This window comes from Chiloscyllium plagiosum, unplaced genomic scaffold (assembly GCF_037043375.1).
Source record: "Chiloscyllium plagiosum isolate Xiang-an unplaced genomic scaffold, Cpla_swu_hap1 HiC_scaffold_2, whole genome shotgun sequence".
In the NCBI taxonomy this organism is placed as follows: Eukaryota; Metazoa; Chordata; class Chondrichthyes; order Orectolobiformes; family Hemiscylliidae; genus Chiloscyllium; species Chiloscyllium plagiosum.
Window position 1 is genome coordinate 158,194,973 of NW_028270140.1, and position 112,006 is coordinate 158,306,978.

At 48.6% G+C, this 112,006-nt stretch overlaps 1 protein-coding gene across 2 annotated transcripts; it reads right to left on the reverse strand.

Annotated features, from left to right (window-relative positions):
- Positions 1-28,964: 28,964 nt before the first annotated feature.
- On the reverse strand, positions 28,965-79,182 carry oxct1a (3-oxoacid CoA transferase 1a). 2 transcript variants are annotated; one of them, XM_087975210.1, is made up of 18 exons: positions 79,164-79,182; positions 78,872-78,972; positions 68,912-69,020; positions 68,125-68,215; positions 63,751-63,886; positions 62,341-62,490; positions 60,893-60,999; positions 59,429-59,489; positions 56,880-56,987; positions 53,070-53,184; positions 51,810-51,904; positions 48,575-48,623; positions 47,983-48,055; positions 46,448-46,523; positions 41,466-41,555; positions 40,055-40,135; positions 31,177-31,278; positions 28,965-30,133 (listed from the first exon to the last, which is right to left on the reverse strand). In XM_087975210.1, exons 2-18 carry the CDS (start codon positions 78,938-78,940, stop codon positions 30,098-30,100), a joined length of 1,548 nt encoding a protein of 515 aa, XP_087831336.1. In that variant the 5' UTR covers positions 78,941-78,972; positions 79,164-79,182; the 3' UTR covers positions 28,965-30,097. The 2 variants fall into 2 exon arrangements, with proteins under 2 accessions (XP_087831336.1, XP_087831329.1); XM_087975203.1 differs by lacking the exon at positions 79,164-79,182 and having other exon boundaries at positions 78,872-79,086.
- Between the last annotated feature and the right edge of the window lie 32,824 nt (positions 79,183-112,006).

The following is a 112,006-nucleotide window of genomic DNA, read 5'->3' on the forward strand; positions in this document are numbered from 1 at the left end:
GGGAGCCTCCTGTGAAGCGCTTCTGTGGTGTTTCCTCCGGCATTTATAGTGGTCTGTCCCTGCCGCTTCCGGTTGTCAGTTCCAGCTGTCCGCTGCAGTGGCCGGTATATTGGGTCCAGGTCGATGTGCTTATTGATTGGAATCCCATGCAAGGACTGCACAAAACACTACATAGGACAAACAGGAAGACAGCTAACGGTCCACATCCATGAACACTAACTAGCCACAAAACTACATGACCAGCTATCCTTAGTAGCCACAAACACAGATGACAAGCAACATGAGTTCGACTGGGACAACACTACTATTATTGGACAAGCCAAACAGAGAACAGCCAGGGAATTCCTCGAGGCACGGCACTCATCCACTGATTCAATCAACAAGCACATCGACCTGGACCCAATATACCGACCACTGCAGCGGACAGCTGGAACTGACAACCGGAAGCGGCAGATTCAAACCACTATAAATGCTGGAGGAAACATCACAGAAGCACTTCACAGGAGGCTCCCAAGCACTGAGGATGTCACCTAGACAGGGGACGAAACGTCTGCAACACAAATTCCCAGCTCGGCGAACAGAACCACAACAACGAGCACCCGAGCTACAAATCTTCGCACAAACTTTTCAAGTTAGGTATTTTATTCAAAAAAAGACCATACTTTTGACTGATCCCTACAAATCTGACATAGAAAGAGGGGTACTAAGGGCTAAGAGTACATTCTCTGTCAGTACTTTATATCACCAATTGGGGGGGGGGGGGGGGGGGTGCCACCTCAGATGAGTCTGATCGACTCTGCAAGATGTGGGAAAGAGAGCTGGGTGTTGAAGTTTCTTCAGAGGCATGGGAGGATATTTGGGAGAATGCAAGGAAGATATCAATTTGCAATAGGACCCATGCTTTACAGTTGAAGATTCTCCACAGGGTCCACTTAGCCCCAGACCGTTTGTCAAAATTTAAACCAGGGGTATCTTCAGCATGTCCGAAGTGCAAGGTCTGTACGGGTACTCTTACCCATTGTCTTTGGTCTTGTGACAGGCTTCAAACATATTGGAGCGCTGTGGTGGGTGCAATGGAGAGGAGTTTAGGTGTAGGGGTGGAGAAGGACCATATTTCTCTCCTTTTGGGCCTACCCATTGTATTTCCTGCAGATGCACATAAGAAAAAACTTTTCAATATTCTGACATTCTGTGCAAGGAAGAATATCTTGCTAGGTTGGATATCAGAAAAAACCCCAGGCCTGTCAGGTTTGTGGAGGATTGTTATGGAGCATATTCCCCTGGATTTTCTCACAAATATGGTACACCACAAAACTGAGAATTTTTACAAGACATGGCAACCTTTTTGAAATACCTGGACACAGATTTATCTGCCACACTAACAAGGGCTTTTATATAGCCATAACGATTGTGTTTCATGAGTTCAATATCCAGGGAGGAGGAACTGTGAATGTATGAGTGTTTTGTTTGGCTGGGCTGAGTTATTACTATTTATTTGTTTGTTGTTAGGTATTTATTTAGTTAGTTAAATAGCTAGTTTAGGTTTTTCTTTAATTTTATACTTCTCTATATATGTTTATACATTCGTATAGGAGGGTGGGTTGGGGAATTTTGTTTTATTATTTGGGTTTAGTTTTGTACTATTTTTGAATTGCATTGTTTTGTATTTGTTGTAATATTTAAAAATCTATTTTTTCTTAATAAACATATATTATATAAAAAAAGATGGCCCCTCAATGTGGCCTATCAATGAGCTGTCCAACGACAAAGGGAGACAGAGACTGAAGTATTGAGAAAGTCAATTAATGAATCAGTGTCAGTGGAGGGAGGAGGGCTTTGCAGAGTTTAACTGATGAGAAAATTAGCCAAGACACTGCAGCAAGCTGAAGGTATGGGAAGGCCAAGTGTTGACTCTGAAGGTGTTTCGAGATCAGTCAGAAGAAAGCTGGAAAAATGAATAACAGCTGAGCCAGAGCTTCTGTACGAAGACAAGGCGAGTGAGGCCTGAGTATCTGTAAGATTGTTGTTGGCATGTAAGGGCTGAATCTTTCTTCTGGATACTTGTAATGAGATCATTACAAATAGTTTATGTCTGGTGTAATGTAATTCTTGTTTTATTTCCTTAGTATAATAGACTTTTCTGTTCTTTTGCTGAAAGTACATTGGCAGCCTCTTGTGAATATGTTCGGTGAAGTGTTATAGCACAGAAGGTGGCCATTCAGCCCATAATGCCTGCACAGGCTCTCTAAATGAGTGTATTTACCTAATGCTAATCTCCAGAGTTTATACACATCCCTGTACAGTATTTTTATCGAAATAATGCTCTCTTGAATCCTTGTCCCATATGGCCATGAGCTGGGATTAATCTGTCTAGGCTCCAAGGTCTGAAAGTGACTCCCTGGGGGGGTATGTAGGGGTCATCATGTGAAGGCTGCGAGTCCAACAGAGTGTGCGACTCAGGCAACTTGAAAGACACCAGGGATTACATTACATCATTTCAATGGTTAGTGACAGTGAAGAAGGTTACCTCAGATTACACCAGGATCTGGACTGAAAGTGTGTTGCTGGAAAAGCGCAGAAGGTCAGGCAGCATCCAGGGAACAGGAGAATCGACGTTTTGGGCATAAGCCCTTCCCATACCTTCCTGAAGAAGGGCTTATGCCCAAAACGTCGATTCTCCTGTTCCCTGGATGCTGCCTGACCTTCTGCGCTTTTCCAGCAACACATTTTCAGCTCTGATCTCCAGCATCTGCAGACCTCACTTTCTCCACCAGGACCTGGACCAGATGGGCCAATGGGCCGGGGAGTAGCAGATGGAGTTTAATTCAGATAAATGAGAGGTGCTGCATTTTGAGAAAGCAAATCTAGCAGGACTTATACACTTAATGGTAAGGTCCTAGGGAGTGTTGCTGAACAAAGAGACCTTGGAGTGCAGGTTCATAGCTCCTTGAAAGTGGAGTCGCAGGTAGATAGGATAGTGAAGAAGGTGTTTGGTATGCTTTCCTTTATTGGTCAGAGTATTGAGTTTAGGAGTTGGGAGGTCATGTTGCAGCGTTAAAGGACATTGGTTAGGCCATTGTTGGAATACTGCAGGCAATCCTCATCTTCCTGCTATAGGAAGGATGTTGTGAAACTTGAAAGGGTTCAGAAAAGATGTTGCCAGAACTGGAGGGTTTGAGTTATAGGGAGAGGCTGAGTATGCTCTATATCGATATACATCCTATTGAAAAGATAGACATGTGAATTGAATGGAATTTGAATTGAATTGAAATTATTGTCATGTGCCTTATTACTAAGAAATGAAATGAGATCAATAGTAAAAAATGAAGTAGGGTCAGATAGTGTTGAATCTGTGGGGTAGAATTGAGGAACTGCAAAGGTTAAAAAACCATAGTTAGAGTTATATACAGGCCTCTAAATAATAGTCAGGAAATGTCCAGAGGAGGAAGTGCTGGATGTCTTGAAAGGGTTAAAGGTGGATAAATCCCCAGGACCTGATCAGGTGTACCCGAGAACTCTGTGGGAAGCTAGAGAAGTGATTGCTGGGCCTCTTGCTGAGATATTTTTATCATCGATAGTCACAGGTGAGGTGCCGGAAGACTGGAGGTTGGCAAACGTGGTGCCACTGTTTCAGAAGGGCAGTAAAGACAAGCCAGGGAACTATAGACCAGTGAGCCTGACCTCAGTGGTGGGCAAGTTGTTGGAGGGAATCCTGAAGGACAGGATGTACATGTATTTGGAAAGGCAAGGACTGATTCGGGATAGTCAACATGGATTTGTGCGTGGGAAATCATGTCTCATAAACGTGATTGAGTTTTTTGAAGAAGTAACAAAGAAGATTGATGAGGGCAGAGCAGTAGATGTGATCTATAGGGACTTCAATAAGGCATTTGACAAGGTTCCCCATAGGAGACTGATTAGCAAGGTTAGATCTCATGGAATACAGGGAGAACTAGCCATTTGGATACAGAACTGGCTCAAAGGTAGAAGACAGAGGGTGGTGGTGGAGGGTTGTTTTTCAGACTGGAGGCCTGTGAGCACTGGAGTACCACAAGGATCGGTGCTGGGTCCTCTACTTTTTGTCATTTACATAAATGATTTGGATGCGAGCATAAGAGGTACAGTTAGTAAGTTTGCAGATGACACCAAAATTGGAGGTGTAGTGGACAGCGAAGAGGGTTACCTCAGATTACAACAGGATCTGGACCAGATGGGCCAATGGGCTGAGAAGTGGCAGATGGAGTTTAATTCAGATAAATGTGAGGTGCTGCATTTTGGGAAAGCAAATCTTAGCAGGACTTATACACTTAATGGTAAGGTCCTAGGGAGTGTTGCTGAACAAAGAGACCTTGGAGTGCAGGTTCATAGCTCCTTGAAAGTGGAGTCGCTGGTAGATAGGATAGTGAAGAAGGTGTTTGGTATGCTTTCCTTTATTGGTCAGAGTATTGAGTACAGGAGTTGGGAGGTCATGTTACGGCTGTACAGGACATTGGTTAGGCCACTTTTGGAATATTGCGTGCAATTCTGGTCTCCTTCCTATTGGAAAGATGTTGTGAAACTTGAAAGGGTTCAGAAAAGATTTACAAGGATGTTGCCAGGGTTGGAGGATCTGAGCTATAGGGAGAGGCTGAACAGGCTGGGGCTGTTTTCCCTTGAGCGTCGGAGGCTGAGGGGTGACTTTATAGAGGTTTATAAAATTATAAGGGGCATGGATAGGATAAATAGACAAAGTCTTTTCCCTGGGGTCGGGGAGTCCAGAACTAAAGGGTACAGGTTTAGGGGGAGAGGGGAAAGATATAAAAGAGACCTAAGGGGCAACGTTTTCACACAGAGGGTGGTACGTGTATGGAATGAGCTGCCAGAGGATGTGGTGGAGGCTGGTACAATTGCAACATTTAAGAGGCATTTGGATGGGTATATGAAAAGGAAGGGATTGGGTTGGGATATGGGCCGGGTGCTGGCAGGTGGGACTAGATTGGGTTGGGATATCTGGTCGGTATGGACGGGTTGGACCGAAGGGTCTGTTTCCATGCTGTACATCTCTATGACTCTATCCACCAGGAGGTAGAAAAGATGTGTAGGAAAGGCAAAGTTACAATGATCATGGGGCATTTCAATATGCGGGTAGATTGGGAAAATCAGGTTGGGAGTGAATTGCAAGTAAAGGAATTTGTGGAATGTCTACAAGATGGTTTTGTTGGAGCAGCTTGTGGTGGAGCCCACAAGGGAACAGGCAATACTGGATTCAGTGTTGTGCAATGAGTCAGACTTGATAAAGGATATTAACATGAAGGAACCCTTAGGAAACAGCGATCATAACATGATTGAATTTACGCTGCAATTTGAGCAGGAGAAGATAGAATCCGAGGTAACGGTGTTCCAGCTGAATAAAGGCAACTACAGAGCATGAGGGAGGAGCTGGGGAGAATGGACTGGGAGAGGGGCCTAGCAGGTAAGACAGTGGAACAGCAATGGTAGGAGTTTCTGGGAGTAATTCAGGAGACACAGCAGAGATTCATCCCGAGGTAAAAGACGCCTGGTACAGGGAGGATGGGGCAACCCTGGCGCCTCGGGAAGGCAGGGTCAGCATCAAAGCAAAAGAGAAAATGTGGCAAAGGGCAGTAGGAAACCCAGAGGATTGGGAAGCTTACAGATACCAACAGAGGGCAGCGAGAAAAGAAATAAGGAGGGAGAAGATTAAATATGAGGGTATGCTAGCCAGTAATATAAAGGAAGGCTGTAAGAGTTTCTTTAGATATATAAAGACAAAAGACAGGCACAAGTGGACATTGGGTTGCTGGAGAGATAGTAGTGGGGAGCAAGGATAATTACTTCACCTCAGTCTTCATGGTGGAAGACACAAGTAACATCTCAAACATTCCAGAGAGTGAGGGGGTACAGCTGAGTGTGGTGACCGTCACCAAGGAAAACTGAATGGCCTGAAGGTGGATAAATCACCTGGACCAGATGGACTACACCCCAGAGTTCTAAGGGAGATGGCTGAAAGACAGTAGAGGCGTTAGTAGTGATCTTTCAGGAATCGCTGGAATATGAGAGAGTCCCTGAGGACTGGAAAATCACTAACGTGATACCCTAGTTTAAAGAGGGAGTAAGTAGACAGGCAGGAGGCTGGGAAAACACAACAAGCCAGGCAGCATCAGGAGGTGGAGAAGTCAACATTCTTCAGGACTGGGGGTGGGTGTGGGGGTTAGCTGCAGATAAAGGGGATAGTAGGGGCAGGGTAGTGAGGTGGGGATAGGTGAAGACAGGTAGAGGATTGGCCAATGGGAGGAATGAATCAGGTTGGTGGCAGGGAGGAGTGGAAGGGAGGGGGAGGGGATGGGAAGGGAGGTTATTTTAAATTGGAGAATTCAATGTTGAGACCTCCGGGCTGTGGGCTGCCCAAGTGGAAGATGAGGTGTTGTTCCTCCAATTTGCAGTTTGGTTCATTGTGGCGATGGAGGAGGCCAAGGATGGTCATGTCAGAAAGGGAGTGGGAAGGGGAATTAAAATGGGCAGTGACTGGGAGGTTCGGTCGGCCCCTGCGGGCCTGGCTGAGATGCTCGGGGAACCATTCCCTAAGTTTACGTTTGGTCTCCCTAATGTAGAGAAGACCACACCGGGAGCACCTGATGCAGTAAACTAGGTTGGAGGAGAGACAGGTGAACCTCTGTCTCACCTGGAAGGACTGTTTGGGGCCCTGGATGGAGGTGAGGAGGGGTGGTGTACCGGCAGGTTGTGCATCTTTTCCAGTTGCAGGGGAAGGTACCTGGGAGGTGAAGAGACTGAAGATTGACACTTTTGGAGCAGTGTGCAGAGATAGAGGCATCCCAGCTGAAGGTCACAGTAACACTGCAGCCGCTCCAACAAGGAACACTGTGGGTGAGCACCAAACAGTTAACTTCTTTAAAACGTGGATGTTATTACGAGCTTTGTGACTGCCCTGCCTGGTGGCAACCTATTGTGGTTGCTCAGAGGCCTCCATTACCGCACTTACTCCTTGTTGCTAGGATACAGTGTTTGAAGCTTATTCTCTCCACTGTATTGATTTCATTTGCACGTCTTTTATTATATCTTGTCAAACACACCCATTCACATGGTAACAGCTGATGGCTGCAGCACTCAGACTTACAGACACAATGGTTCTGAGTCAAGAGGGCAGCATTGCACCAAAAACCATCAAACTGCATTTCCCCCTCTGCCTTGTCAGACTGGCTCCTGTACCTCTATCCCAGCAGCAGCACTGGTCATAGAGGGGGCAAACTCAGACACAATTACAAATGGCAGCAGTGTGTGACCTGAGATCAGAGCAGGGAAACTGGAGCTGAGAGACACACAACACAGGAAGAAGTGAACATTTAGAGACCTGTGTCTTAGTTCTTCACTGATCAATTACTTTTCAAGAGCAATTCTTTCTTTCTCTTGCGTAGGAGCTGATTTGCAAACAGCAATTCACACAAACGGAATCGATGTTAATGAGCAGGAGAAGTGAGCTTGCTGCTGAGAGAGGAACATGGGTTTCCATGGGCAGGCAATGACTCAAACATCCTTACGCTAACATCCTGCTACCAACGACAGTACAATAGAGAGTCCCTCAGCAGTGAGCAGACAGGGACACTGTAGAAATGTCAGTAGATTCAGTATCCAGGGGATCAGACTAATACACTGTACTCTGTGGACATAGATTCATTTTACACAGAGTTACTGGTGAGATTTCTCACAATCACACCATTATGTTGGTGCTGAATGAACCAATCTGTCTGTTCTACCTGCCCTAGAATCAGAATTCAGTTAATTAATTCAATTGGTTGTTACTAATTCTGGAATTGAAATAGACTTTCAGCGATAATGACTGTTGTAAGGAAAACCATCAGGTTCAGTAATGTCCTTTGGGGGAAGGAAATCTGCCATCCTTCCCCAGTCTGAGCTACATGTGGGACTCCAATTCCACAGCAAAGGGGCTGACTCTTAACCACCCTGTGAAATAGGTGAGTGAGACTCTCAGCTGGAGGGTCATCAGGGAAGGACAACACCTAACCAGTGACCTCACACTCCAAGAGAGAATATATAAACTTTGCTGTGCTTGTGTGATTTGACTGAAATGGACTTAAATCCAGAACCTTTCAGTTTAGGGATCGGATTTGAACAAGAAACTGACAGGTGTTTTCTTCCTTTATCTGTTTTTCCAAAGTGGTTCAGGCAGGAATGTCTCTGACACTATCCAGGAGGTTACAGCTGATTGTTTAATCATCTGTGCCTGCCTCTGTGTTAGTCTGCTGCACTCACGGTCACACTGTCAGTCTGTGCTTTCTGCCTGTCCTGTTCTCAGGCCTGTTCAGCTTCTGTCTCTTCAGCATATACCCCCCGAATATTCAAGGCCTCTGCAGCCCTGAGCCAGCCCTCGTTATTACTGGGTGCTGTCCGGCCTGAATTCTGCCGGTGATTGATTTCACTGAGTTCTTGTTTTGGGAGAACAGAAAAGGAACAGCAGGCAGACGTGTGAGCACAGATGGTGTGTGAAAATGAGCAGTTACCATCTCTCAGTGCTGTTGAGAACACATCAATATAATCACTGCTATATCAACAGCCTCCTCCCTGCTACTGCTGCCTCTCAGTGTAACTCCAGGCTATCACTGAAATAAACTCACACAAGAACACAGCAACAGGAGCAGGCCATTCAGCCCCTCAAGCCTGTTCCACCATTCAATGAGATCATAGTTGATCAGAGGCCTAACTCCATATAATCTGCCTTTGGCCTTTATCCCTTAATACCCTTCCTGAAGAAAAGTTTATCTATGTCAGATTTAAAATTAACAATGTCTTTTAAATGTTTGATTTGGTTTATTATAGGCCCATGTACCTAAGAACAGTGAAATGTTTTGTTTTGTGAGGAGTACAGGCAGATCATAGCAACCAATGACATACCGATCCCAGTCTGTTTCGACAGAGTGAGACATACAGGGTTACACTGAACAGGAGGTGTACAGGGCAAGATCAACATTTATTTGAAGTTAGAGAGGTCCTTCATCAGTTTAATAACAGCCTGGAAGCTGTTCCTGAACCTGCTGGTGCGAGGGTGCTGGTTTCTGTATCTTCCTGACAAAGGAGGTTGTAGGAGATCATTACCAGGGTGGGAGGGGTCTTTAATGTTGACGACCTTTCTGTGACAGCGAGCTGTGTAAATGGGGTCCATAGATGGAAGGTTGGCTTCTGTGATGGTCTGGGCTGTACACACCACCACCTGTAGTGTCTAACGGTCCTGGGGCAGAGCTGTTGCCATACCAGGCCGTTATGCACCTGGACCATATGCTTTCAATGGTGCATCTGGAGAAGTTGGTGAGTTGATTGTAAAATGTTGTAACTGTACCTGCATCCTCCACATTCTCTGGCAGTTCATTCCACACAAACCACTCTGTGTGTAGAAAAGGTTGCTCCTCACCTCACCTTAAAAATATATATCCCCGTGATTTGAACTCGCCCACCCCAGGGAAAAGGCCCTTGACATTCACCTTATCTATGTCCCTCATGGTGTTTATAAACCTCAGCCTTCTACACTCCCGTGGAAAAAGTCCCAGCCTATCCAGTCTTTCTTTATAACTCAAGCCCTTCGTTTCCAGCAACATCCTGGTAAATCTTTTCTGAACCCTCTCCAGTTTAATAATATCCTCCCGAGAACAGAGAGACCACAACAACACACAGGACTCCAGAAAGTGCCTCACCAATGTCCTGTTGAACTTCAATGTAACGTCCCAACTCCTACGCTCAGACATCTGAAGGTAAGTGTGTAAAATGTCTCCTGAACCACCCTGTCTACCCATGATGCAAATTTCAACCGACCAATAATTGTATAAGTCCTGTCCGTGTTTGTTTTACCAAAATGCAATATTTCACATCGATCCAAATTAATCTCTATCTGCCCCTCCTCAGCCGACTGACCCAATTGCTCAATATCCCTTTGTAATCTTAGATAGTGCACTTCACTGCCCTGAAACCGATATGCAATGCTTCCTATTTACTCATCTAAATAATGTACATAAATGACAAACATCATAATCAGGATTCACCATACAACATGGAACACAGAACCTAGAACAGTACGGCACAGTACAGGCCCTTCGGCCCTTGATCTTGTACCGGCCTTTTATCCTACTTGAAGATCAGACTAACCTACAAAACCTTCATTGTACTATCATCCATGTGTCGTTTAAATGTCCCTAATGTATCTGACTCTACTCCCACCGCTGGCAGTGCATTCCACACACCCACCATTCTCTGTGTAATGAACCTACCTCTGACATCTCCCCTAAACCTTCCTCCAATCACCTTAACATGATGCCCCTCGTGATAGCCATTTCCACCCTGGGAAGAAGTCTCTGGTTTTCCACTCTATCTATGCCTCTCATCATCTTGTACATCTCTATCAAGTCACCTCTCATCCTTCTTCACTCCAATGAGAAAAACGCTAGCTCCCTCAACCTTTCTTCATAAGACACACCCTCCAGTCCAAGCATCTTCCTGGTTAATCTCCTTTGCACCCTCTAAAGCTTCCACATCCTTCCTATAATGAGGTGACCAGAACTGAACACAATATTCCAAGTGTGGTCTAACCACGGCTCTATGGAGCTGCAGCATAACCTCATGGCTCTTAAACTCAATCCTCCTGCTCATGAAAGCCAACACATTATACACCTTCTTAACAAACCCATCAACTTGGGTGGCAACTTTGAGAGATTTATGGACATGGACCCCAAGATCCCTCTGTTCCTCCACACTGCCAAGAATCCTGCCTTTAACCCTGTAATCTACATTCTAATTTGATCTTCCAAAATGAATAACTTCACACGTTTCCAGGTTGAACTCCATCTGCCACATACCAGCCAAGTTCTGTATCCTGTTAATGTTCTGTTAAAGCCTACAACAGCCCTCCACACTATTCACCACTCCAACAACCTTCCTGTCATCAGCAAACTTACTAATCCTCCCTTCAACTTCCTCATCCAAGTCATTTATACAAATCACGAAGAGCAGAGGTCCCAGAACCAATCCCTGCACCAAAACCAGAACACCACTGATCACCGAGCTCCAGGCGAGATACTTTCCAATTACCACCACACTGTCTTCTCTGGACCAGCCAATTCTGTATCCAGACAGCCAGATTTCCCTGTATCCCATGTTTCCTTACTTTCTGAATGAGCCTTCCACGGGGAACCTTACCAAATGCTTTGCTAAAATCCATATACAGCACATCCACTGCTCTACCTTCATCAATGAGTTTTGTCACACCTTCAAATAATTCAATAAGGTTTGTGAGGCATGACCTGCCCCTCACAAAGCCATGCTGACTATCTCTAATCAAGCTTCACTTTTCCAAATATTATAAGTCCTGTCTATCAGAATCCTCTCCAATAATTTGCCACCAGGGACATAAGACTGACCGGTCTGTAATTCCCAGGATTATCTCCATTCCCTTTCTTGAACAAGTGAATAGCATTTTCCACCTTCCAATCATCTGGCCCTACTCCAGTGGACAGTGAGGATGCAAAGATCATCGCCAAAGGCACAGAAATCTCTTCTCTCACTTCCTGTAGTAACCTTGGGTATATCCCAGCTGGCCCAGTGGACTTACTAGATTAGATTACTTACAGTGTGGAAACAGGCCCTTCGGCCCAACAATTCCACACCGACCCACCGAAGCGCAACCCACCCAGATCCATTCCCCGACAATTACCTCCTTCACCTAACAGTACGGGCAATTTAGCATGGCCAATTCACCTAACCTGCACATTTTTCTTTGGACTGTCGGAGGAAACCGGAGCACCTGGAGGAAACCCACGCAGACACGGGGAGAACGTGCAAACTCCGCATAGTCAGTTGCCTGAGGCGGGAATTGAACCCGGGTCTCTGGCGCTGTGAGGCAGCAGTGCTAACCACTGAGCCACCGTGCCGCCTCATGTTTTTCAAAATTTCCATCACATCCTCCTTCTTAACATCAACCTGTTTGAGCATATCAGCCTGTTTCACACTGTACTCACAAATGACAAGGTCTTTCTCATTAATGAATACTGAAGCAAAGTATTCATTAAGGACCTCCCCTACCTCCTCTGACTCCAGGCACAAGTCCCCTCCACTATCCCTGATCGGTTCTACCCTTACTCTGGCTATGCTCTTGATCCTCACATAAATGTAGAATGCCTTGGGGTTTTCCTTAATCCTACCCACCAAGGCCTTTTCATGCCCCCTTTTCGCTCTCCTAAGTCCATTCTTCAGTTCCTTCTTGGCTACCTTGTAACCCTCTAGAGCTCCGACTGATCCTTGCTTCCTCAACCTTAAGTAAGCTTCCTTCTTCCTCTTGAGTAGATGTTCCACATCTCTTTTCATCCAAGGTTCCTTCACCCTACCATCCCTTCCTTGCCTCAGTGGGACAGACCTGCCCAGCACTCGCAGCAAGGTAAGTTAATGTTTGCATTGGCCTATAAGTTTGCCAGGAAAAGTGATAAACATTTGGATTGGAACCAAGTTAGAAGCCAGCAAAGAATAATTTTAAAATCAGTTTAAAAATATAACAGTGAATATATGACATAACTCTAAAATCATAGAAATATAGAATTATACAGCACAGAAGAAGGCCACTTAACCCATCGATTTGTACCCTATCACCCTATCATCCCTTCCTTGCCTCAGTGGGACAAACCTATCTAGCAATAACCATAAGTGCTTCCACACATTTCCTTTGTGCATTTCCCTGAGAATATCTGTTCCCAATTTATGCTCCACAGTTCCTGCCTAATAGAATTGTAATTCCCCCTACCCCCAATGAAATACTTTCCCACACCGTCTGCTCCTATCGCTCTCCATGACTGTAGCAAGGGTTAGGGAGTTGTAATCACTGTCACCGAAATGCTCTCCGACCGAGAGATCATGATGGGCCTTAATCCAAACCAGAGGGAGCAATACCTTCAGAAAGGCATCATCCTATGAGAACAAGTTAACATGGATGTACAAAAGGGACATCCTGTTTGCAAATTATTAGTGTTTTAATAATTTATTTGGATTTTGAAAATGTGCCACATAAACCTTAATACAAAAGGTTTGTAGCAAGTGATCAGCAGGAGCAGCACGGGTCTACCTGAGGATGGGGGTCTATTCCTGATGAAGGGCTCCTGCCCGAAACATTGATTTTCCTGCTCCTCGGATGCTGCCTGACCTGCTGTGCTTTTCCAGCACCACTCTAATCTTGACTGAAGATGGAGGTCAACCTGGTGAGTCAGCCAACCAGGATACTAAACAGCAGAAGTAGCAAGTGCTGGACAGAGCGAAATGATTCCGCAACCAACAGATCACACCTGAGCTCTGCAGTTCTTCCACAGCCAGCTGGGAATGGTGGTGGGCAATTTAAACAACTCACCAGAGGAGAAGGCTCCACAAGTATCCCCATCCTCAATGATGGAGGAGCCCAGCACATCAGGGCAAAAAAGGTGATGCTTTTGCGGCAATCTTCACCCAGAAGTGCTGAGTGGATGATCCATCTCAGTCTCCTCTAGTGGTCCCCAGCATCACAGAGAACAGGCTCCAGTCAATTCCATTCACTCCACATGATATCAAGAAACAGCTGGAGACACTGAACATTGCAAAGGCTATGGGCCCTGACAACTTTCCGCCAATAGTACTGAAGATTTAGAACATAGAACATAGAACAATACAGCACAGAACAGGCCCTTCGGCCCACGATGTTGTGCCGAACATTTGTCCTAGCTTAAGCACCCATCCATGTACCTATCCAATTACCACTTAAAGGTCACCAATGATTCTGACTCTGCCACTCCCACAGGCAGCACATTCCATGCCCCCACCACTCTCTGGGTAAAGAACCCACCCCTGACATCCCCCCTATACCTTCCACCCTTCACCTTAAATTTATGTCCCCTTGTAACACTCTGTTGTACCCGGGGAAAAAGTTTCTGACTGTCTACTCTATCTATTCCCCTGATCATCTTATACACCTCTATCAAGTCACCCCTCATCCTTTGCCGTTCCAACGAGAAAAGGCCTAGCACTCTCAACCTATCCTCGTACGACCTCTTCTCCATTCCAGGCAACATCCTGGTAAATCTTCTCTGCACCCTCTCCAAAGCTTCCACATCTTTCCTAAAGTGAGGTGGCCAGAACTGCACACAGTACTCCAAATGTGGCCTAACCAAAGTCCTGTACAGCTGCAACATCACTTCACGACTCTTGAATTCACTCCTTCTGCTAATGAACGCTAATACACCATAGGCCTTCTTACAAGCTCTATCCACCTGAGTGGCAACTTTCAAAGATCTATGAACATAGACCCTAAGATCCCTCTGTTCCTCCACCTCACTAAGAGCCCTACCGTTAACCCTGTATTCCGCATTCTTATTTGTCTTTCCAAAATGGACAACCTCACACTTGGCAGGGTTGAACTCCATCTGCCACTCCTCAGCCCAGCTCTGCATCATATCTAAGTCCCTTTGCAGCCGACAACAGCCCTCCTCACTATCCACAACTCCACCAATCTTATCATCTGCAAATTTACTGACCCACCCTTCGACTCCCTCATCCAAGTCATTAATAAAAATTACAAACAGCAGAGGACCCAGAACAGATCCCTGCAGAACTCCACTTGTAACTGGGCTCCAGGCTGAATATTTACCATCTACCACCACTCTCTGACTTTGACCGGTTAGCCAGTTTTCTATCCAACTGGCCAAATTTCCCTCTATCCCATGCCTCCTGACTTTCCGCATAAGCTTACCATGGGGAACCTTATCAAATGCCTTACTAAAATCCATGTACACTACATCCACTGCTCTACCCTCATCCACATGCTTGGTCACCTCCTCAAAGAATTCAATAAGACTTGTAAGGCAAGACCTACCCTTCACAAATCCGTGCTGGCTGTCCCTAATCAAGCAGTGTCTTTCCAGATACTCATAAATCCTATCCCTCAGTACCCTTTCCATTACTTTGCCTACCACAGAAGTAAGACTAACAGGCCTGTAATTCCCGGGGTTATCCCTATTCCCTTTTTTGAACAGGGGCACAACATTCGCCACTCTCCAGTCCCCTGGTACCACCCCCGTTGACAGTGAAGACGAAAAGATCATTGCCAACGGCTCTGCAATTTCCTCTCTTGCTTCCCACATAATCCTAGGATATATCCCGTCAGGCCCGGGGGACTTGTCTATCCTCAAGTTTTTCAAAATGCCCAACACATCTTCCTTCCTAACATGTATCTCCTCTAGCTTACCAGTCCGTTGCACACTCTCCTCTTCAACAATACGGTCCCTCTCGTTCGTAAATACTGAAGAAAAGTACTCATTCAAGACCTCTCCTATCTCTTCCGACTCAATACACAGTCTCCCACTACTGTCCTTGATCGGACCTACCCTCGTTCTCGTCATTCTCATATTTCTCACATACGCATAAAATGCCTTGGGGTTATCCTTGATCCTACCCGCCAAAGATTTTTCATGCCCTCTCTTAGCTCTCCTAATCCCTTTCTTCAGGTCCCTTCTGGCTATCCTGTATCCCTCCACTGCTCTGTCTGAACCCTGTTTCCTCAACCTTATGTAAGCCTCCTTCTTCCTCTTTACAAGACATTCAACCTCTCTCGTCAACCAAGGTTCCCTCACACGACCATTTCTTTCCTGCCTGACAGGTACATACATATCAACGACACGTCGTATCTGTTCCTTGAAAAAGTTCCACATTTCCACGACATCCTTCCCTGACAGCCTATGCTCCCAACTTATGCTCCTCAGATCCTGTCTTACAGCATCGTATTTACCCTTCCCCCAATTGTAAAACCTATCCTGTTGCATGCACCTATCTCTCTCCATAACCAAGGTGAAAGTCACAGAATTGTGGTCACCATCACCAAAATGTTCACCCACTAACAAGCCCATCACTTGTCCCGGTTCGTTACCAAGTACCAAATCCAATATGGCCTCCCCTCTGGTTAGACAATCTACATCCTGAGTTAGAAAAGCTTCCTGGACACACTGCACAAACACCGCCCCATCCAATCTATTTGATCTAAAGAGCTTCCAATCAATATTTGGGAAGTTGAAATCACCCATGACTACTACCCTGTGGCTTCTGCACCTTTCCAAAATCTGTTTCTCAATCTGTTTCGCCACATCTCTGCTGCTACTGGGGGGCCTATAGTAAACACCCAACAAGGTGACTGCACCTTTCCTATTTCTGACTTCTGTGCTCCACAATCTGTTGCTCCCCTAGCCAAGCTGTTCCAGTCCAGTTATAACACTGGCACCTACTCTACAATGTGGAAAATTGTCCAGGTATGTCCAGTACATAAAAAGCTGGACAAGTCCAACCTGGCCAATTCCCGCCCCATCAGCCTACTCTCGATCATCAGTAAAGTGATGGAAGGTGTCATCAAGCAGCACCCACTCAGCCATTAAGACAGCCAAGGACCAAAACCGATCCAAACTAGAGACCCAGACAGACACCTGGTGACTATGACAAGGACTGAATGACATCACAGGTTCTAAAAAGAGACAGTGCAAGATAGCAGACGATGACACATCACTCCCAAATCATCTAAATGCTTTGTGCAGAATTTCAGCGGAGAGGTAACACCTATTGCACCAAGTCCTGACAAACCTATCCCAACAGTCACTGCATCAGAGGCCAGATCAGTTTTCCTTCGTGTGAATCCAAGGAAAGCAACGGGAGCAGATGGAGTACCAGGCCCTGTACTCAGAGCACTCAGATCAAATGGCAGAGATCTTCTTGGACATCTTTAACCTCTCCCTATAGCAGGCCACTGTCCCTGCCTGTTTCAAGAGGGACAATATCATCTCTGTGCCTAAGAAGGATCACATAGCATGTCTCAATAATTACCGCCCAGTGGCCCTAACTTCACTGGTCATGAAGTGCTTTGAAAGGCTGGCATTAATCAACTCCATCTTCCCCCACCCCCGACCTATCACCTTCATCCCCACCCCCATTCACCTATTGTACTCTGTGCTACTTTCTCCCCACTCTCCTCTCACTTATCTCTCCACGCTTCAGGCTCTCTGCCTGTATTCCTGATGAAGGGCTTTTGCCCGAAACATCGATTTTACTGCTCCTCGGATGCTGCCTGAATTGCTGTGCTCTTCCAGCACTACTTATCCATTAATCAACTCCAGCCTCCCCACTACTCTTGACCCATTCCAATTTGCCTATCAGACCAACAGATCCACATCAGATGCCATATCACTTGCCCTTCACTCCTCCCTAGAACATCTTGACACCAAGAACAGCTACGTAAGAATCCTACTCATTGACTACAGGTCAGCCTTCAATACTATTATCCCCTCGAGACTGATTACTAAACTTAGTGATCTCGGACTAAGCCCCACTCTCTGTAACTGGATCCTCAGTTTTCTAACCCACAGGCCACAATCCGTGAAGATTGGGAACAATATTTCATCCTCACTAACACTCAACACTGGATCCCCCCCAGGAGTGTGTACACAGCCCCCTACTGTACTCACTGTATACCCATGACTGCATCGCCAAATACCAGACTAATGCCATTTACAAGTTCGCTGACGACATCACCATAGTCGGTCGAATCTCAGATGGCGATGAAACAGATTACAGACGGGAGGTGGAAGATCTGGAAAATGGCGGACTGAGAACAACTTAGCTCTCAATGCCGGCATAACCAAGGAACTCATTATTGACTTTCGGCGGGATGTTACTCATGCCCTCTGACACATTAACAGCACAGCGGTGGGATGAGTGGAGAGTGTCAAGCTCCTGGAAGTGGTCATCCACAACAAGCTTTCTTGGACTCTTCATGTAGACGCACAGGTTACAAAGGCCCAACAACATCTCTTCTTCCTCAGGCAGCCGAGGAAGTTTGGCATGACGGCGAATACCCTTGCCAACTTTTATAGGTGGACCATCGAGAGCATTCTGTCTGGATGTATCACTACCTGGTATGGCAACTGTACCATTCAAGATCAGAGACGGTTACAGAGAGTGGTGAACTCGGCCCGGACAATCACAAAGGCCAATCTCCCATCTATAGAATCCATCCACCAGGCCCACTGTCAAGGAAAGGCCTCCAGCATTCTCAAAGATCCATCCCACCCTGGCAATGCTTTTCTACAACCTCTACCATCGGGGAGAAGGTACAGAAGCCTGAACACATGCACCAGCCGGTTTCAAAACAGTTTCTATCCTATTGTTGTTAGAATACTGAATGGACTCACAAACTCTTAGCATTTGCCTGTACCTGTGTTTTTGCCGATATTTACCTATTATTTATTATCTATGCGACTTAACTCTGTGATCTGCCTGTATTGCTCACAAGACAAAACTTTTCACTGTGCCTCGGTACACATGACAATAAATTTAATTCAATTCAATTCAATAACCTGCTCAGTGACGCCCAGTTTGGGTTCCCCCAGGGTCACTCTGCTCCTGACCTCGTTTCAGCCTGGGCCAAACATGGACAAAAGAGCTGAATTCCCGAGGGGAGGGGAGAGGGACAGCTCTTGACATCAAGGCTGCATTTGACTCAGTATAGCATCAAGGGCCCCTGGCAAGATTGGAGTCAATGGGTATCGGGGGCAAACTCTCCACTGGTTAGAGCCAACCCTGGCACAGAGGAAGATGGTTGGGGTTGTTGGAGGTCAGTCATCTCAGCTCCGGGACAGCTCTGCAGGAGTCCCTCAGGATAGTGTCCTAGTCCCAACTATCTCCAGCTGCTTCATCAATGACCTTCCCTCCATCACAAGGTCAGATGTTCCCTGATGATTGTACAATGATCAGCACCATTCACAACTCCTCAGGTACTGAAGCAGTCTGTATTCAAATGCAGCCAGATCTGGACAATAACCAGGTTTGGGCTGATGAGTGGCAAATAACATTTTCCCCATTCAAATGCCAAGCTCTGACCATCTCCAATAAGACATAATCTAACCATTGCCTCTTGACAGTCAATGGTGTTACCATCACTGAATCCCCCACTGTCAATATTTGGGGGGTGAGGGGGGGGGCAGAATCAGAAACGGAACTGGACTTGTCACAGAAACACTGGCTTCAAGAACAGATCAGAAAATGGATTTTAAAATGCAGGAAAATAAGGAGATATACTGGAGAAGAATCATTTTTTATTCCTCAAATGATACCTGAACAAATGTTTATAATGATCAGAAAAGATTAAAGTGGCCAGCAATCTTTCTTTGCGATATAAGACTGATGATAGGGAGCTGATCGAGGTTTTAAAGATGATGAACCAGAGGAGAAGGGAGAAAGTATTTTTATTTTTAAGGCAAAGCCAGAAGAAGGTGGAATGTAAACCAGTCACAATTAAACTCAGTTTAACATGGTCCATCTGCTTTAAATGTTTCAAACAGCTGGGACAACGCATACAGTGGGGAAGTGAGATTGGATTAGAGAGATTTTATTAGGAATGTTAATGATATTATTGAAACCTTAACTGCTGAAGAGGATAGAAACATGTATTAATTTGTATTTCTGCATTATGTAGGATTAAAAGGATGTTGAATTTTGTTTTAGGTTCTGTACATGGTGCTGAGTCATCAAGTCATTCAGCACAGCAGAGGCCCTTCAGCCCATTGATTCTGCACTAACCTATCGACGAGTCCCATTTCCCCCACACTTGGCCCATCGCCTGGAATGTTATGATATTCCATCCAGTACTGTTTGAAGGTTGTGAGGTTTCTTGCCTCAACTCCCCCCACCCCCGCTCCAGGCAGTTCATTCCAGACCCCCACCACCCTTTCATCCAACTATTACGTTCCCTATTACTGACCCTGTGACTACGGGGGAGCAGCTGCTTTCTATCTCCCCCATCCCTTCATAATCTTATCCACCTCGATCAAGCTCCCCCCCCCCCCCCCCCCCCATCGGCCTTCTCTGCTCTAAAGAAACGACCCTGAGCTTCTCCAGCCTGTCTTCATCACTAACCTGCTCCAGCCCAGGCAGTATCCTGGTGAATCCCCTCTGTATCCCCTCCCAGTACAATCACATCCTTCCTATAGTGTGGGCACCAGAAACTGCACACAGTCCTCCAGCTGTGGCCTCCCCAAACTCCTGTACAGCTCCACCAGAACCTCCCTGCTCTGATCATCCAAGCCTCGACTGATAAAGGCAAGTATCCCCATGGCCTTCTTAACCACCCTATTCACCTGTCCTACCACCTCCAGGGGGCTGTGGACAAACACCCCAAGATCCCTCTGAGCTTCCTGGTGTGCTGCCATTTATTGAGTATCTCCCTTGTAGGTTGGACAGCTCCAATGGTGGAGGACTCCAGAATCGGGGTCACAGTCGAAAAATACAGGGTGGGCTATTTAGGACTGAGCTGAGGAGAAATGTCTTCACGCAGAGAGTGGAGAGCCTGTGCAATTCTCTGACACAGAAAGCTATTGGAGCCAGAACATTGATTTCGGAAAGGAGTTGGATAGAGCTCTTGGGGGTAGAGGGATCAAAGGACAGGAGGGAAAAGGAGAAACAGGCTCAGGAGTTACGATCATTACAAAAGGTGGGAGCAGACTCAATGGGCCAAACGACCTAGTCCTGCTCCTATTTTGTTTGTTTCCATCAGTGTCTTGTTACTTTTACCCAAGATTTAGATGATGCTTTTAAGAAACCTTGAGGTGAGCAGCTTGGTGTTTTTGAAAACAAGGGAAGAATAAAATTGGGGTGTTGCCATGGGAAACAGATCCTGAAAGAGTTACCCTTCAGGGTGAGAGAAGCATCCAGAAGTTGAGTGAGTGTGCAGGTTTCTCCCAGACAGTAAAGACCTGTGCCAGCAGCAAAACCCCAGCAGGGGACAAGCTGCAGAATGAACAGGAAGCTGTAGAAGAGGAGTTTGGGGAACTGACACCAAGAAACAATATGGACGAGCCGGTGTTGGACTAGGGTGGACAAGTTAAAAACCACACAACCCCAGGTTATAGTCCAGCAGGTTTATTTGGAAGCACTAGCTTTCATATCACTGCACCTTCATCAGGTGGTTGGGGAGCAGGATCATAAGACACAGAATTTATTGTAAAGGATCAGTGTGATGCAGCTAAAATGATAAATTGAACAAGCGTAGATTGCTGTTGAGCCTTTCGTCTTTAGAATGATTTGGAGATGCCGGTGTTGGACTGGGGTATGCAAAGTTAAAAATCACACAACACCAGGTTATAGTCCAACAGGTCTATTTGGAAGCACTAGCTTTCGGAGAGCTGCTCCTTCATTGGTGGTGTAACACAACCACCAATTAAACCTGTTGGACAATAACCTGGTGTTGTGTGATTTTTATCTTTAGAATGGGTTGCAGGTTGTGGTTCATTAATATATAAATCCCAGAACTTCTTTCCAGTCATATTCCTGAGATAACTTAAGGTTTCATTAAAAAAAACATGACACCACAGCTCAGACGATGCATTAAAAGGTGTGAGGTTAGAGTCTGTCTGTGTCCCAATCTTGAGTCAAAGACTGGTTCTATTTCCAAATTGGAATTTGCAAAATATTACATGGATTGACTGCTCAAAAAGTGCATAATCTGCAGGCACTCAGGCAGCTCCTGTGGAGAGAAATCAGAGTTAGTGTCTCAGCTGCCTGAAACATTAACTTTGATTTCTCTTCATAGATGGCAGGTTTCACTCGGAGATCTGATTATGTGGTACTACTGTCAGCTGAGATTTATTTTCTTTATTATTTGTCACAGGCAAGGCTAGCCCACCCCTCGTTCCCTTGAAGTGAGTCTCACTTGGCCATTTCAGAGGGTAGTTATGGAGCTGTTAACCCCATTGCTGGGGGTCTGGAGCCACCTATAGGCCAGACCAGGTCAGGACAGCAGACTCCTTTTCAAAACGACATAAATTTCTCTGTGTGGTTATTTCACCCACAATGTTAGTGGGAGTTTCTATTCCGGCGACATGATCACAGCACCACCATCTTCCCTGAACAATGCAACAGCAGCAAGGTTATAACAACGCGCCAACATTACTTAATAATGAAGGTGGAGGGAGGGGGATGCTGTCCATATACACACACACATTAAACCTGTTGTAAGAACAGGACCTTTTGCTGTCTCATCACTCTCCTTTACTCTAACAGCGGGATGTGTTGATTCTGGGGGAGGTGCTGTTTATTGCATACCTTTCAGTCAGGCAGGGACAAGTTAATTTCAGTGTTTACTCAGGGCCTGGTGCAGTTAATGATATTTTCAAAAGCAGGGAGTGGCACTCTAATCCCATAGTGTGCATTCTGAGGTGGGAGGTTGGGGGTGGTTCCTGCAGTACATCATGTTTCTTGCTTCAAACACTGCACAGTGCACCTGCACGGCCACAATCCAGCGTTGTGCATTTTAACTTCATTTCAGCAGGGAGACTTTGTTCTGCATTTGAAACGTAGTTACAGACAGGAGCGTGGAGGGACACAGTGATCGATCATAGCCTCACTGGACTAGTATCCAGAGACCCACATTTCAGAGTGTGGGGACATGGGAATTCAAACCAGGCCAAGTACCAGGGAGACACTGGCCTCAGTAAGGGTTAAAACAAGAATGACAGGGTATGGATTTAGTAACAAAGAGCAGGAGAAGGCCATTCAGCCCCTCAAGCCTGCGCCACCATTTAATATGATCATGGCTGATCTAATCTCAGCCTCAACTCCACTTTCCTCACCCATCTCCATAAATCTTCAACCCATTACTCATTAAAAAATCTGTCTATCATCCTCAAATTTATTCACTGGCCCAGAATCCACCTCTCTTTATTAGACAACCCCCCTCCCACCACACACCGTTCCCCATCTCCAAATCAACCCAGTGAAGTTCCTGGGAGCTGTATCCAATACAACTACATCCCTTCTCAACTAAAGGGACCAACACTACACAATACTCCAGGAGCAGTCATACTAATGCCTGGTACAGTTGCAACCACACTTCTGTACTTTTATGTTCTGTTCCTTTTGCAATAAATACAAAACCCCATTTGCCTTCCTTATTACCTGCTGTACCTAAACACCTGTTGAACTGTAACCTGGTGTTGTGTGATTTTTAACTTTGTCCATCCCAGTCCAACAGCGGCTCCTCCACACCATAGTTTACTGTGATCCATGCCCAACAACAACAACCCGATCCCTCTGCACATTCTGAAGTTTCTCACCTTTTTATTTCTCCAAACAAAATATACAACCTCTCACTTATCCACAATCATCAGCCAACCTATTACCATCCACTTTTCTTCATTGCAACTTACTTTCACATCTATTTTAGCACCATCTGTAAATTTGGCTGCAATACCCTCTATCCCTCACATTCAGATCATTCATACACCATTGTTTGGCAAAAGAATATACTTCCTAGGAATATGGTGGATGTAGGTTCAATGGAGGATTCAAGAGGGGCATTGGATGGTTATTGGGGTAGAAATGGTGTGCAGGGATATGGGGTAAAGGAAAGAGATTGGCATGAGGGGACAGAACCAGTGCAGGTACTATGGACTGAATGGTCTCCTTCCACACCGCCACAATTCTGAGACTATGAAATTAAGAGCATTGAAAATGTACAGAGGCAGCTCAGAGTCAAACATGGTACATGGAGAAAGGCTTTCTACAATTGTGCTTCCTGTAACTTCCTGTTTGAAATGCTTTCCCCTTGGGCTTCACATTTGTCCTGTGTTACAGCACGGTGGTGAACCCCTCTGTTAATTAAACCAAACACCCAGAAAAGTTCACCTTGCCTCGTAATCTTAAAATATGAATGACAGAACTCCCAAATTCCACTGTTTAAAGAAAAGAATATCAATTTTTAACTCTAAAGGTGAACATGAAACAACAATTCATAACTGTAAGTCCCCCTGCCTAACTGCTTACAATCTGCTTCCAACTCTATAACTATATGCTGTTCCAGTATGACATTTACTAAAGTGACATCAACTTAATTTCAAAACCACACAGCAGCTGTCTTCTGGTGTATCTTCATTTTTCCAGCTGCTAATTTCCCTGGGTCATCTTTTTTCTTGTACTGAGAGTACGTTTCATGTGAAAAGGTACCTTTGATAGAGAGAATTTTCTAAATTTCTTTCAGAGCAAGATGTTAGTTTGGAATTAGCTCTCCAGGTGTTTCTTTCTCAATGGCAGTTGCTCTCTGACCAATTTTCAAAAGCTCTGCATTTTATAACCCCCAAAATTGGATTGTCTCATTGGTATGATGTTGGCAAAACAATAAATTCAAACTCAATTGGGTTTTAGTATCCTAGGCCATAATTAAAATTGTTTGGTTAAATTCAAATGGTTAACAAAACAGCAATCAACTCAGGTATCAATTTCACAGCTAAATGTAACATATTTTCAATTTTCCAGTACACCCTGGGTCTGTCATCTAGTCATATACACAGGTCCGTGTAATCTCTCAGTTCAGAACAGCATTCTCTCTCTCTCTTAAAGGTACAGTATACACCTTCAAAATACATGCTACATTGGGAGAAGCTGAATTGTGTTGTAATATCAGTAATATTCAAGTCCAAATCTATATCCGGAGGAAAGGGAAGCATCAGCCTCACTAGTAAAAGGACATCAGGACTATGTTTCCTCAGGACACATAATACCCATAGTTTCTAGGTTCTCCGGAAAAATATTGGTGTATGCAACCCTGAGCTAGTGCTGTACTAACAGGAGCGGGCACCACCATGATAACAACAACCCCACAAATATTTGAGAAAGCAGTAACCATGGACATGGAGAGACTTTATAAAATTCATTAAGGCTAAAAAATTACTGTCCTTAGAAAGAGCAATCATGTGCGTGTGTATATGTGTATGTGAGAGAGAGAGAGAGAGAGAGAGAGAGAGAGAGAGAGAGAGAGAGAGAGAATTATACATTGCTACACTTGCTGAGACATTAAGTTTAGTCAACTTAAGTTAAAGCATACTTCATTAAACAAGCTGTCAGCAGTTGCAATATCTTGCAGCAACAGACCCCACCTGCAATCCTCGCTTAAACTGTAACCACAATGAGAGTGTGATACTGACACCAGATACTGAAATACAGCAACGGAAACAAAGGAAGGTTAGACCCTATAATACATTACCCAAAAACAAATGTTATTTGGAGAACATTGTTCCTTGTTCCTCTTGTCGACCAGGTAAGATGATCAATATTGAGGGAGCAGTTGAAAGATGGTGAACTCTGTACCATGATGCAGGCTGCTTTAATCACATGAAGGGAGGCCCATTACATGTGGTCACATGGAACTGGTTTATGTGAGTGTAGGACAATGCTGCTGTAACCGATGATCGTTGGAGTTGCTAGCCTAGCCTTTGACTGGGCACTCTCCCCTTGTAAAGAATTAAAATACTGTAATCTGACGCGCCTTTTGTTTTAAAATAGTGCCGTTGTTTTGACATTTTTTTCCTCCAAAGTTCCAAAACAATGCAACAGCGTATAAAACAGTAACTGCTGACAGTGAGGAAGGAGTTTGGTATGCTTTCCTTTATTGGTTAGAGTATTGAGTCCAGGAGTTGGGAGGTCATGTTGTGGCTGTACAGGACATTGGTTAGGCCACTGTTGGGAGTATTGCGTGCAATTCTGGTCTCCTTCCTATCGGAAAGATATTGTGACACTTGAAAGGGTTCAGAAAAGATTTGCAAGGATGTTGCCAGGGTTGGAGGATCTGAGCTACAGGGAGAGGCTGAACAGGCTGGGACTGTTTTCCCTGGAGCGTCGGAGGCTGAGGGGTGACCTTATAGAGGTTTACAAAATTAAGGGACATGGACAGGATAATTAGATAAAGTCTTTTCCCTGGGGTCGGGGAGTCCAGAACTAGAGGGCATAGGTTTAGTGTGAGTGGGGAAAGATATAAAAGAGATCTAAGGGGCAACCTTTTCACGCAGAGGGTGGTCCGTGTATGGAATGAGCTGCCAGAGGAAGTGGTGGAGGCTGGTACAATTACATTTAAGAGGCATTTGGATGGGTATATGAATAGGAAGGGTTTGGAGGGATATGGGCCGGGTGCTGGCAGGTGGGACTAGATTGGGTTGGGATATCTGGTTGGTATGGACGGGTTGGACGAAGGGTCTGTTTCCATGCTGTACATCTCTATGATTGTCATGAATCCTGTACGTGTGCGTGTTAAGACTCAAACTCGGACTAGGGATCAACACTTTGCAGGTATTTTAATTTTTTTTTTGGTAAAGGGAATCTCAATTCACCACCAGATGGCTTTTGAAAAAAGAATGTTCACTGGATGTGAGCATCACTGACTGGGTCAGCATTTACTGTCCACTGTGTGCCTTATTAGGCCATTTCAGAGGGTAGTGAACAGAAAAACACATTGCTGTGGGTCTGGAGTCACGTGTAGGCCAGACCAGGTAAGGATGGCAGATTTCCCTCCCTAAAGGACATTAGAGGAGACAGAGAGAGAAACAAATCAGTTCATGTTAATTATCTTGGAAACCTGACCTAAATCCCCTCTTAATTTCTAAGCTCCAAGGCAAACAACTCCTGTATGTGCCATTCAAAGTTATAAATTAACACTAAGGTGAGTAAAGATAGTGTCTCAGTAGAGTAGAGACAGTAAGCCAGAGGCAAGAAATATAGCAGGTGCTAGAGAAATTCAGCAGTCCTGGTAGCAACTTTGGAACCAAACAGTTTCTCTCCAAGTTACCAGATCCGAAACATTAATTCCGCTTCTGTCCAGATTCTGCGAGACCTCCCAGGTTTCTCCAGCACTCTCTCCTATTTGAGGTATCCGCAGTATATTGCTTTGTTTTAACAGTAACGTAGAGTCCCAGGTTCAAGCTCTGGGGATGAGTTCAAATCAGCACAGTCAGCTGGGGACTGGGAAGCTCGAGTTAGCAGGACAGGCTGGGAGTTTCTTTTTCACTGGAGCGTAGGAGAATGAGGGGTGGCCTTACAGAGATTTATAAAATCATGAAAGGTACAGATAAGGTGAATAGCACATGCCTTTTCTCAAGGGTGGGGGATTTCAGACTAGGGGGCATATTTTTAAGGACAGTGGAGAAAGATTTAGAAAGGATACAAGGGGCAACTTTTTTTTACTGAGCAGTTCACGTGTAATATGAACTGCCAGAGAAAGTGGTGGATATAGGTACAGTTACGTTTAAAAGACACTTGGATGAGTTTGTGAATAGGAAAGGGTTGGAAGGACATGTGCCAAGCATGTACAGGTGGGGGAGTAGTTTAGTTTGGGAACATGATTGGCGTGGACTGATTGAACTGAAGACTATGAATCAATCTGGGATTGGAAGTTAGTCTCAGTGACCATGAAAATATCATCAATTGTTGTAAAAATCGCATGTCCTTCTCCAGACCCACAGCAATGTGGACGTAATTGTCCTCTGAAATGACTGAGGGAGGTACCCTGTTCGGGGAGCAATTAGGAAGGAGCAATAAATGCTGGTCTTACCAGTCACACCCACATCCCTTGAAAGAAGAAATAAATTCTGGTAGGTGCTTCTGACATGTCACAGCAGGTGAAGAGCAGGTTCAAAGTTGGACTTTCACCAAAGATTAAGCTTTGGTAGATAATTTAAACCCAAAGTGGAATTTTATCCAGTGTTGGAGACGAACAATAAACAGCGTCTGCGATAATATTTACACTAGAAACCTATATATAAACAATTAAATGGCTTTACAAACAGGGTATACAGAACATAGATAGCAACTGTCGAGACACCTACCTTCCCGCAGCCTAACTGATCGCTGGGTATTAAACCATCCCAAAGCAGCAAGGTCACTCTCACTGTCTGACTGGGGCAGTAGCGGAGATGGCAATGGGCTGCTCATGCAGTTGGCTCTCCCAGTTGTGGTTGTAGACTCCTCTCTCTCTCTCTCTCTCCCTCGAAACCACACCAGCAAATCTCAAACGATCAAGTTGAGACAACGCACTTGAAAACACTGATCTGGTGGAGACTGAGAGCACCCTGAAGATGTACAGGGTCTTGCTGTCAAATGGCTCTCACAGTTACTGGTCATTGTCATACAGCACAGAAGAGGCCCTTTGGCCCATTGAGTCTACCCCAAAATAACTATCACAAAAGGTGCACAAATCACTATTTCCTGCATGTGTCCGATATCCTTCAATGTTATGATATTTTAAGTGTTCATTCAAATATATTTATGGGTTGGAAGATTTCCAGCCTTCATCACTTTCCCAGGCAGTGCATTCCAGATTCCCACTGCCCTCAGAGTTAAAAAGGTTTTTTTTCTCAAATGCCCTTCCTGCCCCTTACCCTAAAACTACACCTCCTCATGATTGGCCCCTCAATGAAAGGGAAAGCTGCTCTCTAATCACCTTGTCCATACCCAATCATAATCTGATGCATCTCAATCATGTCTTCACTGCTCTAAACAGAACAATCCAAGCCTATTTTGTCTCTCTTTACAGCTCAACTGGTCCATCCCAGTGATGATGAATGCAGCTCACTGACTCAGCCCTGTCACAGCGATGGGGTGGGCTGCTGTATCACAAAGGGCCAATGTAGTGTTTACTGCCCAGCTCTCTGGGCAGACTGAAATGCTGGTGCTGGGTAAAGGTTGCCTGAAGCATGTGGTTTCTTTGTACCCATTCATTCCTGTTTAACAACTGCAGGCATGACCCAAGTGGAAGAGTGTACAGGGACGCATGTGCAGATGCATTTTCACACAGACATACACATACATGCACCCACACACACGTACAGAATAATTTAAAATGCCTAATATCAGCAGTAGGTTTCAGCAGAAGTCCTGAACAATGTTGCTGTGAAGTAGACAGTGGTTCAGGATTTGATCATTCCTCCGTACTGCTGTTCACAGAACACAACTGGGCATGGTGAGAAATCAGAAATTAGAATTGCCAAGTCCAAAAAGAGAGCGGGTTCTGGAGTAACAGGCTGTTCATCTTCCTGCTCACCCAGCTCAGTATCAATGCTTCAGATTGATGTGTGCTTCTGTAAAACACTTGCAATACTTTATTACCACAAAAGGCGCTACATAAATTACAGATGTCACTCTCCAATTGAACAGATGGTGTCATGCTGATGTTCTGCTGGTTTGAGGGTCTAGGGCAGGATGGTCTTTTTGCGAACTCTCCCGAAGGGAACAGGGCAAAAAGAGGGGAGAGGCTGAAAACCCCAGGCACTGAGCACCACTCCCTGGCTTACTGCTGGGTCTCTGCTCTGAGACAGAGAAATTAACAACTCTGTAGACACCTCCAACTCCCAAAATCCAGGGGGATATCTGGGTTCAGGTTCAAAGGCCAGAGTGGAAGGCTGATTTGGGGGTGGGAGGGGTTGACAGCACTATTAGCACGTTACCAGGGAACAGCTTTCTCCATCACACAGGGACAAAGTTGCTGAATGTTATGGTGTCCACAGTCAGTATTCAGTCTCAGCTAGGGCTCTGCAGCGGAGCCTGGCTGGTTGTCAACACACAGATCTCCAAAACCCCCACCCCCCCCCCCCCCCCCTCTCCCTGTCAGACACGTAGCCACTGTCTGCCTGTTGGCTGTCAGAGCTGCTGGGTGGACCAGGAGTAGAGGCTGTGTAAGGAACAGGTCAAAATGGCTGCCTTAGCCAGAGGAGGCCATGTTCCCACTGCTCCTGGTGACCAGAGGGAAATGGAGTCTCACTGCAGCAAGGGGAAAAGAAAGCAAATAGATCCAGGATTACTGACCACACTGATGAGGAATACAAACTGCCTGGAACAAACCAACTGTTTCTAAGATGCAACTTGGACGAGAAAGAAATGTAACAGCAACATTTAAACAGCTGATAAGAACACAGCGAGATACAGTGAGAGGGAGGCATGGGATCCTGTATCAAACCCCTAATAACATTCCTTCAGGATAAATTGACTGACTCTGCACTTTCAACAGCCCCATGATATGTGCGTTCATTCGGGAAGCACAGAGTCAGTGAAATTTTCCCGTCATGGAACAGAAAAATACATTCAGTTGAATATTGATTTGTTAACATGTGTAGATGTGAAGTTTCGGTGTATATTCGAGGCACTGTAATAGTTCCCTTTGTGATTCGGACAACGTCGTGGAGAGGCTGAGAGCCAGTGGAAGCCTGCTCTGTCCACTTTCTCAGACCTGTGCCATGGGCCGGAGGTTCGGGGATACCTGTAGGGGAGGGAGAGAGAGAGAGAGGCAGAGCTGTTAGCTCACCCTCAGGGTATACCACAAGCAAAGAAAGCTGTGAGCATTCTCACCCTCCCAGCCTCCCTGAAATCCCAATCCCAAATCACTAGCTACCTAACACATTGGCGCACATCCCTGGATGGCCTAGTGACATTATCACTGCATTGGTAACCCCAGAGAGTCTGCAAATCCTGCCGTGGCTGATGGTGAAATTTGAATTCAATGAAAACATGAAATTAGCAGTCTAACGTTGGCCATGAACCCATTGTCAATTGTTATAAAAACCTATCTGGGTCACTAATGTCCTTTAGGGAAGGAATCTGCCATCCTTACCTGGTCTGTGTGACTCCACACCCACAGCAATGGGGTTGACTCTCCACAGGGTAATCAGGGATGGCCACTAGATGCTGACCCAGCCAGTGACACTCTGATACCAAGACTGAATAATAACATTTACCTTTCCTTAATTGCCAACTCTCCTCCACCAGCCCCTCACCACTAACAGACTCCTCACCACCCTAGGTGCCTTGCCATACACAGGAGTGGCACGGTGGCTCAGTGCCAGAGACCCGGGTTCAATTCCTGCCTCGGGCGACTGTCTGTGTGGAGTTTGCACGTTCTCCCCGTGTCTGCGTGGGTTTCCTCCGGGTGCTCCGGTTTCCTCCCACAGTCCAAAGATGTGCAGGTCAGGGTGGACTGGCCATGGGAAATGCGGGGGTAAAGGGTTGGAGAGGGGTGTCTGGTTGGGATGCTATTTGGAGGGTCGGTGTGGACTTGTTGGGCTGAATGGCCGGGAGGGATTGTATTTTAAAATAAAATTACTTAACAAAGTATCTCTCTGACTGAGAGCAAGACAGTGAGTGCACAAGTATCTCTGGGAGAGGGAGAGGGAGGACTGTGAGACACCAGTCAGTGTACAGATGAGAGAAGCAGGGGAGCCAAATAATGAAATGGAATGCTTTCCATTATTGCCAACAAGCTGGAAGGGAGTGAGGGCGAGTGCGTCGCAGTAATCAGATACTCACACTGAAGTCACAGCCTGTACATTTCCGGATATCGTCAACAGTCAGTCCTTCAAATATTTCAATCAGGGTCAAGCCTTTGTTCTTATCAACATCAAAGACGGCCTGAAAGTGTTTAAACAGATGTTACATCATGAATCCAGCAAACAGTCTGATACATGTCAGGGCTCAGTATCACCCTGGAGAATGTTCCAGCGTCAGACTGGCTCTGACACTGCAATCACTCCTCTCTTCCTGAAATCCGACCTCACGCAGCAGCTCGACTCACACTAGAATCCAGCAAGAAGCAGGCCCAGGCCCTGGGAACACACTCAGTCACCAACTCCCTCCCCCTCCCCGACTCCGAATACATCCCTGTAACCAGCTCACCTTTCCACACCACTTCTCAGAGGCTATTTATTCACAAAATAAACAACAAATCCTGTCTCCATACAGCACAAGGTCAGAGTAAATCTCCCTTTATACTCAACGTAAAGTGCCTTCCAAACTATCTTCAGCAAACTCACCCAGGACAGGCATAGCACAGGGTTAGATACAGAGTAAAACTCCCTCTACATGGATTTATGAAGGGGAAATCATGATTAACTAATCTGTTAGAATTTAATGAAGATGTAACTAGTAGAGTTGACAAGGGAAACCAGTTGATCGAGTAAATCCTTAGAAGAGTATAAAGGCAGTAGGAGTATACTTAAGAGGGAAATCAGGAGGGCAGAACGGGGACATGAGATAGCTTTGGCAAATAGAATTAAGGAGAATCCAAAGGGTTTTTACAAATACATTAAGGACAAAAGGGTAACTAGGGAGAGAATAGGGCCCCTCAAAGATCAGCAAGGTGGCCTTTGTGTGGAGCCACAGAAAATGGGGAAGGTACTAAATGAATATTTTGCATCAGTATTTACGGTGGAAAAGGAAATGGAAGATTATAGACTGTAGGGAAATAGATGGTGACATCTTGCAAAATGTCCAGATTACAGAGGAGGAAGTGCTGGATGTCTTGAAATGCACAAAAGGTGGATAAATCCCAGGACCAGATCAGGTGTACCCGAGAACGCTGTGGGAAGCTAGAGAAGTGATTGCTGGGCCTCTTGCTGAGATATTTGTATCATCGATAGTCACAGGTGAGGTGCTGGAAGACTGGAGGTTGGCAAACATGGTGCCTCTGTTTCAGAAGGGCAGTAAAGACAAGCCAGGGAACTATAGACCAGTGAGCCTGACCTCGGTGGTGGGCAAGTTGTTGGAGGGAATCCTGAGGGACAGGATGTACATGTATTTGGAAAGGCAAGGACTGATTCGGGATAGTCAACATGGCTTTGTGCGTGGGAAATCATGTCTCATAAACTTGATTGAGTTTTTTGAAGAAGTAACAAAGAGGATTGATGAGGACAGAGCAGTAGATGTGATTTATATGAACTTCAGTAAGGCGTTCGACAAGGTTCCCCATGGGAGACTGATTAGCAAGGTTAGATCTCATGGAATACAGGGAGAACTAGCCATTTGGATACAGAACTGGCTCAAAGGTAGAAGACAGAGGGTGGTGGTGGAGGGTTGTTTTTCAGACTGGAGGCCTGTGACCAGTGGAGTGCCACAAGGATCGGTGCTGGGTCCCCTACTTTTTGTCATTTACAGAAATGATTTGGATGTGAGCATAAGAGGTACAGTTAGTAAGTTTGCAGATGACTCCAAAATTGGAGGTGTAGTGGACAGCGAAGAGGATTACCTCAGATTACAACAGGATCTGGACCAGATGGGTCAATGGGTTGAGAAGTGACAGATGGAGTTTAATTCAGATAAATGCGAGGTGCTGCATTTCGGGAAAGCAAATCTTAGCAGGACTTATACACTTAATGGTAAGGTCCTAGGGAGTGTTGCTGAACAAAGAGACCTTGGAGACCAGGTTCATAGCTCCTTGAAAGTGGAGTCGCAGGTAGATAGGATAGTGAAGAAGGCGTTTGGTATGCTTTCCTTTATTGGTCAGAGTATTGAGTAATGGAATTGGGAGGTCATGTTGCGGCTGTACAGGACATTGGTTAGGCCACTGTTGGAATATTGCGTACAATTCTGGTCTCCTTGCTATCGGAAAGATGTTTTGAAACTTGAAAGGGTTCAGAAAAGATTTACAAGGATGTTGCCAAGGTTGGAGGATTTGAGCTATAGGGAGAGGCTGAACAGGCTGGGGCTGTTTTCCCTGGAGCGTCGGAGTCTGAGGGGTGACCTTATAGAGGTTTACAAAATTAAGAGGTGCATGGATAGGATAAATAGGCAAAGTCTTTTCCCTGGGGTGGGGGAGTCCAGAACTAGAGGGCATAGGTTTAGGGTGAGAGGGGAAAGATATAAAAGAGACCTAAGGGGCAACTTTTTCCACACAGTGGGTGGTACGTGTATGGAATGAGCTGCCAGAGGATGTGGTGGAAGCTGGTACAATTGTAACATTTAAGAGGCATTTGGATGGGTATATGAATAGGAAGGGTTTGGAGGGATATGGGCCGGGTGCTGGCACGTGGGACTAGATTAGGTTGGAATATCTGGTCGGCATGGACAGGTTGGACCGAAGGGTCTGTTTCCGTGCTCTACATCTCTAGGACTCGATAACTCTAATAGCAGAGCAGACTCAAAGGGCTGAATGGCCTCCTCCTGCTTCTAAGTTTCTCCACAGTCCCCGTCAAACAGAGCCAGGAGAGGGACAGCATGGGGTTCAATACAGACTCGACACAGCCATGAATCTCATGGCAGTATAGGGGTGTGAGAGTGTCAGAGACAGAGACAGAGACAGAGACAGAGACAGAGACAGAGACAGAGACAGAGACAGAGACAGAGACAGAGTGTCTGTGCTGTGATTATTGGAGAGCTGGAAACGGTAAGTGCTGTGAACAGTTAGTTAGTTTCATGTATCAGACACTCCCTGGGGGAGTATCGGACACACTCTGCTCCCAGCTCATTGTTGTTGATACAGTCAGGTGGAGAAACCAAGGGACAATTATATAACACAGGAAGACAGCAACTAGCAGAATAAAGAAAGCTAATATTTGGGCATACGTTAGAGGATGGGAAAAGATGGGAAGGGTCAGCAAAGGGAAGATAAGGGGGAGAGAGACAGAGAGAGGCACTGAATTAGAAATGGAGAAATAGTGTGATCATCAGACAGAGTCAAAATCAAGAAAATGGGAAAGGGTACAATGGATCAAAAGATCCAGGGAAAAAAATAAGGTGAAAAGGGACAGACTGAAAAAGGAGATATTCAAAGACAAAGTAACAGCAAATTAAATCAATTGACAAATGCTCATTTTTGAACTTCCTACCTAACCTCACATTGTTGTGAGGAATCAGAGGCTGAACCTTCAGAGGCAGACTCTGCTGCTGGAGTACGGTGAGCTGCTGACCTGTGACCCAGACACCTAGCTTGAATCTGCATGATACACTGACTCCCTGTCACCAGTTTCTCTTAAAGGGGCCACACCCTGGGCTCAGACAGACAATGACATATTTGAAGAAGAACAGTGATAGGCTGGAGGACAGGAGAGAAGGCCGCACTGATCCACAATAGAGTCAGAGACAAGAACTGGAGAAATTTAGATTGGAGGCAGCCGCCTGAGGGTACGTCCCCACCTGACATGTGGGACCAGTTGGTCAGAGCTCAGGACCAGCATGTTCCTGTGAGGATGAAAGATAAAGATGGCAAGATTCAGGAACACTGCATGACAAAAATATCTCATTTGGGATAGTCAGCATGGCCTTATGTTGGGGAGGTGTTGTCTCACAGACCTTGCAGAAGTGGAGAGGAGGATTGATAAGGGTAGAGCAATGGTTGGTGTCCACATGAACTTTACTAAAACATTTGAGAAGGTCTCTCATGGTGGGCTGGTCCAGAAGATGAAGGCAAATGGGATCCACGGTAAGTTGGCAAGTTGGATCCAAAATTGATTTGGTCATTGAAGACCAAAAGTAGTTGTGCAGGGGTGTTTTTTTTCTGACTGGAGATGGTGTTCCACAAGGATCAGTGCTGGGACCTCTATGACTCTATTTACATCCAAACGATTTGTATAAATTACAAACAAACAGAGTTAAACAACATGGAAACAGACCCTTCGGTCCAACTCATCCACACCAACCACATATTTTGAACTAATCTAGTTCTATTTGCCAGCATTTGGCCCATATCCCTTTAAACCCTTCCTATTTATATACCCATCCAGCTGCCTTTTAAATGCTGTAATTGTACCAGCCTCCACCACATCCTCTGGCAGCTCATTCCATACATGCACCACCCTCTGTGTAAAAATGTTGCCCCTTAGGTCTCTTTTATATCTTTTCCCTCTCACCCTAAACCTATGGCCTCTAGTTCTGGACTCCCTCCAATCCAGGGAAAACCCCTTGTCTACTTAGAGGAGAAAGTGAGGTCTGCAGATGCTGGAGATCAAAGTTGAAACTTTATTGCTGGAACAGCACAGCAGGTCAGGCAGCATCCAGGGAACAGGAGATTCGACGTTTCGGGCACAGGCCCTTCTTCAGGAAAGAAGAAGAAGAAGGGCCTGTGCCCGAAACGTCGAATCTCCTGTTCCCTGGATGCTGCCTGACCTGCTGTGCTGTTCCAGCAATAAAGTTTCACCCTTGTCTACTTACCCTATCCATGCCCCTTATGATTTTATAAACCTCTATAAGGTCACTCACTTTAGATTCTGATACTCCAGGGAAAACAGACCCAGCCTATCCAGCCTCTCCCTGTAGCTCAAACCCTCCAACCTTGGCAACATCCTTGTAAATCTTTTCTGAATCCCTTCAAGTTTTACAACATCCTTCTTAAAGCAGGGAGACCAGAATTGAACGCAGTATTCCAAATGTGGCCTAACCAATGTCCTGTACAGCCCAACTCCTACATTCAACGCACTGACCAGTAGGAGATAAGCATGCAAACGCCTTTTTCACTATTCTATCTATCTGCGACTTCATTTTCAAGGAGCTATGAACCTGCAGTATAATTAGGTGTATACGTCCTGCCCGGATTCACATTTCCAAATTTGCAGAACCTCACATTAATCTGAATTAAACTCCATTTCCACTCCTCAGCCCACTCCTCTGATCACGATCCTGTTACTCTTAGACAACCTTCCTCACTGTCCACTATACCACTTACTTTGGTATCATCTGCAAACCTACCAACCATACCTTCTACATTCACATCCAGATAGTTTGTATAAACGATGGAAAGGAGTGGAAAATGCAGGTGGTCAGATTAAAATGTTTGCAGGTAACATGAAAGTTGGTAGAGTTGTGGATAACGAGGAAGGTAATCAAAGGAATGTAAATAGAGTCCCAGATGGTCAGCGGTGATCATATTAAATGGTGGGGCAGACTAGGATATAGATCAGCCAGAAAGTCTCACAGAGAAATGGCAGATGGAGTTGAATCTGGACAAGTGTAACCTGATGCATCTTGGGAAATCAAATACAAGAGGAAAGTAGCAGTAAATGGCAGGGAGTTAGGAGCATTGATATACAGAGGGAGTACAAGTCTATAGCTACCTGAAAATGGGGAAGGAGATGTATGGCATGCTTGCCTTTATTGGTTGGCAAGTCACATTGCAGCTGTATAAGACTTTGGTTAGGCCACATTTGGAATATTGTGTGCAGTTCCGGGCACCACACTACAGGAAGGATGTGGAGGCTTTGGAGAAAGTGCAGAAGAGGTTTACCTGGATGTTTGCTTGGATTGGAGTGTGTTCGCGATAAGGAGAGGTCGGACAAACTTGGGTTGTTTTCACTGGAGCATCACAGGCTGAGGGGCCAACCGAATAGAAATATATACTATTCTGAGAAGTATGGATAGGCTGTATTTCTCCCCCAGGATGGCAATATAAAGTACTAGGGATAAAAGTTTAAGGTGAGGGGAAAGTTTAAAGAGATGTAGAAGGCAAGTTCTATTTTGAAAATGCAGAGGGTGGAAGGTGCCTGGAATGCACTGCCAGGGGTAGGTGGTAGAAGCAAAATCCCCCAGCAAAGTTTAAGAGGCATTTAGGAAGATACCTGAACAAACAGAGAATAGAGGGATAGGGACCAGGGAAGGCAGATGGGATTAGTTTACTATGGCATCACGGTCAGCACAGACAAGGTGGACCGAAGGGTCTGTTCCTGTGCTGTACTGTCCTATCCTACAAGGAGGCCATTCGGCCCTTGGAGTTTGCTCCACCATTCAATATGATCATGGCTGATCCTGTGCTCCTGCGTTCTCCCCATATCCTTTGAAGCCTTCACTCATGTTTGATCATTACTCCAACTTTCCAATTCATATACCCCATAATATCCAAAACTCTACCAATCTACATTTTAAATATGCTCAACACACTGCCTCCATGAGTCTCTGGGGCTGGGGCAGGGACTTCCCCCCCCCCCCCCCCCCGAAGGAAGATATTTCTCCTCAGCTCAGTCTGAAATGACTGACCCCTGACCCTGAGAGTGTACGGGGCAAAAGTGAGGACTGCAGGTGCTGGAGGTCAGAGTCAAGATCGGTGTGGTGCTTGGAAAAGCACAGTAGGTCTGGCAGCATCCAGGGAGCAGGAAATTCCTGCCCAAAACGTCGATTTTCCTGCTCCTCAGATGATGCCTGACCTGCTGTGCTTTTCCAGCACCACTCTAATCTTGACCCTGAGATTGTACAGCCATGTTTTCCATTTCCCAACCTCTCGGTTCCCTTTGAGCCTTAAGGGTTTTTGGATTAACTGAGATATCTCTCATTGCTGTGAACCCCAGTCAATATCGCCCCAATTCCCTCAGCCCCTCATCACAGGACAACCGCCTCACCGCAGAAACCGGCTGAATGAATCCTCAATGAACTCCCTCCAACACAGGTCTCCCCTTTCATACAAACATATCGTCAAGACTAAAACAGCACACAGCACTTTGGGTATATTTACACCAAACCCAATACAATTGGAACAAGACTCTTCATTCCTGTTCCCCAATCGCCTTCCAGTAAAGGTCAACATTAGGAAAATAAGGGGGACCTCATAGAAGCCTTAACATTCCAACAGGAGTAGACAGGTTAAACTCGGGAAGGATGTTCTCAGTGACCAGGTACAGACTAGGCCATTTAGGACAGAGATATCTTCACCCAGAGAGAGGGGAGCCTACAGAGTATAAGAGCAGGGAAGTCTTATTGCAACTGTACAAGGTGCTGGGGAGACCACATCCAGGATCCAGTTTTAGTCCCTTGTTCAAGGGAAGATCGAACATGGGCTTACAAAAACTGATAGCTGGGCTTGAGATTATTTTAGGAGGAGAGATTATAAAATTAAACTTGTTCTCTTTAGAGTTTAGAGGGTTAAGGGGGTGATCTGGTCAAAGTCTTGAAGATATTAATAGGAGGAGACAGGGTAATGAAGATAAATTATTCCCATTGGTTGGGAATTCCAGAACTAGGGGGATAGTCTGAGAATGAGGGCCTGACCGTTCGGGGGAGATGTTAGGAAACACTTCCCCACACAGTGTGGGAGGGGTTTGGAACTCTCTTCCAAAACAACAGTGAATGCTGGATCGGTTGTTAATTTGAAACCTGAGAGACACAGATGTTTGTTAATGATAAGATATTAAGGGATATGGGCCAAAGTATTCAGGTTTATGGAGTAAGGTCACAGATCTGTCACAGTCTGACTGAATGGTGGAACAGGCTTGAGGGGCTGAATGGCCTGCTCCTGTTGCTGTGGGGGCTGCTCTGGGAAAGCTCACTAAGACGATCCCTGGTATGGGTTAAACAGGGGAGGTGATGGCTTATCGCTAGACTATCAATCCAGAAATGAAAAGTGTGGTGCTGGAAAAGCACAGCAGGTCAGGCAACATCCAAGGAGCAGGAGAATCAACGTTTCAGGCAAAAGCCCTCCATCAGGAATGTGGAGGGGGAAGGGGGCTGAGAGATCCAGAAACTCAACTAATGTTCTGGGGACCCAGGTTTGAACCCTATCCCCCATGGCAGATTAAATTTAAATTCAATTTTAAAAAAAATCTGGAAATAGTAATTTAGTGATGACAGTGAAAACATTGCTGATTGTCAAAACAAAAGGATCCTATTCCTGGTAAAGTTAGAACATGCTAACTCCTAATTTTTTGCTGCACCTACATCCTACTACTCTGTAGCAGCAATCCCTCTCAACAGTTTCACACCTATCGAAAGATAGTCTCACTTGGTGCTGGCGTGGATCTCAGTCTCCTCCCCATTAACTACTCCCTGACCTGGTCTCGAGCCTTTCCCATTCCCTCGGTGTTGTGTTCATCCTCACAGCTAACATTTTCAGCTGGTGTCAGAAACATTCGATCCAAAAATCAATCACAACTCTCTTGGTGCACAGGGCCTGAATATTCCCAACTTCTGACAAGGTCATTCAGACAACTCCCCACCTCAGACACAAACAGCCAGCTCCTTTACCGAATCTCCCTGAGGCCACACACCCCTCCCGCGCCCCCCAATCAGGTCTGACATACAGACATGAAGCTGTTTTCCCCCTCCCTAATTAATATCGATATCCATCAAACAGGCTTCCAGTCAGTGCAGGGTGCTCCTCAAACACCACCTTCCAAACCCATGACCACTTCCATCTAGAAGGACAAGGGCAGCAGATACATGGGAACACCACCCCCTGCAAGTTCCCCTCCAAGCCCCTCACCATCCTGATTTGGAAATATATTGCCGTTCCTTCAGTGTCACTGGAATTCCCTCCCTCGGGGCATTGTGGGTCACCCTACAGCACATGGACTGCAGCGGGTCAGGAAGGCAGCTCACCCTCACTTTCTTCAGGGGCAACTAGGGACGGGTGATAAATGCTGGGCCCAGCCAGCAATGTTCATGTGTCAAGAACGAATTGCTTTTTAATCTCCTCAATGTAGCACCAGACTCTTACCTTCTCAGTGATGAGACGGTTTACACAGCTCTTCCCAGTTAGTGGTAAAGTACATTTGTCCAGGATCTTGTGTGTTCCTCCCTGTGACAGGCAGACAGACAGACGGACAGAGTGTGCTTTAATTCAGCGCCTGTACAGCTTACAGCTACCTCACAAACCTTAACGTCCCTCTGCCTCAATACTGACCATACAGGGCAGGCCCCAGGTTAAACCACAGGACGGGGTGGGAGGGGCAAGGGGGAGAGAAAGATTGAGGCGGGGGGGGATGGAAAGAGGGGACAAGGAAGAAGAGGAAGTGGAGTAGGGGGGAAACAAAAAGGGAGGAGGAGAGGTGGGGGGGTCAGGGGTGGGTGTTTGTGAGTAGGGAATGGCAGTAGGGAGTATTCTGTGAGGGGTAAACAGGGTGGGGGAGATCGTACCTTGGGTTGCAGGCAGATGAAGACACACATCAACCCTCTGCGTTTGGATACCGCCCACACAGAAAAAACCACCACGGCCCTTAGTGGTGCAGTTTCCCCAAGACAGGCAAACCTCAGGCTCTATTGGACAGCCACCACTGCTGCCTATAACCTCCACCTCTAACTCTCATCCCTCCCCTGTGAGTACCCTCCCCCACCGCTCCATGACCCCCCTCCCACATAACCCCCTGCCCCCACCGTTCCCCTGTGACCCCCTCCCACATAACCCCCTGCCCCCACCGCTCCCCCATGACCCCCTCCCACATAACCCCCTGCCCCCACCGCTCCCCCATGACCCCCTCCCACATAACCCCCTGCCCCCACCGCTCCGCCATGACCCCCTCCCACATAACCCCCTGCCCCCACCGCTCCCCCATGACCCCCTCCCACATAACCCCCTGCCCCCACCGCTCCCCCGTGACCCCCTCCCACATAACCCCCTGCCCCCATCGCTCCCCCACCCACAAGACTTCTGCCCCCACCGCTCCGCCATGACCCCCCACCCACGTAACCCCCTGCCCCCACTGCTACCCTGTGACGCCCTCCCCGTGACCCCCATGAGCTCCTGCCCTCACCACCCACCCCCCCGTGTCCCCCTCCCCATGACCTCCTGCCCTACACTGCCAGCTGCTTCTGCCCCCCCCCCTCAGGCCTCTGCATCGATAAAATGCCAGCTCCTTCAAGAGGGAAATCTGCCGTCTTTACCTGGTCCGGCCTACATGTGATTATAGGAGAAAGTGAGGACTGCAGATGCTGGAGATCAGAGCCCTGAAGAAGGGCTCATGCCCGAAACGTCAATTCTCCTGCTCCTTGGATGCTGCCTGACCTGTTGCGCTTTTCCAGCAACACATTTTCAGCTACATGTGATTATAGACCAGTAACACGTAGATTCCCACTCTGCCCATCGCCCTTCCCTCTCCCTGTCCCTCCCTCCGCAATGCTGTCCCCATTACCTTGGCGGTGTGCTCCATTGTAACCACCACCTTGGTGTCAGCGTTGGCCACCAGGTCCATAGCTCCACCCATTCCTTTCACCATCTTCCCCTGGAACAGAAAGCACAGCATCGCAGACACACCAGTGGGAACAGAGTCTCAAAAGAAGCTCACCAAAGATCCTCAGACAGCACCTTCCAAACCCATCACCACTTCCATCTAGAAGGACAAGGGCAGCAGGTACATGGGAACACCACCCCTGCAAGTTCCCCTCAAAGCCCCTCCCCATCCTGACTTGGAAATATATCACCGTTCCTTCAGTGTCACTGGGTCAGAATCCTGGAGTTCCCTCCCTTAGGGCATTGTGGGTCACCCTACAGCACATGGACTGCAGCGGGTCAGGAAGGCAGCTCACCCCCACCTTCACAAGGGGCAACTAGGGACGGGTGATATAAACCCAACCCAGCCAGTGATGCCCATGCCCCGTGGGATGAACTAAAAATCCCTTCACGGCCTTTCAAGATTAACATAATGACCAGCAGTCAGAACAGGCCATTCAGTTTCTCAAACCTACTCCACCATTCGACAAGGAGATGGCTGAACAGTCTGTGGTCTCAACTCTTTCCTGTGTGGCTCCCTCTGTCTCAAATATAATCAGGGACAGGTAGCTGGGATGTGAGGAGGGTTAGGATTACAGCCAAATCAATGGATCAAACCATACTCATTCACTCTGCAGGAGCAGGCAGTGAAACAGGTGAAGGTGGAGGAGACAGTGTGGGGTGACCAGGTCTGTTCACATCAGGACGGGACCCAATACAACCTGGAGTAGGTCACTGCCCTCTGGAGCACTCTGGGCTGGGGACAGAGGGAGGGGGTTTGTGAAAAGGCAAGGGTGATCCCATGGTGCAGAGGACAACAGAACAGAAGAATAAAAATGACATTAACTCCTATAAATAAAGGTGTGATACAAGGCACATTGATAAAGCAACAATGACCTTCAGAATACTGCCAATAAATCACACGCCCAGAGAGAGGGAGACTGTCTGCTGCAGTTCTCTGTTTTACTGAAACACTGCTAGAGTATCTGCCGGCAATCTGCCTGACACCCCAGCCATAGCTGACAAATCAACCCAACAGCACAGCGTCACACTAATCACTGCCCCAGTCCAAACACCTATTAAAACAGCTGACCGAGCACCAACTGGCAGGTCCGTTCTCCCTTACAGATGTAAACTACAACAACTTTCATTAACATAATGCACTTCTCCTCATTAACAGAGTGGGAGCTGGTACAGAGGCTGAGAGCTGTGTGTGTGTGTGTGTGTGTGTGTGTGTCGGGGAATGTGGAGCAGAGTCTCGGCAGCTGAGGGCACAGCTATCAGTGATGAGGCAACTCCAATCTCAACATTCTCCCACACACCCCCACCCCCCAAGGTAGAATTCCTCAAAGGAGGAGCTTTTAGAGACAGGCAGGAACATGGGAATATAGAAACTAGGAGCAGGCGTAGGCCATTCAGTCCCTCAAGCCTACTCGGCCATTCAATAGGAATCATCATTTAACAGAAGAGGGCCGTCCAGTCTGTACTGCCATGGCTGATCAGCCCACTATCTCCCCACACTCTTTAATCCTTTTATCCCCAAGAACTACATCTCACTCCTTATTGAAAACATTTAATGTTTTGGCCTCAACTACTTTCCATGACAGAGAATCTCACAGACTCCCCACTCTCTGGGTTAAGACATTTCTCCCCAGTTCAGTCCCAAATGGCCTACTCTGTGTCCTTAGACTGTGACACCCTGGTTCTGGACTGTCCAATCATCAGGAATATCTTTCCTGTGTTTACCTGGTCTAGTCCTCTTTCTGAAACTAGCTCATTATTCTAAACTCCAGGGAGTGCAGAGTCAGAGTCATACAGAATGGAAACAGGCCCTTCAGCCCATCATGTCTATACTGACCAACAAGCCCCAAAGAACAAAGACAATTACAGCACAGGAACAGGCCCTTAGGCCCTCCAAACTTGCGCTGATCCATATCCTCTAACTCAATCTGTCGCCTATTTTCTAAGGATGTGAATCCCTGTGCTCACTGCCCATTCATGTATCTGTCTGGATACATCTTAAATGATGCTATCATAGCCACCTCTACCACCTCCACTACCTCCACTGGCAACATGTTCCAGGCACCCCCCCACCGTCTGTGTAAAGAACTTCCCACGTATATCACCCCTAAACGTTCCCCTCCCACTTTGAACTCGTGACCCCTAGTAATGGAGTCCTCCGCTCTGGGAAAACGTTTCTTGCTATCCACCCTGCCTACACCTCCCATGACTTTGTAGGCCTCAATCAGGTCCCCCCTCAACCTCCTTCTTTCCAAGGAAAATGATCCTAATCTACTCACCCTCTCCACATAGCTAGCGCCTGGCATACCAGGCAACATCCCGATGAACCTCCTCTGCACCCTCTCCAAAGCATCCACATCCTTTCCGTAATGTGGCGACCAGAACTGTACACAGTAGTCCAAACGTAGCCAAACCAAAGTCTGAAGAAGGGCTTATGCCCGAAACGTCGATTCTCCTGTTCCCTGGATGCTGTCTGACCTGCTGCACTTTTCCAGCAACACATTTTCAGCTATCACACCCTGGTCAGTCTCCCTCTGTCCTCTCCCCCCGTGCTATCACACCCTGGTCAGTCTCCCTCTGTCCCCTCTCCCCGTGCTACCACACCCTGGTCAGTCTCCCTCTGTCCCCTCTCCCCGTGCTACCACACCCTGGTCAGTCTCCCTCTGTCCCCGCTCCCCGTGCTATCACACCCTGGTCAGTCTCCCTCTGTCCCCTCTCCCCGTGCTACCACACCCTGGTCAGTCTCCCTCTGTCCCCTCTCCCCGTGCTATCACACCCTGGTCAGTCTCCCTCTGTCCCCTCTCCCCGTGCTACCACACCCTGGTCAGTCTCCCTCTGTCCCCTCTCCCCGTACTATCACACCCTGGTCAGTCTCCCTCTGTCCCCTCTCCCCGTGCTACCACACCCTGGTCAGTCTCCCTCTGTCCCCTCTCCCCATGCTATCACACCCTGGTCAGTCTCCCTCTGCCCCCATTCCCAGTGCTATCACTTCCTTCCAATAGTGTGGCGACCAGAACTGAACTCAATCTTCCATCTGTGACTAATATTTTATAAAGTTGTAAGAAGACTTCCCTACTAGTATATTAGCACTGGCTCAGGAAGGCAAGCACCCTGTATACCTTCTTCCCCACCTTGTCTATCTGTGCTGACACCTTCCAAGATCTGTGGACTTGTACACGGTTGTGAAGGTGTAAAGGTGCACTGTACCTTTAAGAGAGTTGAATAGCTAATAAGGACGCACAGAGAGTCCTGAACACAGTAACAATGTAACAGTTGGTCGAAACAAATAGCAGCAAATGGGTTGCCATGAAACCAAAAACAAATTCAAATTCGGCCACTCAGTTTAAATTATGCCCTAAGATACCAAAATCCAAACAAATTTAAATTTAGTATTTTGATAATATTAAAACCAATGAAACAGTCCGATGTTTTGAGGTATAAAACTGGGCATTTTGTACAGTTAGGGGGAGAACTGCCTAAGACTAACAAATGCAGACTGCTAGCTGAAGAGTTCCCTGTCTGTGTGGAGTCTATGGAGAATCTCCAGAGGAAAATCCACAAAGGAGAATTGGCAAAGCTGACTGGGTCTGAACCGTGATTTTTTTGTAAATCTTAATCGGGATTATTTAAAAATTGGATTAGTATTGTAGAGTGGGAGGTAAAAGGTAGGTTTAAGAGAAAAGGAGCTGTAAATAGTTGTTGGTTTTAATATTCTTGGTTGGACTTAAAGATTAAAATTGTTAATTTTTACGTTAAATGGTGACCACTGGGATAGTTTTTTCCCTCTCGAAATGTAACAGATTACAGCACGGGGTGAGCGTCTCTGTGTGTTGCACAGGGGTTAGCAGAGGGGTTTACCCCGTGCCGTAACACCAAGGTCTCTCTGTTCTTCAGTGCTCCTTAAGAAGCTAACATACATTGTCTACATCCTGCTCTTATTAGACCTCCCAAAATATAGTGCCTCGCACTTATCAGGATTAAATCGTATCTGCCGTTGCTCTGCCCAATTTCCCAGCTGACCAATAGCAGACTGTATCCTGAGACCATCCCCCTCACTACCAATAACATCCACCAACTCTCATGTCATCTGCGAACTTACTAATTAAACCGTCTTCATTCACATCCAAGTGGTTACTGTGAATAACAAACAGCGAGGGGCCCAGCATCGATCCCTGGGGTACACTTCTGACCACAGGCTTCCTCTTACAAAGCCAGCCCTCCACCACCACCCTGTGCCTCCTGTTTGGAAGCTAATCCCGGATCCAGTTTGCCAACTTGCCCTGGATCCCCTGGGCTCTGACCTTTTGGACCAGCCTTCCACGTTATAGGCCTGACTGAAGTCCATGTAAACCACCTCAATACACTGGGCTGAGGGGGAGGCTGGGCCAGGGGCCTTGACGGGATGAATCCCTGTCCAGGACTCTCTCCCACATGTGACGGGCTTTTCCATGACCAGACTAGGCCCAAAGGTACCTGCTGTGGGGCCATTCTGTGACTGAGCCTGCACTTCAGAGTCTGGGAGCTTTGCAGGATATTGATTCACCTGGGGAGGCATCAGTCAGGGACTACCTCCCCCTCCCTCCATCTAATTGAGCTTGTGTTGTTTACTTTTGAATCCCATAACCAAATTATCTAATCACCCACAGAATGACATTACAAAGCCTCCTGGTAAGGTGATACCAGGACATGGTGCTGCTGTGGACAGACTCCAGAACACCATTGCCAGGCCAGAGTACCACGTTATGGTTTTACTCCAACAATGGGACCTGCTCACTAATCAGTCAGGGTGATTACAAACTCGTTAGAATCTAGTAATGTCAGGAAGTACTGCCCAAAGCAATTATATATCCAGGGATTTATAACCAACTCTGAAAAACCACTCACCGGAATCATCCAATTGGCCAAATCCCCAAATTTCGATACCTGCATCCCACCAAGCATCGTCATATTCACATGGCCCCTGGAGTGAGACAGACAGACAAACAGAGACACTGAACCAATTCCATTCAGTAAAACCAAAACCACATCTGCTCATGACAGCCAGGAGTTTCAGTGTTCATCTCAAAAAGCCTGGATTCTGGATTAGTGGTGCTGGAAGAACACAGCAGTTCAGGCAGTATCCGAGGAGCAGGAAAATCGACGTTTCAGGCAAAAGCCCTCAAAAAGCCTGGAGTCAGACACAGACAGCACAGGGTTGGACAGAGTAAAGCTCTCTCTACACTGTCCCCCATCAAACACTCCCAGCACAGGGACAGCACGGGGTTAGATACAGAGTAAAGCTCTCTCTACACCGTTCCCCCATCAAACACTCCTAGTACTGGGCAGCACGGGGTTAGATACAGAGTAAAGCTCCCTCTACACCGTTCCCCCATCAAACATTCCCAGGACAGGGACAGCACGGGGTTAGATACAAAGATTCTTGTAACTGTTCATGAGACGTGGGCATTGCTGGCAGGAGCAGTGTTCATCACCCAGAGGGCAGAGGCAAATCAGCCCCATTAGAGTGGGTCTGGAGTCACATGTTGGCCAGACCAGGTAAGAACGGCAGTTCCCTTCCCTATAGGGCATTAATAAATCAGATGGGTTTTCAACAAATGACAGTAGTTACATAGTCATCATTAGATTCACTTTTTCATTGCAACTCCTACTGGATTTAAACATCACTATTTGACGTTATAGGATTCAAACCCCTGTCCCCACAACACTGGCATGGGATTCTGGATACCTAGTCCACAGACATTACCACAACGCCACCACCTCTGTTGGTCAGATTATTAGTATAGATCTGAACTCAATTGGACTCACCAAATAAACACAGCGGCTACAAGAGCAGGTGAGAAGCTGGGAATACTGCAGCAGGTAACTCCCCAAAGCCTGTCCACCATCTACAAGGCACAAGTCAGGAGTGTGATGGAATACTCCCCACTTGCCCTGGATGGGGGCAGCGCCAACAACACTCAAGAGGCTTGACACCATCCAGGACAAAGCAGCCCCCACTCAATTGGCACCACATCCACAAACATCCCCTCCCTCCCCCACCGACCCTCAGTAGCAGCAGTGTGTACTGTCCACAAGATGCACTGCAGAAATTCACCAAAGATCCTCAGACAGCACCTTCCAAACCCACCACCACTTCCATCTAGAAGGACAAGGGCAGCAGGTACATGGGAACACCACCCCCTGCAAGTTCCCCTCCAAGCCCCTCACCATCCTGACTTGGAAATATATCACCGTTCCTTCAGTGTCGCTGGGTCAGAATCCTGGAATTCCCTCCCTCGGGGCATTGTGGGTCACCCTACAGCACATGGACTGCAGCGGGTCAGGAAGGCAGCTCACCCCCACCTTCTTGACGGGAACAATTGCTCGCCCAGCCAGTGATGCCCCCGCCACCTGTCAACACATTTTAAAGCAGCACCTACCCCCGGATCATGGCGAACGACTCATCGCTGGAGAAAAACGAGGCTCCGGGAAGAACAGTAACTGTCTCTTTACCTAAAGGCAGCAGAACAGACAGACATGCTATTAGCTCTGAGCCCCACACTGTGAATTCAGGTGTTTGTCTGTTCCTCAACAGTGAGTGGGCAGTGCCTGGGTTACACCTTCACCACAGCTCCATGACTGGGCCGCCAGAACAGAGGCATCCCTGTCTGTTCAGGAGAGACAGTGAGGGTCACATCTCTGCATTGGAGAGAGAAAGGAGGCTCTATGAACTACCACAGTCACCTCCAACCCACCCCCCCAGGACTGGAGGGGGGGGGGGGGGATTAACCTCGATAACCTTGAGCTGCTGGGACTTTCCTGCTATGCCCTCCAGCCAATCAGGCTCCTGAGCGAACTGACTGCCAGTAGTCTCAGCCCCACCCATGCACAGTCCTCTGCCACCCCACACAGGTCCCTCCCCACTCCCACACTCCTCTCCCCACCCATTCTCATGCTCTCCATCACCTCCCCACAATCCCTTCCCCTCCCCTGGCCGGCATTCTCCCCTCATCCCTCCCCCATTATACTCACCTGCATTAATGAGGTCTGCATCTTCCTCCCCCTCCAGTGGGTACGGACCCTGTCAGACAGCCAGAGAGCAACAGTGAGACAGAGCGCGATGGCGACAGCGAGAGACAGAGCAGGATGTCTCCCTCTCAGTTACCAGCAAATGCCTTTGATGATTCAGTCAGCTCCATCCCCAGGCCCCTGTCTCACTGAATCCAGTGATTCACTGCTCCCTTTGTAAATCTCAACTTGTTACAAAACAAAACACAAAAACATCCAAACTGGTTGTTTGGGACTCTTGGACAAACGCTGGGAAGACAGGTTTGTAACCAGTTGGTTCCACTCATTGGAAGATAGGCAAAAGTGAGGACTTTCGATGCTGGAAATCAGAGTCCAGATTAGAGTGGTGCTGGAAAAGCACAGCAGGTCAGGCAGCATCTGAGTAGGAGGAAGGGCTTTTGCCCGAAACATCGGGTTTCCTACTCTGCCGATGCTGCCTGACCTGCTGTGCTTTTCCAGCACCACTCTAATCTAGACACATTGGAAGGTAGGCCATTCAGCCCTCAAGCCTGTTCCACCATTCAATGGGACCATGGTTAATCTGTGGCCTAACTCCATATTCCTGCCTTTGGCCCATAATCCCTTAACACCTTTTGCTTAACAAACATCCCTCTCTTACTCTCAGGTTTAAAACTAACACTGATCCCACATCTATGCCATTTGTGGAAGAGAGTTCCAAATCTCTCCCAGTCTATGTGAATGAAAGTACTTCCTAACATCTCTCCTTGAACAGTCTGGCCTTCATTTTCAGACTATGCCCCAAGATCCAAAATCTCCAATCATTGGGAATAGTTTACCTTTATGTACCTTGTCTTCACCTGTTAATGTCTTGAAGACTTGGATCAGATCACCTCTTAATGCTCTAAATTCTAGAGAAAAGAGGTTTAACTTGTATATTCTCTCCTCATAACCTCCCCCATGACGTCCAGCTATCATCCTGTAAACCAATGTGGGCGTCCCTCCAAGGCCAATCTATGGTTGTGAAGGTGTGGGTTGTGATCTGCTCTCAGTGCTCAGAGTGGGGTCTAACCCTCTATGTCTGCCACTTGGTGGTTTGGTTTTCTGGAATATTACACGGAGCAGGCTATCCCCCCTTCCTCAGGAGGGAGGATCCTGCTGCTCTGAAGACTCCACAGGAAGAGAAATGGCACATGCTCCAATTCACTAAACCCCAGGGAGGGGGGGTTGGGGCGGGGGGGATGCTGGGCACAGGTCCTGGTTGTGGTACACACTCAATCAGCACTGTGCAGAACCCCCATCCTCGGATACCATCTCAGTTGTGCCAGAGTTTGATTATTTAAGTGATTCATGGGAGGTGTAGAATTTTTATCATTCCTTTGTGGAATATGGGGGTCGCTGGCTGGGCCAGTGTTTAGTACCCCGTCCCTAGTTGCTCCTTGTCAAGGTGGGGGTGAGCTGCATTCTTGACCCACTGCAGTCCATGTGCTGTAGGGTGACCCACAATGCCCTGAGGGAGGGAATTCCAGGATTCTGACCCAGAGACACTGAAGGAACGGTGATATATTTCCAAGTCAGGATGGGGAGGGGCTTGGAGGGGAACTTGCAGGGGGTGGTGTTCCCATGTACCTGCTGCCCTTGTCCTTCTAGATGGAAGTGGTGGTGGGTTTGGAAGGTGCTGTCTGAGGATCTTTGGTGAATTTCTGCAGCGTATCTTGTAGACAGTACACACTGCTGCTACTGAGTGTCGGTGGGGGAGGGAGGGGATGTTTGTGGATGTGGTGCCAATTAAGTGGGGGCTGGATTGTGTCAAGCTTCTTGAGTGTTGTTGGAGCTACTCCCATCCAGACTGTTGTAGCCAATGTGGCTTGTTCAATGGTCAATAGTTACCCCGAGGATGTTGATAGTAGGGGATTCAGTGGTGGTAACCCCATTGAATGTATAGGAGCAGTGGATGGATTGTCTCAGATTGGAGATGGTCATTTACGTGGCACAAGTGTTACTTATCCATGCTTGGGCTGACACTGTCCAGATCTTGTTGCATTTAAGCACAGACTGCTTCAGTATCTGAGGAGTTGTGAACGATGCTGAACATTGTGCAATCAATCGGTGAACAAGCCCACTTCTGACCTTACGATGGAGGGAAGGTCATTGATGAAGCAGCTGGAGATGGTTGGGCCTAGGTCACTACCCTGAGGAACTCCTGCAGAGCTGTCCTGGAGCTGGGATGACTGACCAACACCTTCCTATGTGCCAGGTCTGCCTCTCTTTGGGGGGGATTTGCTGTGGAAATGCTATCCTTTTTCAATTCTCTTTCTCGTCACGGGTGTCAGAGAGATCCAAGAGGTCCACAAACTCTCCCCTGACAGCAGCTGTCTTTAGCTGGAACAGCTGGTCAATTATTTGTAGCTCATACTTGACCTTTGGTAAGGCTGGCACTGATTGTCATACGTAGATCAGACTGGGTAAGGATGGCAGATTTCCTTCCCGAGTGTGATGGGGTAAACGCAGGGAAAGTGCAGGTGGTAATTATCAGATCAGATATGATCTCATTGAATGGCAGAGCAGACTTGATGGGCTGAATGGCCTATCTCACAGCTTATGGTCCTTATTGGATCTGATCAACACGTGACTCCAGACCCAGAGCATTGTAATGGCCTCTTTACTGCCCTTAGAAACGGCTGAGTGAGACACCCTGTTGTTACTGAACGACGGGAATACGGAGTTTGGCAGCAATGCCTTTCCCAAGTGAGTGAAACCGATTTGACAGGAGCATCATTCCACACAATGGCTCTCATCTACAAGCCCCAGTGAACTCCACGTGCAATGGTTCAAGGGAATCACCTCTGCGTAAGAACGTGGAAAGATGGATAATTCAGTCTATGGCAGCATTGTCCCTGTGTCGTTGCATTTTGATTTGATTTAATAGTGAATTCAATAAATAGGGATCTGATGTCAGTGTCCTTGTTATCCAGATGTTCCAGGGATGAGAGCAGGGATACATTCCTGATGAAGGGCTTTTGCCTGAAATGTCGATTTTCCTGCTCCTCGGATGCTGCCTGACCTGCTGTGCTTTTCCAGCAACACTCTAATCTAGACCCAGGGAGACAGTGTCGGCTGTAGACCTGTTGTAACAATGAGCAAATTATAGTGGATCAAGGCGGTCTGGGAGGCTGGAGTTAATGTGTGCCGTGACTAAGCACACTGTCTCTGGAACCCAGTGTCCCCAGTGAGTTCTTACCAATCCCAGAACACCATTCTCACTCTGGAGATGGACGGTGATGTCAGGTCTGATGAAGTTACTGGCTAACATTGGCATCCCAATCCCCAGGTTTGCTGTTAAGTTCCAGTTAAGTCTAACATGGATCTCCAAAAGTCAAATCAGCAGCAACATAGCTCCAGCACTCTGCACTGCTTCCAATCTGGGAGGGTCTGTCCCACACACTCCTGTCTTACTAGCAGCCCCTGGATAAAGACCATCCAAACCTGGTTCAAAAAGTCAAACTCCATTCCCAGCTACTTTTCCCCCAGACCCAGCCCCACCCTCCTACGTATCTCTCAGCTCCCTTCCCAGCTCCCCCTCACATTCCTGATGAAGGGCTTATGCCCGAAACGTCAATTCTCCTGCTCCTCAGATGCTATCTGACCTGCTGTGCTTTTCCAGCACCACACTCTCGACTCTGATCTCCAGCGTCTGCAGATCTCACATTCTCTTGATCACACCATTCTCCCTGATCCATTCATACCGTCTCTCTCCAAATCCATCCTCACTTAATGAGCACTCAGCAATTGCCAGTAAATTTGTTTCTCTCGGTTTGGATGCAGGAATTCCTCCAGTCCCTCCCCAGCCAGGGCTGTATCAGTGGTGACCTGAATCCTGACCACAAGGGGGTAGATTCCTCACAGCTCCACGACCTAAAGCAAGTCAACTCAACCTTCATGATGTTGTTGCTGGGTTGAAACTCCCAAAGAACGGAAACATCTCTGCAGGATCTTCTCCGTCCACTCCCCAGCCCCCTTACACAGAGAACAGAAGCAGGAGAAGGCCATTCAGCCCCTCCAGCCTGCTCTGCCATTCAATAGAGGATCATGGCTGATCATCCAACTCGGACCCTTGTTCCTGCTTCTCCTCAAACCCTTTGATCCCTTTCATCCTACAAACTATATGTAAGTTCATCTTGAAAACATTCAATGTTCTAGCCTGTGACTAAGAATGCCACAGCTCCCCACTCTCTGGGTAAAGACATTTCTCCTCTTCTCTATCCTAACGGACCCACCCTGTATCCTTAGACTGTGATCCCCTGCCTGTATGCAGCCATTCTAACTGGCTGGACCTCCTGACGTGATGGGGCAACCATGACTGGCCAAAGACACAGCTGGTAACTTCACTGGCCAGCCAATGAGAATGGTTAGCTTTTTCCAGTTTACCCTGTCCCGTTGGAAACGTCTTCCCCTCCAACCTCTCAACCTTTAAAAGGCTGGACCCGCTGCTAAAGGATACCATACATGCCATCCTCAAACTCGAGAGCAGCTCGCCGAATGATGCGCTCCCTCACGACGTCAGCCTCCGTCTTCGGCTTGGGCTGAGAGTCCCCCAGCTTCCGAAGAGTTCGTCTCTGAATGGAAAGAACATCATATCATCACAGCAACACAGAAGCATCCGGAAAGATCCGGAATGGGGACACTGCCTTTAAGAAAGGTCATACTTTAAGGTATCTCAGAGCAGAGACTTGAAAGAATTTCTGGTACTTACATATTAATCTCTTGAAACGTGCATCTCCATTCTAAGTGATTAAAGTCTTAACAGCAATCTAGGTTTGTTCAATACATTCATATCAATTGTAGGACCCTTTGATCTTTTACTTTTAAATTCTGTGCCTGATATATCCTCTCTCACTAGCACCTGACAAAGGAGCAGCGTTCCGAAAGGTTGTGTTTTCAAATAAACCTGCTGGACTATAACCCAGTGTCGTGCGATTTATAACTATGAATACTGAAGTTAAGGTGCCCTCTTAAGTCTAAAGTGGCTCAAGGGATGATGGAGGAGAGAGAGCTTTAGGTTTTTGGATCATTGGGGTAGTTCCTGGGGTGGGTGGATAAAACATGGACAAAATCGACATGGTGGGCCGAAGGGCCTGTTTCTTTCAGCGGGGTGGGAAACATTTGAATTCCTGGTAAACACTTCAGTTTGGAGACGAGTCCCTGTCATCTCTGGTTGCCATGGGGATAGAAACCCAAACGGAAAGCCACAGAAGATTAAGTGATAGTTTTTTTTGTACTGCTCTCAATAAAAATACAGCTCAGGTAAAACAACCTGATGCTGGGCTGAAACAGGGAAAATGGATTTGTGAAGGAGGCACAGCAAGGTATACCGAAGGGTTCTGTGACCAGTTGGCAGGGAACAGAATGGCTGGGGTTCCTGAGCAGTGAGCTCTGGGTGTACCCAGGGTATTAACCCTCTCCAGGAAAACTCAGGCAGAGGACAACAGGACTGAAAGGACCCTGGAAGGTTCAGCCTGCTTTGCGGGGGGGGGGTGCATTTCCTGGCAGTCTAGGTCACTCTAAGCTATTCCTTTACCACTTCATATCTACGGGCTGTAGAGAGAAAGCGCTTCATGATGTTGTTCAATGATACAAAACTGACTTCCATTTTCAATGTGACACATCAACAGCTCGTTAGTTACCCTCTGACCTACATTTATTTTAGCTGCTTACAATGTAATTCTTCAACAGTGAAATCCTGTATTTTGGTTCGTTCAGCTGGGGAATTCACCTCTTTTAAAAGTTAGTGCACTCTAAGTGGATTGTAACCGATGTCCTTCAGGTGGAAGCAATCAGCCATTCCACCCGGTCTGGTCAACACGAGACTCCAAAGCCCCCTCACCATGACCACCACCAGCCCACCTCCCGTGAGGAGGTTGACTCTTGATCTGAACAGGCCACTCCATTGATTAAACCAGAAGCACTGCACAGGTCGTTCTACTATAATGCACAATTTTGCTGGAACACAATTGACAAACTTGAGACACTGTTTCCAAAGTGCAAACTTTAAAAAAAACATGTGTTGGCTGTAGCACGATTGCATCACCAACACTTTTAAAAGTGTTATTTGCATCGCATGGTTCTTATACAGCATGGGTTTGCACAGGAACATGACTATCACTCTACAGAAGAAATGACTGTACCTCAAACACACAGGCCGAGCAGTTCAGGAAGGCATCTCACCAGCACCTCCTGCAGGTCAGTTCAGGATAGACAAATCAATGCTGGCCTTAGCACCAACACCAGCATCCCAGAGTGTATGAAACACAGCATCTCCCAACTCTTTCCGTGAGGTACAGGAGGGCCACATGGCAATGAATGACATTGAAATAGACTCACATAATGTCCACGTCACAGGAGGAGGCCATGCTTTCACTGGTTGGGCCTGTATTTATTGCCCGTCCCTAGTTGCCCCTTTGTGAAGGTGGGGGTGAGCTGCCTTCTTTACCCGCTGCACTCCATGTGCTGTAGGGTGACCCACAATGCCCTGAGGGAGGGTATTCCAGGATTTCGAAGCTGGCCAGTCAGTCCATCAGTGCTGGGTGCAGAAGGAACTATTCACCTCATGGGAAGGATGAGGAGGCTTTGGTGAGGGTGCAGAAGAGGTCTACCAGGATATTACCAGGACTGGAGTGTATCAGTTGGAAGGAGAGGTTGGACAAACGTGGATTGTTTTCACTAGTATCAGAGGTTGATAGAATTGCATATACTTCTGAGAAGTATGGGTAGGGAGGATAGTCAGAGACTTTTTCCCAGGGTGGACATGTCAAATACTAGAGGCCATTGGTTTAAGGTGAGAGGGGGATAGTTTAAAGGAGATGTGCAAGACATGTTGTTTTTAAAAAATATAAAACGCAGAGGGTGGTCGGTACCTGGAATAGACAGTCAGGGGAGGTGGTAGGAGCAGATACAATAGCAAAGTTTAAGAAGCATTTCAACAGATACAGGGACAAGTAGGGGTTAAAGGCAAATTAGATCATGGGAGAGGCAGACGGGATTAGATTAGAATGGCATCAGAACAGCCTAGGCATGAAGGGCTGAAGGGCCTGTTCCTGTGTTGCTCTGTTCCGCGTTCTATAGCGTTATAGAAACACAGGGACTTAGGGACAGGAGTAGGCCATTCAGCCCTTTGAGTGTGAGAACAACCCCCCCAGAGGGTGGTGGGACCTGCCTGTAAGGGTGGCACAGGGAGAAACCCTCAGAACATTGAAGTAATTAGATGTGCATTTGTGATACCAAGGCATTGAAGGCTTTGGGCCAAGTGCTGGGAAATGGGATTAGAATAGTGGGGACAGGATGGGCCGAAGGGCCCGCTTCCGTGCTGTATACCTCAATGACCCTATCAACACACTCCACCAGGAAGATCCTGCTTCTCCTCCCATAACCCCCCACTTCACTGTCAATCAATTCTCTCTCTAACACGGCCTTGAGTACATTCAATAACCCAGAGTCCACTACAGGAGAATTCCATAAAGTCACCACCCTGAGAGGGGGCGGGGAAATATCCTTATTGGTGTCTTAAAAAGGGAAAGTTCTTATTTTTAAACTATTGCTCCTCGGACTAGTGTCCAGCACAGGAGGACAGATCCTCCCCTCATCAACCAAGACCCCTCACAATCTGAAACTAAAACAGAATACTGGAGAAACTCAACAGGTCTGGCAGCATTTGTGGGGGGGTGAACCTGAGTTAATGTTTCAGGTCCAGTGACCTTCCCTCAGAGCTACACGCTCTCTCTCTGCTGTCTCATTCTCAATCCTTTCACAAGCAGGAAAAGCTTCTCCCTCCCTCCTCTGCCCACCCATATGTTGCAAACCTCCATCAGATCCCCTCAGAGTGCCGTCAGAGCCAGGTAGTCGATTCAGAACAGCGCTCAGGAATCACAGAACATGAAGCAGACACAATGAGACAGAAGGAGGCCATTCGCCCCAATGATTGTTGTACGTCACTCTACCTGCCCACCACCTCCCCAGATCATCATCCACTCGATTCCTCTTCAAATAACCCTCTAATTCCCAACTACATCTAGCACACTGTTAGGAACACTGTTCCCACTGACGGCACAGGGAACCCTCTGCTGGGGAGCTCAGGGACACTGCCCCCCGCCCCCCATCCCATTCCACCAAATCCTGGCTAGGGGAGCTCAGAGCAGGGACGCGTTCCCCCCCCCCCCCCCCCCCCCCCGGTGAGGGACGGGCTCAGAGGCCTGGATGAGCTCTGTTTGCTGTCACTTTTCTCTCATGCTGAGATGGGCTCAGTGGTTTTCCTCACCTCAATCCGTTTCTCATACTTGTCCCCCTTGATGATTCTCTGCACGTAGATACTGGGGATGTGGACATCTTCAGGGGCAAACGATCCAACGTCAACTATCTCCTCAACCTGGAAACACCATAAACAGACACAGTGTGTCAGCAACAACCCATCCTCCGCTCGCCCGCGATTCCAATTTCCCCAATCGATGATCCCGGTTGGATTCTCTCCCAGCCAGCTCAGAGACAGACACTCCCCTGAATGAGATCACTGCTCTCAGCTGGATCACTGACCGTAAACAGACAGGTCACAGCTGATCCCAGCTCAAACACAGTGACACCGTCTCAGGTTTGACTGGCCTGCCTCAAGACCTTTCCAGGAGCCAGGGGGCTTTCCATCCACCTCAGTGACTCAGCAAGGCCAGAGACCCACCAGGCCAGAGTGGGACATTTACACCCAGCACAGAGACTCTTCGAAAACTGCACTCGGTACACTCTGGGCTCCATGTAGAGGGAGCTTTACTCTGTATCTAACTCCCTGCTGTCCCTGTCCTGGGAGTGTTTGATGGGGGACAGTGTAGAGGAAGCTTTACTCTATCTATCCCTGTGCTGTCCCTGTCCTGGGAGTGTTTGATGGGGGACAGTGTAGAGGGAGTTTTACTCTGTATCTAACACAGGCTGTCCCTGTGCTGGGAGCGTTTAATGGGGGACAGTGTAGAGGGAGCTTTACTCTGCGCCGACTAAACACTCACAATACTGAGTTTGAAAGAGTAAAGCTCTCCTTACACTCTCCCCATAAACACTGCCAGCCTGGGGGTTGTGTACAGCATAGATGGAGATTTACTCTGTATCTAACCCCGTGCTGTCCCTGTCCTGGGAGTGTTTGATGAGGGGGACAGTGTAGGGGGAGCTTTACTCTGTATCTAACCCTGTGCTGTCCCTGTCCTGGGAGTGTTTTAATGGGGGGGGACAGTGTAGGGGGAGCTTTACTCTGTATCTAACCCTGTGCTGTCCCTGTCCTGGGAGTGTTTTAATGGGGGGGGGACAGTGTAGGGGGAGCTTTACTCTGTATCTAACCCCGTGCTGTCCCTGTCCTGGGAGTGTTTGATGGGGACAGTGTAGGGGGAGCTTTACTCTGTATCTAACCCCGTGCTGTCCCTGTCCTGGGAATGTTTGATGGGGACAGTGTAGAGGGAGCTTTACTCTGTATCTAACCCCGTGCTGTCCCTGTCCTGGGAGTGTTTGATGGGGACAGTGTAGAGAGAGCTTTACTCTGTATCTAACCCCGTGCTGTCCCTGTTCTGGAAGTGTTTGATGGGGACAGTGTAGAGGGAGCTTTACTCTGTATCTAACCCCAAGCTGTCCCTGTTCTGGGAGTGTTTGATGGGGACAGTGTAGAGGGAGCTTTACTCTGTATCTAACCTTGTGCTGTCTCTGTCCTGGAAGTGTTTGATGGGGACAGTGTAGAGGGAGCTTTTCTCAGTACCTAATCCTGTGCTGTCCCTGTCCTGAGATGTGTTTGATGGGGGACCGTGTTGCGGGAGATTTACTCTGTATCTAATTCCACACTGTTCCTGTCCTGGGAGTGTTTGATGGGGACAGTGTAGAGAGAGCTTTACTCTGTATCTAACCCCGTGCTGTCACTGTTCTTTAAATCCCAAATGCATTCCCTGTTCGAGCAACACCATTTTGATCACGGAGCCCGGCTTGGTGCTGAGTGTGGCCACTCTCGAAGGACAGCCAGACTGAATGGTTTGGTTGAGACAGATTCAGAGTCTCTCAGAGACCAGGGGATTGAATATGAAACTAAATTAAACAAATGCATGAGATGTTCATTCTTCAAAGATAATTCAATCTCACTATTAATCAAAACAAACCAATCAAACGCCCAGCTCTTCCTGTCTCACCTCCCTTATTGTATTTCAATCTCCCAGATCAGTTCAGACTGACCAATGGGTTTTGCTGGTTGCTAGGTTACCTCCTCACTCCAGCAGCTTGTAAATGCGACACTCGGTGAGGAAGGAGCAAGTTCTGACAGGCCCTGGCACTCGGAGAACACCAGCATCTCTCTGTCCATCTCGCTCCTGTATACCATCTCATGCTCGGTCACTCCCAGCATCCGCATACACCTCAGACAGTGCAAGGCAGCAGCTGAACACCACTTTCTCAAGGGGCTAATTACAGACGGACAATAACTGCTGACCCATGCCAGGGATACCCAGACTGTAACTAAAACTACGTGGGAAATGAACTCCCTGTGCTGCAGTGTTCAAAACCACTATTAGGGATAAACCTGGTACCTCACCACACTGCCCCCTCCCCCCCCCCCCACATACTGTACATTCCTTTCCAAATATCTCTCTCAGACTTGAAACTACTTAAAGACTGGCCACCCACAGTCCTCTAGGGCAGAGAATTCCAAAGATTCCAAACTCTCTCCTGAAACAGTGGCCCCTCTGTTTCTCGGAGTTGAGCCACTGTTCTCGATTCCCCTCAGCTTAGGGAGAAACCATCCTCTCAGCCTAGACATTCAAACCAAGACGTGCCTCCAGCCCAGAAGTACACACCTACCTCCACCACCGTCACTCTCGCAGCTTTACACATGGGCTGGTTAAAATTCCGCGCCGTCTTCCTGAAAGGGAACAAAGAGGGGTCAGGTGGAAAAGATTCAACACAGAGCCAATGGAACAGGGCAGACTGTCCCCTCCTGGGGAGTGGTGGGTAACACTATACACAGGTGCTCACAGAGGTCAGCACGATCAATGCAAATCGCTCCCCACTGCAGAGAGTGGGTTCCTGTATGTGGGAGCTCAGGGACACTGTATCCAGGGGAAACTACACCATTCAGCCAGGTAAAAACAATGACTGCAGATACTGGAAACCAGATTCTGGATTAGAGTGGTACTGGAAAAGCACAGCAGTTCAGAAAGCATCCAAGGAGCAGGAAAATTGACACTTCGGGCAAAAGCCCTTCCTGATGAAGGGCTTTTGCCTGAAATGTCGATTTTCCTGCTCCTCGGATGCTGTCTGAACTGCTGTGCCTTTCCAGCACCACTCTAATCCAGAATACACCATTCATCCAGTCTTACCCCCACCCGATAGGCCCAACCAATCACAGCAATTTCCAAACCATCACCTAATAGAACTGGACAGACAGCAGGGAAGTAACGTCACTGGATTAATCATCAAAATCCCAGGACAGATGGATTCAAATCCCACTGGGCCACCCAGTGGGAGTTTATATTCAACTGATCAATCTGGGATTGAAAGCTTGCCTCAGTGATGGTGACCATGACAACCATCACCAATTGTCATAGAAATCCCATCTGGGTCATTAATGCACATTAGGGAGGAAGTTTTTTTTTAAATTTATTCACAGGACCTGGATGTTACTCGACAGTATTTGTTATCCATCCCTCATTGCCCAGAGGACAGGTAACAGTCACCCACATTGCTGTGGGTCTGGAGTCACACATAGGCCAGACCAGGTAAGGAAGGAGGTCAGATGTTAGGGACATGAGTGAACCAGACTGACTGTTCCTGAGAATCAGCAACAGTTTCATGGTCATCATTAGACTGTTATCTCCAGATTCTTGATTAAATTCAAAATTCCACCATCTGCCATGGCAGGATTCAAACCCAGTCCATAGAACACTACCAGCTTTCTGGATTAACAGCACTCAGCCACCACCTTCCGCCCATACACTGAACTCATCTGGTCTCCATGTGACTCCAGACCCACAGCAATGTGCATGGCTCTGCACTGCCCTCTGGAATGGCCAAGTGAGACACTCACTTAGTGAGACACCTGGCTGGTGCCGGCCCAACCAGCAACACTCACATCCTGATGAGTGAATAGGACGGACAGACAGACAGATGGACAGACGGGCAGACGACCTGCCAACACAACAATAAGGTCACCTCACAGTCACAATCTGTGCTTTCTCTCCCATGAACAACCCGGACTCGACCCTGACCCCAACCCTGCTCCAGTCCAGACCCTGCGGTTGGTCCAGCGTCTGGAACACAACTTACCGGAACACAACGTTCCCCGCACGATCAGCTTTCCATGCTTTAATGAGGGCAAAGTCCCCAGTGATCCCTCGCTCCAGAATGTAGTGTCGGCCATTGAACTCCCGCACCTGAGGGGAAAACACAAAACAGGAGGGTGTCAGCTGCAATATCACCGTGAACACAGTAGGGAGTGGGAGGGGGGGGGTTGAATGGAGAGGATCCAGAGGGAAGGGAGAGTAAGGGGTGGGAGGGAGAGAGTGGGGTAAGGTAGAGGGGGCTGTGTAACCAATTTGATTGGCCTGATGTGATTAATTGGAGATTTAAACTTCAGGACCAGGATCTACAGCAGTGATATGTAGTCAACTACATAATACAGGTTTTAGCAACATTTGGAGCTTAAAAGAATGAGGGGATTTCAGAAATCCATAAAATTCTAGCAGGAGTAGATAGGGTTAATGCAGCAAGGATGTTCCCAATTACCAGGGAATCCAGTACTGGGCTCACACTCGATGGATATGGGGGGGGGGGGGGGGGGCATTGTGGACTGAGATGGGAGAAATGTCTCCACCAGCGAGTGGGGAGCCGGTGGGATTCTCTGCCACAGAAAGTGAGTTTTTCCAAGGACTCTGACGTACTTCCTGGGGCGAAAGGGTTCCAAGAGCATGAGGAGTCGGCAGGAACAGGGAGCACGAACTGGAAGATCAGTCAGGACCATTCAAAAAGGCAGAATGGTCTCCTCTTGCTCCGAGCGTCCAATCCAGAGACTGCAGCACAGAGCCGACACAGTGGGTGAGTGAGGAAAGACGACTCTATCATGGGAAGCTCACACACCCTCTCCTCATCAGAGAGGTCTCAGGCTGGGATCAAAACACGTGACCACTCAGATTGTTCGAAAATACCAATGAAATCAGAATCATAGAAACCCTTCAGTGTGGAAGCAGGCTTTTCGGCCCATTGAGTTCACACTGACCCTCTAAACAGCATCCCACCCAGACCCTATCCCTATAACCCAGAATTTTCCATGGCTCACCCGCATAGCTTGGACATCCCTGAACACTATGGGCAATTTAGCATGGCCAATCCACCCTAACCTGCACATCTTTGGATTGTGAGAGGAAACCAGAGCACCTGGAGGAAACCCACACAGACACGGGGAGAATGTGCAAACTCCACACAGACAGTAGCCAGAGGGTGGAATCTAACCCGGGTCCCCTGGTACTGTGAGGCAACAATGCCAGTCACTGAGCCACCGGGTGCAGAATCCCTGATCCCACATGAAACTCCTACCTCACAATCCCAACTCATTCAGAAAACATCTCAATCAAATCAAACCAAGCACCCAACTGAGGACAGGAGGGAGAGAGGGACAAAGATGTTGTCACTATCAGCACCCAGAGACTGATCATCACAGTAAGAGGGCTCAGGGTGAGCTGGGAATTGGGCAGCAGATGGGAGATGCACACCATTACCTCTCTGGGCTCACTGGCGATGCTAATACTGCTGTCCTTGTTGTATTTTATTGGGGCCCCTCCTTCCTCAATCAGCGTCCCATAGGCAGTGGGGGTGAAAAACGCAGGGATCCCTGCACCCCCAGCTCGAATTCTTTCAGCCAAAGTTCCCTGGGAGAGAGAGAGAGAGAGAGACAGAGAGAAAGAGACAGAGAGAAAGAGACACAGAGAGAGAAAGAGACACAGAGAGAGAGAGAGAGACACAGAGAGAGAGAGAGAGACACAGAGAGACAGAGAGAGACAGAGAGAGACAGAGAGAGACAGAGAGAGACAGAGAGAGAGACAGACAGAGACAGACAGAGAGAGACAGAGAGAGACAGAGAGAGACAGAGAGAGAGAGAGAGAGAGAGAGAGAGAGAGAGAGAGAGACAGAGAGACACAGAGAGAGAGAGACAGAGAGACACAGAGAGAGAGAGAGACAGAGAGAGACACAGAGAGAGAGAGAGAGAGAGACACAGAGACACAGAGAGAAAAGCCAGGAGATTAATCAGTACCACCAGGTGTGAAGTGTGAATACAGATGTTCAGTCCCAAACCCAAAACTGTGCAGGGACTGCCACACAAACGGTGCCTCAGGAACAACCATGTCAGCTCATTTTCACATGGAAAATAAATCACACTCAAAATTATCAACATCAAATACTCCCAGGACAGACACAGACAGATTTGAGTCAGAGCTCACTCTATTCCTTTAAAATTAAAGCTTCCTCGACACACTCCCCCCCCCCCCCCCACCCCCCCATCCCAACTCCCCCCGCTCCCCCAACCTGCCCACGAGGGACAGGGGCAGCACAGGGTTAGATACAGAGTAAAGCTCCCTCTATACTGTCCCCCATCAAACACTGCCAGGGACAGGGACAGCACAGGGTTAGATACAGAGTAAAGCTCCCTCTACACTGATCCCCCCCACATCAAACACTCCCAGGACAGGGACAGCACAGGGTTAGATACAGGGTAAAGCTCCCTCTACACTGATCCCCCCCACATCAAACACTCCCAGGACAGGGACAGCACAGGGTTAGATACAGGGTAAAGCTCCCTCTACACTGATCCCCCCCACATCAAACACTCCCAGGACAGGGACAGCACAGGGTTAGATACAGGGTAAAGCTGCCTCTACACTGTCCCCAGTAAAGCTGCCTAATGCTGTATTGAGATTGGGTTCACTTCCTTGGAGTCTTGTCACTGGAGTGCTGAGGGGGTTCCTGGAAACAGGCAGGAGGTAAATTGATATAATGCTGCCCTCTGCCAGGCCTGTCCCTAATGGTGGGAGTAGGAGTGGGGGACCAGGGGTCAGTACCACTGATTATTGCCCAGTTCCCCATCCCCTTGCTGAGAGCAGTGGAAGTGTAGCTGCCACTCTGTTTCTTACCTGTGGGGTCAGCTCCACCTCCAACTCCCCAGATAGATACTGTCGTTCAAACTCCGCATTCTCACCCACATAAGATGCCACCATCCGTTTGATCTGCTTGGTATGGAGCAGGAGCCCCAGGCCAAAATTATCCACCCTGTAGAGAAAGCAGAAGAGCGAGATAGAAACAAAACATGTCACCCATGTTTCCAGAGTGCCAACAAACTGGGGCATTTAATGCAACTGCACACGTGCTGACTACAGAATTAGGCCATTCAGCCCATCGAGTCTGCTCCACCATTCCATCATGGCTGATATAGATTAGATTACATTACAGTGTGGAAACAGGCCCTTCGGTCCAACAAGTCCACACCGACCCGCCGAAGTGCATCCCACCCATACCCCTACATTTACCCCTTACCTAACACTACAGGCAATTTAGCACGGCCAATTCACCTGACCTGCACATCTTTGTGACTGTGGGAGGAAACCGGAGCAAACCCACGCAGACACGGGGAGAATGTGCAAACTCCACACAGTCAGTCGCCTGAGGCGGGAATTGAACCCGGGTCTCTGGCGCTGTGAGGCAGCAGTGCTAACCACTGTGCCACCCGCAACCACAATCTCTTGCCTTCTCCCTATAAGCTTTCATCCCCTTATTAATCAAAAACCTATTTATATTACAGCAAGTGGATTATCAGAGAAAGAATCGGGCCTCATATAGACCAAAAGGGCAATGTTTGCGTGGCGCCAGTGGACATGGGGGAGGTCTTAAAAATGCATATTCCTCATTTGTACTCACACAGCAGAAAGGTATTGTAACTGGAGATATTCATTGGGATGGTGAGATTCTGGTTTAAAATTAATAAGGAGGCGGCTTTAGATATTTTAGTGCATACAAGATCATAAAACCCCAGGGGCTGATGGGATGTATCCCAGGCTGCTATGGGGGGAGATTGCTGGGGCCCTAGCGGAAATATTCCGTACCTCACTGACCACAGAAGTGTCAGATGACGGAAGGATAGATAATGTGGTTCCTTTGTTCAAGGAGGGCAGCAGGGATAGGCCAGGTAATTACAGAGCAGTTAGTCTGATATCAGTGGGAGGGAAATTATTGGAACAAAATTCTGAAGGAAGGTAGGGATAGCCAGAAGGGGTTTGTTGGAGGGAGGTCCTGTCTGACTAACGTTATTGAGTGTTTTTGAAAAGGGACGAATACAGAGAAACCTCGATTATCCAGCATTCGATTATCCGGATATCGGATTTTCCAGCAATATTGCAAGGTTCTGATGCTTGCTAAACTTTGTTATCCGGAATTCGATTACCGAGCGAAATACCCACCCCCTCCCCCCCCAACCAGTGACCTTCGGATAATTGAAGGTCTTCTGTGTATTGACGAGGGCAGTGGACTTCAGTCAGAACCTTGGCACATGGAAGGCCAGTCCAAAATGGGTCCACAGCAAGTTGGCAAACTGGATCCGGGATTAGCTTCCAAACAGGAGGCACAGGGTGGTGGTGGAGGGCTGTCTTTGTAAGAGGAAGCCTGTGATCAGAAGTGTACCCCAGGGATCGATGCTGGACCCTCGCTGTTTGTTATTCACAGTAACCACTTGGATGTGAATGAAGATGGTTTAATTAGTTAGTTTGCAGATGACATGAGAATTGGTGGGTGTTATTGGTAGTGAGGGGGATGGTCTCAGGATACAGTCTGCTATTGGTCAGCTGGGAAATTGGGCAGAGCAACAGCAGATAGAATTTAATCCTGATCAGTACATATCGTGATGTGTCAGAGAAGGACATACACAATGTATGTTAAGTTCTTAGGGAGTACTGAGGAACAGAGAGACCTTGGTGTACAAGCCCATTGATCCCTGAAGGTGTCAGCACAGGTAGACAGGGTGGGGAGACGGCATATGGGATGCTTCATTAGCCGCAGCATAGAACGCAGGAGCAAGGAAGTCTTTGTAAAATGTCTTTATAAAACATTTTTTGGGCCACAGATGGAATAGTGCGTGCAGTTCTGGTCGCCACACTGTCAAAAGAATGCACTGGAGATGGTGCAGAGGAGGTTCACCAGGATGTTGCCGGGATGGAAAATCTCAGTTACGAAGAGTGACTGGAAAGGCTGGGTTAGTTTTCATTGGAACACAGGAGACTGAGGAAGGATCTGATTGAGGCATAGATAGCACAGATCGTGAGAATATCGTCCCCATGGCAGATATGTCAAAGACCAGAGGGCATTCTTCAAGGTAAGGAGTTCATGTTTTAGAGGAGATCTAAGATAAATACTTTTCTCCCAGAGGGCGGTAGAAATCTGGAAGGTGCTGCCTGAGAGGGTTGTGGAGACAGGTACTCTCACCGTTTCAGAAACATCTGGATGAGTATTTATATTGCCAGGATATACAGTAGTTAGTTGTGGACAGAGTGTAGGTCAATAGGATTAGTGTAGTTTGGGTTATGTTGGTCAGCATTGACATTGTGGGCCAAAGGGTCTGTTTCTACATTATATGGCTCAGTGAGAGAACAAAAACCAGGAGTCAGGAATTCAGTTCCTGGCAAAGTCCCCTTCACCCAAACAGGACAGACAGACTGCGGACACAGGCTGAACATGGCACCCCATGCCCATATACACAGAGGATGGCGATGAAGGCCCTGGGGTCAAACAATTTAAAAGCAGGAGGAGGAGGCAATTTTGTCCAGTGACCCCATTCAACAGGATCTTGGCCAATCTGATTAATCTCCAGTCTCACCCACCTTCCATCATCTTTCACCACTCACTTGCGCATCACAAACAGACCAGTGACACAACAGGCAAGAACTCACTGTGGCTACTCAGTATCTGCCAAACCTATAGCCTCCACCAACCTAAGGCCAAAATGTACCAGATGGACACCACCAGACGGGTACAACTCCCAACCCCTCACCCCCCACACTGTCCTGACTGTGGGTCAGTCTACAGCACATGGACTCACCCCCACCTTCTCAAGGGTAACTAGGGACGGGCAATAACTGCTGGCCCAACCAGTAACACCCAAGGAAACAAACTCAATGACTTGACAGAGATTTATTGGAAGTTCCGTTCTCACCCACCAGCCAAATGACCCTGAAATAAACAGAAACGATGTGTCACCATCAAGGGACTGCCCTCATCACTGTCAGTTTGAAAACACAGCAATATATTTCAAACTGATGGCTGCCCAGTAACACAGTCAAAAACCCCACAATCTACCCACCCTCTCCAGAAACTCCCTCTCCCAGATGTGTGGCTTGCTGTTGTCCTGATTAAGATAAGCCCTTTCTGTGTGAGCACACGTAAAGCACTTGTGCCAGATTCATTGACGAGTAATTCAGTGCCAGGGTCAGAAAGTTTACCGACATCCCGGCTCCCTGCTAACACATAAAAAGTTTATGAGAGCCAATATCCACACATCAGATTAGAAAAAGGCTATTCGCCTTACAGTTCCACCAATCACACTTCATGGTGAATGATTTACAACCGATTAAACTGCTGCTGACAGTAATCCCAGTACAATGACACACACTTGTTCAAGGTCAACATTCAACCAGAACCAATATTCCTGGGAACTGCAGGGTCAAAACCCAGGAGACTAATTCAACACGTATCACTACATCTGGAACAGAGTAAAGCTCTCTCTATACTGTTAAATACAGAGTAAAGCTCCCTCTACACTGTCCCCATTAAACACTCCCAAGACAGGGACAGCACGGGGTTAGATACAGTGTAGAGAATGCTTTACCTTGTGATTAAAAGATTAGAGTGAGCTTTACTCCGTTTCTAATCCCTTGTTGTATCTCACTTGGGAGTGTTTAATGGAGACATTGTCAAGAGAGCTTTACCTTCAGTTTACTTTCAGATTTAAAGATTAGAGAGGGAGCTTTACTCTGTATCTAACCCCGTGCTGTCCCTGTCCTGGGAGTGTTTGATGGGGACAGTGTAGAGGGAGCTTTACTCTGTATCTAACCCCGTGCTGTCCCTGTCCTGGGAGTGTTTGATGGGAAACAGTGTAGAGGGAGCTTTACTCTGTATCTAACCCTGTGCTGTCCCTGTCCTGGGAGTGTTTGATGGGAGACAGTGTAGAGGGAGCTTTACTCTGTATCTAACCCCGTGCTGTCCCTGTCCTGGGAGTGTTTGATGGGGACAGTGTAGAGGGAGCTTTACTCTGTATCTAACCCCGTGCTGTCCCTGTCCTGGGAGTGTTTGATGGGGACAGTGTAGAGGGAGCTTTATTCTGTATCTAACCCCGTGCTGTCCCTGTCCTGGGAGTGTTTGATGGGGACAGAGTAAAGCCTCCTTTACATGGTCCCCCATTAAATTCTCCCAGGACAGGGACAGGGATAGGATGGGCTTGGATTTCCTTGTTTGGTCAGACTTACCCTGCGTTGTTACTGACAGCTGTGATGCCCTTGACTCCAGTCTTCAGTAAAGCATTGATCAGGTTCTCCGGGATGCCACATAATCCAAAACCTAACAACAGTGAAGCAGGAAGGGAAGACAGAGCAAGTGAGTATTCAACACAATGGTACACCAAGGTTTGAGAGGGGGCACTACCCTCACACAACACCCCATCCCCTCCCAGAGATCACAACATACAAGTAAAAAAAAACCTCCTCCATTCTCTGATACAACCCTCTCTGATTGGTACTTTTAAAAGAATGATTAAAGGAACTTCTCAAAATGTCATGTTTCCTGAACCATATGTGCTCAGGAATTCTGAACTATGTATGATTAGAGTATCATAGACTCCAGAACATCTTATACTTCATCTTCTCTTCTAACAATAAGCCGTTCACTAAAGTACTTTCCAATCAAGTCATTTCTGCTGAGGAATACTTCCCCAGTTTCTGATGTGACCAGTGAAATGCTTTCTCTTGACTGGATTTGAAGGAACAACGTCTAAGAATCCAGTTTCTTCATAAATACAATGAGGAGTCTATTTTCAAAAGAAAGCTTATTCAAGGTACACTAACATGCTAAAACACAGAGTTAGCAAGAAAACAGTACAACTGCTAAAAAATACAGTATGTGCATAGCATACACTGAGCAGAGGAAAAGGGGGGAGAAAAGATCAGATTTCTCTGCAGCAATTAGCTTTCATCTCACAAGAAGAGAGAACATCACAGATACCAGACGCACACACACAAAAGAACTGCATCAACTCACCTCCAACCAGTAAGGTGGAATTATCAGGAATATCCTTCACTGCTGACACAGGGTCATCATAGAACTTGGTGTGCCTCTGCCCACTGGTGGAGAACTGACAGCTGCAGAACTGAACATTGGAAACAATTCACTTTTCATTTGGTTCTTCTTCATTAAGTGATCCTCAGCAACAAATAAACCTTTGCCCTCTCCCCATCTCCTACCCCTCTCTTCATGCTCCCTTACTTCAAGCCCCTCTCCCTCCAAGTCCCTCTCATCCTGAGTCCTTCCCCCTCTCTCCTCCCCCTCAGTCCTTGCTCCAGGGAGGTTAATGAGTGACGGAGAGTGAGTATCAGAGAGCTGCTGTCAGACACTGGGAGGTTATCAGACCCTTTTGGTCTGAGGATGGCCCTGTGCACTACCACAGGCCTGCACTGAAGAGATTTCAGAGCATAAACAAAAATACACACTTAGAGGGTGACATCAGGAGATAACTTTGAAAAACAATGACGTACAGAAAACACAGACTGGAAATGGAGAAAACACATTATATTTTACTCACAAACCATATCCTGGGGGTTACCATGAACTAGGAACTGATCTGGACTCATCACATAAAGAGCTAGCATCTATGTATAAACGTCCTGTCACCTCCTGATCTCCCAAAGCCTGTCCAGCATCTACAAGGCACAGGTCAGGAGTGTGCTGGAACATTGCCCACTTGCCTGGATGGGGGCAACTCCAACAACACAAGAAGCTTGACACCATCCAGGACACAGCAGACTCACACACTGAAAATCAGGTCCTGCCATTTCTAGAATCCTCAGAGAAGTTAAAGAGCTAATTGAAGGACACAAACTTCCCCAGGGAAACAGAGAGCACAGAGCACGTTCCTATGCTTAACAAGAATGACTATTTATTACAAGTAGACTCCAGCTATTACTACAAGATGACATTCTCAACCCCCTTACAAACCAAAAAAAAATTTGTTCTGGGCTAAGGGAATGACTGGAAACTAAGTTTAATGGACCCTGTCCACACAGTTCATGGAGAATATCATTTTATTGTCAGGATGTATTACGCCTCAGTGTCTCTTCTCCAGGTATCTCCACTTGATTGTGGGAGACACAGAGTGACTGGTTCACAAATTAGGAAGTCACTGATGAATTGGGAAGAGTAATAAACTGGTTTGGTTCAGGCTTTAGCTTTTTTTTAAAACTGCATGAAGTTTTAAGATTTCTGATCATATTGTTCACATTCACAAGCTGCTCAGCTACCTGGGAGCCAATCACAGTTGTTGTCAGGCAGAATTCCTTTGTCACAAACAACTGGTCACAATTCCATAGACCAATCAGCTGTGGTTGCTGACTGAATCTCCCTTCCTCCCCAGCTCTTAGCTTTGTTGCAGTAATCCCCTCTCCCACTGCTTGACTAGCAGCTGTGTAAACTGCACTTACAATGAGGGTCAGGGAACTTGTTTTTAAAAATGTCTCTTCCTTCCAAAGGACAAGGGCAGCAGATACATGGGAACACCACCCCCGGCAAGCCACTCACCAACCTGGCTTGGAAATATATCACCATTCCTTCACTGTCGCTGGGTCAGAATGCTGGACTTCCCTGCCTCAGGGCATTGTGGGTCTACCTACAACACATAGAATCACTACAGTATGGAAGCAGGCCATTCAGCCCATTGAGACCACACTGACCCTCCAAAGAGCATCCCATCCAGACCCACACCCCCTACCCTATCCCTGTAACCCTGCACATCCCCTGGCTAACCCACCTAGCCTGCACATCCCTGAACACTACGGGCAACTTAGCATGGCCAATCCACTTAACCTGCACATCTTTGGATCGTGGGAGGAAACCCATGCAGACATGGGGAGAAAGTGCAAACTCCACATGAGGCTAGAATCTAACCCGGGTCCCTGGCGCTGTGAGGTAGCAATGCTAACCACTGAGCCTCCATACCACCCCAGGACTGCAGTTCATGCCCACCTTAGAGGGCAACTAAGGACGAGAAATAAATGCTAGCCTGTCAAATACCTGTTGCTTTACAACAATGGAGCAGCATACTGGGGGAACACAAACAGGCAAACACAGCGCTACAGTCGGCCACTCTTGCTTGTTATGTCATTCAATAAGATCAAGACTGGTCTGATTTTAACCTGAACTCTACATTCCTGCATATCCCCCAGTAATCTTCCATCCCCTTGGGTAACAAAAATCTATCTCCCTCTGCCTTAGAAATATTGAGCAATCCTGCATTTTTCAGAAGGGAATTCCAAAGAATCTCAACTCCCAGAGAAAAAAATGATTACCTCATCTCTGTCATAAATGCCCTTCAGTGGTGACGGGGACAGTGACGGGGATGGGGAAGACAGGGCTCTCCCTGTCTCACACCTGGGGGTAAGACGAAGGCCTGTCACCGTGGGGCACTTGCTGGGTAAACTTTGTGAAGTGAGCAGGACGTGTACACAGTAGTCTGTCTGACGTGCTGCCAATAAACTCTCAGCAATGGGTCTGTGCCTCAGTCAGGAGTCTCAGGAGCTGCTGCCAACAGGACGAGGTGAATGGGTTTGTCCATTGTTTAATGTCCTGTATGACCCAGAATGAGGGTTTTACTGACACATCAGCTGCAGTGTCAAACTCAATGGGGCACACTGAGCTCGAGGGGCACACGCTCCCCCAAATCCCCCAGTCACCCCCATCTCCCCTCCTGTCACCCCCACCACCTCCCCTCCCTGTCACCCCCGCCTCCTCCCGTTGCCCCCACAACTCCTCCCCTCCCCCACAGCTCCCCCTGACACCCCCACCTGCCCTCCTCCCCCCATTGCCCCCACCTCCCACCCCTCCCCCAAACCTCCCCCCGTCACCCCCACCTCCCCCCCCGTCGCCCCCACATCACCCCCGTCGCCCCCACCTCTTAAGGATAGTGGAATCAAGGGTTATGGGGATAAGGCAAGAACAGGAAACTGATTGTGGATGATCAGCCATGATCATAATGAATGGTGGTGCTGGCTCGAAGGGCAGAATGGCCTACTCCTGCACCTATTGTCTAATGTCTCCCAGTGCCCCCACCTCCTCCCCTCGCCCAGCTCCCTACATGCCCCCACCTCCTCCCCTCCCCCCAGCTCCAGACTGATCACAATTAGAGGAAATGTAGAACTAACTGAACAGTGAGTCAATCCTCTCCAATTAACTATGCTCATGCGAGATTGATATCGCAGCACACAGCAGAAATTAGCAGCGATTGATGGGACAGTGTAGAAAAAGCTTTACTCTGTGTCTAACCTGTACTGTCCCTGTCCCTGGCAGTGTTTGATGGGGGACAGTGTAGAGGGAGCTTTACTCTGTATCCAACTTACATCACATATCCACCATGACATTATGGGAAGTTAGGGAGGAAATTGTAGGGCCCCTAGCAGAGGAACTGGTTTCATTGCCAGCCATGGGTGTGGTGTTGGAACACTGTACGGTGATGCCATTATTTAAGGAGGGCTGCGAGGAAAGCCAGGGAACTATATAGCAGTGAGTCTAATGCCTGTAGTGGGGAAGCTATTGGAGGGATAGGATCTACATGCATTTGGAGAGACGATCACTGATTAGGTATAGCCAACATTGCTTTGTATGTGGGAAATCGGGACTCACTAACTTGATTGAGTTTTTTTTTAAAAAGGTTACCAAGAAGATAGAGAAGAGCAGAGCAGTGAGTGTTGTGTTCATGAACTTCAGCAAGGCCTTCGACAAGGTTCCACGTGGTAGACTGGTTAGTAAGGTTAGATCACATGGGATCCAGGGAGAGCTAGCCAACTGGAGACAACATTGGCTTAAATGGAGGAAGCAGAGGGCTGTTGTTCAGACTGGAGGCATGTGACCAGTGGTGCTGAGTCCACTGTTATTTGTCATTTATAGAAACAAACAATTTTGATGTGAATATACAGTTAGTACTTTTGAGGATGACACCAAAATTGGTGGTGTAGTGGGCAGTGAAGAAGATTATCTAACAATACAACAGGATGTTGATCAGCTGGACCACTGGGCTGAGCAGTGGCAGATGGAGTTTAACTCAGATAAATGCAAGGAGTTGTATTTTGGTAAGGCAAACTAGAGCTGGACTTACAGAGTTCATGCTAGGGAGTATAATCAAACAGAAAGACCTAATGGTGCAGCCACATAGTGCCTTGAAAGCTGTGTTTCAGGTAGACAGGGTGGTGAGGACTACAATTGACACAGTTGCCTTCATCGGTCAGCGCACTGAGCACAGGAGTTGGGACATCATGTTCAACAAGAGTTGGCACTGGAAAAGCACAACAGGTCATGCAGCATCTGAGGAGCAGGAGAGTCGATGTTTTGGGCATAAGCCCTTCATCAGGTATAGACAAGGTGAACAGCATCACATTCCTGATGAAGGGCTTATGCTTGAAACGTTGATTCTCCTGCTCCTTGGATGCTGCCTGACCTGCTGTGTTTTTCCAGCAACACACTCTTGATTCAGATCTCCAGCACCTGCAGTCCTCACTTTCTCCGAACAGCTGTATAAGACATTTGGAGTACGGTTACAATTCTGGTTGCCCTCCTAATAGGAAGGATGTTAGCAAACTGGATAGGCCAGCAATCTCTCCCTCAGTGTCAGAAAAATGAACGAGCTGATCATTGACTTCAGGAAGCAGAGTGGAGGACACGCATCTGTCTGTATCAGTGGGGCAATGGTCGAGGTGATGGAGAACTTCAAGTTCCTAGAAGGAAGTATCGCCAATAATCTGTCCTGCTACATCCACTTCGATGCTACAGTCAAGAAAGCACACCAACACCTCTAATTTCTCAGAAGGCTAAGGACATTTGGCATGTTCCCAATGACCCTGACCAATTTTTATAGACGCACCTTAGAAAACATCCTATCAAGACTCATCACAGCTTGGTACGGTGACTGCTCTGCCCAAAAGCACAAGAAATTACAGAGAGTTGTGAACACAGCCCAGTCCATCTCTTAAACCAGCCTTCCTTCCATTGACCCCATCTACATTTCCCACTGCCTCGGGAAAGTAGCCAACTTAATCAAAGATCCCTCTCCCATCCTCGTAATTCTGTCTCCCACCAGATTCCATCAAGCAGAAGATACAATAGTTTGAAAACACATGTAAATAGATTGAAGAACAGCATCTTATCTGCTGTTATCAGACTTCTGAACAGACCTCCTAAATTAGAGTTGATCTTTCTCTGCATCTTCTCTGTAGCTGTAACACTGTATTCTGCGTTGTGTTCTATTGCTCTGATGTACTAATGTCAGGGATGATTTGCCTGGATAGCACGCAAAACAAAACTTTCCACTGTATCCCGTTAAATGTGACAATCATACATGAAACTAAAAAGCGTGCAAAAAGGATTGAAAAGGATGTTACCAAGATTGGAGGGTTTGAGCTATACAGAGAAGTTGAATAGGCTGGGACATTTTTTCTTGGAGTATTAGGGGCTGAGGGGTGACCTTATCGAGGTCTATAAACACAAGGGGCATAGAGAAGGTGAATAGCGAAGCCATTTTTCTTTGGGTAGGGGAGTCCAAAATTAAACAGCATAGATTTAAGGTGAGAGAGGAAAGATTTAAAAGGGACCTAAGGAGCAACGTTTTCATGTAGAGGGTGGTGCGCGTATGGAATGAGCCGCCAGAGGAAGTGGTGGAGGCTGGTACAATTACAACATTTAAAAGGTATTGGATGGGTACATGAATAGGAAGGGTTTGGGGAGATGTAGGCCAAACGCAGGCCAATGGGACTAGGTCAGTTTCGGAAGCCTGGCTGTCGTGGATGAGTTGAGCCAAAGGGCCTGTTTCTGTGCTGGATGACTCTAACCCTTTGTGTACCTATCCTAGGAGTTTGATGAGATCAGCACAGAGGACGCATTACATTGTAATGAAAAAGAATAGAGAAAGCTTTACTCTGTATCTAACCCCGTGGTTTCCCTGTCCTGGCAGTTTAATGTGACAGATAGAGAACATTTTATTCTTTATCAAACCTCATGCTGTCCCTGTCATTGGGATAATAGGGACAGAGTCTATGCAGGTTGAAAGAACAGAAGCAACTTCATTCTGTTTCTAACCCCGTGCTGTCCCTGTCCTGGGAGTGTTTGATGGGGACAGTGTAGAGGGAGCTTTACTCTGTATCTAACCCTGTGCTGTCCCTGTCCTGGGAGTGTTTGATGGGGACAGTGTAGAGGGAGCTTTACTCTGTATCTAACCCTGTGCTGTCCCTGTCCTGGGAGTGTTTGATGGGGACAGTGTAGAGGGAGCTTTATTCTGTATCTAACCCTGTGCTGCCCCTGTCCTGGGAGTCATAGAGATGTACAGCATGGAAACAGACCCTTCGGTCCAACCTGTCCATGCCGACCAGATATCCCAACCCAATCTAGTCCCACCTGCCAGCACCCAGCCCATATCCCTCCAAACCCTTCGTATCCATATACCCATCCAAATACCTCTTAAATGTTGCAATTGTACCAGCCACCACCACTTCCTCTGGCAGCTCATTTCATACACGTACCACCCTCTGTGTGAAAAAGTTGCCCCTTAGGTCTCTTTTATATCTTTCCCCTCTCACCCTAAATCTATGCCCCTCTAGTTCTGGACTCCCCGACCCCAGGGAAAAGACTTTGTCTATTTACCCTATCCTCATGATTTTGTAAATCGCTATAAGGTCACCCCTCAGCCTCTGACGCTCCAGGGAAAACAGCCCCAGCCTGTTCAGCCTCTCCCTGTAGCTCAGATTCTCCAACCCTGGCAAACCCCGTGCAGTCCCTTTGCTGGGAGTGTTTGATGTGGACGATGTTGAAGGAGCTTTACTTACAGATTAAATAATAGAGTAGAGAAAGTTGTCCACAGAGTCCTAGTAAACCAGATGTGTTGACCTCAGTTCCATCCTGTCCTCTCCTCCACTTGAACATCTGGAAACCTGCAGGAGGTGGTGCACATGGGCATGGATATAGAACAGGATACGGAGTGGGGCAGGGGAGACTGGGAGTATCCTGTTACTCACTGGGCTGATTAAAGACATGCTTAGTAAGGATACCACCCGCTACTCCCCTAATTCAGGGGAAACACAAAAATCCCAAATTTCAAATCATCAGAACCTTTCAAATCTGGCTTTGTCCTGGTGAGAGACATCTCTCTGGGTTCCCAGCCTCTAAAGACAGCTGTAGAATCCTCTTCAAACCAATCCAAAGGTAGGGCTTCAATTTCACAGAAGGTGGCACTCAGAGAATGCTGTCGAGAGTTTGCAATGAAGTATTCTCTTGGTTTGGTTTCACCAGAACACAGTGCGAGTCTCTGTTTACATTGCACAGAGTCTCTGTTTAAACACAGTGAGGAGGTAGGGCAGAGACTGCACTCAGAGTGATGCTTGGATAGGGAAGTGCCTGCCATTCGATTGGTTACTCACCTCTTCAAGGTGAGAAATGTCAGAACTGTAATCAAGAGAGCACATGTCGATGTTTAAGGCAGGAGCTGCGCATGTGACTTCACTGCTGATAAAACCTGGGTTTTTTATCAAAACAGACTCACAGCTCTGTTTAGGAATACTCATCATCACTGGAGACAGGTATTAACCTTCAATAACTGGCAGAGGTCAGAGAGACCAGGAGGCAAATGAGGGAGGAGAACAGAAGTTACAGCTCTGAAGACAGACCATCAGTGTGTTTTAATCTGAAATGCAGGCATGACTATCACACAAACACAATCAGCTGTGTGACACAAGCCCTTTACATTAACCTATTGTTCTCATCAACCTGTTCAGAAATGTTATTACGTAGCATACTGGGCCTCCCAGTCAGGGTTAGGGACCCTGTTACTCAATAGGTTTCAGATGTTCCTTGAGAGAGTGTTGACCAAGATAAAAGGGGGACCTCTCTCTTTGACAACACAGCAATGGAAACCTCTGCTTACTGCCTCAGCACCCTCCCCACTGTCTGAAGACAAATGTTAGCTTTGAGCTCAGGTACACGACAAGAAGCAGGATTCAAACTGGTGACTCCCTTATTCAAGGGAATCAATAACAGCAGACCACTGTGAAGTATTCTGGGTAATCTAAGATGGAGGACAGGAAACATTTCTGGCTGTAACAGCTGCTCCTTTTTTGAGGTATTTTAGGTGTTGGAGGTGATTTCCTCGAATTCCCGGAGCAGCAATTACTGTTTTATATGCTGTTGCATTGTTTAGGAACTTTGGAAAAAAAAACGTCAAAACAAGAGCACCTTTAAAAAGGGAGAATAACAACAAAGGCAGCACATGGTCAGGTCAGTGCAAGAGAGAGAGAGAGAGAGAGAGACAGACCGACCCACGATTCCTGATGAAGGGCTTTTGCCCGAAACGTCGATTTTGCCTGTCCTCGGATGCTGCCTGAATTGCTGTGCTCTTCCAGCACCACTGATCCAGGACCGACCCACACAGCTAACTGACACAGCAGTGAACCTGTGCAGTTACTGCCTTTGCTGTTTAGGAGAGGTTACAGCACAGAATAAGATAAATTGAATAGTTTTAAGTGTGGCCTTGCAGTAAGTCTGCAGTAGTGAATAGAGTGGGTTCTTTCTTGATTTTATGCTGTATTGAGATATGCCTCTTGATTAAACTAAAGAGAGACCTAAGGGGCAACGTTTTCATACAGAGGGTGGTGCATATATGGAATGAACTGCCAGAGGAAGTGATGGAGGTTGCTACAATTACAACATTTAAAAGGCACCTGGATGGGTATATGAATAGGAAGGGTTTGGAGGGATATGGGCCGGGTGCTGGCAGGTGGGACTAGATTGGGTTGGGATATCTAGTCGGCATGGACGGGTTGGACCGAAGGGTCTGTTTCCATGCTGTACATCTCTGAATCTATCAAGGAAGTTGGATTACAGCATAAAAAGGGCAAAAATAAAACAAAAATTAAAAATAAAAAACATAAAAAAGAAAGCGAAACTGAAACTAAACTAAAGGAACTGAAATTCCATGTTATCTAAAGCCATGGAAACCTGTCCATTGAGCCAGACATCAAGAAGCTCACTTCCCCTGTAATGGGGGGGGGGGGGGGGGGGGGGGGGGGGTGTTAAAAGAAAGAGGGATGTTGATTTACCCCCCCCCCCTCATCAAACCAGACAATCCTATCCAATCACAGGATCCCTGTGCTAACAGCCTCTAACACTCAGTACAATCATAACCTTGATAAAGGACGATCTCACTCAGCTCCTCCAGCAGCTACTGAACAAGTTCATAACAATACCAACTTTTACTCAGCGTGAAAGAATGATGAACGAAGAGAGTTTATATTTTCAAATTAATCTATATTTCCACCAGATTATTTCAGTTCAGTTCAATCCAAACCAAACCTCAACAGTCCCCAAAGTGGAATATACAATTCTACCCACCCCCACCCCACCAAAACTGTCTTTTTACAACCCAATACTGTAACCTAAGCTCAGTACTTCCCCACAGACAGGTCTGGAAACCCCTCAGTTGCTCTGACAGCTGGAGTGCACATGAGAAACAGACGTAATGTTTCAGATCGATAAAGGTCACCAACTCAAGAGGACTCCCTCTCCAAACGCGATTTACTGTGTTTTGATCCCAGGAACACAAAGTGTCTGAAAAATCCCCCCCAAAACAGTGCAGGAACCCAACCCGGCCAAACCACAAACACACACTGTGTTGTAGGCCCAGCAGAAATAACCTTTTCCAACTGCCTTGGCTGGAAGTCTCAGCAAAGGGGGTCTTTAAAAAGCAGGCAGGGACCCACCTGCTCGGGCATCCTCTCATCCTCAGCATGTGTCTTTTTGCAGCTTTGCTCACAGATGTTTTTATTTTAAGAAAAGACACCAATAAAAGCACTGACTGCAGAGAGGGGTGCGTGACCTTGCCCTTAACAAGGGGGTCAGTGCCAGTCTTTGAGGTGCCCATGTACTGGACTAGCAGCAGGCAGGGAGCCCAGGCCTTGCTGCACCGTGTGCTCTCACCTGGTTCCAGGTCCCTGCAGGTATCCCTCTCCGAGACACACGCAGCATCATGTTGCAGTAAGCCGCCATAGTTCCAGCTCAGCAGCGAGAGCTCCAGCAGTCTGCGACAGACACACACACACACACACACAGAGAGAGAGAGAGAGACTATAAAAAGCAACTCGCAAAGGCTGCAAAAATAAAACGAAACCACAGCCCCTTAAAGCTCAGGAAACAGAACCTGCAAAGCGTGCACAGCAACTTCCTGCAAACTTGCACCAAATGCCATCTACTGTGTTTATATAACACCCACCTCCCCGAATCCGGCGGGATGGGGCTGAAACTACAGCAAGGCAGCATTTCACGGTGCGCACCGTTAAACTGTCAATCAAACCCCAGAGCAACCCAAGCCACAATGTGAACGGGGAAGGAGGAAAATTAACACTGTGACTGCCAGTGTGTGTGTGAGAGAGAGAGAGAGACTGTATCTGCCTGTGTATGTGAGAGAGAGAGACTGTATCTGCCTGTGTGTGTGAGAGAGAGAGAGAGACTGTATCTGCCTGTGTGTGTGTGAGGGAGAGAGAGACTGTATCTGCCAGTGTGTGTGTGTGAGAGAGAGAGAGAGACTGTATCTGCCTGTGTGTGTGTGTGAGAGAAACTGTATCTGTCTGTGTGTGTGTGTGAGAGAGAGGGAGACTGTATCTGTGTGTGTGAGAGAGAGAGACTGTATCTGTGTGTGTGTGTGAGAGAGAGACTGTATCTGCCTGTGTGTGTGTGTGAGAGAGAGAGACTGTATCTGCCTGTGTGTGTGTGAGAGAGAAACTGTATCTGTCTGTGTGTGTGTGTGAGAGAGAGAGACTGTATCTGTGTGTGTGAGAGAGAGAGACTGTATCTGCCTGTGTGTGTGAGAGAGAGACTGTATCTGCCTGTGTGTGTATGTGAGAGAGAGAGAGAGAGAGAGACTGTATCTGCCTGTGTGTGTGTGAGAGAGAGAGACTGTATCTGCCTGTGTGTGTGAGAGAGAGACTGTATCTGTCTGTGTGTGTGAGAGAGAAAGACTGTATCTGCCTGTGTGTGTGAGAGACAGACTGTATCTGCCTGTGTGTGTGTATGTGAGAGAGAGAGAGACTGTATCTGCCTGTGTGTGTGTGAGAGAGAGAGACTGTATCTGCCTGTGTATGTGTGTGTGAGAGAGAGACTGTATCTGCCTGTGTATGTGTGTGAGAGAGATTGTATCTGCCTGTTTTTGTGAGAGAGAGACTGTATCTGCCTGTGAATGTGTGTGTGAGAGAGAGACTGTATCTGCCTGTGTATGTGTGTGTGAGAGAGAGGGAGACTGTATCTGCATGTGTATGTGAGAGAGAGAGAGAGAGAGAGACTGTATCTGCCTGTGTATGTGTTTGTGTGAGAGAGAGACTGTTTCTGCCTGTGTATGTGTGTGTGAGAGAGAGACTGTATCTGCCTGTGTATGTGAGTGAGAGAGACTGTATCTGCCTGTGTATGTGAGAGAGAGAGACTGTATCTGCCTGTGAATGTGTGTGTGAGAGAGAGACTGTATCTGCCTGTGTATGTGTGTGTGAGAGAGAGACTGTATCTGCCTGTGTATGTGAGTGAGAGAGACTGTATCTGCCTGTGTATGTGTGAGAGAGACTGTATCTGCCTGTGTACGTGTGTGTGTGAGAGAGACTGTATCTGCCTGTGTATGTGAGAGAGAGAGAGACTGTATCTGCCTGTGTATGTGTGTGTGAGAGAGAGACTGTATCTGCCTGTGTATGTGTGTGTGAGATTGTATCTGCCTGTTTTTGTGAGAGAAGACTGTATCTGCCTGTGTATGTGTGTGTCTGAGAGAGAGACACTATCTGTGTTTGTGTGAGAGAGAAACTGTGTTGATGTGTGTGCATGTTTGTGTGTATGAGAGATAGAGACTGTGTCAGTGTGTGTGAGAGAGAGACGGTGTCAGTGTGTATGAGAGATAGCGACTGTGTCAGTGTGTGAGAGAGAGACAGAGACGGTGTCAGTGTGTATGAGAAATAGAGACGGTGTCAGTGTGTGTGAGAAAGAGAGAGAGCCGGTGTCAGTGTGTGTGAGAGATAGAGACTGTGTCAGTGTGTGTGAGAGAGAGAGAGACGGTGTCAGTGTGTGTGAGAGATAGAGACTGTGTTAGTGCGTGAGAGAGAGAGAGACGGTGTCAGTGTGTGTGAGAGAGAGAGAGACGGTGTCAGTGTGTGAGAGAGAGAGAGACGGTGTCAGTATGTGTGAGAGATAGAGACTGTGTCAGTGTGTGAGAGAGAGAAAGACAGTGTCAGTGTGTGTGTGAGAGAGAGAGACTGTGTCAGTGTGTGTGAGAGAGAGAGAGACAGTGTCAGTGTGTGTGTTTGTGTGTGAGAGAGATGCTGTCGGTGTGTGTGTGAGAGGGAGACGGTGTCAGTGTGTGTGTCAGAGGGAGACGGTGTCAGTGTGTATGAGATATAGAGATTGTGTCAGTGTGTGTGAGAGATAGAGATTGTGTCAGTGTGTGTGAGAGATAGAGATTGTGTCAGTGTGTGTGAGAGATAGAGATTGTGTCAGTGTGTATGAGAGATAGAGACTGTGTCAGTGTGTGTGTGATAGAGACGGTGTCAGTGTGTATGAAAGATAGAGACTGTGTCAGTGCGTGTGTGAGAGAGAGAGACGGTGTCAGTGCGTGTGTGTGAGAGAGAGAGAGACTGTGTCAGTGTGTGTGTGAGAGAGAGAGAGACAATGTCTGTGTGTGTGAGAGAGAAACAATGTTGGTGTGTGTAAGACAGAGAGACGGTGTCGGTGTGTGTATGTGAGAGAGAGAGAGAGAGACAGTATCAGTGTGTTGTGGGAGAGAGCGAGATGGTGTCTGTGTGTGAGAAAGAGAAAGAGACGGTGTCTGTGTGTGTGAGAGAGCAAGATACTAAGTTGGGGTGTGTGTGAGAGAGAGAAAGCGAGAGACTGTGTTGGTGTGTGTGTGAGAGAGAGCGAGAGACTATGCCGGGGTGTGTTTGTGAGAGAGAGAGAGCAAGAGACTGTGTCGGGCTGTGTGTAAGAGAGAGAGCGAGAGACTGTGTTGGGGTGTCTGTGAGAGGGAGAGAAAGCGAGCCGCTGTGTTGCTGTGTGTGTGTGTGTGTGAGAGAGAGAGAGAGAGAGACTGTATCTGCCTGTGTATGTGTGAGACTGTATCTGCCTGTGTATGTGTGTGAGAGAGAGAGAGACTATCTGCCTGTGTATGTGAGAGAGAGAGAGAGACTGTATCTTCCTGTGTATGTGAGAGAGAGAGACTGTATCTGCCTGTATATGTGTGCGAGAGAGAGAGACTGTATCTGCCTGTGTGTGTGTGAGAGAGAGAGAGACTGTATCTGCCTGTGTATGTATGTGTGAGAGAGAGACTGTATCTGCCTGTGTATGTGTGCGTGTGAGAGAGACTGTATCTGCCTGTGTATGTGTGTGTGGGAGAGAGAGACTATTTCTGCCTGTGTATGTGTGAGAGAGAGAGAGACTGTATCTGCCTGTGTATGTGAGAGAGAGAGAGAGAGAGACTGTAACTTCCTGTGTATGTGTGTGTGTGAGAGACGGTATTTGCCTGTGTATGTGTGTGTGAGAGACTGTATATGCCTGTATATGTGAGAGAGATAGAGACTGTATCTGCCTCTGTGTGTGTGAGAGAGACGGTATCAGTGTGTATGAGAGAGAGCGACGGTGTCAGTGTGTGTGTGTGAGAGAGATTGTGTCAGTGTGTATGAGAGATAGAGACTGTGTCAGTGTGTGTGTGTGAGAGAGAGACGGTGTCAGTGTGTATGAGAGATAGAGAGTGTGTCAGTGTGCGTGTGAGAGAGAGAGATGGTGTCAGTGTGTGTGTGAGAGAGACGGTGTCAGTGGGTATGAGAGATAGAGACTGTGTCTGTGTGTGTGTGAGAGAGAGAGAGACGGTGTCAGTGTGTATGAGAGATAGAGACTGTGTCAGTGCGTGTGTGAGAGAGAGAGAGACGGTGTCAGTGCGTGTGTGAGAGAGAGAGACGGTGTCAGTGTGTGTGTGAGAGAGAGACTGTGTCAGTGTGTGTGTGAGAGAGAGACGATGTCAGTGTGTATGAGAGATAGAGACTGTGTCAGTGTGTGTGTGAGAGAGAGAGAGACGGTGTCAGTGTGTATGAGAGATAGAGATTGTGTCAGTGCGTGTGTGAGAGAGAGACGGTGTCAGTGCGTGTGTGAGAGAGAGAGATGGTGTCAGTGCGTGTGTGAGAGAGCGAGAGACTGTGTCAGTGTGTGTGTGAGAGAGAGACGATGTCAGTGTGTATGAGAGATAGAGACTGTGTCAGTGTGTGTGTTTGAGAGAGAGAGACGGTGTCAGTGTGTATGAGAGATAGAGACTGTGTCAGTGTTTGTGTGAGAGAGAGATGGTGTCAGTGTGTGTATGAGAGATAGAGACTGTCAGTGTGTGTGTGAGAGAGAGATGGTGTCAGTGTGTGTATGAGACATAGAGACTGTGTCAGTATGTGTGTGAGAGAGGGAGAGACGGTGTCAGTGTGTATGAGAGATAGAGACTGTGTCAGTGCGTGTGTGAGAGAGACGGTGTCAGTGTGTATGAGAGATAGAGAAAGAGACAGTGTCTGTATGTGTGAGAGAGAGACACAATGTCAGTGTGTGTAAGAGAGAGAGATGGTGTCGGTGTGTGTGTGTGTGTGAGAGAGACAGTATCAGTGTGTTGTGAGAGAGAGCGAGACGGTGCCTGTGTGTGTGTGAGAGAGAGAAAGAGACGGTGTCTGTGTGTGTGTGCGAGAGCGAGATCGAGAGACTGTGTCGGTCTGTGTGTGTGTGTGATAGAGAGAGAGCGAGAGACTGTGTCGGGGTGTGTGAGAGAGAGAAAGCGAGAGACTGTGTCGGGGTGTGTGAGAGAGAGAAAGACTGTCAGTGTGTGTGTGAGAGAGAGAGAGAGACGGTGTCTATGTGTGTGAGAGAGACACAATGTTGGTGTGTGTAAGAGAGAGAGACAGTATCAGGAGGTTGTGAGAGAGGGAGAGACGGTATCTGCGTGTGTGTGTGTGTGTGAGAGAGAAAGAGACGGTGTCTGCGTGTGTGCGTGAGAGAGAGCGAGAGACTGTGTGTGTGTGTGTGTGAGAGAGAGAGAGAGAGCGAGACACTGTGTCGGGGTGTGTGTGAGAGAGAGAGAAAGAGAGAGACTGTGTTGGTGTGTGTGTGAGAGAGAGAGAGAGAGCGAGACACTGTGTCGGGGTGTGTGTGAGAGAGAGAGAAAGAGAGAGACTGTGTTGGTGTGTGTGTGAGAGAGAGAGAGAGCGAGAGACTGTGTCGGGGTGTGTGTGTGAGAGAAAGCGAGATACTCTATGTGTGTAAGAGAGCGAGAGACTGTGTTGGTGTGTGTGTGTGTGAGAGAGAGAGAGCGATGGTGTCGGGGTGTGTGTGGGAGCAAGAGACCGTGTCAGAGTGCGTGCGTGTGTGTGAGAGAGAGACAGTGTCTGTGTGTGTGAGAGAGACACACAATGTCGGTGTGTATAAGAGAGAGAGACGGTGCCGGTGTGTGTGTGAGAGAGAGAGAGAGCGAGATACTGTGTTGGGGTGTGTGTGAGAGAGAGAGAGAGACTGTATCAGGGTGTGTGTGAGAGAGAGCGCGAGAGACTGTGTCGGGCTGTGTGTGTGAGAGAGAGAGCGAGAGACTGTGTCGGGGTGTGTGTGTGTGTGTGTGAGAGAGAGCGAGATACTGAGTTGGGGTGTGTGTGAGAGAGAGAGAAAGCGAGAGACTGTGTTGGTGTGTGAGAGAGAGCGAGAGACTGTCGGGGTGTGTGTGTGTGAGAGAGAGAGACTGTATCTGCCTGTGTATGTGTGTGTGAGAGAGAGACTGTATCTGCCTGTGTATGTGTGCGTGTGAGAGAGACTGTAGTGGGCGGCACGGTGGCCCAGTGGTTAGCACTGCTGCCTCACAGTGCCTGTAGACCCGGGTTCAATTCCCGACTCAGGCGACTGACTGTGTGGAGTTTGCACATTCTCCCCGTGTCTGCGTGGGTTTCCTCCGGGTGCTCCGGTTTCCTCCCACAATCCAAAGATGTGCGGGTCAGGTGAATTGGCCGTGCTAAATTGCCCGTAGTGATAGGTTAAAGGGATAAAGGTAGGGGTATGGGTGGGTTGCGCTTCGGCGGGTCGGTGTGGACTTGTTGGGCCGAAGGGCCTGTTTCCACACTGTAAGTAATCTAATCTAAAACTGTCTGTGTATGTGTGTGTGAGAGAGACTGTATCTGCCTGTGTATGTGAGAGAGAGAGAGAGAGACTGTATCTTCCTGTGTGTGTGAGAGACTGTATCTGCCTGTGTATGTGTGAGAGAGAGAGACTGTATCTGCCTGTGTATGTGAGAGAGAGAGAGAGAGAGACTGTATCTTCCTGTGTGTGTGAGAGACTGTATCTGCCTGTGTATGTGTATGTGAGAGAGAGAGACTGTATATGCCTGTGTACATGTGTGAGAGAGAGAGAGACTGTATCTGTCTGTGTATGTGAGAGAGAGAGAGACAGTATCTGCCTGTATATGTGTGTGTGAGAGAGAGAGAGACTGTATCTGCCTGTGTGTGTGTGAGAGAGAGAGACGGTGTCAGTGTGTGTGTGAGAGAGAGACGGTGTCAGTGTGTATGAGAGATAGAGACTGTGTCAGTGTGTGTGTGAGAGAGAGAGAGACGGTGTCAGTGTGTGTGTGAGAGAGAGACGGTGTCAGTGTGTATGAGAGATAGAGACTGTGTCAGTGCGTGTGTGTGAGAGAGACGGTGTCAGTGTGTATGTGAGATAGAGAGTGTGTCAGTGTGTGTGTGTGAGAGATAGAGAGACGGTGTCAGTGTGTGTGTGAGAGATAGAGAGACGGTGTCAGTGTGTGTATGAGAGATAGAGACTGTGTCAGTATGTGTGTGAGAGAGAGAGAGAGAGACGGTGTCAGTGTGTATGAGAGATAGAGAGAGAGACAGTGTCTGTATGTGTGAGAGAGAGACACAATGTCAGTGTGTGTAAGAGAGAGATGGTGTTGGTGTGTGTGTGTGAGAGAGAGCGAGTGACAGTATCAGTGTGTTGTGAGAGAGAGCGAGACGGTGCCTGTGTGTGTGTGAGAGAGAGAATGAGACAGTGTTTGTGTGTGTGTGAGAGAGCGAGATACTGTGTTGGGGTGTGTGTGAGAGAGAGAAAGCGAGAGACTGTGTTGGTGTGTGTGTGTGTGTGAGAGAGCGAGGGACTGTGTTGGGGTGTGTGTGTGTGTGTGTGAGAGAGAAAGAGCGAGAGACTGTGTCGGGGTGTGTGTGAGAGAGAGAGAGAAAGTGAGAGACTGTGTTGGTGTGTGTTTGTGTGAGAGAGAGAGAGAGAGAGCGAGAGACTGTGTTGGGTTGTTTGTGTGTGTGTGAGAGAGCGAGATACTGTGTCGGGGTGTGTGTGTGAGAGAGCGAGATACTGTGTTGGGGTGTGTGTGAGAGAGAGAGAAAGCGAGAGCCTGTGTTGGTGTGTGTGAGAGAGCGAGAGACTGTCGGGGGGTGTGTGTGTGTGTGTGTGTGAGAGAGAGAGAGCGAGAGACTGTGTGTGTGTGTGTGAGAGAGAGAGCGAGAGACTGTGTTGGTGTGTGTGTGGGTGAGAGAGAGAGAGAGAGAGCGAGAGACTGTGTTGGGTTGTTTGTGTGTGTGTGAGACAGAGAGCGAGAGACTGTGTCGGGGTGTGTGTATGAGAGAGAGAGAGAAAGTGACAGACTGTGTTGGTGTGTGTTTGTGTGAGAGAGAGAGCGAGAGACTGTATCGGGGTGTGTGTGAGAGAGAGCGCGAGAGACTGTGTCGGGATGTGTGTAAGAGAGAGAGCGAGAGACTGTGTCGGGGTGTGTGTGTGAGAGAGAGAGAGAGCGAGAGACTGTGTCGGGGTGTGTGTGAGAGAGAGAGAGAAAGTGAGAGACTGTGTTGGTGTGTGTTTGTGTGAGAGAGACAGAGAGAGACTGTATCGGGGTGTGTGTGAGAGAGAGCGCGAGAGACTGTGTCGGGCTGTGTGTAAGAGAGAGAGCGAGAGACTGTGTCAGGGAGTGTGTGTGTGTGAGAGAGAGCGAGATACTGAGTTGGGGTGTGTGTGAGAGAGCGAAAGCGAGAGACTGTGTCGGGGTGTGTGTGTGTGTGTGTGAGAGAGAGAGCGAGAGACTGTGTCGGGGTGTGTGTGTGTGTGTGTGAGAGAGAGAGCGAGAGACTGTGTCGGGGTGTGTGTGTGTGTGTGAGAGAGAGAGCGAGAGACTGTGTTGGTGTGTGTGTGGGTGAGAGAGAGAGAGAGATCGAGAGACTGTGTTGGGTTGTTTGTGTGTGTGTGAGACAGAGAGCGAGAGACTGTGTCGGGGTGTGTGTATGAGAGAGAGAGAGAAAGTGACAGACTGTGTTGGTGTGTGTTTGTGTGAGAGAGAGAGCGAGAGACTGTATCGGGGTGTGTGTGAGAGAGAGCGCGAGAGACTGTGTCGGGATGTGTGTAAGAGAGAGAGCGAGAGACTGTGTCGGGGTGTGTGTGTGAGAGAGAGAGAGAGCGAGAGACTGTGTCGGGGTGTGTGTGAGAGAGAGAGAGAGCGAGAGACTGTGTCGGGGTGTGTGTGAGAGAGAGAGAGAAAGTGAGAGACTGTGTTGGTGTGTGTTTGTGTGAGAGAGACAGAGAGAGACTGTATCGGGGTGTGTGTGAGAGAGAGCGCGAGAGACTGTGTCGGGCTGTGTGTGTGTGTGTGTGAGAGAGAGAGCGAGAGACTGTGTCGGGGTGTGTGTGTGTGTGAGAGAGAGCGAGATACTGAGTTGGGGTGTGTGTGAGAGAGCGAAAGCGAGAGACTGTGTCGGGGTGTGTGGGTGTGTGTGTGAGAGAGAGAGCGAGAGACTGTGTCGGGGTGTGTGTGTGTGTGTGTGAGAGAGACTGTATCTGCCTGTGTATGTGTGCATGTGAGAGAGACTGTATCTGTCTGTGTATGTGTGTGTGAGAGAGACTATATCTGCCTGTGTATGTGTGAGAGAGAGAGAGATAGACTGTATCCTCCTGTGTGTGTGATAGACTGTATCTGCCTGTGTATATGTATGTGAGAGAGAGAGACTGTATATGCCTGTGTACGTGTGTGTGTGAGAGAGAGACTGTATCTGTCTGTGTATGTGAGAGAGAGAGAGACAGTATCTGCCTGTATATGTGTGTGAGAGAGAGAGAGACGGTGTCAGTGTGTATGAGAGATAGAGACTGTGTCAGTGTGTGTGTGAGAGAGAGAGACGGTGTCAGTGTGTGTGTGAGAGAGAGAGATGGTGTCAGTGTGTATGAGAGATAGAGAGTGTGTCAGTGTGTCTGTGTGAGAGAGAGAGAGATGGTGTCAGTGTGTGTATGAGAGATAGAGACTGTGTCAGTATGTGTGTGTGAGAGAGAGAGAGACGGTGTCAGTGTGTATGAGAGATAGAGACTGTGTCAGTGCGTGTGTGAGAGAGACGGTGTCAGTGTGTATGAGAGATAGAGAGAGAGACAGTGTCTGTATGTGTGAGAGAGAGACACAATGTCAGCGTGTGTAAGAGAGAGACGGTGTTGGTGTGTGTGTGTGAGAGAGAGAGACAGTATCAGTGTGTTGTGAGAGAGAGCGAGACGGTGCCTGTGTGTGTGTGAGAGAGAGAATGAGACGGTGTTTGTGTGTGTGTGAGACAGAGACGTTGTCAGTGTGTATGAGAGATAGAGACTGTGTCAGTGCGTGTGTGAGAGAGAGAGAGACGGTGTCAGTGCGTGTGTGAGAGAGAGAGATGGTGTCAGTGTGTGTGTGAGAGAAAGAGGGAGACTGTGTCGGGGTGTGTGAGAGAGAGAGAGAACGAGGGACTGTGTCGGGCTGTGTGTGTGACAGAGAGAGCGAGAGACTGTGTCAGGGTGTCTGTGTGTGTGAGAGAGAGAGCGAGACACTGTGTCGGGGTGTGTGAGAGAGTGAGAGAGAAAGCGAGAGTCTGTGTCGGGCTGTGTGTGTGAGAGAGAAAGAACGAGAGACTGTGTTTGGGTGTGTGTGTGAGAGAGAGAAAGACCGTCAGTGTGTGTGTGAGAGAGAGACGGTGTCTGTGTGTGTGTGTGTGAGAGAGAGAGAGAGTCGGTGTCTGTGTGTGTGTGTGAGAGAGAGAGAGACGGTGTCTATGTGTGTGAGAGAGAAAGACATAATGTCGGTGTGTGTAAGAGAGAGAGACAGTATCAGTGTTTTGTGAGTGTGTAAGAGAGATAGAGACTGTGTCGGTGTATGTGTGAGAGAGAGAGAGAGTGAAACAGTGTCTGTGTGTGTGAGAGAGAGACACAATGTCATTGTGTGTAAGAGAGAGAGAGACGGTGTCGGTGTGTGTGTGTGTGAGAGAGTGAGAGAGACGATGTCTGTGTGTGTGTGTGTGTGTGTGTGAGAGAGAGAGAGCGCGATACTGTGTTCGGGTGTGTGTGAGAGAGAGAGAGACTGTGTTGGTGTATATGTGTGTGTGTGAGAGAGAGAGAGCGAGAGACTTTGTCCGGGTGTGTGTGAGAGAGAGAGAAAGAGAGAGACTGTGTTGGTGTGTGTGTGTGTGAGAGAGAGAGAGAAAGAGAGAGATTGTGCTGGTGTGTTTGTGCATGTGTGAGAGAGAGAGAGCGAGAGAGTGTGTGTGTGAGTGTGTGTGTGTGTGTGTGTGCGTGTGTGTAAGAGAGAGAGCAAGAGACTGTGTGGGTGTGTGTGTGTGTGCATGAGAGAGAGAGAACGAGAGACTGTGTCGGGGTGTGTGTGTGAGAGAGAGAGAGCCAGAGACTGTGTCGGGGTGTGTGTGTGTGTGTGAGAGAGAGAGCGACTGTGTCAGGGTGTGTGTGGGAGCAAGAGACCGTGTCAGTGTGTGAGCGTGTGTGTGAGAGAGAAAGAGACGGTGCCTGTGTGTGTGTTAGAGAGAGAGACGGTGTCAGTGTGTATGAGATAGAGACTGTGTCAGTGTGTGTGTGTGTGAGAGAGAGAGACAGTGTCAATGTGTATGAGATAGAGACTATGTCAGTGTGTGTGAGAGATGGTGTCAGTGTGTATGAGAGATAGAGACTGTGTCAGTGCGTGTGTGTGAGAGAGAGAGAGAGACAGTGTCAGTGTGTGTGTGAGAGAGAGAGAGACAGTGTCTGTGTGTGTGAGAGAGAGACACAATGTCGGTGTGTATAAGAGAGAGAGACGGTGTCGGTGTGTGTGTGTGAGAGAGACAGTATCAGTGTGTTGTGAGAGAGAGAGAGAGACGGTGCCTGTGTGTGTGTGAGAGAGAGAGAAAGAGACGGTGTCTGTGTGTGTGTGAGAGAGCGAGATACTGTGTTAGGGTGTGTTTGAGAGAGAGTGAAAGCGAGAGACTGTGTTGGTGTGTATGTGTGTGGGTGAGAGAGAGAGAGCGAGAGACTGTGTCGGGGTGTGTGTGTGAGAGAGAGTGAGAGACTGTGTTGGTGTGTGTGTGTGGGTGAGAGAGAGAGAGCGAGAGACTGTGTCGGGGTGTGTGTGAGAGAGAGCGAGACAGTGTCTGTGTGTGTGAGAGAGAGACACAATGTCGGTGTGTATAAGAGAGAGAGACGGTGTCGGTGTGTGTGTGTGAGAGAGACAGTATCAGTGTGTTGTGAGAGAGAGAGAGAGACGGTGCCTGTGTGTGTGTGAGAGAGAGAGAAAGAGACGGTGTCTGTGTGTGTGTGAGAGAGCGAGATACTGTGTTAGGGTGTGTGTGAGAGAGAGTGAAAGCGAGAGACTGTGTTGGTGTGTATGTGTGTGGGTGAGAGAGAGAGAGAGCGAGAGACTGTGTTGGTGTGTGTGGGTGAGAGAGAGAGAGCGAGAGACTGTGTCGGGGTGTATGTGAGGGAGAGAGAGAAAGTGAGAGACTGTGTTGGTGTGTGTTTGTGAGAGAGAGAGCGTGAGAGACTGTGTTGGGGTGTGTGTGTGTGTGTGAGAGAGAGAGGGAGAACGAAAGACTGTGTCGGGGTGTGTGTGTGAGAGAGAGAGAGCGAGAGACTGTGTTGGGGTGTGTGTGTGTGTGTGTGTGAGAGAGCGAGAGACTGTGTTGGTGTGTGTGTGTGAGAGAGAGAGAGAGCGAGAGACTGTGTTGGGGTGTGTGTGTGTGTGTGTGAGAGAGAGAGAGAGTGAGAGACTGTGTTGGTGTGTGTGTGTGTGAGAGAGAGAGAGAGCGAGAGACTGTGTTGGGGTGTGTGTGTGTGAGAGAGAGAGAGAGCGAGAGACTGTGTTGGTGTGTGTGTGTGTGAGAGAGAGAGAGAGCGAGAGACTGTGTTGGGGTGTGTGTGTGTGAGAGAGAGAGAGAGCGAGAGACTGTGTTGGTGTGTGTGTGTGTGTGAGAGAGAGAGAGAGCGAGAGACTGTGTTGGGGTGTGTGTGTGTGTGTGAGAAAGAGAGAGTGAGAGACTGTGTTGGTGTGTGTGTGTGAGAGAGAGAGAGAGAGAGAGCGAGGGACTGTGTCGGGCTGTGTGTGAGAGAGAGAGAGAGCGAGAGACTGTGTCGGGGTGTGTGTGTGAGAGAGAGAGAGAGCGAGAGACTGTGTCGAGATGTGCGTGTGTGTGAGAGAGCGAGAGACTGTGTCGGGGTGTGTGTGAGAGAGAGAGAGCGAGAGACCGTGTTAGTGTGTGTGCGTGTGTGAGAGAGAAAGAGACTGTGTCTGTGTGTGTGTGAGAGAGAGACGGTGTCAGTGTGTATGAGAGATAGAGGCTGTCAGTGTGTGTGTGTGTGTGAGAGAGAGATGGTGTCAGTATGTATGAGAGAGAGAGACGGTGTCAGTGTGTATGAGAGATAGAGACTGTGTTAGTGTATGTGTGAGAGAGAGAGAGACGGTGTCAGTGTGTAAGAGAGATAGAGACTGTGTCGGGGTGTGTGTGTAAGAGAGAGAGAGAGACAGTGTCTGTGTGTGTGAGAGAGAGACACAATATCAGTTTGTGTAAGAGAGAGAGAGAGACGGTGTCGGTGTGTGTGTGAGAGAGAGAGACAGTATCAGTGTGTTGTGAGAGAGAGAGACGATGTCTCTGTGTGTGTGAGAGAGAGAAAGAGATGGTGTCTGTGTGTGTGTGTGAGAGAGCAAGAGACTGTCGGGGTGTGTGTGTGTATGAGAGAGAGAGCGAGAGGCTGTGTCGGGGGGTGTGTGTGTGAGAGAGAGAGAAAGAGAGAGACTGTGTCGGGGTGTGTGTGTGAGAGAGAGAGAGCGAGAGACTGTGTCGGGGTGTGTGTGTGAGAGAGAGAGAGCGCGATACTGTGTCTGGGTGTGTGTGAGAGAGAGAGAAAGAGAGAGATTGTGTTGGTGTGTGTGTGTGAGAGAGAGAGAGCGAGAGACTGTGTCGGGGTGTGTGTGTGTGTGTGTGTGAGTGAGAGAGAGAGAGAGAGAGACGGTGTTGGTGTGTGTGTGTGAGAGAGAGAGAAAGAGAGAGATTGTGTTGGTGTGTGTGTGTGAGAGAGAGCGAGGTACTGTGTGTGAGATTGACAGACTGTGTCGGGGTGTGTGTGTGTGAGAGAGAGAGAGCGAGAGACTATGTCAGGGTGTGCGTGTGCATGAGAGAGCAAGAGACTGTGTGTGTGATAGAGAGAGAGAGACTGTGTCAGTGTCTGTGTGAGAGAGACTATGTCAGTGTGTATGTGTGTGAGAGAGAGAGAGAGACAGTGTCTGTGTGTGTGTGCGCACGCACGAGTGAGAGATACTGTGTCGGGGTGTGTGTGTGAGAGCGACTGTGTCTGTGTGTGAGAGAGAGAGACTGTGTCGGGGTGTGTGTGTGAGAGAGAGAGAGTCAGTGTCAGTGTGTGTGTGAGAGAGACTGTGTCGGGGTGTGTGTGTGAGAGAGAGAGAGTCAGTGTCAGTGTGTGTGTGAGAGAGACTATGTCAGTGTGTGTGTGAGAGAGAGAGAGTCAGTGTCAGTGTGTGTGTGAGAGAGACTATGTCAGTGTGTGTGTGTGAGAGAGAGAGATGGTGTCTGTGTGTGTGTGCGCACGCACAAGTGAGAGAGACTGTGTCGGGGTGTGTGTGTGTGAGAGCGACTGTGTGTGTGTGTGAGAGAGAGAGAGACTGTGTCTGTGTATGTGTGAGAGAGACTGTGTCAGGGTGTATGTGTGTGTGAGAGAGAGACTGTCAGTGCGTGTGTGTGAGAGAGAGATGGTGTCTGTGTGTGAGAGAGACAGAAACTGTGTCGGGGTTGTGTGCACGTGCGAGAGAGAGACTGTGTCGGTGTGTGTGTGAGAGTGACTGTGTCTGTGTGTGAGAAAGAGTGAGACTGTAACGGGTGTATGTGTGTGCGCGCGCGTGTTTGTGTGAAAGAGAGCGAGAGACTGTGTGCATGAGAGAGAGCGAAAGACTGTGTTGGTGTGCGTGAGAGAGAGCGAGAGACTGTGTCGGTGTGTGTGTGTGAGCAAGAGACTGTGTCAGGATGTGTGTGAGAGAAAGAGAGACAGTGTTGGTGTGTGAGAGAGAGAGAGACGGTGTCGGTATGTGTGTGTGTGAGAGAGAGAGAGAGAGAGAGAGACTGTGTCAGTGTGTGTGTGAGAGAGACGGTGTCGGTATGTGTGTGTGTGAGAGAGAGAGAGAGAGAGAGAGAGAGACTGTGTCAGTGTGTGTGTGAGAGAGACGGTGTCGGTATGTGTGTGTGTGAGAGAGAGAGAGAGAGAGAGAGAGACTGTGTCAGTGTGTGTGTGAGAGAGAGAGACGGTGTCGGTATGTGTGTGTGTGAGAGAGAGAGAGAGAGAGAGAGAGACTGTGTCAGTGTGTGTGTGAGAGAGACGGTGTCGGTATGTGTGTGTGTGAGAGAGAGAGAGAGAGAGAGAGAGACTGTGTCAGTGTGTGTGTGAGAGAGAGAGACGGTGTCGGTATGTGTGTGTGTGAGAGAGAGAGAGAGAGAGACTGTGTCAGTGTGTGTGTGAGAGAGACGGTGTCGGTATGTGTGTGTGTGAGAGAGAGAGAGAGAGAGAGACTGTGTCAGTGTGTGTGTGAGAGAGACGGTGTCGGTATGTGTGTGTGTGAGAGAGAGAGAGAGAGAGAGAGAGAGACTGTGTCAGTGTGTGTGTGAGAGAGAGAGACGGTGTCGGTATGTGTGTGTGTGTGAGAGAGAGAGAGAGAGAGAGAGAGACTGTGTCAGTGTGTGTGTGAGAGAGACGGTGTCGGTATGTGTGTGTGTGAGAGAGAGAGAGAGAGAGAGACTGTGTCAGTGTGTGTGTGAGAGAGACGGTGTCGGTATGTGTGTGTGTGAGAGAGAGAGACGATGTTGGTGTGTGTGTGAATGAGAGGGAAAGAGACGGTGTCTGTGTGTGTGTGAGAGAGACGGTGTCGGTATGTGTGTGTGTGAGAGAGAGAGAGAGAGAGAGAGAGAGACTGTGTCAGTGTGTGTGTGAGAGAGAGAGACGGTGTCGGTATGTGTGTGTGTGTGAGAGAGAGAGAGAGAGAGAGAGAGACTGTGTCAGTGTGTGTGTGAGAGAGACGGTGTCGGTATGTGTGTGTGTGAGAGAGAGAGACGATGTTGGTGTGTGTGTGAATGAGAGGGAAAGAGACGGTGTCTGTGTGTGTGTGAGAGAGCGAGGTACCGTGTGTGTGTGTGTGTAAGAGAGTAGGAGACTGTGTCGGTGTCTGTGTGTGTGAGAGAGAGAGCAAGGTACTGTGTGTGTAAGAGAGTAAGAGACTGTATCAGGGTGTGTGTGTGCACGTGCGAGAGAGAGACTGTGTTGGTGCGTGTGTGAGAACGACTGTGTCTGTGTGTGAGAGAGAGTGAGACTGTGTCGGGGTGTGTGTGGGTGAGAGAGAGAGAGAGAGCGAGAGACTGTCGGGGTGTGCGTGTGCGTGAGAGTGAGAGACTGTGTGTGAGAGAGAAAAAGAGACTGTGTCAGTGTGTGTGCGAGAGAGAGAGACTGTCAGTGTGTGTGTGTGAGAAAGACTATGTCAGTGTGTGTGAGAGAAAGAGAGAGACGGCGTCTGTGTGTGCGTGCGCGCGCACGAGAGAGAGAGACTGTGTCGGGGTGTGTGTGAGAGAGAGAGCGAGACACTATGTTGGTGTGTGTGTGTGTGAGAGCGAGAGACTGTGTGTGTCAGAGAGAGCGAGAGTCTGTGTGTGTGTGAGAGCGAGAGACTCTGTCGGTGTGTGTGTGAGCGAGAGAGAGCAAGAGATTGTGTTGGTGTGTGTGAGAGAGAGAGCGAGAGACTGTGTCAGTGTGTGTATGTGTCTGTGAGAGCGAGAGACTGTGTGTGTGCGTGAGAGAGGGAGACTGTGTCAGTGTGTGTGTGAGAGAGAGAGAGAGACAGTGTTGGTGTGTGTATGTGAGAGAGAGAGGTTGTGTCAGTGTGTGTGTGAGAGAGAGACTATGTCAGTGTGTGTGTGTGAGAGAGAGACAGTGTCACTGTGTGCGTGAGAGAGAGACAGTATCAGTGTGTGTGACAGAGAGAGAGAGAGAGATGGTGTCTGTGTGTGGTGTGTGAGAGAGAGAGAGACTGTGTCAGTGTGTGTGAGTGAGAGAGAGAGACAGTGTTGGTGTGTGTATGTGAGAGAGATTGTGTCAGTGTGTGTGTGAGAGAGAGACTATGTCAGTGTGTGTGTGTGAGAGAGAGAGAGACAGTGTCACTGTGTGTGAGACAGTATCGGTGTGTGTGAGAGAGAGAGAGAGATGGTGTTAGTGTGTGTGTGAGAGAGAGAGAGAGAGACTGTGTCATTGTGTGTGTGTGAGAGAGAGAGAGAGAGAGACTGTGTCATTGTGTGTGTGTGTGAGAGAGAGAGAGAGAGACTGTGTCAGTGTGTCTGTGTATGAGAGAGAGAGACTGTGTCAGTGTGTATGTGTGTGAGAGAGACAGTGTCTGTGTGTGTGTGAGAGAGAGAGATTGTGTTGATGTGTGTGTGAGAGTGAGAGACTGTCGGTGTGTGTGTGAGAGAGAGAGGGTGTCAGTGTGTGTGAGAGAGAGAGTCGGTGTCGGTGTGTGTGAGAGAGAGAGAGACTATGTCAGTGTGTAAGTGTGAGCGAGAGAGAGAGAGAGAGACCGTGTTGGTGTGTGTATGTGAGGGAGTGTGTGTGTGTGTGTGAGAGAGAGACTGTATGTGAGAGAGAGAGAGACTGTGTGTGTGAGAGACACAGAGAGATTGTGAGAGAGAGAGACAGAGACTGTGTGTGTGTGTGAGAGAGAGACTATGTCAATGTGTGTGAGAGAGAGAGACTATGTCAGTGTGTAAGTGTGAGCGAGAGAGAGAGAGAGAGAGAGAGACCGTGTTGGTGTGTGTGTGTGAGGGAGTGTGTGTGTGTGAGAGAGAGACTGTATGTGAGAGAGAGAGAGACTGTGTGTGTGAGAGACACAGAGAGATTGTGAGAGAGAGAGACAGAGACTGTGTGTGTGAGAGAGAGAGACTATGTCAATGTGTGTGAGAGAGAGAGACTATGTCAGTGTGTAAGTGTGAGCGAGAGAGAGAGAGAGACCGTGTTGGTGTGTGTGTGTGAGGGAGTGTGTGTGTGTGTGAGAGAGAGACTGTATGTGAGAGAGAGAGAGAGACTGTGTGTGTGAGAGACACAGAGAGATTGTGAGAGAGAGACAGAGACTGTGTGTGTGAGAGAGAGAGACTATGTCAATGTGTGTGTGAGAGAGAGACTATGTCAGTGTGTAAGTGTGAGCGAGAGAAGAGAGAGACTGTGTCGGTGTGTGTGAGGGAGAGTGTGTGTGTGAGAGAGAGACTGTATGTGAGAGAGAGAGAGAGAGAGAGAGACTGTGTGTGTAAGAGAGAGACTGTGAGTTTGTGAGACGGACTGTGTGTGTGTGTAACAGAGACTGTGTCTATGTGTGTGTGAGACAGAGAGAGACTGTGTGTGTTTAAGAGAGAGAGGCTGTGTGTGTGTATGAGAGAGACAGAGAGATTGTGTCTGTGTGTGTGTGAGACAGAGACTGTGTCTGTGTGTGTGTGAGAGAGAAAGAGGCTGTGTGTGTGCGTGTGTGTATGACAGAGAGTGTGTGTATCTGTGTGTATGAGACAGAGAGTGACTGTGTCATTGTGCGTGTGACAGAGACTGTCTGTGTAAGAGAGAGGATGTGTGTGTGTGAGAGAGAGAGATAGAGAGACAGAGAGTGACTGTGTCTGTGTGTGTGACAGAGAGAAACTGTGTGTATGAGAGAGAGAGAGAGACAGAGAGAGACTGTGTGTGTGAGAGAGTCATAGAGTCATAGAGATGTACAGCATGGAAACAGACCCTTCGGTCCAACCCATCCATGCCGACCAGATATCCCAACCCAATCTAGTCCCACCTGCCAGCACCCGGTCCATATCCCTCCAAACCCTTCCTATTCATATATCCATCCAAATGCCTCTTAAATGTTGCAATTGTACCAGCCTCCACCACTTCCGCTGGCACCTCATTCCATACCTGTACCACCCTCTGCATGAAAACGTTGCCTCTTAGGTCTCTTTTATATCTTTCCCCTCTCACCCTAAACCTATGCCCTCTAGTTCAACACTCCCTCACCCCAGGGAAAAGACCTTGTTGATTTATCCTATCCATGCCCCTCATAATTTTGTAAATCTCTATAAGGTCACCCCTCAGCCTCCGACGCTCCAGGGAAAATAGTCCCAGCCGATTCAGCCTCTCCCTGTAGCTCAAATCCTCCAACCCTGGCAACATCCTTGTAAATCTTTTCTGAACTTTTTCAAGTTTCACAACATTTTTCCAATAGGAAGGAGACCAGAATTGCACGAAATATTTCAACAGTGGTCTAACCAATGTCCTGTACAGCTGCAACATGACCTCCCAACTCCTGTACTCAATACTCTGACCAATAAAGGAAAGCATATCAAACGCCTTCTTCACTATCCTATCTACCTGCGACTCCACTTTCAAGGAGCTATGAACCTGCACTCCAAGGTCTCTTTGTTCAGCAACACTCCCGAGGACATTACCATTAAGTGTATAAGCCCTGCTAAGATTTGCTTTCCCAAAATGCAGCACCTCACATTTATCTGAATTAAACTCCATCTGCCACTTCTCAGCCCATTGGCCCATCTGGTCCAGATCCTGTTGTAATCTGAGGTAACCCTCTTCGCTGTCCACTACACCTCCAATTTTGGTGTCATCCGCAAACTTACTAACTAGACCTCTTATGCTCGCATCCAAATCATTTATATAAATGACAAAAATTAGAGGGCCCAGCACCGATCCTTGCGGCACTCCACTGGTCACAGGCCTCCAGTCTGAAAAACAACCTCCACCACCACCCTCTGTCTTCTACCTTTGAGCCAGTTCTGTATCCAAATGGCTAGTTCTCCCTTTATTCCATGAGATCTAACCTTGCTAATCAGTCTCCCATGGGGAACCTTGTTGAATGCCTTACTGAAGTCCATATAGATCACATCTACTGCTCTGCCCTCATCAATCTTCTTTGTTACTTCATCAAAACACTCAATCAAGTTTGTGAGACATGATTTCCCACGCACAAAGCCATGTTGACTATCCCGAATCAGTCCTTGCCTTTCCAAATACATGTACATCCTGTCCCTCAGGATTCCCTCCAATAACTTGCCCACCACCGAGGTCAGGCTCATCTGTCTATAGTTCCCTGGCTTGTCTTTATCGCCCTTCTTAAACAGTGGCACCACGTTTGCCAACCTCCAGTCTTCCGGCACCTCACCTGTGACTATCGATGATACAAATATCTCAGCAAGAGGCCCAGCAATCACTTCTCTAGCTTCCCACCGAGTTCTTGGGTACACCTGATCAGGTCCTGGGGATTTATCCACCTTTAACCGTTTCAAGACATCCAGCACTTCCTCCTCTGTAATCTGGACATTTTGCAAGATGTCACCATCTATTTCCCTACAGTCTATATCTTCCATATCCTTTTCCACAGTAAACACTGATGTAAAATATTCATTTAGTATCTCCCCCATTTTCTGTGGCTCCACACAAAGGCTGCCTTGCTGATCTTTGAGGGGCCCTATTCTCTCCCTAGTTACCCTTTTGTCCTTAATATATTTGTAAAAACCCTTTGGATTCTCCTTAATTCTATTTGCCAAAGCTATCTCATGTCCCCGTTTTGCCCTCCTGATTTCCCTCTTAAGTATACTCCTACTGCCTTTATACTCTTCTAAGGATTCATTCCCCCCACCATCACACCCACTCCAGGCCCATTCCCCCCACCATCACACCCACTCCAGGCCCATTCCACCCACCATCACACCCACTCCAGGCCCATTCCCCCCACCATCACACCCACTCCAGGCCCATTCCCCCCACCATCACACCCACTCCAGGCCCATTCCCCCCACCATCACACCCACTCCAGGTACTGGCTCCGACCCCACTCCCAGCTCTACACCTACACCAGCTCCCGGCTCCCAGCCCTGCCGAGTTTTCACCATCCCCCCAGACCTCCCCCTCACTGAGGATGAACGATCAGTCCTCAGCAAAGGGCTCACCTTCATCCCCCTCCGTCCACGCATCAATGAATTTAATACACGCCGTGACATCGAACAATTCTTCCGTCGCCTCCGAGCTTACTTTCACAATCAGGACTCCTGCCCACCTTCCGAGGACCCCTTCGCCCACCTCCAACACACTGCATCCACCTGGACACCCCGCGCTGGCCTATTACCTGCCCTCGACCTCTTCATTTCCAACTGCCGCCGGGACATTAGCCGCCTCAACCTGTCGACCCCCCTCCCCCACTCCAACCTCTCACCCTCACAACGCGCAGCCCTCCAATCCCTCTGCTCCAATCCTGACCTCACCATCAAGCCAGCGGACAAAGGGGGCGCAGTGGTATTCTGGCGCACTGATCTCTACACCGCTGAAGCCAAACGCCAACTCGAGGACACCTCTTCCTACCGCCCCCTTGACCATGACCCCACCCCCCATCACCAAACCATCATCTCCCAGACCATACACAACCTCATCACCTCAGGAGATCTCCCACCCACAGCTTCCAACCTCATAGTCCGGGAACCCCGCACTGCCCGGTTCTACCTCCTTCCCAAGATCCACAAGCCTGACCACCCTGGCCGACCCATTGTCTCAGCATGCTCCTGCCCCACTGAACTCATCTCTACCTACCTCGACACTGTCCTATCCCCCCTAGTCCAGGAACTCCCCACATACGTTCGAGACACCACCCACGCCCTCCACCTCCTCCAAGACTTCCGTTTCCCCGGCCCCCAACGCCTCATCTTCACCATGGATATCCAATCCCTCTACACCTCCATTCGCCATGACCAGGGCCTCCAAGCCCTCCGTTTTTTCCTCTCCAGACGTTCCCAACAGTACCCCTCCACCGACAGTCTCATTCATTTGGCCGAACTGGTCCTCACCCTTAACAATTTCTCCTTTGAATCCTCCCACTTCCTCCAGACCAAAGGGGTAGCCATGGGCACACGTATGGGCCCCAGCTAGGCCTGTCTCTTTGTTGGCTACGTAGAGCAGTTGATCTTCCGTAATTACACCGGCACCACTCCCCACCTCTTCCTCCGCTACATTGATGACTGCATTGGTGCCACCTCGTGCTCCCGCGAGGAGGTTGAGCAATTCATCAACTTCACCAACACATTCCACCCTGACCTTAAATTTACCTGGGCCATCTCTGACACCTCCCTCCCCTTCCTGGACCTCTCCATCTCCATCAGTGACGACCGACTTGACACTGACATTTTCTACAAACCCACCGACTCCCACAACTACCTGGAATACACCTCTTCCCACCCTACCTCTTGCCAAAATGCCATCCCGTATTCCTAATTCCTCCGCCTCCGCCGTATCTGCTCCCAGGAGGAGCGGTTCCACCATAGAACACACCAGATGGCCTCCTTCTTTAGAGATCGCAATTTCCCTTCTCACGTGGTTAAAGATGCCCTCCAACGCATCTCATCCACATCCCGCACCTCCGCCCTCAGACCCAACCCCTCCAACCGCAACAAGGACAGAACGCCCCTGGTGCTCACCTTCCACCCTACCAACCTTCGCATAAACCAAATCATCCGCCGACATTTCCGCCACCTCCAAACAGACCCCACCACCAGGGATATATTTCCCTCCCCACCCCTCTCCGCCTTCCGCAAAGACCGTTCCCTCCGTGACTACCTGGTCAGGTCCACGCCCCCCTACGACCCACCCTCCCATCCTGGCACTTTCCCCTGCCACCGCAGGAACTGTAAAACCTGCGCCCACACCTCCTCCCTCACCTCCATCCAAGGCCCTAAAGGAGCCTTCCACATCCATCAAAGTTTTACCTGCACATCCACTAATATCATCTATTGTATCCGTTGCTCCCGATGCGATCTCCTCTACATTGGGGAGACTGGGCGCCTCCTAGCAGAGCGCTTTAGGGAACATCTCAGAGACACCCGCATCAATCAACCAAATCGCCCAGTGGCTCAACATTTCAACTCCCCCTCCCACTCTGCCGAGGATATGGAGGTGCTGGGCCTCCTCCACCGCCGCTCCCTCACCACCAGACGCCTGGAGGAAGAACGCCTCATCTTCCGCCTCGGAACACTTCAACCCCAGGGCATCAATGTGGATTTCAACAGTTTCCTCATTTCCTCTTCCCCCACCTCACCCTAGTTTCTAACCTCCAGCAACTCGACTTGTCCGGACTTGTCCGACCTGCCCAGCTCCTTTTCCACCTATCCACTCCACCCTCTCTTCCCTGACCTATCACCTTCATCTCCTTCCCCACTGACCTATTGTACTCTATGCTACTCTCTCCCCACCCCCACCCTCCTCTAGCTTATCTCTCCACGCTTCAGGCTCTCTGCCTTTATTTCTGATGAAGGGCTTTTGCCCGAAACGTCGATTTTGCCTGTCCTCGGATGCTGCCTGAATTGCTGTGCTCTTCCAGCACCACTAATCCAGAATAAGGATTCATTCGATCTATCCTGTCTATACCTGACATATGCTTCCTTCTTTTTCCTAACCAAACCTTCAATTTCTTTAGTCATCCAGCATTCCCTATACCTACCAGCCTTCCCTTTCACCCTGACAGGAATATACCTTCTCTGGATTCTCGTTATCTCATTTCTGAAGGCTTCCCATTTTCCAGCCCTCCCTTTACCTGTGAACAGTTGCCCCCAATCAGTTTTGAAAGTTCTTGCCTAATACCGTCAAAATTGGCCTTGCTCCAATTTAGAACTTCAACTTTTAGATCTGGTCTATCCTTTTCCATCACTATTTTAAATCTAATAGAATTATGGTCGCTGGCCCCAAAGTGCTCCCCCACTGACACTTCAATCACCTGCCCTGCCTTATTTCCCAAGAGTACGTCAAGTTTTTCACCTTCTCTAGTAGGTACACCCACATACTGAATCAGAAAATTTTCTTGTACCCACTTAAGAAATTCCTCTCCATCTAAACCCAGTCGATGTTTGGAAAGTTAAAATCCCCTACCATAACCACCCTATTAATCTTACAGATAGCTGAGATCTCCTTACAAGTTTGTTTCTCAATTTCCCTCTGACTACTGGGGGGTCTATAATACAACTGCCGCCAACTGCCGCCGAGATATTAACCGCCACCTGAACTCCCCCACCCCTCTCACCCACTCCAACCTCTCACCCTCGGAACGCGCAGCCCTCCACTCCCTCCGTTGCAACCCCAACCTCACTATCAAACCAGCAGACAAGGGAGGCGTGGTAGTAGTTTGGCGCACCGACCTTTACACCGCTGAGGCCAAACACCAGCTCGCAGATACCTCCTCCTACTGCCCCCTTGACCATGACCCCACCCCCCACCACCAAACCATCATCTCCCAGATCATCCATAACCTCATCACCTCGGGGGACCTCCCATCCACCGCCTCCAACCTCATAGTCCCACAACCCCGCACCTCCCGCTTCTACCTCCTGCCCAAAATCCACAAACCTGACTGCCCCGGCCGACCCATTGTCTCCGCCTGCTCCTGCCCCACCGAACTCATCTCTGCATACCTTGACACGGTCCTGTCCCCCTTAGTCCAAGAACTCCCCACCTACGTTCGGGACACCACCCATGCCCTCCACCTGCTCCATGATTTTCGCTTCCCAATGCCTTATCTTCACCATGGACATCCAGTCCCTGTACACCTCCATCCCCCATCACGAAGGACTCAAAGCCCTCCGCTTCTTCCTTTCCCGCCGTACCGACCAGTACCCTTCCACTGACACCCTCCTTCGACTGACTGAACTGGTCCTCACCCTGAACAACTTCTCTTTCCAATCCTCCCACTTCCTCCAAACGAAAGGAGTAGCCATGGGCACCCGCATGGGCCCCAGCTATGCCTGCCTCTTCGTAGGGTATGTGGAACAGTCCATCTTCCGCAGCTACACTGGCACCACCCCCCACCTTTTCCTCCGCTACATCGATGACTGTATCGGCGCCGCCTCGTGCTCCCACGAGGAGGTTGAACAGTTCATCCACTTTACCAACACCTTCCACCCTGACCTCAAATTCACCTGGACAGTCTCAGATTCCTCCCTCCCCTTCCTCGACCTCTCTATTTCTATCTCAGGCGACCGAATCAACACGGACATCTACTACAAACCGACCGACTCCCACAGCTACCTGGACTACACCTCCTCCCACCCTGCCCCCTGTAAAAACGCCATCCCATTCTCCCAATTCCTTCGTCTCCGCCGCATCTGCTCCCAGGAGGACCAGTTCCAAAAACGTACAACCCAGATGACCTCCTTCTTCAAGGACCGCAATTTCCCCCCAGACGTGGTCGACGATGCCCTCCACCGCATCTCTTCCACTTCCCGCTCCTCCGCCCTTGAGCCCGGCCCCTCCAACCGCCACCAGGACAGAACCCCACTGGTCCTCACCTACCACCCCACCAATCTCCATGTACAGTGCATCGTCCGCCGTCATTTCCACCACCTCCAAACGGACCCCACCACCAAGGATATACTTCCCTCCCCTCCCCTATCAGCATTCAGTAAAGACCACTCCCTCCGTGACTCCCTCGTCAGATCCACACCCCCCACCAACCCAACCTCAACTCCCGGCACCTTCCCTTGCAACCGCAGGAGGTGCAAGACTTGCGCCCACACCTCCCCCCTCACCTCCCTCCAAGGCCCCAAAGGATTCACCACAGATTCACCTGCACCTCCACACACATCATCTATTGCATCCTCTGCACCCGATGTGGCCTCCTCTATATTGGGGAGACAGGCCGGCTACTTGCGGAGCGTTTCAGAGAACACCTCTGGGACACCCGGACCAACCAACCCAACCACCCTGTGGCTCAACACTTCAACTCCCCCTCCCACTCCACCAAGGATATGCAGGTCTTTGGACTCCTCCATCGCCAGACCACAACAACACGACGGTTGGAGGAAGAGCGCCTCATCTTCCGCCTAGGAACCCTCCAACCACAAGGGATGAACTCGGATTTCACCAGTTTCCTCATTTCCCCTCCCCCCACCTTGTCTCAGTCAAATCCATTGAATTCAGCACCGCCTTCCTAACCTGCAATCTTCTTCCTGACCTCTCCGCCCCCACCCCAGTCTGACCTATCACCCTCACCTTGACCTCTTTCCACCTATCACATTTCCGACGCCCCTCCCCCAAGTCCCTCCTCCCTTCCTTTTATCTTAGCCTGCTGGACAAACTTTCTCATTCCTGAAGAAGGGCTTATGCCCAAAACGTCAATTCTCCTGTTCCCTGGATGCTGCCTGACCTGCTGCGCTTTTCCAGCAACACATTTTCAGGTCTATAATACAATCCCAATAAGGTGATCATCCTTTTCTTATTTCTCAGTTCCACCCAAATAACTTCCCTGGATGTATTTTCAGGAATATCCTCCCTCAGCACAGCTGTAATGCTATCCCTTATCAAAAAATGCCACTCCCCCTCCTCTCTTGCCTCCCTTTCTATCCTTCCTGGAGCATTTGTATCCTGGAACATTAAGCTGCCAGTCCTGCCCATCCCTGAGCCATGTTTCTGTAATTGCTATGATATCCCAGTCCCACGTTCCTAACCATGCCCTGAGTTCATCTGCCTTCCCTGTTAGGCCCCTTGCATTGAAATAAATGCAGTTTTATTTATTAGTCCTACCGTGTCCCTGCCTGCCCTGACTGTTTGACTCACTTCTGTTCTCAGCTATACCCGTCTCAGATCGATCTCTTTCCTCACTATCTCCCTGGGCCCCACCCCCCCCCCACCTTACTAGTTTAAATCCTCCCAAGCAGTTCTAGCAAATTTCCCTGCCAGTATATTAGTCCCCTTCCAATTTAGGTGCAATCCGTCCTTCTTGTACAGAGAGAGAGAGAGACTGTGTGTGTGAGAGAGAGCCTGTGCGTGTGTGTGTGAGAGAGAGACAGAGAGAGACTGTGTCTTTGTGTCTGTGTGCGCGTGAGAGAGAGAGGCTGTGTCTGTTTGTATGTGAGAGAGAGAGATTGTGTCTATGTGTGTGTGAGAGACAGAGACTGTGTCTGTGTTTGTATGAGAGAGAGAGGCTGTGTGTGTGTCAGAGAGAGAAAGACTGTGTTTGTGAGAGACAGACTGTGTCTGTGTGTGTGTCTGAGAGAGACTGTGTATGTGAGAGAGAGACTGTCTGCGTGTGTGTCTGAGAGAGACTGTGTAAGCGTTTGTGTGTGAGAGAGACAGAGAGAGACTGTCTGTGTGAGAGAAGGAGAGAGAGACTGTGTGTGTGCATGTGTGTGTGTTGGGTTGGAAGTTGGAGGATGGAGTGTGTGTGGTATTTAAGGTGTGTGTGTGGGGGGGGGTGTTGGGCTGGGGGCTGGGAAGACTGTAAGCTTCGGTTTTATCGAGATGCAGAGAGCGCTGGGGAAATGTAGTAGGTTCAGGAGAGGGTTCTGAAGAGTTGTACTGTACTCCAATTGTTAACCCTGTTTCCTCTCTGCTCAGACATTGCCAAACCTGCTGAGTTTCACCAGTTCATTGTGTTTTGTTTTGGTTTCCAGTAGCTGCAGTGTGGTGCTATTATTCCCATCGACCTGTTCTGGGCCTACATGTGACTCCAGACTCACAGTAATGTGGGTGAATCTTTCCTGCCCTCAGAAATGGCCAGGTTAGAAACCAAGACCAAAGACTGGTCTTTCCAGTGATCTCTACATCCTTTGGAAGAATTACATTTTTAAATAAACCTTGTATTCTCTCCTTCCACTCACTCAATCGCTCACTCAGTTGCTCACTCAGTTACTTGCTCATTCACTCAGTTACTCACTCAATTACTCACCCACTCACTCACCCACTCGCTCACCCACTCACCCACCCACTCGCTCACTCACCCACTCGCTCACTCACCCACTCACTCACCCACTCACCCACTCACTCACCCACTCACTCACCCACCCACTCGCTCACTCACCCACTCACTCACTCACCCACTCACCCACCCACTCACTCACCCACTCACTCACCCACCCACTCACCCACTCATCCACTCACTCACTCACCCACTCACCCACTCACCCACCCACTCGCTCACTCACCCACTCACTCGCTCACCCACTCACCCACCCACTCGCTCACTCACCCACTCGCTCACTCACCCACTCACTCACCCACTCGCTTACTCACTCACCCACTCACTCACTCACCCACTCGCTCACTCACCCACTCACTCACCCACTCACCCACTCACTCACCCACTCACACCCACCCACTTGCTCACTCACCCACTCACCCACCCACTCACTCACCCACTCACCCACCCACTCGCTCACTCACCCACTCACTCACTCACCCACTCACCCACCCACTCACTCACCCACTCACTCACCCACCCACTCACCCACTCATCCACTCACTCACTCACCCACCCACTCGCTTACTCACTCACCCACTCACTCACTCACCCACCCACCCACTCACTCACCCACCCATTACTCACTCACCCACCCACTCACTCACCCACCCACTCGCTCACTCACCCACTCACTCACTCACCCACTCACCCACCCACTCACTCACCCACCCACTCGCTCACTCACCCACTCGCTCACTCACCCACTCACCCACCCACTCACTCACTCACCCACTCACTCACTCACCCACCCACTCGCTTACTCACTCACCCACTCACCCACTCACTCACTCATCCACCCACCCACTCACTCACCCACCCACTCACTCACCCACCCACTCACTCACCCACTCACTCACTCACCCACCCACCCACTCACTCACCCACCCACTACTCACTCACCCACCCACTCACTCACCCACCCACTCGCTCACCCACCCACTCACCCACCCACTCACTCACTCACCCACTCACTCACTCACCCACCCACTCGCTTACTCACTCACCCACTCACCCACTCACTCACTCATCCACCCACCCACTCACTCACCCACCCACTCATTCACCCACTCACCCACTCACCCACTCACTCACCCACCCACTCGCTCACTCACCCACTCACTCACTTACTCACCCACCCACTCGCTTACTCACTCACCCACTCACTCACCCACTCACTCACCCACTCGCTTACTCACTCACCCACTCACTCACTCACCCACTCATCCACTCACCCACCCACTCACCCACTCATCCACTCACCCACCCACTCACCCACTCACCCACCCACTCACTCACCCACTCACTCACCCACTCGCTTACTCACTCACCCACTCACTCACTCACCCACTCACTCACCCACCCACCCACTCACCCACTCATCCACTCACCCACCCACTCACCCACTCACCCACCCACTCACTCACCCACTCACACCCACTCACCCACTCACTCACACCCACTCACCCACTCGCTTACTCACCCACCCACTCACTCACCCACCCACTCACTCACCCACTCGCTTACTCACCCACTCACTCACCCACTCACTCACCCACTCACCCACTCACCCACCCACTTACTCACCCACTCACCCACTCGCCCACCCGCTCACCCACTCACCCACCCACTCACCCACTCACCCACCCACTCACTCACTCACTCACCCACTCACCCACTCACCCACTCACTCACTCACTCACCCACTCACCCACTCACCCACTCACCCACCCACTTACTCACCCACTCACCCACTCGCCCACCCGCTCACCCACTCACCCACCCACTCACCCACTCACCCACCCGCTCACCCACTCACCCACCCACTCACCCACTCACCCACCCACTCACCCACTCACCCACCCACTCACCCACTCACTCACCCACTCACCCACTCACCCACTCACTCACCCGCTCACCCACTCACCCACCCACTCACCCACTCACTCACCCACTCACCCACCCACTTACTCACCCACTCGCCCACCCGCTCACCCACTCACCCACCCACTCACCCACTCACCCACCCACTCACTCACTCACTCACCCACTCACCCACTCACCCACCCACTCACTCACTCCCTCACCCACTCACCCACTCGCCCACTCGCTCAATTACTCACTCACTCAGTCACTCGCTCAGTCTCTCGGCAGGGGGCTGAGTACAGCTTTAAGAGTTGGAGGTGTGTGCTGGCTGGGTCTGTTACGTTGCTGTACTGAATGAGGCGGTGGTGATGACAGCAGCAGGAATGTGTGCAGAAGGCGAAAGATACGCAGTGAGCTGTGACTGTGTAAAAACACACAGCTGTCAGCGTGAAGCTGCGAAAGGGGAATCAGAGAGTGGCAGAATGGCAGTGACAGTGAAGCAGGGACTGGAGGACATAGTGTGAAATATCAGCTCAGATCCTGAACAACCCTCACACTGGGATTGAAAATACGTTGTAAACTGGGCGGGTAGGAGGAAAATAAATAAGAAGCTCCGGAGAGAAATGAAATGGCCTGGTTTGATCAAAACAAAGATACAAACAGAAGTCGTGGGTTCAGTCATCCCCAGAGCACTGAGGGTCAGCAAAACAGCAAACTGAGACAGCAGCAGCTTCCCCAGACAGCAACCAATCAGGGAGGCAGAGTCTCTGTAAATGACCCCCCCATGCTGCCCCGAACTCCCCTACACCCCTGTGCCCCCTGGCTCCATCTTCCCTCCCTGTCCCTGTGCGCCCCCCCTGCACCAGGCCTCCCTGCCACTGGCCCCCTGCCCCTCAGTCCCCCCTCTCCCCTTGCCCCCCTGCCCCCCAACATGCACCCCCGAACCCCCCGTGCCCCTGGCTCCCATGCCCCTGACCCCTTGTCCCCCGGCCCCCCCTTGTCCCACAGACACCCCACTGACTCCCACCCCCACAGCCCCACTGGATCCCGGCCCCCTTCCCCCAGGCTGCTGGTTTCCCTTGACCCCCGGCCCCCTGGCACCCCTGGTCCACCGACTCCTTGGTCTCCCTCGCCAACCTGGCCCTCCAGTCCCCCTCCCCCCGTCTCCAGAGCCGGGGACTAGGGACTGGGCCTGGGTGTGGGGCCTGGGCCTGGCCTTGAGACCAGTCAGAACCTGCTGCTGGAACAAGACATCAGTGAGCCTGGGAGTGACAGCATGGCCCCCTCGGTCAGCTACCCCAGGGACAATGACTGCTCCAAACCACTACCTCCACCTGACAGTCGCCTAATAACGCAAAATGGAGTCCTCAGTTACAAAATGGAGGCCCCAAATGTTCCAGAATATTCCAGGGTAAAATCACCAACAAATCCTCCACAGGAACTGGAGAGCGACTAATCCCACTCTGTTCATACCAGTTTCCAACCCACACACCACACAGTCTCGAATAAAACACAGTTTTAAAACATTTCTACACAGTTCAATATCCCACTCAGTCTAATCCCTCTCTCCCCCTCCTCCCTGCTCCCTTTAATATCCCACCCAGTCTAATCCCACTCTCACCGCTCACTCCCCACTCCCTTTAATATCCCAACCAGTCTAATCCCACTCTCCCCCCTCACTCCCCGCTCCCTTTAATATCCCACCCAGTCTAATCCCACACTCCCCCCTCACTCCCCGCTCCCTTTACTATCCCATACAGTATAATCCCTCTCTCCACCACGTTCCCCATATCCTTTACTATCCCACACAGTATAATTCCACTCTCCCCTCTCACTCCCCACTCCCTTTACTATCCCATACAGTATAATCTCACTCTCCACCACGTTCCCCATATCCTTTATTATCCCACACAGTATAATCCCACTCTCCACCACATTCTCCATATCCTTTACTATCCCACACAATCTAATCCCACTCTCCCCTCTCACTCCCCACTCCCTTTACTATCCCATACAGTATAATCTCACTCTCCACCACATTCCCCACTCCCTTTACTATCCCACACAGTATAATCTCACTCTCCACAACATTCCCCACTCCCTTGACTATCCCACACAGTATAATCTCACTCTCCACAACATTCCCCACTCCCTTGACTATCTCACCCAGTCTAATCCCACTCTCCCCTCTCACTCCCCACTCCCTTTACTATCCCACACAGTCTAATCCCACTCTCCCCCCTCACTCCCCACTCCCTTTAATATCCCACCCAGTCTAATCCCACTCTCCCCCCTCACTCCCTGCTCACTTTAATATCCCACCCAGTCTAACCCCACTCTCCCCCTCACTCCCCGCTCCCTTTAATATCCCACCCAGTCTAATCCCACTCTCCCCCCTCACTCCCCGCTCCCTTTAATATCCCACCCAGTCTAATCCCACTCTCCCCCCTCACTCCCCACACCCTTTAATATCCCACCCAGTCTAATCCCACTCTCCCCCATCACTCCCTGCTCCCTTTAATATCCCACCCAGTCTAATCCCACTATCCCCCATCACTCCCTGCTCCCTTTAATATCCCACCCAGTCTAATCCCACTCTCCCCCTTCACTCCCCACTCCCTTTAATATCCCACCCAGTCTAATCCCACTCTCCACCACATTCTCCATATCCTTTACTATCCCACACAGTATAATCCCACTCTCCCCTCTCCCCACTCACTTTACTATCCCACACAGTATAATCCCACTCTCCACCACATTCTCCATATCCTTTACTATCCCATATAGTATAATCTCACTCTCCACCACACTCCCCACTCCCTTTAATATCCCACCCAGTCTAATCCCACTCTCCCCTGTCACTCCCCACTCCCTTTACTATCCCACACAGTCTAATCGCACTCTCCCCCTCACTCCCCAATCCCTTTACTATCCCACACAGTATAATCCCACTCTCCCCTCTCACTCCCCACTCCCTTTACTATCCCACACAGTATAGTCCCACTCTCCTCTGTCACTCCCCACTCCCTTTAATATCCCACCCAGTATAATCTCACCCTCCCCTCTCACTCCCCACTCCCTTTACTATCCCATACAGTATAATCCCACTCTGTGCCTCTCACAGAGTGAGGAAGATTGAGACAGGTCCTGCTGTAGCTCCAAGAAGCTGTGAGTGTCTTCACAATTCATACATTTTCAGAGTCACACAGCACAGAACAGGCCTTTCAGCCCATTGAATGTGTGCCAACATGTCTACAGTATTCCCACTTTACCGCATTAAGCCCATAGCCTCGAATGTTCTGACAGTTCAGGTGCTCAGCCACGTACTTTTTAAAGTTAAAAGTCCCACAACACCAGGTTATAGTCCAACAGGTTTAATTGGAAGCACTGGCTTTCGGAGCGCTGCTCCTTCATCAGGTGGTTGTGGAACAGGACCATACAATACAGAATTTATAGCAAAAGGATTACAGTGCCAAGAGCTGTAGTGATATATTAAACACATTTAGATTGTCTTTTGTCTTTTAGAATGGGATATGTTAGCTTCAGTTCTTTAATATGAAAATCCCAGAATTCCTTGTAAGTTATATTCTGTAGCTAGCTCAGCTCAGACAATGCCTTAAAGGTGTGAAGTTAAAGTCTGTCTGTGTCCCTGTGTTGAGTCAAACTGGTTCTATTTCTAAAGTGGGATTTACAGAATCTTAAATGGATTCATGCAGTTTTTTTTAGTTTAGATTCCCCATTCGGCCCAACAAGTCAACACTGACCCTCTGAAGAGTAACCAACTCAGACCCATTCCCCTAGCCCATATTTACCCCTGACTAATGCACCTATCACTATGGGCAAGTTTAGCATGACCAATTCACCTGACCTGCACATCTTTGGACTGTGGGAGGAAACCAGAACATCCAGAGGAAACCCACGCAGACACAACCTGGGGAGAATGTGCAAACTCCACCCAATCACCTGAGGCTGGAATCAAACTTGGGTCTCTGGTGCTGTGAGGCAGCAGTGCTGTGCTGTCCTGTGCTGTCCCCAAAGTTTTTGAGGAAAATAAAATGTAATTCTGCAAATATAAATTCACCCCTTTAACTGAAAGGTGTGTGCGTGCA

Coding starts and splice junctions, on each gene's coding strand:
- oxct1a (XM_087975210.1), bottom strand. CDS start 78,940: ATGGCGGCTTACTGCAACATGATGCTGCGTGTGTCTCGGAGAGGGATA. Junction 62,491..63,750: donor AGGTGGAGCTGACCCCACAG/GTAAGAAACAGA, acceptor TCTCTCTCCCAG/GGAACTTTGGCTGAAAGAAT. Junction 59,490..60,892: donor GCGGGGAACGTTGTGTTCCG/GTAAGTTGTGTT, acceptor GTTCCCTTTCAG/GAAGACGGCGCGGAATTTTA.